Source organism: Coregonus clupeaformis, chromosome 21 (assembly GCF_020615455.1).
Source record: "Coregonus clupeaformis isolate EN_2021a chromosome 21, ASM2061545v1, whole genome shotgun sequence".
Classification (NCBI taxonomy): Eukaryota; Metazoa; Chordata; class Actinopteri; order Salmoniformes; family Salmonidae; genus Coregonus; species Coregonus clupeaformis.
The window spans coordinates 36510289-36654467 of NC_059212.1; the positions used below are offsets into that span (position 1 = coordinate 36510289).

General features: G+C 43.1%; 3 protein-coding genes across 9 annotated transcripts; 2 read left to right on the plus strand and 1 right to left on the minus strand.

Annotated features, from left to right (window-relative positions):
• Nucleotides 1-9603: 9603 nt before the first annotated feature.
• LOC121535340 (dystrobrevin alpha) lies at nt 9604-62787 on the minus strand. 6 transcript variants are annotated; one of them, XM_041842313.2, is made up of 22 exons: nt 62576-62787; nt 44352-44419; nt 43932-44012; nt 43589-43802; nt 41491-41576; nt 40753-40907; nt 40432-40537; nt 39763-39929; nt 39295-39419; nt 35805-35813; nt 35111-35194; nt 29536-29623; nt 28577-28671; nt 28091-28204; nt 27916-28012; nt 23624-23644; nt 12717-12876; nt 12519-12608; nt 12324-12423; nt 12079-12208; nt 11733-11771; nt 9604-11546 (listed from the first exon to the last, which is right to left on the minus strand). In XM_041842313.2, the coding sequence occupies exons 2-21, from the start codon at nt 44416-44418 to the stop codon at nt 11754-11756; spliced, it is 2007 nt and encodes a 668-aa protein (XP_041698247.1). In that variant the 5' UTR covers nt 44419; nt 62576-62787; the 3' UTR covers nt 9604-11546; nt 11733-11753. The 6 variants fall into 6 exon arrangements, with proteins under 6 accessions (XP_041698247.1, XP_041698244.1, XP_041698243.1 ...); XM_041842310.2 differs by lacking the exon at nt 62576-62787 and adding an exon at nt 60705-60936 and having other exon boundaries at nt 9604-10296; XM_041842309.2 differs by lacking the exon at nt 62576-62787 and adding an exon at nt 60705-60936.
• A 5725-nt stretch (nt 62788-68512) lies between these two features.
• On the plus strand, nt 68513-100333 carry LOC121535338 (coiled-coil domain-containing protein 178). Of its 2 annotated transcripts, none has more exons than XM_041842307.1 (20): nt 68513-68705; nt 68879-68962; nt 72578-72714; nt 72837-72895; nt 75999-76084; nt 76387-76590; nt 76791-77011; nt 77119-77261; nt 79209-79362; nt 79581-79676; nt 79792-79928; nt 80018-80201; nt 80918-80980; nt 81143-81304; nt 81405-81518; nt 81777-81922; nt 82211-82370; nt 94467-94616; nt 97169-97303; nt 100096-100333. In XM_041842307.1, exons 2-20 carry the CDS (start codon nt 68905-68907, stop codon nt 100270-100272), a joined length of 2586 nt encoding a protein of 861 aa, XP_041698241.1. In that variant the 5' UTR covers nt 68513-68705; nt 68879-68904; the 3' UTR covers nt 100273-100333. The 2 variants fall into 2 exon arrangements, with proteins under 2 accessions (XP_041698241.1, XP_041698242.1); XM_041842308.2 differs by having other exon boundaries at nt 100151-100320.
• Nucleotides 100334-119895: 19562 nt separating this feature from the next.
• LOC121535337 (kelch-like protein 14) lies at nt 119896-133435 on the plus strand. The gene is made up of 9 exons (XM_041842306.1): nt 119896-120344; nt 121238-122126; nt 124336-124457; nt 129542-129631; nt 129778-129856; nt 130345-130535; nt 130897-131055; nt 131316-131473; nt 131762-133435. The coding sequence occupies exons 2-9, from the start codon at nt 121246-121248 to the stop codon at nt 131900-131902; spliced, it is 1821 nt and encodes a 606-aa protein (XP_041698240.1). The 5' UTR covers nt 119896-120344; nt 121238-121245; the 3' UTR covers nt 131903-133435.
• Nucleotides 133436-144179: the final 10744 nt, after the last annotated feature.

The window sequence follows — 144179 nt, forward strand, 5'->3', positions numbered from 1 at the left end:
CAGAAAATACGGAGCGTAGGGGTTGGTAATGTTCTCTGGTTTCGCCGTGATTGGCTCAGTGTACTGTCACTTATGGGGACACTATGTCACTGCTACATCTACGAGGAGAGCTCGAAAATTCAAGCCACTTGGGTGCTGCCATAGTTACATTAGAGGTGCTCATCCAAGAAGGCTCAAGGTCATTGGCCACTGATAAAATGACGTCAAATCACGTTATATCTACTGTAGCTTTGATTGGACTGATCATGTCAATATCATACTTTCAAAATCTTAGCTAGCAAGCTAGCAGTCATCATCATGAATCAAGTCCACAATCTACTGGCAAATCCTTTTCCATCCTTGTCATATGAAGAGAAATTATTAAGAGAAATTATAGATAAAACGTATCAGTGCTCATCGGCCATTGGACATAAACATTACACAACAAGTTGGAAATCGCAAATTCAACAATGAGTGGTTTGGAAGGAATCAGTGGCTAACTGCAAGCATTGCAAAGCAATCACTAGCCTGCTATTCAGTTGAGTACGTGTGTGGTCCAAGTCTGGGTCTAAGGGTCTCTTTTCCATGTTTAAAAGGATAAACATTCAACATTGGCCATTTTGTCAATCCAGCATGACTTCTGCCGTGTTCAAAACAACTGGAAACTTGGAACTGGGAAATCTCAGACTTCAGTGAGTCCAAGACAACTGAGAACACAGAAAGAAACGTGCTCCGATTGGGAAAATACGTTTTGAACGGTCATCCAACTCGGAATTCCAAGTCGGGAACTCAGACCTCTTTCTAGAGCTCCGACCTGAAGATCACTGACGTCATGATTCAACCTTGTTTTTTTCAGAGTTCCCAGTTGTCTTGAAAGCACCGTAATCCAGAGAATGCCAGACTTTGATGACAAAGTTTGATGACAAAATTTGCCCACGAAGGACCGTCGCGCCACCTTCCTGTTCAAGTGAGCACAACAAGGTGAGTCCAAAAATGTATTGTATGCTGCTGCATAAATGACGTAATATGCCAGGGAGTACATACACTTAGGTTGGAGTCATTAAAACTCGTTTTTCAACCACTCCACACATTTATTTTTAACAAACTATAGTTTTGGCAAGTCGGTTAGGACATCTACTTTGTGCATGACACTAGTAATTTTTCCAATAATTGTTTACAGACAGATTATTTCACTTATAATTCACTGTATCACAATTCCAGTGAGTCAGACGTTTACATATACTAAGTTGACTGTACCTTTAAACAGCTTGGAAAATTCCAGAAAATGATGTCATGGCTTTAGAAGCTTCTGAAAGGCTAATTGACATCATTTGAGTCAATTGGAGGTGTACCTGTGGATGTATTTCAAGGCCTACCTTCAAACTCAGTGCCTCTTTGCTTGACATCCTGGGAAAATCAAAAGAAATCAGCCAAGACCTCAGAAAAAAAAATATGTGTAGACCTCCACGAGTCTTGGGAGCAATTTCCAAACGCCTGAAGGTACCACGTTCATTTTTACAAACAATAGTACGCAAGTGTTAACACCATGGGACCACGCAGCCATCATACCGCTCCGGAAGGAGACGCGTTCTGTCTCCTTCCATAATTTGGTGCGAAAAGTGCAAATCAATCCCAGAACAACAGCAAAGGACCTTGTGAAGATGCTGGAGGAAACAGGTACAAAAGTATCTATATCCACAGTAAAACGAGTCCTATATCGACATAACCTGAAAGGCAGCTCAGCAAGGAAAAAGCCACTGCTCCAAAATCGCCATTAAAAAGCCAGACTACGGTTTGCAACTGCACATGGGGACAAAGATCGTACTTTTTGGAGAACTGTCCTCTGGTCTGATGAAACAAAAATAGAACTGTTTGGCCATAATTACCATCGTTATGTTTGGAGGAAAAAGGGGGACACTTGCAGGCCGAAGAACACCATCCCAACCGTGAAGCACGGTGGTGGCAGCATCATGCTGTGGGGGTGCTTTGCTGCAGGAGGGACTGGTGCACTTCACAAAATAGATGGCATCATGAGGAAGGAAAATTATGTGGATATATTGAAGCAACATCTCAAGACATCAGTCAGGAAGTTAAAGCTTGGTCGCAAATGGCTCTTCCAAATGATCGACGTCCACAAATTCATACATACCATACAAAATGTAACATATCATATTAATTGGAGAGTCCCGGATTTACATTTACTATGTTACCTTTACCCTGAGTCCTGGTAGCAGCAGCGGCCAGAAAGCAACACAGCTGTTAGTGGTCCCGGCTAGAAGGGATACATCTTTTGTCAAATGAATGTCAAAAGTAATTGTTTGGTGCTGTTTAGTCCCGTGTAGCTCAGTTGGTAGAGCATGGCGGTTGCAACGCCAGGGTTGTGGGTTCGATTCCCATGGGGGACTAGAAGGGAAAAAAATTAAATAATGTATTCACACACTACTGTAAGTCGCTCTGGATAAGAGCGTCCGCTAAATGACTAAAATGTAAATGTTTAGCTAACGCTAGCCCTTTTTCTAACCTTAACCTAATTATCCTAACCTGCTACGAAAAGTCAAATCTGACAAAAGCTGTAGCCCATCTAGTTAAAACCTTGTAGGTCTCTCGTGGCAGACATTATTTGGTTCTGGGGGCGTGTTTAAGTTTTTTTTTTGTCCCTCATTGGGTGCTGTCATTAACCTCACGTAACAGAGAGGCGTGGTTGACAAGATGGCAGGTACGTCCCGAATGGTTGTCAGACTTGGAGATGGAGGCAGGGGAACCCATAGAGGTCGGTAAGAAGGCGGGCAAGAAAAAAAGAAAGAAAGTGGAACATATTAAGAATAAATATGGAGTGCTGCAGAAGGAAATTGAAAATGACGAGAGTGAGGATGAATTAACTATGGTGGCCGGTGCGGTGAAGACTGCCAAGTTTGAGCCTCGTCCCGATGGTGATCAATATGTTTTTTGCCCAGTTGTGAGATTTTTGGAGAATATGGATCCTTGCCATCTGGCTGATCCATATGTGGTGTCAGGTTGGGCGGAAAATAGGTTTGGCAAGGTTGGGTCAGTGAAAGTGACTCAAAGTGGAATCTTGTAGATTTTTTGCATTTCTGCCTGTCCAGAGGGAGCGTGCACTCCACACCAGGCGACTGGTATTTGCAAAAGCAACAGCTACTCTTCCTGGTGTCCACAAGAAACATGACATAATACAGAACTTTAATAGACACACGTAGCCTACATATCAATACTTAGACACAAAATATCTATGTCAAATAGGGGAGAGGCGATGTTCCGTGAGGTGTTGCTTCATCTGTTTTTTGAAACCAGGTTTGCTGTTTATTTTGCGCAGAATGAGATGGAACGGAGTTCCATGCAATAATGGCTCTATATAATACTGTACGCTTTCTTGAATTTGTTCTGGATTTGGGGACTGTGAAAAGACCCCTGGTGGCATGTTTGGTGGGGTAAGTGTGTGTGTGTAAATTGACTATACAAACAATTTGGGATTTTCAACACATTAATGTTTCTTATAAAAACAAGAAATGATGCAGTCAGTATCTCCTCAACTCTTAGCCAAGAGAGAATGGCATGCATAGTACAGTGCCTTGCAAAAGTATTCATCCCCCTTAGCGTTTTTCCTATTTTGTTGCATTACAACCTGTAATTTAAATGGATTTTTATTTGGTCTTCATGTAATGGACATACACAAAATAGTCCAAATTGGTGAAGGGGAATGAAAAAAATTACTTGTTTCAAAAAATTCCTAAAAAAAGTGGTGCGTGCATATGTATTCACCTCCTTTGCTATGAAGCCCCTAAATAAGATCTGGTGCAACCAATTACCTTCAGAAGTCACATAATTAGTTAAATAAAGTCCACCTGTGTGCAATTGAAGTGTCACATGATCTGTCACATGATCTCAGTATATATACACCTGTTCTGAAAGGCCCCAGAGTCTGCAATGCCACTAAGCAAGGGGCAACACTAAGCAAGCGGCACCATGAAGACCAATGAGCTCTCCAAACAGGTCAGGGACAAAGTTGTGGAGAAGTACACATCAGGGTATACGAAACTTTGAACATCCCACAGAGCACCATTAAATCCATTATTAAAAAATGGAAAGAATATGGCACCACAACAAACCTGCCAAGTGAGGGCCGCCCACCAAAACTCCCGGACCAAGCAAGGAGGTCAATAATCAGAGCGGAAACAAAGAGACCAAACATAACCCTGAAGGAGCTGCAAAGCTCCACAGCGGAGATTGGAGTATCTATCCATAGGAACACTTTAAGCCGTACACTCCACAGAGCTGGGCTTTACAGAAGAGTTTGGTGTTCGCCAAAAGCCATGTGGGAGACTCCCCAAACATATGGAAGAAGGTACTCTGGTCAGATGAGACTAAAATTGAGCTTTTTGGCCATCAAGGAAAACGCAATGTCTGGCGCAAACCCAACACCTCTCATCACCCCGAGAACACCATCCCCACAGTGAAGCATGGTGGTGGCAACATCATGCTGTGGGGATGTTTTTCATCAGCAGGGTCTGGGAAACTGGTCAGAATTGAAGGAATGATGGATGGCGCTAAATACAGGGAAATTCTTGAGAGAAACCTGTTTTTCTTCCAGAGATTTGAGACTGGGATGGAGGTTCACCATCCAGCAGGACAATCACCCTAAGCATACTGCTAAAGCAACACTCAAGTGGTTTAAGGGGAAACATTTAAATGTCTTGGAATGGCCTAGTCAAAGCCCAGATCTCAATCCAATTGAGAATCTGTGGTATGACTTAAAGATTGCTGTACACCAGCGGAACCCATCCAACTTGAAGGAGCTGGAGCAGTTTTTCCTTGAAGAATGGGCAAAAATCCCAGTGGCTAGATGTGCCAAGTTTATAGACACATACCCCAAGAGACTTGCAGCTGTAATTGCTGCAAAAGGTGGCTCTACAAAGTATTGACTTTGGGGGGGTGAATAGGTATCCACACCCAGGTTGTAAGGCAACAAAATAGGAAAAATGCCAAGGGGGTGAATACTTTCGCAAGCCACTGTATTTATATCTGCCCTCTGATTACAATGAAGAGCAAGACGTGCCGCTCTGTTCTGGGCCAGCTGCAGCTTAACTAGGTCTTTCCTTGCAGCACTCGACCACACGACTGGACAATAATCAAGATGAGACTAAACTAGAGCCTGCAGAACTTGCTTTTTGGAGTGTGGTAGCCATATTTGGTAAAAGACCAAGTCCATATTATGGTAAGAACAGCTCAAATATGCAAAGAGAAACGACAGTCTATCATTACTTTAAGACATGAAGGTCAGTCAATATGGAAGATTTCAAGAACTTTGAAAGTTTCTTCAAGTGCAGTCACAAAAACCATCAAGCGCTATGATGAAACTGGCTCTCATGAGGACCGCCACAGGAATGGAAGACCCAGAGTTACCTCTGCTGCAGAGGATACATTCATTAGAGTTACCAGCCTCAGAAATTGCAGCCCAAATAAATGCTTCACAGAGTTCAAGTCACAGACACATGTCAACATCAACTGTTCAGAGGAGACCGTGTGAATCAGGCTTTCATGGTCGCATTGCTGCAAAGAAACCACTACTAAAGGACACCAATAATAAGAAGAGACCTGCTTGGGCCAAGAAACACGAGCAATGGACATTAGACCGGTGGAATTTTGTCCTTTGGTCTGGAGTCCAAATTGAAGATTTTTGGTTCCAACTGCCATGTCTTTGTGAGACGCGATGTGGGTGAACGGATGATCTCATGTGAGGTTCCCACCGTAAAGCATGGAGGAGGAGGTGTTATGGTGTGGGGGTGCTTTGCTGGTGACACTGTCTGTGCTTTATTTAGAATTCAAGGCAAACTTAACCAGCATGGCTACCACAGCATTCTGCAGCGATACGCCATCCAATCTGGTTTGGGCTTAGTGGGACTATCATTTGTTTTTCAACAGACAATGACCCAACACACCTCCAGGCTGTGTACGGGTTATTTTACCAAGAAGGAGAGTGATGGAGTGCTGCATCAGATGACCTGACAACCCCAATCCCCCGACCTCAACCCAATTGAGATGGTTTGGGATGAGTCGGACAGCAGAGTGAAGGAAAAGCAGCCAACAAGTGCTCAGCATATGTGGGAACTCCTTCAAGACTGTTGGAAAAGCATTCCAGGTGAAGCTGGTTGAGGAAAATGCCAAGATTGTGCAAAGCTGTCATCAAGGCAAAGGGTGGCTATTTGAAGAATCTCAAATATAAAATATATTTTGATTTGTTTAACGCTTTGTTGGTTACTACATGATTCCATATGTGTTATTTCATAGTGTTGATGTCTTCACTATTATTCTACAACGTAGAAAATTGTAAAAATAAAGAAAAACCCTTGAATGAGCAGGTGTGTCCAAACTTTTGACTGGTACTGTATATGTTTTGACCATGACAGTTTACAATCTAAGGTAACGCCAAGTAATTACGTCTCCTCAACTCCTCAACAGCCACACCATTCATTGCCAGATTCAGCTGAGGTCTAGAACTTAGGGAATGATTTGTACCAAATACAATGCTCTTAGTTTTAGAGATGTTCAGGACCAGTTTATTACTGGCCACCCATTTCAAAACAGACTGCAACTCTTTCTTAAGGGTTTCAGCGACTTCATTAGCTGTGGTTGCTGATGCGAATATGGTTGAATAATCAGCATACATGGACACACATGCTTTGTTTAATGCCAGTGGCAGGTCATTGTTAAAAATATAAAAGAGTAGAGGGCATAGAGAGCTTCCCTGCGGTACACCACACTTTACATGTTTGACATTAGAGAAGCTTACATTAAAGAAAACCCTTTGAGTTCTATTAGATAGATAGCTCTGAATCCACGATATGGCAGAGGTTGAAAACCATAACACATACGTTTTTTCAGCAACAGGTTATGGTCAATAATATCAAAGGCTGCACTGAAATCTAACAGTACAGCTCCCACAATCTTCTTATTATCAATTTCTTTCAACCAATCATCAGTCATTTTTGTCAGTGCAGTACATGTTGAGTGCCCTTCTCTATAAGCATGCTGAAAGTCTGTTGTTAATTTGTTTATAGAGAAATAGCATTGTATTTGGTCAAACACAATTCTTTCCAACAGTTTGCTAAGAGCTGGCAGCAAGCTTATAGGTCTGCTGTTAGAACCAGTAAAGGCCGCTTTACCACTCTTGGGTAGCGGAATTACTTTGGCTTCCCTCCAGGCCTGAGGACAAAGACTTTCCTCTAGGCTCAGATTAAATAAATGACAGATAGGAGTGGTTATAGAGTCAGCTAACATCCTCAGTAGCTTTCCATCGAAGTTGTCAATGCCAGGAGGTTTGTCATTATTGATCGATAACAATTATTTTTCCACCTCTCCCACACTAACTTTACAAAATTCAAACTTGCAATGCTTTTCTTGTTGGCATTTCCTGCCTAAGTTTGCCCACTTTGCCAATAAAGTAATCATTAAAATAATTGGCAACATCAAATGGTTTTGTGATGAATAAGCCATCTGATTCGATGAAAGATAGAGTTGAATTTGTTTTTCTGCCCATAATTTCATTTAAAGTACTCCAAAGTTTTTTTCAATCATTCTTTATATCATTGATCTTGGCTCCATAATAAAGTTTCTTCTTCTTTTTGTTGAGTTTAGTCACATAATTTCTCAATTTGCATTAAGTCAGCCAGTCAGATGTGTAGCCAGACTTATTAGCCACTCCTTTTGCCCCATGTCTTTCAACCATACAGTTTTTCAATTCCTCATTAATCCATGGAGCCTCAACAGCTCTAACAGTCAGTTTCTTAACAGGTGCATGTTTATCAATAATTGGAAGAAGCAATTTCATAAATTCATCAAGTGCAGCGTCTGGATGCTCCTTTTAATCACATCATATTTTTAACATCATCCACATAAGAGTCACAGCAAAATCGACTGGGTACAAGAACTCTGTTGAAAGGAGCGATAACTGGACTAGCGTTAAGTGTTGAGGAGGGTTTGGTCAAGTTGAAGATGAAGTTGAAGATTCCCGGTGTCTGTGACGACCGCCGTTTGGTGCGACGCAGACCTGGTGGAGAGCGTGGTGAAACAGAGAAGACACTGTCTGTCCTTCTGAATTTTGATGCAGAGTTTTTAAAGATAAAGTAAAGTTAGGATGTGCAAGTTATCCCATGAGAGCTTTTGTCTCTAACCCATTACGGTGTTTTAGGTGTCAAGCTTATGGTCGTGTCAGCAGTCTGTAGGAGGAAGATTGCTAGATGTGAGAAGTGTGCAGGAGGACATGAGGCAAAGGAATGTGTAGTATCGGTGGAAAGAGTTGTGTGTGTAAACTGTAGGGGTACGCATGGTGCTGGAGATCAGAGGTGTCCGGTGAGAGAAAGACATGTTGAGGTTGCCAGGATCAGAGTAGTACAGAAGGTGTAATATGCTGAGGCAATGAAGAGAGTAGTAGAGGAAGATGGGTCCAGGGTGCCTGTGAGTAGGCCGAGGTCAATAGAGAGTGATAGGAATAACGTGCTTCAGTAAGGTTGGTTTTTTTGGCGTTCATGGCCATGTTTGTCAGCTGTATCACAGGAATGGAACATAAATCACAGAGGATAGATGTTGTGGTGGCAGCTGCAGAGAAGTACTTGGGTGTACGAGATTTTACTGCAGAAGAGTTACAAGGTGTTTTTAACGATAGTGTCCTGTCCTCCCAGGCTGTTGGCCTGATGTAGGATCAGATAGCGCAAAAGTAGTGGAATAGTGATGAGGTTTTAATGGGGTGTAGGGTTAGTTGGTAGGGCAATTTTTTCACAAAGTGTAATGAATTCATACTACAGAATAGTAGGCTGATATACAGCCAATAAAGTAGGTGGAGTCATGCACCTATAACGTTTGTTTGCGGACCACCATAATACCAAAGAAGAAGATACTTGTTGAACAGCAGGGGGCACTCAAGTCCTACCTAGAGGGAGGAAGACAGAATAATGGAGTGGCATGTCAAGCAAGAGCAGGGGAGCAGAAACAGAGGACAGAGCAGGCAAAGCAATGAGACGATGGTGTCAGTTTCATAAATATGTCAGGAGCCAGAAAGCATGAAATGTCATTACCATTTAAGATTACCTTGGCTGAAATGCTTCGGCAAAGGTATTTTCTTTTGCCCAAGGGGTTATTTGACAGACTTTCTGACGTTCAGTACCAGCTGCTGCGTGTGATTATTCTACTGATTTTAAATTCTTAGGGAATCATGTCAACTTGAAGGCTACTTCTGAATTCGACAGGGACCCTATCTCAATACATGATTCCCTAAGAATTTAAATCAGTAGGAAAATCACAGTAGCCAAGGGATACACCTACATTATGTGTGAGTTTATACACACGTAGTGATCTTATCTAGCAATGGTTGTCTGCTCTTTTGTTCCAACTGGGAGGGTAGGTGATGAATTAAATGCAGTGAGCTGGGAGCAGTGAACTAGTGACAGATAATACATGTGGAGCAGTAAAGAAAGCCTATGGGATATCATATTGCTATCCTGGAATCCAAACTGATATGCTCCGTTTCATCATTGTTTCAAACAGATATCAGTTTGGATTCCAGGCTATGCAGGTGCATTTTATAAGTGATGGGAAAAAGAAGAGAGAAAGAGCTCCTAGGCAACAACATTCTCATGTTGTGTAAATTCTTTATTATGCATCATCACCACCATGCAAAATCACTTACATGAACTAGCCCGAAAATCATACTAGATATATTTCACACATTTATGATTTAAAATTGGCTTGCGCCACTTCTTTTCAAGTGACTGGGTAACATTTACACACACTGAGCTTGGGTGTGACTGTGAGTATCTTTGAGTGTATGTTTGAGGGAGATTTGTGTGTGAGTGAGTAGAAGAACACTAATAATTTGGTCAGAACATTTAAATGACAATGCAACTTCAAAATCTATGGTAAAATAGAAGATATTGATTCTGAAACATGGTAAACAAACAATGTTCTCTGTTCTTGCAAGTGTAAACCTTAGAATCTGGAGTGTTATGAACATTGTTGTCCATTATATGTTCTGTGCTGTCCATTCTATCTACTATGTGCTGTCTATGTACTGTACTCCCTACTCCAATTTCATTTATATCGTCACATCTTCAAATCTCAAGCAGCTATTCATAAAATGAACTCAACTATAACTCTTAATCAATGTATAGCTATTAGTTAACAAAATCCTTCAGTAGACAACACTTTCCAGCATCAGATGTATCATAGGTTCAGCTTCTTCGTCCTATACTGTCTCATTCTCTTAGTATCACCTACCGGCTTAATACTCCAGGTGGAATTCAATCAAATCTGCAATGAGACAAACACAAAATGCAGAAGAATGCAAATAACATTGTTCCTCTGCTGCGAAGTTGTCTTATGTAATACAGTACTATTAACTACTAGACAATATTTCTGGGTGATTTTGACAGTGAATGTAAATTTGCATTTTAACAGTGGCTGGAACAATGTTAGCTACAGTACATGCTTCATTGAAGGTCTCTGACTGTACCCCATCCAAAAGTGAGCTAGGCTAACCAGCTAAGGCAGGGCACACAATATGAGATATGTATCAAATAAAATAAACTATCTGACAAGCCACTCTTTCAATAGGTCAAACTAAAAGCTAAAAGGTCAAACAACAAATACAAAAGCCATACAACACCAGTAGTTAGAAATCATTGGACTGGTGGGCCAACCTGGTCATAGCGGTCAGACATACTGTAGCTACCTTCTGGGTTATAGACAGTTGTGCCTCAGTTTACACATACACCACGTTTACTATTTGGATTAAAAAGCAATCTCACGGAAAGACAACGGCCAGGTTTGTCCAGCAATACACCTACAGTAGGGGTGTCAAACATACGGGTCGGAGGGGGTCCAATCCGGCCCGTGGGTGGTTTGAGTAAAAATATACTTTAAAATGACTAAAATCAAATCGAAACTGTGTAGAAATGATAATGGACCTATACTCATATAGTTTCTTGACGGTCCAGCTTGCTATTAAACACTAGACAGTCATAGAGCATAGAAAATTCCCAAAATGATTGATAGAGGACAATTTTTCTGCAAATTTTGACAGCAAGGAAATATTTAAAACATTCAGTGCGGCCCTCCGGACCTCGTTGAAGACCGAATGCGGCCCCAGGAAAAAATGAACTACAGCATATACTTGAACAATTCTTCAACAACTCGTACCCAAAAATAATATGATTAGAAATCAACAAATAATTCTCAATAAAGTTATTAGATTTTATGGCACCGGTGGTATAATAGACAGCTGTGTTGTTTTATAATCCCTCCATATCGGTTCACAGTATTCACTTAAAAACGCTGTTGGTTTAAAAAATAGATCTTTACATAATATAACTATGTATTCTATTGTTGGATTTAGCAGTGTCATAACTTTGATCCTTCCTCCTTGTCACTTCTTTTTTAGCTTGGCTTGGAGCCCCTGCATGCATGTGGACCATCATCTCTTCACAGCGTTCTCTATATGCCTTCTCATCTCATCCATCTTCCAGTGTTTTTCTACTTTTGTTGCTTTTCATATTGCTTACCTGTTGAGAGGAGCGGGAGTTAAATACTCTGCCCATTTGTGCTGGAATATATCGTAGTAAGAAAAAATATATTCCAGGCAGTGAATCAAATAGACACAGAAGATTAATAGTTATTATTTTTGCGCAGTGAACATCAAATGGTAAGAACATTTAAAAGACCACAGAGAAATGAATTAGGCTTCTTACCAGGAGACTTCTTAAATATGGTCATTGCTGCAAAGTCACCTGTACGGCACCAGGAACACAGCCAAAACGAAGAGAGAAGAATTCAAATCAAATCAAATGTTATTTGTCACATGCGCTGAATACAACATGTGTAGACCTTACAGTGAAATGCTTACTTACAAGCCCTTAACCAACAATGCCGTTTTTAGAAAAACAAGTGTTAAGTAAAAAAATAGATAAGTAAAAAATAATAATTAAAGAGCAGCAGTAAAATAACAGTAGCGAGGCTATATACAGGGGGTATGTGTAAGGAATATGTTTTGAAATTCACTTATTTTCCATAATAATAACTCAAACAATAGCTCACCATACAGGTTTTCTCTTGCTCCTGTCTGTGTTTCAGTAGTTCCCCCATCTTCAGCTCATCCTCCAACACCTGAACCAAGTCGTTCTCATAGCACTCCTCCTCAACTCCACCAGGGTTCATGCCACCAACACTATGGAGGTAAATCTAACATTACCATACTACAATCTACTGTATATGATTTTTAGCTTTTTATAGAGATTCATACAGCATATCTACACACTGTGCATATTTCATACTGTAGTTACCGTGGTTTAGTGGTCATCTGTGCTAGAAGATCGGAAGTGGGAGAGGAGACCAGTTCATCTGTCTGAGAGTCCATGTTGCTATCTGACTGAATTCCAGCCTCTGAAGAAGACAAAACACACACAGCTTTAAAATGCTCTGAGGATGTGAAAGGTATATTTTCAAAAGTCAGAGACACAGTGAGACCATAGTATTACCTGAATTGAGCTCTTTAACCAATGAAGACATGGTGTTGGTGATGGAGTCAGCAGCAACAAGGAGGTCATTTCTCAAGTTCCTCCTGGGGCCTGGGGATAGAACAGAGGCTGGTACATAAGCCTACACACACTGTGGCTTTCCAGAACCTGAGGAAGCTACTGCACTCCTAACTGTAAAGGTGTGTGTGTGTGTATTACCCTGAGCGAAGGCCTCCTGCACATCCCCTCCCACACCCATGAGTGAGTCCTGAGGGGTGTGAGTGGGTGTGGTGCCGGCAGACTCTGACTGGGTTGGCATGGGGATGGGCCGGCTGACTGTGTGGCTGGGAGACGAGCGGGGGGAGCCAGGCCCCTGAGTCTGAAACAGGAAACAGGAAGTATGGGTTTAGTGTGACTCTAGGTGTCACTTCTTGTCACTGTGTCAGTAGTAGCAGTAACACACCAGTGCAGTAACAACCAGTGATGATCCACATTGATCCATCTAATGTTTGTGGAGCTATTTCTATACTGAATTATTCAGTTATTTAGTTTGGTTTAGTTTATTAGGATCCCCATTAGCTACAGCAGCTACTCTTCCTGGGGTCCACATAAAACTTACAAATACATTTTATCTGTTTTTTTAAAAGATAAACATCTGGTGGCAGAGCATTACACGATGGCATGGCTCTATACAATGGCTCTATACATAACTACATCTGTTTTTGGTTTGGGTACTGTGAAGAAACCCATAGTGGCGTGTCTGGTGGGGTATGTATGTCTGTTCAAAGTGTATGCAAATAGATTATTTAAGTGGTTAGCCATTTTTAACACACAAATGTTTCTTATAAAGAAGAGAAGTCGTCAATTTCTCCTCAACCCTCAAAGCCTGAACAACTAGTACAGTTGATCTTTGTGTTAATAACAGACATACCTCTCCCATCTTCACAATAACTTTGTCAATATGACTTGACCATGATAACTGACCATCCAATGTTACTCCTAGGAGTTCAGCTGCTTTGAACCAAATACAATGCTTTTGGTTTTTGATGTATGTAAGACCAGTTTATTGTTAATTACCCATTCTGACACTGACTGTAACTCCTGAGAGTCTCAGTGAGCTCCCTGGCTGTAGGTGCTGATGTGTAGAGTGTGCAATCATCAGCATACAGTGCCTTGCAAAAGTAGTCATCCCCCTTCGCATGTTTCCTAATTTGTTGCATTACAACCTGTAATTTAAGTGGATTTTTATTTGGATTTCATGTAATGGACATACACAAAATAGTCCAAATTGGTGAAGTGAAATGAAAAAAAGAATTTGTTTCAAAAAATTATACAAAATAACTAACGGAAAAGTGGTGCGTGCATATGTATTCACCCCCTTTGCTATGAAGCCCCTAAATAAGATCTGGTGCAACCAATTACCTTCAGAAGTCAAATAATTAGTTAAATAAAGTCCACCTGTGTGCAATCTAAGTGTCACATGATCTCAGTATATACAGTATACACATGTTCTGAAAGGCCCAAGAGTCTGCAACACCACTAAGCAAGGGGCAGCACCAAGCAAGCGGCACCATGAAGACCAAGGAGCTCTCCAAACAGGTCAGGGACAAAGTTGTGGAGAAGTACAGGTCAGGGTTGGGTTATAAACAAATATACAAAATTTTGAACATCCCACGGAGCACCATTAAATCCATTATTTAAAAAATGGAAAGAATATGGCACCACAACAAACCTGCCAAGAGAGGGCCGCCCACCAAAACTCACGGACCAGGCAAGGAGGGCATTAATCAGAGAGGCAACAAAGAGACCAAAGATAACCCTGAACGACTGCAAAGCTCCACAGCGGAGATTGGAGTATCTGTCCATAGGACCACATTAAGCCGTACACTCCACAGAGCTGGGCTTTACGGAAGAGTGGCCAGAAAAAAGCCATTGCTTAAAGAAAGAAATAAGCAAACACGTTTGGTGTTCACCAAAAGGCATGTGGGAGACTCTCCAAACATATGGAAGAATGTACTCTCGTCAGATGAGACTAAAATTGAGCTTTTTGGCCATCAAGGAAAACGCTATGTCTGGCGCAAACCCAACACCTCTCATCACCCCGAGAACACCATCCCCACAGTGAAGCATGGTGGTGGGGATGTTTTTCATCGGCAGGGACTGGGAAACTGGTCAGAATTGAAGGAATGATGGCGCTAAATACAGGGAAATTCTTGAGGGAAACCTGTTTCAGTCTTCCATAGATTTGAGACTGGGACGGAGGTTCACCTTCCAGCAGGACAATGACCCTAAGCATACTGCTAAAGCAACACTCGAGTGGTTTAAGGGGAAACATTTAAATGTCTTGGAATGGCCTAGTCAAAGCCCAGACCTCAATCCAATTGAGAATCTGTGGTATGACTTAAAGATTGCTGTACATCAGCGGAACCCATCCAACTTGAAGGAGCTGGAGCAGTTTTGCCTTGAAGAATGGGCAGAAATCCCAGTGGCTAGATGTGCCAAGCTTATAGAGACATACCCCAAGAGACTTGCAGCTGTAATTGCTGCAAAAGGTGGCTCTACAAAGTATTGATTTTGGGGGGGGTTATGCACGCTCAAGTTTTCTGTTTTCTTTCTCTTATTTCTTGTTTGTTTCACAATAAAAAATATTTTGCATCTTCAAAGTGGTAGGCATGTTGTGTAAATGAAATGATACAAACCCCAAAAAAATCCATTTTAATTCCAGGTTGTAAGGCAACAAAATAGGAAAAATGCCAAGTGGGGTGAATACTTTTGCAAGCCACTGTACATAGTCCTTTTAGCTTCTTGCAAAGAAAAAGCTATATCTCAGACTGGCCAATAAAAATAAAAGATTAAGATGGGCAGTCTGAGATATGGCTTTTTCTTTGCAACTCTGCCTACAAGGTCAGCATCCCGGAGTCGCCTCTTCACTGTTGACGTTGAGACTGGTGTTTTGTGGGTACTATTTAATGAAGCTGCCAGTTGAGGACCTGTGAGGCGCCTGTTTCTCAAACTAGACACTCTAATGTATTTGTCCTCTTGCTCAGTTGTGCACCGGGGCCTCCCACTCCTCTTTCTATTCTGGTTAGAGCCAGTTTGCGCTGTTCTGTGAAGGGAGTAGTACACAGCGTTGTACGAGATCTTCAGTTTATTGGCAATTTCTCGCATGGAATAGCCTTCATTTCTCTGAAAAATAATAGACTGACGAGCTTCAGAAGAAAGTAATTTTTTTCTGGACATTTTGAGCCTGTAATCGAACCCACAGGCTGATGCTCCAGATACTCAACTAGTCTCAAGAAGGCCAGTTTTATTGCTTCTTTAATCAGCACAACAGTTTTCAGCTGTGCAAACATAATTGCAAAAGGTTTTTCTAATGATCAATTAGCCTTTTAAAATGATAAACTTAGATTAGCAAACACAACGTGCCATTGGAACACAGGACTGATGTTTGCTGATAATGGGCCTCTGTACGCCTATGTAGATATTCCATTAAAAATCAGTCGTTTCCAGCTACAATAGCCATTTACAACATTAACAATGTCTACACTGTATTTCTGATCAATTTGATGTTATTTTAATGGCCAAAAAAATTGCTTTTCTTTCAAAAACAAGGACATTTCTAAGTGATCCCAAACTTTTGAACGGTAGTGTATATGATGTTAGAGTAGCTTCCATTGAAGAATACTCTCTGAGTTCTATTGGATAACTAACTCTCCAACCATGTGATGGCAGGTGATGTAAAGCCATAACAAGTTAGTTTTTTCAATAACAAATTATGATCAGTAACATCAAAGGCTGCACTGAAATCTAACAATACAGCTCCAACTATCATCTTATTATCAGAGTCAGTGCAGTACAAGTTGAGTGCACTTCCCTATATGCATGCAGAAAGTCAGTAATTAACTTATTTTTTATATATATATATCATTGTATTTGTTCAAACACAATTCTCTCCATCAGTTTACTAAGAACAGGCAGCAAACTGAGTGTGGACACACTCCTTTAGGCTTTGGTTAAAGACATGGCAAATAGGGGTGGCTATACAGTCTGCTGCCATTCTCAATAGTTTCCCATCTAGATTATCTATACCTGGTGGCTTATCATTATTGATGGATAACAACCATTTTTCCACCTCTTCCACACAAACTTGACCAAATTCAAAACAGCATTCCTTCTCTTTCATTATTAGATGTTCAATACACAAATATGATGGTTCACTGTTCAATGTTGTCATTTCACTTCTCAGTTTGTCCACTTCACCGGTGAAATAGTCATTGAAATGATTGGCTATATCAAAAGGTTCAGTTATAAATGACCCATCAACTTCAATGAACGATTGAGATGAATTGGGTTTTCTGCCCATAATATCATTTACGGTGCTCCAAAGTATTTTCCTATAGTTTTTTTATGTAATTTATCTTGTTTTGGTAATATATATATATATATATATATATAGTCACAAAATGTTTCAGTTCATCATCGATCCAGGGGGCTCTAACAGTTCTCACAGTTAGTTTCTTAACAGTTGCATGTTTGTCAACAATTGGTAAGAATACAATTACAAATTCTCTGGGTGCTGCATCTGGATTCTCCTCCTTATACACATCAGACCAACATACATTTTTTACATCTTCAACAAATGAGTCCTGAGAAAACATTTTGTATGATCTCTTATAAATATCTTTAGGCCCTTCCTTTGGTACTTTGTCTTTCCTTGTTATTGCCACAATGTTATGGTCACTAGAGCCAATGGGAACTGATATTGCTTTGGAGCAAAGCTCTGCAGCATTGGTGAAGATATGGTCAATACAAGTGGATGTCACAGATCCAACACTATTGGTATACACTCTAGTTGGTTGAGTGATAACCTGGGTCATGTTACATGCATTAGTCACAGTAAGAAGCTTCCTCTTGAGAGGACAACTAGATGATAACCAGTCAATGTTCAGGTCACCAAGAAAATACATTTATCTGATACATTCAGGGACCTTATCTAACATCACAAACATATTCTCCAGATACTGACAGTTTGCACTTGGTGACCTATAGTAGCACCCTAAAAGAAGAGGCTTCAGATGAGGCAGGTGAACATGCAACCACAGCACTTCTACTTCACTTGTCATGAGATCCTCTCTGAGCTCCCCCATAGACATTCCTGTCTTTTCTATAGATGTTATATCCTTGTATTCCTACTGCTGTATCATCAAATGCGCGTTCTAAGTGAGTCTCAGAAATTGCTAATATATTCATACTATCTAAGATTAGCAAATTACTAATGTCATGAACTTTGTTTCTGAGGTTACATATATTTATATGAGCTAACGTTAACCCTTTCCTGGGTATCTTATGTAAAACTGAACTCATAATGATAATAGGTTGTATTTCTAATCATTCTATTTCTGATAAGAAGAAGGAATTAATGGATTTTTTAGCAGATTATGTTCAGCAGATGCCTTATCTGGTTTAGCTCGGCTGCAGCAGGGTGATCTATTCTTCGTGCCCCTTCTGCATATGTCACGACTTCTGCTGAGGCTGCCTCCCCTCCTTGTTCGGGCAGGTTTCGGCGTTCGTCGTCACCGGCTTACTAGCTACTGCCGATCCCATTCTCATCACTCCACTTGTCATGTCTTGTCTTGTCAATCACACACACCTGGTGCTCATTCCCCTAATTAGTATGTGTATAAGTGTTCCCTCTGTTCCCCTTGTCTTTGTGAGTGATTGTTTCATTGTGAGAGCGAGTAGCTCGGTTGTGCTACTCTTCCATTTTGTTATTGCCAAGGTGGAATATTTCCCTTGTGATAGTTTCGTTTTGACGCTGGGTGCGTTTTAATATGTAAACTGAATAAACGCTGGACTTCGGTGTTTTACCTCCTGTGCCTGACTCCTTCATTCACACCTCGTCACAGAATCACTCACCTGAATGGAGTCAGCAGGAGAAGACCGCATGCCTGGAGTTGTGGCAAGGGTCCAGGAGCATTCCTCGATGCTGGCCAGCTTGGGGTAAGCGATGGATCGGGTGATTCAGGTAGTACAACGCCTGGAGAGGAGAGGACCCGATCTATCGAGACCAGCTGGTCAACTGGATCCAGCCACCTACACCCCAGCCTCTGGAGGGATCCAGATATCCCGGCCACCGGTGTTTGATGGGACGGCAGCGCGATGTAAGGGATTTCTGCTCCAACTAGAGCTGTATTTCTCCAGCATCAGGCCGGCGCCAATGGAGCGGGAGAAGGTATCCGTCCTCGTTTCCTGCCTTTGTGGGAGAGCCCTGGAGTGGGCCAACGCGGTGTGGAACGAGGGAGGTGCCGCGTTGGAGGACTACGGGGAGTTTGCTCGCCTCTTTCGGGCCGGTTTCGATCACCCGCCTGAGGGTCGAGAGGCGGGCGAACGACTGGTCCATCTGAGGCAGGGGATGAGGAACGCACAGGACTACGCGCTGGAGTTACGGATGCTGGCAGCGGGGTCCGGGTGGAACGAGCGGGCCCTGATCGACCATTTCCGGTGCCACCTAAGGGAGGACTTCCGACGGGAGCTAGCCTGCCGTGATGCCATGCTATCGTTCTCCCAACTGGTGGACATGGCCGTCCGGCTGGACAATCTGCTAGCAGCCAGAGGACATCCTGGTAGGGGTCTGCCCGTTCCCACTCCGGAAGACTCTGACCCCGAGCAGATGGAGCTGGGGGGAGCCGCCGGTCGAGAGAGCGCAGGAGGACAGCGACAGTGCCACTCTGGTGGCACTAAGGTACAATCTACCTCATGTCGCAGTCAACGTTCCATTGGGTCTGGAGGCGGTAGGCAGGGTACTCACACATCACCCCAGGTAACAAACACCCAAACTTGTTCAGAGCCCTTTGCGGCACACTGTACCTTATCTATCTCCTTTCCCGATCACCTGGTAGTTTCCCAGTCTAAGGCGCTAGTCGATTCAGGCGCAGCTGGGAACTTTATGGACAGAGCATTTTCACGCCGTCAAGGCATTTAATTGGTTCCCCTATCCATTCCACTCCCCATCAGAGCACTTGATAGTCGACCATTAGGGTCCGGGTTGGTTAAGGAGGTTACTGTTGAGCAGATCACTTTTTTGATTATTGAGTCTCCTGCTTACCCTGTAGTCTTAGGTATTCCATGGTTAGCCCTTCACAACCCCAATTTTTCATGGCCGCAGAGGGTTCTTACAGGGTGGTCGCGTGAGGGTCCGGGTAGGTGTCTGTTTCCGTTGGTGCGACCACGGTGGAAAGTCCAGACGGTTCCCCCAACGTGCGCATTCCCCCTGAATACCATGATCTGGGTGCTCGCGTTTTCCAAGACACAAGCGACTAAATTACCACCTCATCGGGAGGGGGATTGCGCGATAAACCTTCGGGTAGACGCTGTACATCCCAGGAGTCATGTGTATCCCCTGTCGCAGGCTGAAACGGAGGCTATGGAAACATACGTCACCGAGTCCCTGCGCCAGGGGTATATACGTCCCTCCACTTCACCTGCTTCCTCGAGTTTCTTCTTTGTGAAGAAGAAAGATGGCGGTTTACGCCCGTGCACTGATTATCCACCACTGAATAAGGTGACGGTACGATTTAGTTATCCTCTTCCCCTCATTCCTTCAGCGATTGAGTCAATGCATGGGGCTCGTTTTTTCACCAAATTAGACCTCAGGAGTGCCTACAACCTGGTGCGTATTCGGGAAGGGGATGAGTGGAAAACAGCATTCAGCACAACCTCGGGGCATTATGAATACCTGGTGATGCCGTACGGTTTGATGAATGCTCCATCCGTTTTCCAGTCCTTTGTGAACAAGGTGTTGCGGGACATGCTTGGTCGCGGTGTGGTGGTCTACATCGATGACATCCTGGTGTATTCCGCTACGCGCCGAGCATGTGTCCCTGGTTCGCAAGGTACTGGTCCGACTGCTGGAGAATTATCTTCATGCCAAGGCAGAGAAGTGTGAGTTTTTCCAGCAGTCAATCTCCTTCCTCGGATATCGCATTACTACCACAGGTGTGAAGATGGAGGGAGATCGCATTTCAGCCGTGCGTAATTGGCCGACTCCAACCACGGTGAAGGAGGTGCATCGCTTCCTTGGCTTTGCCAACTACTATCTGAGGTTTATTCGGGGCTTTGGCAAGGTCGCAGCTCCCATTACCTCCTTGTTGAAGGGTGGGCCGTCCCGGCTCCGCTGGTCTGCTGAGGCTGATTTGGCCTTCAGTAGATTGCGGGATCTGTTCACCTCAGCCCCAGGTACTGGCTCACCCCGATCCATCACTACCGTTCGTAGTGGAGGTGGATGCGTCCGAGGTAGGGATAGGCGCTGTCTTATCCCAACGCTCAGGCACGCCACTCAAGCTCCGCCCCTGTGCCTTCTTTTTGAAGAAGCTCAGCTCGGCGGAGCAGAACTACGGCGTTGGTGATCGGGAGCTGCTGGCTGTTGTCCGAGCTTTGACGGTGTGGAGGCATTGGCTCGAAGGGGCGAAACACCCTTTCCTCGTCTGGACAGACCACCGTAACCTGGAGTACATTCGGGCAGCGAGGAGGCTGAATCCTCGCCAGGCCAGGTGGGCCCTCTTCTTCACCCGGTTTGATTTCACACTCTCATACATTCCGGGTACGAAGAACGTGAAGGCAGACGCACTGTCTCGGCTGTATGACACAGAGGAGAGGCCCAGAGACAACACCCCCATACTCCCGGCCTCATGCATTGTGGCGCCGGTAGTATGGGCGATGGACGCGGATATAGCGCAGGCATTACGCACAGATCCATCTCCACCGCAGTGTCCAGCTGGGCTGCAGTACGTGCCTGCGCTTATCCGTGATCGTCTGATCTACTGGGCACACACGACACCCTCCTCTGGTCATCCAGGTATCGGTCGTACAATGCGCTGCCTGACCGAGAAGTACTGGTGGCCTACCTTGGCTAAGGACGTGAGGGTGTATGTTTCCTCCTGCTCAGTATGCGCCCAGAGTAAGGCACCTAGGCACCACCCAGCGGGTAAGCTACAACCTTTACCAGTTCCACAACGACCATGGTCTCACCTTAGTATTGCTTTCTTACTGATCTTCCCCTCTCCCAAGGTAACACCACTATCCTGGTCATTGTGGATCGCTTTTCGAAGTCTTGCTGCCTCCTTCCTCTGCCCGGTCTCCCCACGGCCCTACAAACTGCGGAGGCTCTGTTTACTCACGTCTTCCGGCACTATGGGGTACCAGAGGATATAGTGTCCGACTGAGGTCCCCAGTTCACGTCTAGTGTCTGGAAGGCGTTCATGGAACGTCTGGGGGTCTCGGTCAGCCTGACCTCTGGATTTCACCCCGAGAGTAATGGGCAGGTGGAAAGGGTGAATCAAGATGTGGGTAGGTTCCTGCGGACCTACTGTCAGGACCAGCCGGGGGAGTGGTCGGTGTTCCTGCCATGGGCAGAATAAGCTCATAACTCTCTCCGCCACTCCTCCACTAACCTAACACCCTTCCAATGTGTTTTGGGTTACCAACCGGTCCTGGCACCGTGGCACCATAGCCAGACCGAGGCTCCTGCGGTGGATGACTGGTTTCGGCGCGCGGAGGAGACTTGGGATGCTGCCCACGTTCGCCTCCGGCGCGCCGTACGTCGTCAGAAGGCGAACGCTGACCGCCACCGCAGGGAGGCCCCGGTTTTCATACCGGGGGATCGGGTCTGGCTCTCGACCCGGAATCTACCCCTCCGCCTGCCCTGCCGGAAGCTGAGCCCGCGGTTTGTGGGGCCGTTTAAAGTCATGAGGAGGATAAACGAGGTTACATACAGGTTGTTACTCCCCCCGATTACCGTATTAACCCCTTGTTTCATGTGTCTCTCCTCAGGCCGGTGGTAGCTGGTCTGCTCCAGGAGTCTGAGGTGCGGGAGGTTCCTCCACCTCCTCTGGACATCGAGGGGGCCCCGGCGTACTCGGTCCGTTCCATACTGGATTCGAGGTGTCGGGTGGGGGGCCTTCAGTATCTCATGGAGTGGGAGGGGTACGGTCCGGAGGAACGGTGCTGGGTTCCAAGGAGGGACATCCTCGATCCCTCCCTGTTGAGGGATTTCCACCGTCGCCATCCGACTCGCCGTGCTCCGCGTCCTCCTGGCCATCCCCGAGGCCAGGGTCAGCGCACTGCTGGAGCCGCGCGTCAAGGGGGTGGTACTGTCACGACTTCCGCCAAGGCTGCCTCCCCTCCTTGTTCGGGCAGGTTTCGGCGTTCGTCGTCACCGGCTTACTTGCTACTGCCGATCCCATTTTCATCACTCCACTTGTCATGTCTTGTCTTGTCAATCACACACACCTGGTGCTCATTCCCCTAATTAGTATGTGTATAAGTGTTCCCTCTGTTCCCCTTGTCTTTGTGAGTGATTGTTTCATTGTGAGAGCGAGTAGCTCGGTTGAACTACTCTTCCATTTTGCTATTGCCAAGTGGAATATTTCCCTTGTGATAGTTTCGTTTTGACGCTGGGCGCGTTTTATTTATGTAAACGGAATAAATTCTGGACTTCGGTGTTTTACCTCCTGCGCCTGACTCCTTCATTCACACCTCGTCACAGCATAGCTGTCTTGCTGGACTGTTGGTCTCTTCTGATTGGGATGTTGTCCTGTTAGCATGGGGGGTAGTGGGGTGGGTGGAATTTCTGAAGTTCTGAATCTCCATAGGTCTGTGTATGGGGAACGTCAAGTGGGGATTGTAGTTTTGGTCAGGAAAAGCTCATGGCCCTACTCCTCATCACTGCTTGAAACCTCTAAGAGTTGTATCAGTAATAGCATCATTCCCATATTGTTAATTACAATGTTATAAGACCCAGTAATGGAGCAAAAATTGCTAAAGTTCAGGCCAGTAAAGTTTTCTGCTGAAAAAGCTGTTATGTTAAGCATGTTTATCCAAAAACACATCCATGGCTGGTAAGCAACAAACATTGAGCACGTGCCATAATGAATTTTAGGTCCATTTAGCACCACTTTCCATTAAGTCAATATTAGTTAAATATTTAACATGCTGTTAGTTCAATTGACTGCTGCATTTTCAGTTCCCATGAGACCTGATCAAATATTGTCAGCAAAACCACAAACATCACATTCAGAAGTCTCTTTGTAAGAAGCATTAGTTATTTTAGGTTTCACAGACAAACTTACAGCTTGCTTCCTTTCCTCCTCCTGTTGAGAAAAACGTTATTCATGTACTGTCATAAAAACACACAATAGTATAATCAATCAATGAAGACAATTTCTTTCACATGTAAAAACCTATTGGGATTTTCTCCCATATAGTAGGCCTATAGCAAGTCTGATGCTAGCATGCTCATGCTAGGTAGGGCTAACTGGATTAGCATTGATCCCTTCAGTTGAGTAATTAGATTGATAGCCTTACCACTTAAGTCAGTAGAGTAAGCAGTTTATGTAAGACTTCTTAAACTCCTATCCCCATTGACTGTTGTTATGACTGACTCTCTGACTGAATGTTATCCTACAGTTGAAGTCGGAAGTTTACATACACTTAGGTTGGAGTCATTAAAACTCGTTTTTCAACCACTCCACAAATTTCTTTTTAACAAACTATAGTTTTGGCAAGTCGGTTAGGACATCTACTTTGTGCAGGACACAAGTAATGTTTCCAACAATTGTTTACAGACAGATTATTTCACTTATAATTAACTGTATCACAATTCCAGTGGGTCAGAAGTTTACATACACTAAGTTGACTGTGCCTTTAAACAGCTTGGAAAATTCCAGAAAATGATGTCATGGCTTTAGAAGCTTCTAATAGGCTAATTGACATCATTTGAGTCAATTGGAGGTGTACCTGTGGATGTATTTCAAGGCCTACCTTCAAACTCAGTGCCTCTTTGCTTGACATCATGGGAAAATCAAAACAAATCAGCCAAGACCTCAGAAAAAAATATTGTAGACCTCCACAAGTCTGGTTCATCCTTGGGAGCAATTTCCAAACGCCTGAAGGTACCACGTTCATCTGTACAAACAATAGTACGCAAGTATAAACACCATGGGACCATGCAGCCGTCATACCACTCAGGAAGGAGACGCGTTCTGTCTCTTAGAGATTAATGTACTTTGGTGCGAAAAGTGCAAATCAATCCCAGAACAACAGCAAAGGACCTTGTGAAGATGCTGGAGGAAACAGGTACAAAAGTATCTATATCCACAGTAAAACAAGTCCTATATCGACATAACCTGAAAGGCTGCTCAGCAAGGAAGAAGCCACTGTTCCAAAACCGCCATAAAAAAGCCAGACTACGGTTTGCAACTGCACATGGGGTCAAAGATCATACTTTTTGGAGAAATGTCCTCTGGTCTGATGAAACAAGAATATAACTGTTTGGCCATAATGACCATCGTTATGTTTGGAGGAAAAAGGGGAAGGCTTGCAAGCCGAAGAACACCATCCCAAACGTGAAGCACGGGGGTGGCAGCATCATGCTGTGGGCGTGCTTTGCTGCAGGAGGGACTGGTGCACTTCACAAAATAGATGGCATCATGAGGAAGGAAAATTATGTGGATATATTGAAACAACATCTCAAGACATCAGTCAGGAAGTTAAAGCTTGATCGCAAATGGGTCTTCCAAATGGACAATGACCCCAAGCATACTTCCAAAGTTGTGGCAAAATGGCTTAAGGACAACAAAGTCAAGGTATTGGAGTGGCCATCACAAAGCCCTGACCTCAATCCTATAGAACATTTGTGGGCAGAACTGAAAAAGAGTGTGCGAGCAAGGAGGCCTACAAACCTGACTCAGTTACACCAGCTCTGTCAGGAGGAATGGGCCAAAATTAACCCAACTTACTGTGGGAAGCTTGTGGAAGGCTACCCAAAACGTTTGACCCAAGTTAAACAATTTAAAGGCAATGCTACCAAATACTAATTGAGTGTATGTAAACTTCTGACCCACTGGGAATGAGATGAAAGAAATAAAAGCTGAAACAAATCATTCTCTCTACTATTATTCTGACATTTCACATTCTTAAAATAAAGTGGTGATCCTAACTGACCTAAGACAGGGAATTTCTACTAGGATTAAATGTCAGGAATTGTGAAAACTGAGTTTAAATGTATTTGGCTAAGGTGTATGTAAACTTCCGACTTCAACTGTATATACAGTTTTATTATGTGATAGTTATGTTGGTTGTATGTTGTCAGTGGTCATAATCATATGATCAAAACACTGTCCTTAGTAGAATGACTGGAAAATGTTAAATCCCAAATATTTTAACATGAAGAAACTGGGGAACAGTCATTTTTGATACATTTACATTTGAGTCATTTAGCAGACGCTCTTATCCAGAGCGACTTACAGTTAGTGAGTGCATACATATTACTTTTTTTTCATACTGGTCCCCCGTGGGAAACGAACCCACAACCCTGGCATTGCAAACGCCATGCTCTACCAATTGAGCTACACAGGACTATAAAGAAAGTTATGGATTATGGTAAGAAGATGAGAAAGGAAGACTTGTCAAGACCAGAGCAACTCCTCAGGATTTACTGAAGCTGGGGAAGCTTCCTCATGTAGTCCCGTGTAGCTCAGTTGGTAGAGCATGGCGTTTGCAACGCCAGGGTTGTGGGTTCGATTCCCACTGGGGGCCAGTATGATAATGTACAGTGGGGGAAAAAATTATTTAGTCAGCCACCAATTGTGCAAGTTATCCCACTTAAAAATATGAGAGAGGCCTGTAATTTTCATCATAGGTACACGTCAACTATGACAGACAAATTGAGAAAAAAGAATCCAGAAAATCACATTGTAGGATTTTTAATGAATTTATTTGCAAATTATGGTGGAAAATAAGTATTTGGTCACCTACAAACAAGCAAGATTTCTGGCTCTCACAGACCTGTAACTTCTTCTTTAAGAGGCTCCTCTGTCCTCCACTCGTTACCTATATTAATGGCACCTGTTTGAACTTGTTATCAGTATAAAAGACACCTGTCCACAACCTCAAACAGTCACACTCCAAACTCCACCATGGCCAAGACCAAAGAGCTGTCAAAGGACACCGGAAACAAAATTGTAGACCTGCACCAGGCTGGGAAGACTGAATCTGCAGCTTGGTTTGAAGAAATCAACTGTGGGAGCAATTATTAGGAAATGGAAGACATACAAGACCACTGATAATCTCCCTCGATCTGGGGCTCCACGCAAGATCTCACCCCGTGGGGTCAAAATGATCACAAGAACGGTGAGCAAAAATCCCAGAACCACACGGGGGACCTAGTGAATGACCTGCAGAGAGCTGGGACCAAAGTAACAAAGCCTACCATCAGTAACACACTACGCCGCCAGGGGACTCAAATCCTGCAGTGCCAGACGTGTCCCCCTGCTTAAGCCAGTACATGTCCAGGCCCGTCTGAAGTTTGCTAGAGTGCATTTGGATGATCCAGAAGAGGATTGGGAGAATGTCATATGGTCAGACGAAACCAAAATATAACTTTTTTGGTAAAAACTCAACTCGTCGTGTTTGGAGGACAAAGAATGCCGAGTTGCATCCAAAGAACACCATACCTACTGTGAAGCATGGGGGTGGAAATATCATGCTTTGGGGCTGTTTTTTCTGCAAAGGGACCAGGACGACTGATCCGTGTAAAGGAAAGAATGAATGGGGCCATGTATCGTGAGATTTTGAGTGAAAACCTCCTTCCATCAGCAAGGGCATTGAAGATTAAACGTGGCTGGGTCTTTCAGCATGACAATGATCCCAAACACACCGCCCGGGCAACGAAGGAGTGGCTTCGTAGAAGCATTTCAAGGTCCTGGAGTGGCCTAGCCAGTCTCCAGATCTCAACCCCATAGAAAATCTTTGGAGGGAGTTGAAAGTCCGTGTTGCCCAGCGACAGCCCCAAAACATCACTGCTCTAGAGGAGATCTGCATGGAGGAATGGGCCAAAATACCAGCAACAGTGTGTGAAAACCTTGTGAAGACTTGCAGAAAACGTTTGACCTGTGTCATTGCCAACAAAGGGTATATAACAAAGTGTTGAGAAACTTTTGTTATTGACCAAATACTTATTTTCCACCATAATTTGCAAATAAATTCATAAAAAATCCTACAATGTGATTTTCTGGATTTCTTTTACTCATTTTGTCTGTCATAGTTGACGTGTACCTATGATGAAAATTACAGGCCTCTCTCATCTTTTTAAGTGGGAGAACTTGCACAATTGGTGGCTGACTAAATACTTTTTTTCCCCACTGTATGCACTCACTAACTGTAACTCTGGATAAGAGCGTCTGCTAAATGACTCAAATGTAAAATGTAATGATGAAGCCCCAGTGAGATTTGAAGAAGTGCTCGATTTGAAGAAGTGCTCTCGCTAGTGGTTGGATAATGAAAAGTGTGTTGGATTTTCTACCCTTCTCCTTAGCAGGCCTACATTACAGTAGAAATGAAACTGTATGGCTTTCTCACGCACCTTCAGCAGCAGCATCAGCTGCTCCAGCTGTACCATGAGTTCCCTGCGACTCTCCTGCAGAGCAGACATCCTCTGCTCCAGCTCATCTTTGCGTTGCCTGGTAGAGGAAAAACAGCCATAATATATACACATTTATTCACAGATTTCTTTGTAGAAGAATTTGAGATGGGTCTACCTGAGAAGCCGTAGCTCGGCCAGCAGAGTGGGGTTCTGTTGGGACGTGCTCGTTGGAGGCTGGGAGGCCTGCTCGTGCTGCACTCTCAGACGCTGGATCTCCTGCAAGATCTCTCTGTGACACAAACACAGGCCAGTTGAAGCTAATATATCACATATGTAAGCTTTCTGAGGTAGTTTTGTTTATGTGATTTAGATGGTGTGATGGCTTACAGGGGGGTCTACCAGCTAGCTTGACCACATTAAGTCACCAGACTTGAGTTGCTTTTATATTTTTCTGGTACTACCATGCAAACAGGGCTACAGCTCATTTGAATTACTACCAACCACAGTTTGTGTGGGAAGCACATTGTAATTGGGAAGCACATTGAGCACCACATTAAATAACCTAGCACATTCCGTTCATGTAATTTGGCACGATGGCAGGGTTGGAAAGAATAGGTGAACAGAGAGAGAAAAGCAAATTCAGATGGAAACCATCCCTGACCTGTTTTTGCTCTCTAGCTCAGCAATAAGCTGCCTCTGCTGCTTGTTGGCATCCAGAGAGAAAGAGATGTCGCTGTGGACCCTCTGCTGCTGTTGCTGTAATACACAGAGACACATGACATTAACATTACACACAGGGACACATGACATTATCATTACACACAGGGACACATACCATTATCATTACACATGGGGACATATGACATTATCATTACACACAGAGACACATGACATTATGATTACACACAGGGACACATACCATTATCATTATACACAGGGACATATGACATTATCATTACACACAGAGACACATTACATTATCATTACACACAGAGACTATCATTACACACAGAGACACATTACATTTTCATTACACACAGGGAACCATGATATTATCATTACACACAGGGACACATACCATTATCATTACACATAGGGACATATGACATTATCATTACACACAGAGACACATGACACTATCATTACACACAGAGACACATGACATTTTCATTACACACAGGGAACCATGATATTATCATAACACACAGGGAACCATGACATTATCGACTGTACTGAGGTCATCTGGCTTATGTTATTTCCTTATACACTACTACATTACATTTACATTTTAGTCATTTAGCAGACGCTCTTATCCAGAGCGACTTACAGTTAGTGAGTGCATACATTTTTCATACTGGCCCCCCGTGGGAAACGAACCCACAACCCTGGCGTTGCAAGCGCCATGCTCTACCAACTGAGCTACAGTGGACTATAGCAGTGATAAGCACCCACAGGGAACACTGATGGGTCATGATTACAGGCACGAGTTCTTCCTGAATGGGTGACCTGACTCAGGAAAACAGGCATTTGGAACAAATGTGTATTAGCGCTGAGCACATGTCAGGATGCTATTCATGGTATTTTCTCCCACTATGACCTCAGATAGCATGTGTGTCTCACCGCGGCGGCTGCGTCAGAGGCCAGTCTAGCAGCGTAGCGGGCGATGAGACTGTGCTCTTCCTCCTGGTGGTAACTGCTCTCCAGCAAACTGATCAACAGGTGGAGAGAGGAGGGGAGACAGTCATCTGTCATCTACATATCTACATATTTACTGCAGTGAGGTATGCAACTAGACACACATACACAAAATACTGCAGCCAAATATAAAGAGTAGTTCTGCATTTACTTAAATTACTGTACATCAATTTCAAATGATAATTGGAACAGTATCTGTATGATTGGTTAGTTAATTATAATGTATTTACATGCAAACACTGGAGAGTAGTTTGTACTGACTCCCATGTCAATTGTTGATGCTATTTACAGATGCTAATAATGGCCCCTTTTTTCGCGTTGTTTGTAACTTATTTTTTAACTTATTGTGTACATAATGTTGCTGCTACCGTCTCTTATGACTGAAAATAACTTCTGGACGCGAAGGATATACTGCTTTCTCGGGAACGGGCCCAAATCCCTGTCATTTGCGTGGAGAAAAGACGGAGAAAAAGGGGGCGGAGGTCGGGCTGCCTTCTGAGAATTCGTAGGCGAGTGAGTAAACCTCCACTACCATCTGTTCTATTGGCCAACGTGCAATCATTGGAAAACAAAATGGATGATCTACGATCAAGAATATCCTACCAACGGGACATTAAAAACTGTAATATCTTCTGTTTCACTGAGTCGTGGCTGAACGACGAGACAGATAATATAGAGCTGGAAGGATTTTCCATGCATCGGCAGGACAGAGAAGCTACGTCTGGTAAGACGAGGGGCGGGGTTGTGTGTCTATTTGTCAATAACAGCTGGTGGCGATGTCTAATATTAAAGAAGTCTTGAGGTATTGCTCGCCTGAGGTAGAGTACCTTATGATAAGCTGTAGACCACACTATCTACCAAGAGAGTTTTCATCTATATTATTCGTAGCCATCTATTTACCACCACAAACCGATGCTGGCACTAAGACCACACTCTACGAGCTGTATAAGGCCATAAGCAAACAAGAAAATGCTCAGCCAGAAGCGGCGCTCCTAGTGGCCGGGGACTTTAATGCAGGCAAACTTAAATCAGTTTTACCTAATTTCTACCAGCATGTCACATGTGCAACCATAGGGAAAAATAACTCTAGACCACCTTTACTCCACACACAGAGACGCAAACAAAGCTCTCCCTCGCCATCCATTTGGCAAATCTGACCATAATTCTATCCTCCTGATTCCTGCTTACAAGCAAAAACTAAAGCAGGAAGTACCAGTGACTCGCTCAATACGGAAGTGGTCAGATGATGCAGATGCTACACTAGAGGACTGTTTTGCTAGCACAGACTGGAATATGTTCCGAAATTCATCCAATGGCATTGAGGAGTATACCACCTCAGTCATCGGCTTCATCAATAAGTGCATCGACGACGTCGTCCCCACAGTGACTGTACGTACATATCCCAACCAGAAGCCATGGATTACAGTCAAAGCTCGATCTTTAACCAGAGATCACATTTTTTGTACTGTAAAACTATTTGGTGGAATGTGCTTTGTGGCTGCCCGGACAGGCAAGTAAAACTTGGTCCCGAAAAAAATATTTAATTTGCTTTGAAACCATAACATTTGAGCATTTGTGGGGCACAACAAAAAGGAAACCAAGCCAAGCATCACACAGTTCTTCTCCTTAAATTCCCTTTCCCCTCCATGTCTCATTCACTCAATTGCGTTCCGACCGCTCTCTACACACACACCTGCTGAGTGTGCACACAAGCTCCCGTTAGGCCTACAGAAATAAATGCCTATAAAAACGTATCTAACTGATGGGATACACAAACTACATTCCTTGCCAAATGACGACAGTTTTATTAAAAATTCAAAATGGACTGGTTGATTGAAGTAGGAAAATATGTGTTCCAACAACGAGCTACAGTTTTGGAATAATTGTGTCCCATCTATTTTCCACTTAGGCTACTTTGCGAACTGCTAGTGCCATTTGTGACTCGTTTCAGGAAACTAGGCGTATGTCGCGCGTCACTACTTCACAGGAGAGGCATTAGAATGTAAACTTTTTTTAAATCAAAATGCGTTTTTTTTGCAGAAATGCCTTCTGGAACATGTAAACTTTCATTTGCCTTAATAACAAACTTGCATGCCATCTGTAAATACGAATACAATTGTTAAATTACGAGCCTAGTTGGTTTAGCCACGGAAAAAGACAGGAACCTTCCCACTAGCCATGATTGGCTGAGATAATGGATGGGCTGGACATGCAGAGAGATGAGTTCGGATTGCTTCTGTCTATAACATGAGCTGGTCAGTATGTGTAGGTAATCCTTTCTAACATGGCTTTTTTGAAAGATATCACGTAGTAGAACTGCAAAAATGTGGCTCTCCACTGGAATTAGAGTATGATAGCTAAGGAGATGGAGAAAATGTTGCAGTTTGATTGCAAATATGCAGAGGGAGTCGAAAAGAGAACACACAGAAGGCTGTTGTATAAAACACCTGTCTCCGGACATCTTCAAACTAAGGGCAACCATGGCATCCGTGACAAAGAGGGAGAAGCGTCCATTCATGTACAGTTGAAGTCGGAAGTTTACATACACCTTAGTCAAATATATTTAAACTCAGTTTTTCACAAATCCTGACATTTAATCTTAGTAAAGATTCCCTGTCTTAGGTCAGTTAGGATCACCACTTTATTTTAAGAATGTGAAATGTCAGAATAATAGTAGAGAGAATTATTTATTTCAGCTTTTATTTCTTTCATCACATTCCAAGTGGGTCAGAAGTTTACATACACCCAATTAGTATTTGGTAGCATTGCCTTTAAATTGTTTAACTTGGGTCAAACGTTTCGGGTATCCTTCCACAAGCTTCCCACAATAAGTTGGGTGAATTTTGGGGCTGGTGTAACTGAGTCAGGTTTGTAGGCCTCCTTGCTCGCACATGCTTTTTCAGTTCTGCCCACAAATGTTCTATAGGATTGAGGTCAGGGCTTTGTGATGGCCACTCCAATACCTTGACTTTGTTGTCCTTAAGCCATTTTGCCACAATTTTGGAAGTATGCTTGGGGTCATTGTCCATTTGGAAGACCCATTTGCGACCAAGCTTTAACTTCCTGACTGATGTCTTGAGATATTGCTTCAATATATCCACATAATTTTCCATCCTCATGATGTCATCTACAGTGGGGAAAAAAAGTATTTAGTCAGCCACCAATTGTGCAAGTTCTCCCACTTCAAAAGATGAGAGAGGCCTGTAATTTTCATCATAGGTACACGTCAACTATGACAGACAAATTGAGAAAAAAAATCCAGAAAATCACATTGTAGGATTTTTAATGAATTTATTTGCAAATTATGGTGGAAAATAAGTATTTGGTCAATAACAAACGTTTCTCAATACTTTGTTATATACCCTTTGTTGGCAAAGACACAGGTCAAACGTTTTCTGTAAGTCTTCACAAGGTTTTCACACACTGTTGCTGGTATTTTGGCCCATTCCTCCATGCAGATCTCCTCTAGAGCAGTGATGTTTTGGGGCTGTCGCTGGGCAACACGGACTTTCAACTCCCTCCAAAGATTTTCTATGGGGTTGAGATCTGGAGACTGGCTAGGCCACTCCAGGACCTTGAAATGCTTCTTACGAATGACCCAAAACACACGGCCAAGGCAACAAAGGAGTGGCTCAAGAAGAAGCACATTAAGGTCCTGGAGTGGCCTAGCCAGTCTCCAGACCTTATTCCCATAGAAAATATGTGGAGGGAGCTGAAGGTTCGAGTTGCCAAACGTCAGCTTAGAAACCTTAATGACTTGGAGAAGATCTGCAAAGAGGAGTGGAACAAAATCCCTCCTGAGATGTGTGCGAACCTGGTGGCCAACTACAAGAAAAGTCTGACCTCTGTGATTGCCAACAAGGGTTTTGCCACCAAGTACTAAGTAATGTTTTGCAGATGGGTCAAATATTTATTTCCCTAATGAAAATGCAAATCAATTTATAACATTTTTGACATGCGTTTTTCTGGATTTTGTTGTTGTTATTCTGTCTCTCACTGTTCAAATATACCTACCATTAAAATGATAGACTGATCATTTCTTTGTCAGTGGGCAAACGTACAAAATCAGCAGAGGATCAAATACTTTTTTCCCTCACTGTATGGGGCAATTTAGCAATTAGGATTTGATATCTGTAATGGTCATGATAAATTTGGCATTGTCGCGCACTATTGGCATAGGCCTATCTATAGATAAATGCGGACATACTTCTTTCCAGTGCAGGCCTTGTGTTCTAAAAATCTTTTTTTATTTCATTCAAATACTCGAACAGTCAAACAATGTCAAATGCCCATCCCTAGAAGGTACATATCTTTACAAACCTGGCTCTATGAATGGGGTCAGTGTTTAAACCAATGGAGCCTTTGTCTCATCAAGCGCAGGTGCAGTTCCTATAAGTAGAGATGGAGGACTCACTAAAGCCAGAAAACTATGTGTGTAACTTCTCCTGTAACTTTCCCTGGTTCTACCTGGCTTGCTCAGTGTGTGTGTGTGTGTGTGTGTGTATGTGTGTGTGTGTATGTGTGTGTGTGTGTGTGTGTGTGTGTGTGTGTGTGTGTGTGTGTGTGTGTGTGTGCGTATCTACCGTGTACTTATATTATTCCTGAGTCCAAAGCTGACATTACGAGCCAGCGAAACAGAAAATAAAAGGCCATACAAGTATGTAAAAAGGAGATTGACAGAGAACACTGAAAATAGAAAAAAAATTAACTTGAGAGAGAGAGACTCAAAGCTAATATTAGTGACTTGCAGCAGTTAGTTTCACTCTCCCAGGTAATGTGGGACGCCTATGAAAATGATTGTAATAGATACTCTACCCTGATGAATGGTTATTGGTCTTCACTATGCATGCACCATCTAGCATATTTCAGATAGCTCCTTGAGTATCACTGTGTAAACCCATCTATAGGAAATCAGAAGAGTGAATGGTTCCAATGCAGTGTATGCTCTATAATGACTATGTCTGCATCTGAAGTGGCACCATATTCCCTATAATAGAGCACTACTTTTGACCAGGCCTGGCCATGGTCAAAAGTAGTGCACTATATACTGTAGGGAATAGCGTGCCATTTCGGACACAGCCTATATCTATTTGAATTAGTTCACGGATGCATTTGAGCCACCAAATCATTCTCCAAGGCGGTACGCCCGCTTGGGTCACTTACCCCCTTCCTTTCAATAGATATGAAGCAGCCCTAGCCAACAGTTTTCTCTGCTCAGCTTAATTATTCTTGGTACTATAAGGCAAGCTATTTACACCAGACAAAAGAGTGAGACAACACAAACCTCCACAAATTAGTCGCATGCATTCAAATAGGTTTAGAAAAATAAAGATTGGTTAGTAGGATTCATACTGATGTGTGGATTTTAAGGGGGCTTAGAGGTGTTAATTTTCATGACAAATATGTACAGTCAGGTAACCTAACTTGATTCTGTCTTTGAAAATTCTGCATATCCGGCTTTGTTGCAGTCTTTCTGACTGATATCATATCAGATACTCACTTCTTAGTTGAGTAAGGGTTCCCTGACGTGGGCATGGAGTGGGAGAGCATGAAGTCATTGGTGCTATTCATTGGTCTGGGAGGCCTGTGGTGCAGGAGACAAACATGATGATGTTCAAACAGCCAACATGACAATAGCGGCTTCCATCATCATATGGAAGAGAAGCAACTGATGCTTACACCGTGTGTGTTTGTGTGTGTGTGCGTGTGTGCGTGTGCGTGTGTGCGTCAAGGTCTCAGATGGCCGAAAGAGCATTGAATGGGTCTGGGGAGTCAGGACATAATAGCTGCAGTTTCTGATTGTGACACGTCACATAAAAAATGTGTGGGTGTGGATTTCCTCCTCACTCATCCGAAGGTCATTAACTCCTCATAATCATATTGTTTACATGACCTAAAAAGGTATTCACATGTGGCACAAAGGAGGGCTGGGATTATTGAAGCAGAAACCTGTAGTAAACTGCACACAAGTTGGTTGTGCTAAAACTGAGGTGCCACTTTGAGGAACTACAGGGCATAGTATATAAGGATTGACCCTGGAGGATCAACAAGATCGGATTAAACAATAGACAAAAAAATATGGCACTAGCTACTAGTAATATAATACACTACCTTCTATAGTACTTGAGTTGATCTAATTAAATGTACTAGCAGCATATTATACATATTCTAGCAAGTATTCAAAGCAAACTTACCAGGTGTCTCTATTTTGCAGCAAGAAAAGAACAAAGAGATTTGTTACAATCACCCATGCATGCACTACAACGGCCACAGTGAGTGGTACAACTGAATTCACGTTCACATGACAATAATCTAGATGTCAAAATCAATATTTGTCTCAGATTCTCAGCCCTTAGAATGCATTGCCACTCTTTTCCACGAAACAGATTGGTCATCTGACTAGGGTTGCTAAATTCCGGGAACTTTCAATAAATTCCCTGGTTTTCCCCCAAAACAATCCTGGCTTACGTTTCCTTCTTATTCCCTCCTGATTCCGGGTAGCTTCCCACCAGTTCCCGGAATTTAGCAACCCTACATATGACTCGGCTTAGCTGTTAAGGGTTGGAATAGTAATGTATCAAAGATACAGTGGAAGTCGGAAGTTTACATACATTTAGGTTGGAGTCATTAAAACTTGTTTTTCAACCACTCCACAAATGTATTGTTAACAAACTATAGTTTCGGCAAGTCGGTTAGGACATCTACTTTGTGCAGGACACAAGTAATTTTTCCAACAATTGTTTACAGACAGATTATTTCACTTATAATTCACTGTATCACAATTCCAGTGGGTCAGAAGTTTACATACACTAAGTTGACTGTGCCTTTAAACAGCTTGGAAAATTCCAGAAAATGATGTCATGGCTTTAGAAGTTTCTGATAGACCTCAGAAAAAAATGGTAGACCTCCACAAGTCTGGTTCATCCTTGGGAGCAATTTCTAAACGCCTGAAGGTACCATGTTCAACTGTACAAACAATAGTATGCAAGTATAAACACCATGGGACCACGCAGTCGTCATACCGCTCAGGAAGGAGACGCGTTCTGCCTCCTAGAGATAAACGTACTTTGGTGCGAAATGTGCAAATCAATCTCAGAACAACAGCAAAGGACCTTGTGAAGATGCTGGAGGAAACAGGTACAAAAGTATCTACAGTGAGGCAAAAAAGTATTTGATCCCCTGCTGATTTTGTACGTTTGCCCACTTACAAAGACACGATCAGTCTATAATTTTAATGGTAGGTTTATTTGAACAGTGAGAGACAGAATAACAACAAAAAAATCCAGAAAAACGCATGTCAAAAATGTTATAAATTGATTTGCATTTTAATGAGGGAAATAAGTATTTGACCCCTCGGCAAAACATGACTTAGTACTTGGTGGCAAAACCTTGTTGGCAATCACAGAGGTCAGACGTTTCTTGTAGTTGGCCACCAGGTTTGCACACATCTCAGGAGGGATTTGTTCCACTCCTCTTTGCAGATCTTCTCCAAGTCATTAAGGTTTCGAGGCTGACGTTTGGCAACTCGAACCTTCAGCTCCCTCCACAGATTTTCTATGGGATTAAGGTCTGGAGACTGGCTAGGCCACTCCAGGACCTTAATGTGCTTATTCTTGAGCCACTCCTTTGTTGACTTGGCCGTGTGTTTTGGGTCATTGTCATGCTGGAATACCCATCCACGACCCATTTTCAATGCCCTGGCTGAGGGAAGGAGGTTCTCACCCAAGATTTGACGGTACATGGCCCTGTCCATCGTCCCTTTGATGCGGTGAAGTTGTCCTGTCCCCTTAGCAGAAAAACACCCCCAAAGCATAATGTTTCCACCTCCATGTTTGACGGTGGGGATGGTGTTCTTGGGGCCATAGGCAGCATTCCTCCTCCTCCAAACACGGCGAGTTGAGTTGATGCCAAAGAGCTCGATTTTGGTCTCATCTGACCACAACACTTTCACCCAGTTCTCCTCTGAATCATTCAGATGTTCATTGGCAAACTTCAGACGGCCCTGTATATGTGCTTTCTTGAGCAGGGGGACCTTGCAGGCGCTGCAGGATTTCAGTCCTTCACGGCGTAGTGTGTTACCAATTGTTTTCTTGGTGACTATGGTCCCAGCTGCCTTGAGATCATTGACAAGATCCTCCTGTGTAGTTCTGGGCTGATTCCTCACCGTTCTCATGATCATTGCAACTCCACGAGGTGAGATCTTGCATGGAGCCCCAGGCCGAGGGAGATTGACAGATATTTTGTGTTTCTTCCATTTGCGAATAATCGCACCAACTGTTGTCACCTTCTCACCAAGCTGCTTGGCGATGGTCTTGTAGCCCATTCCAGCCTTGTGTAGGTCTACAATCTTGTCCCTGACATCCTTGGAGAGCTCTTTGGTCTTGGCCATGGTGGAGCGTTTGGAATCTGATTGATTGATTGCTTCTGTGGACAGGTGTCTTTTATACAGGTAACAAGCTGAGATTAGGAGCACTCCCTTTAAGAGTGTGCTCCTAATCTCAGCTCATTACCTGTATAAAAGACACCTGGGAGCCAGAAATCTTTCTGATTGAGAGGGGGTCAAATACTTATTTCCCTCATTAAAATGCAAATCAATTTATAACATTTTTGACATGCGTTTTCTGGATTTTGTTGTTGTTATTCTGTCTCTCACTGTTCAAATAAACCTACCATTACAATTATAGACGGATCATTTCTTTGTCAGTGGGCAACGTACAAAATCAGAAGGGGATCAAATACTTTTTTCCCTCACTGTATATCCATAGTAAAATGAGTCCTATATCGACATAACTTGAAAGGCCGCTCAGCAAGGAAGAAGCCACTGCTCTAAAACCGCTATAAAAAAGCCAGACTACGGTTTGCAACTGCACATGGGGACAAAGATTGTACTTTTTGGAGAAATGTCCTCTGGTCTGATTAAACAAAAATATAACTGTTTGGCCATAATGACCATCGTTATGTTTGAAGGAAAAAGGGGGCACTTGCAAGCCGAAGAACACCATAACAACCGTGAAGCACGGGGGTGGCAGCATCATGCTGTGGGGGTGCTTTCCTGCAGGAGGGACTGGTGCACTTCACAAAATAGATGGCATCATGAGGAAGGAAAATGATGTGGATATATTGAAGCAACATCTCAAGGCATTAGTCAGGAAGTTAAAGCTTGGTCGCAAATGGGTCTTCCAAATGGACAATGACCCCAAGCATACTTCCAAAGTAGGATTAAATGTCAAGAATTGTAAAAAACTGAGTTGAAATTGATTTGGCTAAGGTGTATGTAAACTTCCGACTTCAACTGTACACTGCAGCACTACAAGACCTTGGCTTCATATTGTCATTGTTGATTTCCAGAACACACACAAAGAAAAACGGAGCAAAGATGAAACATCTGTTTTACCAATTGTGGTTATTCCTACAGCTAACATTAATTGATCATGTGCATCCAACGATTGATTGATTGTTATTACTTGAGACTTAGAAGCATGTAGTGTAATGTATATAAAGCAATTACAAAACAGATATAGATACATTCATCAAGTTTCAACATTTACTTTGGGGATACGGGGCTGTAGTATGGGATTTTGGGATGGATATGAAATTGACTGGAATTTAAAAGGATGACTGTGGTCTTGAATACAAGTGTTACTGTGTTACTGTATGAATAGAATAGAATAGCCCCATACTTACACAATGTGGGCTAGGTTCAGAGGTTTTTCTGGCATGTCAGGAAACATGGGGTGTAAAGGTTCTCTGCTGGACGCACAGCTCAGTGACTTGCTGAGAGCATTAGATAACTTCTTAGCAGGCGATTTCTGGGAGAAACACAAACATATGCTATTGTGATTTTAGAGGGCAAGAAGAGTAATGACTTTCAAAATATCATATAGGAGTAGATGTCATTGACCAAAACGTCACAGCACATCCAGTATAATCCATATCTAAAATGCATTTCCCCACTTCCCATCCATATCATTTAAATGTATCTGGTATTTCAAGGGAAATACACTGCATTTAATATTCCTTGCCACAGGTGAGGGAATCAAGTCACAGTCTCATCATCATCTGCATAGCACTGTATTGTGTTGGGTGAAGCTGAGCAGAAATGGCTGGCTGGCTGGCGTCCCCCTCCTCTCCCCACCCCGTCACCCCCCTTACCCATGATGTGTACTCCTTCATTTGGTGCTGGTTGCTATGGGAACCGCTGGCATGCCCCCTCCAGAAGCAGTCCTGACAGAGCTGGTAATTATGACATTGCTGGCAGCGGTAGCGGAAGCCCATTATACTCTCACTGTGGCAGTAGGAGCACTCGACCGGGTGGAACACTGCAGGGGCGGAGGGGGCGGGGTGGGGGGGGGGCACACACACCAACATGTGCATGCATGTCCACACACACACACACACACACACACACATACAGACACACACACACACACACAGGTATACATATACACACACACCCCAAATGTTGTTAATACAAACACAAATTGGTTTGCAACCGATATCTTTATATAGGATAACCACACTGGGATGTTTTTCAGGTCTCTCAGACAGCGTTCTTCAAATAAAGGAGGGTGTTCTGTGAACATCAGTGTGTGTGAGACTAATGACACAGTTTGTACCTTATTAACGAGGGATTGGGCAGGGTGATGTGATGGTGGAAGGGTGTGTATGCGTGTGTGTTTGTGTGCTCGTTCATGGGTGTGTGTGTGCTTGAGCAAGTGTGTCTACTGTGTGGTGACTCAATGTGATGGTGAGAGACAAAATTCATACCCAGTGCTATCCCATGAATGTGTTAAATATGCTGTGGTGGCGGTGGTGGCTCACCATTCTCCACATTAGCCAAGCGATGCATGAGTGGTAACCACACCAGACACTGAGGAGGAGGGTCTGACATCAGCGTGTCCAGGAATGTGTTGAGGGAGACCTTTTTCTGTCGACATTAAGTAGAGAGGACAGGGTTACACATCACATACAGGTTATGCATATGGGGTAGCTAGTACTATAAAGAAAATACTGTTTTATAAAGGATGTTTTATACACAATTACAACATCCATCCAGTCTCTATACCTATAGTGTGTTATTCATTCATTCATTGATTTACTTGAAATTGTATGTTAATTTTCAGTGTAGATAGGGACTCTTACCTGCTGTGCAAAGCAGGTTCTTGTGGCTTGCTCAGTATAGCCAAAGGAAGGCCCCTCAAAAACAGTCATTGGCAATTTGAGAACCTCCCTCAGAAACTGGTCGAATTGGGAGTACACCATTATGCCACCAGGGTCTGATATCTGTGAAAAAATATCTGGGCAGAAAGAGGGAGGGGAGGCGTTACTCCAAAATATATAAATAACGTATCAAATTAATTGTCAGCTGTCACCATTGTTAGCTAATTGCAGCATTAGACAGTGCAATCATGCTGTGTATTGCATTTACAAAGAACAAAAACAAATGAAAGCTGTGTAGCAATACATAGTAATTACCACAAAACATCAGCTAAAATACCCTACCCTTCCATTTACTTTCCCCATGAGTTGCTGCGGCTGCTCTGCTGCACTAGATTTTGAGGATTATGTCATAAACCCTATCCTTCAGATGATAAATAATGACTTCTCCCAGCCGTGGAGAGTTAATGGCCACTGTTCTCGTTTTCTTCTAGGAAACATAGTGCAGGCAGACAGACTTAAATGAAAAACCCACTTGGACCACATTTAGTTGTATCACAAAATTCCTCGATAGAGAGAGACTTCACTGACTAAACACATTTTAAATTGTGCAGGATAACTATTAAGAAGTTAACAAAAAGCTAACTGACAATTAATTCTCTGCAAATGGTTAATTCTCTCTCTAATGTATTATTCTTAACAAAGATAAACGGGTGAGCTTACATCTTAATTTATCCAAAATCTTTCCTCCGCAGATGGTTGCCAGGGCCATCTTCACAACAAAGACAGGCATTTTTCCGAGGCCTTCCCTAAAAGAGGAAATGTGTTTAGTATTTGTGTACTTGTATAATTTGTGTATTTGTGAACAGGTGAAGAATATACAGTATGAGAATAATACTTGCAATGATTTAAACACTTTAACATTAAAGGGATAGTTCAGGATTTTGGCAATGAAGCCCTTTATCTTCTTCCCCAGAGTCAGATGAACTCGTCAATACCATTTTTATGTCTCTGCGTGTAGTTTGGAGGAAGTTTGCTAACTAGCGTTAGCATAATTGCTAAGTACTTCGGAAAGTATTCAGACCCCTTGACTTTTTCCACATTTTGTTACGTTACAGCCTTATTCTAAAATGGATTAAATAAATACAAATCCTCATCAATTTACACACAATACCCCATAATGACAAAGCGAAAACAGGTTTTTAGAAACGAGTCTGTTCATCAAATTTCTGCCCTGCTAGAGCTGCCCCGGTCAACTGTAAGTGCAGTTTTTGTGAAGTGGAAGCGCCTAGGAGCAACAATGTCTCAGCCGCGAAGTGGTAGGCCACACAAGCACACAGAACGGGACCGTTGAGTGCTGACGGACGTAGCGCGTAAAAATCGTCTGTCCTCGGTTGCAACACTCACTACCGAGTTCCAAACTGCCTCTGGAAGCAATGTCAGCACAATAACTGTTTGTCGGGAGCTTCATGAAATGGGTTTCCATGGCCGAGCAGCCCACACAAGCCTAAGATCACCATGCGCAATGCCAAGCGAAGGGCTGGAGTGGTATAAAGCTCGCCGCCATTGGACTCTGGAGTAGTGGAAACGCGTTCTATGGAGTGATGAATCACGCTTCACCATCTGGCAGTCCGACAACGAATCTGGGTTTGGCTGATGCCAGGAGAACGCTACCTGCCCCAATGCATAGTGCCAACTGTAAAGTTTGGCATAGGAGGAATAATGGTCTGGGGCTGTTTTTCATGGTTCGGGCTTGGCCCCTTAGTTCCAGTGAAGGGAAATCTTAACGCTACAGCATACAATGACATTCTAGACGATTCTGTGCTTCCAACTTTTTGGCAACAGTTTGGGGAAGGCCCTTTACTGTTTCAGCATGACAATGCCCCATGCACAAAGCGAGGTCCATACAGAAATGGTGTGTCGAGATCGGTGTGGAAGAACTTGACTGGCCTGCACAGAGCCCTGGCCTCAACCCCATCGAACACCTTTGGGATGAATTGGAACACCGACTGCGAGCCAGGCCTAATCGCCCAACATCAGTGCCCGACCTCAGTAATGCTCTTGTGGCTGAATGGAAGCAAGTCCCTGCAGCAATGTTCCAACATTGAGTGGATAGCCTTCCCAGAAGAGTGGAGGCTGTTTTAGCAGCAAAGAGGGGACCAACTCCATATTAATGCCCATGATTTTGGAATGAGATGTTTGACGAGCAGGTGTCCACATACTTTTGGTCATGTAGTGTAGCATTAGAGCATTGACTGGAAGTATATGGTAACTGCTAGCATGCTAGTAGATACCATATACTTCCAGTCATTGCACTAACGGTAGTTAGCATTGGCTCGCAAAATTACCTCTAACTTCCTTCATACTGTATTCAGAGACATAAAAATGGTATCCATGAGTTCATCTGACTCTGTGGAAGTAAATATAGGGCTTCATTGCCAAAATCCGAAGTATCCCTTTTTAAGTTGCTCTTATACCTGTGTAACCCTGTAAATACAACAGTAAAACAAGCAAAAAGGGCTCAATTGTATTTATCATCACTATGTCATTTTCACTGTTTACTTTCTCTTGTCTTTCATCAGAAGTAAAGATTAATCAATGGCACAAGACCATTGTGAGACCATTGCATCGTTATAACAACAGTCAGTCTGGACATCCATTCTCTCATGAAAGACTGTGTGTACTGTGGACAGACTTATCACATATCAACACTTCACTTCAATGAAGTAACACATGCACACACTCACGCACACACACAAACAGAGAAGAAAATGATGCTCAGTGACCATCCCACAGTGATGAGGTGATAGTGGATACTCACGGGTCATAGGCAGCCAGGAGAAAGTTGAGTAGCAGACTGATGGACTGTTCCACATTGATCTGGTGTGTGGTGGGCATGCGCTTGTTGAGCTGGTAGAAGATGGTGGACAGTATTGCTTCCAGGCGAGCCACAGTGAACTCTGTGTTGAGGTCCATGTTGTTCAGGCCGTTCTCTCTGAACGCCTCGATCACGTTCCAGATGTCCACCAAATGGACTGTAAAATAATAGAATGGAATAGAATCCAATAAAAATGCATGGACACTGATTCCTTTTAGCGGTGTGTTTTTACAAATACAACTTTAAGACTATTACTATGAAACAGAAGATATCACACCATACTCACGATTGCATTTTTTCTGAACGAATCTGAGTTTGCAAGCAGTTCTATACGTGGACAATCTTATAGAATCCAACTCTTGCGCCCCTGTAGGAAAAATACATTAATTGTGAAAGGCAATATGACAGACAGTAACACAGGAATGCTCGTTGAGGATAGACTGTGTGGAGCTATTGGGGTAAGAGTGTTGCTCATAGGGTATTCATGTGGACATTAACACTAGATGTCTGTCTAGTTTTCCCAATGAATGCTGTTCTTCTGTGTAGGCCTATACTGGATGCTAATTATATTAATATTTTGTAGATGTAACCTAGTAAATTACTTGGTAAATGTAATTAATAACCTGGTGAATGACATTATTATGTATTCTATAGTTATAATACTTTGAATGTGTATCTCTCTTCAGAGATGGCCCTGGACACTTACTCATCTCTGCAAACAGTTGTCGTCTCTCCGCCATGATGTCGCCAATCCTCCCACGATCTTCAATCATTCTGATCAGAAGGAGAGAAAATCAGAGTGACTATTCATGAGTACTACTGGGCTACTGGGCCATGACAGTTTGAATTAACAGAAGAACATTCTTAAAATTCTTATAAAAAAATATAAAAAAATAATAGGGGATAGATCAGCTTTAATATTGCTGATGGATTGTAACTTCCATCAATGTAATTGTCTGCATCACTTCCAATACCCCATATGTTTTTTTTTCTTCTCGCAAATATATATATTATATATATCAATGTCCTCCAAATCAAGGTTTCACAATTAATGGCACCCTTAAATATTATAATGTAAATTTATTTTATTTTATTTTATTTTACCTTTATTTAACTAGGCAAGTCAGTTAAGAACCAATTCTTATTTTCAATGACGGCCTACACCAGCCAAACCCGGACGACGCTAGGCCAATTGGGTGCCGTCCTATGGGACTCCCAATCACAGCCGGTTGTGATACAGCCTGGAATCGAACCAGGGGGTCTGTTGTGATGCCTCAAGCACTGAGAGCCCCGAGTGGTAAATAACATCTACCAAAATTAAACCAGGAATTAAATTCCACTTATTTAAGTTTATCTAAGTCTTAAGGAACTATATTGAGCCATTACATCACTTTCTGTTTACTATGGTATAAAAATGAGGTAACACGCATGCAATATACCTTTGTCATCCAACACCATGAAGAAAACAAAAGAACTGGCAGTTCAAAAGAGACAGATGGTCGTAGACCTTCAGAAATCTGGTAATGGCTACAAGAAGATCCCCAAACGATTGAATATACCACTGAGCACTGTCAGGGCAATTATTAAAAAATTAAAAAGATATGGTACAGTTTAAAACCTCACGGGTAGAGGACGCAAATGCATATTGCCCCCCAGGATAGGGAGGAGGATGGTGAGAGAAGCAACAAAATCCCCAAGAATCACTGTGAAAGAATTGCAGGCCTTGGTGGCATCTTGGGGTCAAAAGTCAAGGAGCATCAAAAGTCGTGCTATAAATTCTCAGACAACACAAAAATTCATTGATGCCCTTCCAGACTCCTTCTGCCTACCCAAGGACGTCAGAGGACAAAAATCAGTTAACCACTTAACTGAGGAACTCAATTTAACCTTGCGCAATACGCTAGATGCAGTTGCACCCCTAAAAACGAAAAAAATTTGTCATAAGAAACTAGCTCCCTGGTATACAGAAAATACCCGAGCTTTGAAGCAAGCTTCCAGGAAATTGGAACGGAAATGGCGCCACACCAAACTGGAAGTCTTCCGACTAGCTTGGAAAGACAGTACCGTGCAGTACCGAAGAGCCCTCACTGCTGCTCGATCATCCTACTTTTCCAAATTAATCGAGGAAAATAAGAACAATCCAAAATTTCTTTTTGATACTGTTGCAAAGCTAACTAAAAAGCAGCATTTCCCAAGAGAGGATGGTTTTCACTTCAGCAGTGATAAATTCATGAACTTCTTTGAGGAAAAGATCATGACCATTAGAAAGCAAATTACGGACTCCTCTTTGAATCTGCGTATTCCTCCAGGGCTTAGCTGTCCTGGATCTGCAAAGCTCTGCGAGGGCCTGGGATCGGGAGAGACACTTAAGTGTTTTAGTACTATATCTCTTGACACAATGATGAAAATAATCATGGCCTCTAAACCTTCAAGCTGCATACTGGATCCTATTCCTACTAAACTGCTGAAGGAGCTGCTTCCTGTGCTTGGCCCTCCTATGTTGAACATAATAAACAGCTCTCTATCCACCGGATGTGTACCAAACTCACTAAAAGTGGCAGTGATAAAGCCTCTCTTGAAAAAGCCAAACCTTGACCCGGAAAATATAAAAAACTATCGGCCTATATCGAATCTTCCATTCCTCTCAAAAAATTTTAGAAAAAGCTGTTGCGCAGCAACTTCACTGCCTTTCTGAAGACAAACAATGTATACGAAATGCTTCAGTCTGGTTTTAGACCCCATCATAGCACTGAGACTGCACTTGTGAAGGTGGTAAATGACCTTTTAATGGCGTCAGACCGAGGCTCTGCATCTGTCCTCGTGCTACTAGACCTTAGTGCTGCCTTTGACACCATCGATCACCACATTCTTTTGGAGAGACTGGAAACCCAAATTGGTCTACACGGACAAGTTCTGGCCTGGTTTAGATCCTACCTGTCGGAAAGATATCAGTTTGTCTCTGTGAATGGTCTGTCCTCCGACAAATCAACTGTACATTTCGGTGTTCCTCAAGGTTCCGTTTTAGGACCACTATTGTTTTCACTATATATTTTACCTCTTGGGGATGTTATTCGAAAACATAATGTTAACTTTCACTGCTATGCGGATGACACACAGCTGTACATTTCAATGAAGCATGGTGAAGCCCCCAAAATTGCCTTCGCTAGAAGCCTGTGTTTCAGACATAAGGAAGTGGATGGCTGAAAACTTTTTACTTTTAAACTCGGACAAAACAGAGATGCTTGTTCTAGGTCCCAAGAAACAAAGAGATCTTCTGTTAAATCTGACAATTCATCTTGATGGTTGTAAAGTCGTCTCAAATAAAACTGTGAAGGACCTAGGCGTTACTCTTGACCCTGATCTCTCTTTTGACGAACATATCAAGACTGTTTCAAGGACAGCTTTTTTCCATCTACGTAACATTGCAAAAATCAGAAATTTTCTGTCCAAAAATGATGCAGAAAAATTAATCCATGCATTTGTTACTTCTAGATTAGACTACTGCAATGCTCTATTTTCCGGCTACCGGATAAAGCACTAAATAAACTTCAGTTAGTGCTAAATACGGCTGCTAGAATCCTGACTAGAACCAAGAAATTTGATCATATTACTCCAGTGCTAGCTTCCCTACACTGGCTTCCTGTTAAGGCAAGGGCTGATTTCAAGGTTTTACTGTTAACCTATAAAGCGTTACATGGGCTTGCTCCTACCTATCTTTCCGAGTTGGTCCTGCCGTACATACCAATACGTACGCTACGGTCACAAGACGCAGGCCTCCTAATTGTCCCTAGAATTTCTAAGCAAACAGCGGGAGGCAGGGCTTTCTCCTATAGATCTCCATTTTTATGGAACAGTCTGCCTACCCATGTGAGAGACGCAGACTCGGTCTCAACCTTTAAGTCTTTACTGAAGACTTATCTCTTCAGTAGGTCATATGATTGAGTGTAGTCTGGCCCAGGAGTGTGAAGGTGAACGGAAAGGCTGGAGCAACGAACAGCCCTTGCTGTCTCTGCCGGGCCGGTTCCCCTCTCCACTGGGGTTCTCTGCCTCTAACCCTGTTGCAGGGGCTGAGTCACTGGCTTGCTGGTGCTCTTTCATGCCGTCCCTGGGAGGGGTGCGTCACTTGAGTGGGTTGAGTTACTGACGTGATCTTCCTGTCTGGGTTGGCGCCCCCCTTGGTTTGTGCTGTGGTGGAGACCTCTGTGGGCTATACTCGGCCTTGTCTCAGGATTGTAAGTTGGTGGTTGGGGATATCCCTCTAGTGGTGCGGGGGCTGTGCTTTGGCGGAGTGGGTGGGGTTATATCCTTCCTGTTTGGCCCTGTCCGGGGTTTCTTCGGATGGGGCCACAGTGTCTCCGGACCGCTCCTGTCTCAGCCTCCAGTATTTATGCTGCAGTAGTTTATGTGTCGGGGGGCTGGGGTTAGTTGGTTATACCTGGAGTACTTCTCCTGTCTTATCCAGTGTCCTGTGTGAATTTAAGTATGCTCTCTCTAATTCTCTCGTTCTCTCTTTCTCTCTGAGAACCTGAGCCCTAGGACCATACGTCAGGACTACCGGGCATGATGACACCTTGCTGTCCCCAGTCCGCCTGGCCTTGCTGCTATTCCAGTTTCAACTGTTCTGCCTGCGGCTACGAAACCCCCTACCTGTCCCAGACCTGCTGTTTTCAACTCTAAATGATCGGCTATGAAAAGCCAACTGAGAGACCTGAGCCCTAGGACCATACGTCGGGACTACCGGCCGTGGTGACTCCTTGCTGTCCCCAGTCCGCCTGGCCTTGCTGCTATTCCAGTTTAAACTGTTCTGCCTGCGGTTATGGAACCCCTACCTGTCCCAGACCTGCTGTTTTAAACTCTAATGATCGGCTATGAAAAGCCAACTGAGATTTATTCCTGATTATTATTTGACCATGCTTGTCACTTATGAACATTTTTGAACATCTTGGCATGGTTCTGTTATAATCTCCACCCGGCACAGCCAGAAGAGGACTGGCCACCCCTCATAGCCTGGTTCCTCTCTAGGTTTCTTCCTAGGTTTTGCCTTTCTAGGGAGTTTTTCCTAGCCACCGTGCTTCTACACCTGCATTATTAGCTGTTTGGGGTTTTAGGCTGGGTTTCTGTACAGCACTTCGAGATATTAGCTGATGTAAGAAGGGCTATATAAAATAAAATTGATTGATTGATTGATTGGGGTCATCAGGTTTCAAAAAGCACCATCAGACGCCACCTCCACAACCACAGGCTCTTTTGAAGGGTTGCCAGAAGAAAGCCCTTTCTGACCCCAAGACACAGATGCAAGAGCTTGGAGTTTGCCAAACGTCATTTACATTTATTACTGGAAGAAGGTGCTCTGGTCAGATGTGATCAAAATGGAACGTTTTGGTCAGATACAGCATCGGCATGTTTGGTGTCGAAACAGAGATGCATACAAGGAGAGGCACCTCACACCCACGGTGAAATATGGTGGTGGGTCAGTGATGTTTTGGGGCTTTTTTAATTCCAGAGGTCCAGGGGCACTGGTTAAGATTGATGGCATAATGAATTCCACCAAGTATCAGGCAATTCTGGCTGACAATCTGGTTGCTTCTGCCAGAAGGCTGGGACTTGGCCGTAGGTGGACTTTCCAAGAAGACAATGACTCAAAACATACCTCAAGATCCACACAGAAATGGTTCTGTGACAACAAAATCAATGTTCTGCCATGGCCAGCTCAGTCGCCGGACCTCAATCCAATCAAAAATCTATGGGTGTCACGCCCTGACTCATGGAACTCTTGTATGTTGAGTCAGGGTGTGGATATTCTATGTTGTATTTTCTATGTTGGCATTCTATGTTGTGCGTTTCTATGTTTGGCCGGGTGTGGTTCCCAATCAGAGGCAGCTGTCGCTCGTTGTTTCTGATTGGGGATCATACTTAGGCAGCCTATTGGCAATCGTTAGTTGTGGGATCTTGTTCCGTGTTTAGAGGCTTGTATTGTGTGTAGCCTTAGGACTTCACGTTTCGTTAGTTTGTTGTTTTGTTTTTTTCTTCTTTTATTTACTTTTTTATATTTTAGTTTTCTATATATTTTTTATTTTTTATTTTTCTCTTTCATATTTGGATTTTTATTTATTGTGTGTTTATTTATAAAAAAAAAAAAATGGATCAGCTTAATATTGCAGATAGATTGTATCTTCTATCAATGTAATTGTCTGCATCACTTCCAATCCCCCATGTTTTTTTTATATATATATAATAATAATAATAATATGCCATTTAGCAGACGCTTTTATCCAAAGCGACTTACAGTCATGCGTGCATACATTTTTGTGTATGGGTGGTCCCGGGGATCGAACCCACTATCTTGGCATTACAAGCGCCGTGCTCTACCAGCTGAGCTACAGAGGACCACCTTATTACTTTTCAACCCCACCATCCTTTCCCTACTTGGAGTAAATTAGTGAACAACAATGCCCAGGCCTATACTTCCGGTCTATACTTACTATCTACACCTTATGGACAGAGTTAATTTTACAATAATTCTATTATATACAGTGGGGAGAACAAGTATTTGATACACTGCCGATTTTGCAGGTTTCCCTACTTACAAAGCATGTAGAAGTCTGTAATTTTTATCATAGGTACACTTCAACTGTGAGAGACGGAATCTAAAACAAAAATCCAGAAAATCACATTGTATGATTTTTAAGTAATTAATTAGCATTTTATTGCATGACATAAGTATTTTATACCTGTATAAAAGACACCTGTCCACACACTCAATCAAACAGACTCCAACCTCTCCACAATGGCCAAGACCAGAGAGCTGTGTAAGGACATCAGGGATAAAATTGTAGACCTGCACAAGGCTGGGATGGGCTACAGGACAATAGGCAAGCAGCTTGGTGAGAAGGCAACAACTGTTGGCGCAATTATTAGAAAATGGAAGAAGTTCAAGATGACGGTCAATCACCCTCGGTCTGGGGCTCCATGCAAGATCTCACCTCGTGGGGCATCAATGATCATGAGGAAGGTGAGGGATCAGCCCAGAACTACACGGCAGGACCTGGTCAATGACCTGAAGAGAGCTGGGACCACAGTCTCAAAGAAAACCATTAGTAACACACTACGCCGTCATGGATTAAAATCCTGCAGCGCACGCAAGGTCCCCCTGCTCAAGCCAGCGCATGTCCAGGCCCGTCTGAAGTTTGCCAATGACCATCTGGATGATCCAGAGGAGGAATGGGAGAAGGTCATGTGGTCTGATGAGACAAAAATATAGCTTTTTGGTCTAAACTCCACTCACCGTGTTTGGAGGAGAAGAAGGATGAGTACAACCCCAAGAACACCATCCCAACCGTGAAGCATGGAGGTGGAAACATCATTCTTTGGGGATGCTTTTCTGCAAAGAGGACAGGACGACTGCACCGTATTGAGGGGAGGATGGATGGGGCCATATATCGCGAGATCTTGGCCAACAACCTCCTTCCCTCAGTAAGAGCATTGAAGATGGGTCGTGGCTGGGTCTTCCAGCATGACAACGACCCGAAACACAAAGCCAGGGCAACTAAGGAGTGGCTCCGTAAGAAGCATCTCAAGGTCCTGGAGTGGCCTAGCCAATCTCCAGACCTGAACCCAATAGAACATCTTTGGAGGGAGCTGAAAGTCCGTATTGCCCAGCGACAGCCCCGAAACCTGAAGGATCTGGAGAAGGTCTGTATGGAGGAGTGGGCCAAAATCCCTGCTGCAGTGTGTGCAAACCTGGTCAAGACCTACAGGAAACGTATGATCTCTGTAATTGCAAACAAAGGTTTCTGTACCAAATATTAAGTTCTGCTTTTCTGATGTATCAAATACTTATGTCATGCAATAAAATGCATATTAATTACTTAAAAATCATACAATGTGATTTTCTGGATTTTTGTTTTAGATTCCGTCTCTCATAGTTGAAGTGTACCTATGATAAAAATGACAGACCTCTACATGCTTTGTAAGTAGGAAAACCTGCAAAATCGGCAGTGTATCAAATACTTGTTCTCCCCAGTGTATATATATATATATTTTTTTTTTTGCTCCTGAACTTCTTCTACTCTCAACCTCTCCGATCATTTTCATGATGTCCATCCGGTTTGCTTCTATATGGCATATCTTTCTAACTGTGCTCTTTCCCAAAAGCTCCCAACATACAACCTATATACTTATTATGGACACAGTATGCTTACATTATTAGCTATCTTTGTTATTATTTGTTGTTATTTGTTATTTGTTGTTTTGTTAGTGTGTTTATTCAGTGTAATAAATATGTACGCATTTCACGCTGCGCCTTGGTCTGACCCGTCCATAAACGAACGTGACAGAAGATCCCACCAAATATGGACCAAGCAGCGTGCCCAGGAGCAGCCATCCTGGACATGGGAGGAGATCCTGGACGGAAAGGGTTCCTGGACATGGGAGGAGATTCAGGCTGGGATGGATCGCCGTCCTTGGGAGGAGACAGTGGAGGCCCGGTTTAGAGAGGAGCAACGGCAACGCAGAAGGCGCCGGCCAAGGAGGAAGCCTGAGAGACAGCCCCAATATTTTTTTTGGGGGGGGGCTAAAAGGGTGGTTGGGGATCGATGGAGAAGAGCCCCGACCACTGCACTTGTGGGGGCTCTGGGAGGAGTCCTCACGGGAGGAGGACTGGGCGCGGAGAGTGAAAGACTGGTACAGTCGGAGATCTCTAACGTCAGTTTCCAGTCCGGTACATCTCGTGCCTGCGTCTCGCACCAAGCTAGTGGTGCGTGTGCCCAGTCCGGCCCGGCCCGTTCCTGTTCCTCGCACCAAGCCAGTGGTGCGTGTTCCCAGTCCGGCCCGGCCCGTTCCTGCTCCTTGCACCAGGCCAGTGGTGCGTGTTCCCAGTCTGGCCCGGCCCGTGCCTGCTCCCCGCACCAAGCCAGTGGTGCGTGTTCCCAGTCCGGCCCGGCCTGTTCCTATTCCTCGCACCAGGCCAGTGGTGCGTGTCGCCAGTCCGTCCCGGCCTGTTCCTGTTCCTCGCACCAGGCCAGTGGTGCGTGTCGCCAGTCCGGCCCGGCCTGTTCTGCTCCACGCACCAAGCCAGTGGTGCGTGTTCCCAGTCCGGCCCGGCCCGTACCTGCTCCCCGCACCAAGCCAGTGGTGCATGTTCCCAGTCCGGCCCGGCCTGTTCCTGTTCCTCGCACCAGGCCAGTGGTGCGTGTCGCCAGTCCGGCCCGGCCTGTTCCTGCTCCACGCACCAAGCCAGTGGTGCGTGTCGCCAGTCCGGCCTGGCCCATTCCTGCTCCCCGCACCAAGCCAGTGGTGCGTGTTCCCAGTCCGGTCCGGCCAGTTCCTGCTCCTCGCACCGGACCAGTGGTGCGTGTTCCCAGTCCGGCTCGGCCCGTTGCTGCTCCTCGCACCAAGCCAGTGGTGCGTGTTCCCAGTCTGGTACGGCCCATGCCTGCTTGCCGCACCAAGCCAGTGGTGCGTGTTCCCAGTCTGGTACGGCCTGTGCCTGCTCCCCGCACCAAGCCAGTGGTGCGTGTTCCCAGTCCGGCCCGGCCCGTTCCTGCTCCCCGCACCAAGCCAGTGGTACGTGTTTCCAGTCCGGCCCGGCCCGTTCCTGCTCCCCGCACCAAGCCAGTGGTGCGTGTTCCCAGTCCGGCCCGGCCCGTTCCTGTTCCTCGCACCAAGCCAGTGCTGCGTGTCGCCAGTCCAGCCCGGCCCGTTCCTGTTCCTCGCACCAAGCCAGTGGTGCGTGTCGCCAGTCCGGCCCGGCCCGTGCCCGTTCCAGAGCAGTCCGCTCCACCGGGGTCCAGTCCAGCTCCTGTCAGCGGCTCCACTCCGGAGCCAGAGCAGTCCGCTCCACCGGTGCCTAGTCCAGCTCCGGTCAGCGGATCCACTCCGGAATCAGAGTAGTCCGCTCCACCGGGGTCCAGTCCAGCTCCGGTCAGCAGCTCCAGTCCGGAGCCAGATTAGTCCGCTCCACCGGTGCCCAGTCCAGCTGCGGTCAGCGGCTCCAGTCCGGAGCCAGAATAGTCCGCTCCACCGGTGCCCAGTCCAGCTCTGGTCAGCGGCTCCAGTCCAGACCCAGACGTCAGCCCCTCTCCAGGTTCGGGGTCTCCCACACCAGGGTCCAGACAGGGCTTGGTACTTCGTGGGAGGAAGGAGAGGGGAAGCAGCGCGCCGAGGTCCAGACCAGACCAGGGGCGCAACAGGGAGGCTGAGAGAATGTGGTCGTCACGCCCGGAGCCGGGGTACTGTCACGCCCTGATTCATGGGACTCTTGTATGTTGAGTCAGGGTGTGGATATTCTATGTTGTATTTTCTATGTTGGCATTCTATGTTGTGTGTTTCTATGTTTGGCCGGGTGTGATTCCCAATCAGAGGCAGCTGTCGCTCGTTGTCTCTGATTGGGGATCATACTTAGGCAGCCTATTGGCACTCATTAGTTGTGGGATCTTGTTCCGGTTAGAGGCTTGTTTTGTGTGTAGCCTTAGGACTTCACGTTTCGTTGGTTTGTTGTTTTGTCGTGTGTTTATTCGGTGTAATAAATATGTACGCATTTCACGCTGCGCCTTGGTCTGACCCGTCCTTAAACGAACGTGACAATGGGGCTGAGTTGAAGAGGGCAGTTGATAAGCGTAAACCCAATAATGTGAAGGATCTTGAAAGTGTCTGCATAGAGGAATGGTCCAAAATCCCTCCAAATGTGTTCCTTAACCTTGCCAAACATTACAGGCAAAGACTCCATGCTGTTATCCTTGCCAGAGTTGGTTGCACTAAGTACTAAATGAGGGGTGCCAATAATGATGAAACCTTGATTTTGGTTACATTTATTTTGTATTAAATAATTGTATGATTTTGGTTGGTTCCATTGAAACATGAATAAAGAACAGTATTTCTCACATGTTGGTATTTTGAGTTTATCTCTATAATTATATTGTTTATATTTTTTAAAGTATTGTTTGTGCATTGCCAGTCAGGGGTGCCAGTAATTTTGGAGCCCACTGTACATACATATATACACATACATATACATTTCCTTTTTTTAAATATATTTCCCTTTATTACTTTCCAACCCCACCACCCCTTCCCTAATTCGAGTAAACTAGTGAACAACAATGCTTAGGCCTCTACTTCCAGCTTATACATACTATACAGTGGGGGAAAAAAGTATTTAGTCAGCCAACAATTGTGCAAGTTCTCCCACTTAAAAAGATGAGAGAGGCCTGTAATTTTCATCATAGGTACACGTCAACTATGACAGACAAATTGAGAAAAATAAATCCAGAAAATCACATTGTAGGATTTTTTATGAATTTATTTGCAAATTATGGTGGAAAATAAGTATTTGGTCACATACAAACAAGCAAGATTTCTGGCTCTCACAGACCTGTAACTTCTTCTTTAAGAGGCTCCTCTGTCCTCCACTCGTTACCTGTATTAATGGCACCTGTTTGAACTTGTTATCAGTATAAAAGACACCTGTCCACAACCTCAAACAGTCACACTCCAAACTCCACTATGGCCAAGACCAAAGAGCTGTCAAAGGACACCAGAAACAAAATTGTAGACCTGCACCAGGCTGGGAAGACTGAATCTGCAATAGGTAAGCAGCTTGGTTTGAAGAAATCAACTGTGGGAGCAATTATTAGGAAATGGAAGACATACAAGACCACTGATAATCTCCCTCGATCTGGGACTCCACGCAAGATCTCACCCCGTGGGGTCAAAATGATCACAAGAACGGTGAGCAAAAATCCCAGAACCACACGGGGGGACCTAGTGAATGACCTGCAGAGAGCTGGGACCAAAGTAACAAAGCCTACCATCAGTAACACACTACGCCGCCAGGGACTCAAATCCTGCAGTGCAAGACGTGTCCCCCTGCTTAAGCCAGTACATGTCCAGGCCCGTCTGAAGTTTGCTAGAGTGCATTTGGATGATCCAGAAGAGCATTGGGAGAATGTCATATGGTCAGATGAAACCAAAATATCACTTTTTGGTAAAAACTCAACTCGTCGTGTTTGGAGGACAAAGAATGCTGAGTTGCATCCAAAGAACACCATACCTACTGTGAAGCATGGGGGTGGAAACATCATGCTGTGGGGCTGTTTTTCTGCAAAGGGACCAGGACGACTGATCCGTGTAAAGGAAAGAATGAATGGGGCCATGTATCGTGAGATTTTGAGTGAAAACCTCCTTCCATCAGCAAGGGCATTGAAGATGAAACGTGGCTGGGTCTTTCAGCATGACAATGATCCCAAACACACCGCCCGGGCAACGAAGGAGTGGCTTCGTAAGAAGCATTTCAAGGTCCTGGAGTGGCCTAGCCAGTCTCCAGATCTCAACCCCATAGAAAATCTTTGGAGGGAGTTGAAAGTCTGTGTTGCCCAGCGACAGCCCCAAAACATCACTGCTCTAGAGGAGATCTGCATGGAGGAATGGGCCAAAATACCAGCAACAGTGTGTGAAAACCTTGTGAAGACTTACAGAAAACGTTTGACCTGTGTCATTGCCAACAAAGGGTATATAACAAAGTATTGAGAAACTTTTGTTATTGACCAAATACTTATTTTCCACCATAATTTGCAAATAAATTCATAAAAAATCCTCCAATGTGATTTTCTGGATTTTTTTTCCTCATTTTGTCTGTCATAGTTGACGTGTACCTATGATGAAAATTACAGGCCTCTCTCATCTTTTTAAGTGGGAGAACTTGCACAATTGGTGGCTGACTAAATACTTTTTTTCCCCACTGTACCACGTGTTCTTGTCAAACTGTCAACAGAGTAACTAGCAAGCAGCAAGATATGCCAAATATCTAATTTTCCCACCTTTCCTCAACTACCTCCCAAGACGTTTCTAGAAGAGATTTTGTCTGATTTCTAGATTATATGACATTATGTTTTCCACTGAACCCTCTTCAATAAACAAAATCAAGACAGACTGGGGTAGTGAACTTGAACTTGACCTTACAGATGACTGGTGGGAGGAGGCCCTTATTAGGGTTAACTCCACATCCTCATGTGATCAGTTAAGTTTAATTCAGTTCAAGGTCTCGCACAGAATTCACTACACCAAAGAAAAACTTAGTAAATTCCTCCCAGACACAAATGACACGTGATAGATGTTCAATCACTCCGGCAGACCACACTCATATGTTTTATTCTTGTTCTAAGCTGTCTGAGTATTGGTCATCCTTTTTTAATACTCTCTCTAAAATTCTAGATATTGACCTGCAGCCTTGTCATTTGATAGCTATATTTGGAGTTCCATCTTTGTTGCCTAGTCTCACTAAAAGTAAAGCAGACGTTGTAGTGTTTGCTTCCAGCCGGCAGAGCTTGCTTAATTGGAAATCCTCAAAACCTCCCACTGTATCAGCCTGGTTGAAAGATCTAATGTAATTTCTACACTTTGAAATTAAATACACTTTGAGAGGTTGTACTGATAACTTTTTCTTGAGATGGCAGCCTTTAATTTCCTTTTTTGAATAGTTGCCTTCTATTGATCAGGAGTAAGAATTTTGGCCAACGGGATATGAGAGGGTGTGGGAGGGAAGGGATAGTATGTTGTTATATTTATTTTTTATTTTTGTGTATGTACAGTACCAGTCAAAAGTTTGGACACACCTACTCATTCAAGGGTTTGTCTTTATTTTTACTATTTTCTACATTGTAGAATAATAGTGAAGACATCAAAACTATGAAATAACACATATGGAATCATGTAGTAACCAAAACAATGTTAAACAAATCAAAATATATTTTTTATTTGAGATTCTTCAAAGTAGCCACCCTTTGCCTTGATGACAGCTTTGTACACTCTTGGCATTCTCTCAACCAGCTTCATGAGGAATGCTTTTCCAACAGTCTTGAAGGAGTTCCCACATATGCTGAGCACTTGTTGGCTGCTTTTCCTTCACTCTGGGGTCCAACTCATCCCAAACCATCTCAATTGGGTTGAGGTCGGGTGAAGGTGGAGGCCAGGTCATCTGATGCAGCACTCCATCACTCTCCTTGGTCAAATGGCCCTTACACAGCCTTTAGGTGTGTTTTTGGTCATTGTCCTGTTGAAAAACAAATAATAGTCCCACTAAGCGCAAACCAGATGGGATGGCGTATCGCTGCAGAATGCTGTGGGAGCCATGCTGGTTAAGTGTGCCTTGAATTCTAAATAAATCACTGACAGTGTCACCAGCAAAGCACCCCCACACCATCACACCTCCTCCTCCATGCTTCGCGGTGGGAACCACACATGCAGAGATCATCCGTTCACCTACTCTGCATCTCACAAAGACACGGCAGTTGTAACCAAAAATCTCAAATTTGGACTCATCAGACCAAAGGACAGATTTCCACCGCTCTAATGTCCATTGGTCGTGTTTCCTGGCCCAAGCAAGTCTCTTCTTCTTATTGGTGTCCTTTAGTAGTGTTTTTTTGCAGCAATTCGACCATGAAGGCCTGATTCACGCGGTCTCTTCTGAACAGTTGATGTTGAGATTTGTCTGTTACTTGAACTCTGTGAAGCATTTATTTGTTCTACAATCTGAGGTGCAGTTAATTGCCGATTTCTGAGGCTGGTAACTTGAATGAACTTAACCTCTGCAGCAGAGGTAACTCTGGGTCTTCCTTTCCTGTGGCAGTCCTCATGAGAGCCAGTTTCATCATAGCGCTTGATGGTTTTCGCGACTGCACTTGAAGAAACTTTCAAAGTTCTTGAAATGTTCCATATTGACTGACCTAATGTAATGATGGACTGTTGTTTCTCTTTGCTTATTTGAGCTGTTCTTGCCATAATATGAACTTGTTCTTTTACCAAATAGGGCTATCTTCTGTATACCCCCCCCTACCTTGTCACAACACAACTGATTGGCTCAAACGCATTAAGAAGGAAAGAAATTGCACAAATTAACTTTTAACCAGGCACACCTGTTAATTCCAGGTGACTACCTCATGAAGCTGGTTGAGCGAATGCCAAGAGTGTGCAAAGCTGTCATCAAGGCAAAGGGTGGCTACTTTGAAGACTCTCAAATATAAAATATATTTTGATTTGTTTAACACCTTTTTGGTTACTACATGATTCCATATGTGTTATTTCATAGATTTGATGTCTTCACTATTATTCTACTATGTAGAAAATAGTAAAAAATTAAGAAAAACCCTGGAATTAGTAGGTGTGTCCAAACTTTTGACTGGTACTGTATATGTATATTTATATATTATTATTTCCAATTGTATGTTTTAATTTATTTTATTTTTGTATGTATGGTGCTTTTGTTGTTAAGGGGAGGGAGGTGTTTCAACAAGTATAGAGGGGATAAAAGGATGTATCTGTTCAATTTGTAATTTGTATTCCTTTATATGTCCAATAAACAAAATCTATAAAAAATTAAAATTAAAATAAAGATATGCCAAATAACAGTCTAAAAACCACTTGAGGGCAAATAAATCAGATTTTACTGTTCAAACACAAGTTGCATGGCCAGGAATCAGATTTGTATCTTCAAACTGCCAATGTGAACAAGGCTTAAGAGGAAGTAGCAAGCATTTCTTAAATGGTCTGTTTGAGATACAAGTTTCAGGTGGGGTTTTTGAAGTGTTTATTTTTCTTCTCCAATTTATGCTTTGGGCACAAATGGGAGTATAGATTGAGTCAAAAACATTATTTGGGTATAAGTTAACAGAATATTAAAAGTGAGATTTTCACTGGACAGTTACTTCAAAAGTACAAATGTATAGAATTGCAGGAAATTAGCTTTAAAACTGCACATTTTCTCTCAGCACCATGAAAACATTTGTAGAATTGCAGGAAACTAGATTTAAAACTGTAAAATATTATCTCTGCCCCATGGGATTTATTTTTAGAATTGCAGTAAATTAGCAAAACACAGTCTCTGTGGCCAAGCGGAGGGCCTCTAAAATCCTAGGGGAAACACTGATGACAGATCATTTCTTACCAGTTGACCTTCAGGACACACTAAATAATGTAAGTATGTAAACAAAAGTCAGTCGCCAGCAGACTACAGGGCATTGAAAAACTTGAATGAGACAAGGCTGAGTGTTTCACAGGGGCAGAGTGGCAGAGCTAGCGAACGCTCACACCATGCCTCGCTGCACACTGTCCAAAGCAATCTAATACACCTAGTCATGTGCTTAGTTGCCATAGCAAAGAAGTAGCAAAGAACCCAGTCACTCCATTGTCCATTTCTAAAAGACAGGGTGCAATGTCGTTGTCGTCACCCCCCCCCTTTAGAGGGGTCCAAAGTTTGTGGAGCAATGTTTTTCACCAACCTTTCGTCATACATCTTCTCTTGAAGATCTAACAGACACCATTCATGTTTGAATCAGGATTTGAATACATTGCAATTACAAATAGAATAAATCTACAATAGAACTTGTCCATTATACAATGACAACAGAAATGATAAACGACTTTGACTCATTACACTCGTTCTACTAAGACTGGTCACTTTTCAACAAATAGGGCTGTAGAATGTATATAATTGAAAGGGATAAATATGCAAATATTATGCAGTGGTCTCAGGTTACAGGCAGGAACTTCCAAATGTTTCATTCCAAATTCAAGGTATTGTACACATAAACAAAATGGACAACTATTTTTCTGCACACAGACCCTTTTCTGCAGTTACGCCCTCTATGGTAACACCGGGTGAAATTGATAAAAAGTACTGCATTCACTAGACACTGTTTTCACACAATAAAGATGACTGTAAACAAAAAGTATCTGTCTGTAATGTCAAGTTTTAGTTGAAGTAAGTTACAACAATGTTAAACACTTTTCAGTGAATAATTCATTAATCATCCTAGCACAATCTACTGGAGATGTCTCATCTACAGTAGTGCAGAAATGCATAACTAACTAATAATAACATGGTAAAACTCCCTTTTCATATCACAAAAGAAACAGACAAGTTCTTGTGCCAAGTATTTGACCTTACGAAGGCTATTTTTAATCTGTGAAATAAATAGCTAAGATTGACACAAACTACTATTCCCCTGGTGAAGATTGACAACAAACAACACAAATCAGGAGATTACAAACTTGTCAATGTTGAACGTACCCTTCAGAATGTACCATGTTCCTCTGTTTCCTTCTCCTTTTCTGTCTGTGTGCTACTCCAAAGGCATGTCCTTCTTAACAACAACTGTACAGAGTATAAAGCCCTCTCTACCAGGCAAACATGACATCAAAAGCAGCCAGCACCAGTTGGATGGTGGTTAGCTTAGCTACAGTCAGATATCTGAAATTAGAAACTGTCAGGACACAGCTTGTGTTGCTGCCTCTATCTTTAACTTCAAATGAACAGGCTCCACATTCTTGTACAGCTTTACTGGCTCTCCAGTTGCAGCCCCTTCCAACCTCTCGCTTGGCGCCTGCCCAGCGAGCATTACTCTTGCTCTGTGCTAGTGTCAGATACACTCGCTGTATTCGAAAATAACTGCCCTAAAACGAGCAAATCATCGTACACCATAAACATTGCAGATGACTTGTAACTCTCCACCGCTGCCAGAATCAAACTAAGGCTATAAAGTCAGTTTCTCTCAGCGATATTAAAATGATCACATTTATTGATGCAGTGGATAAATAGACTCTCTTGCCCAGTTATTAACAGAGCTCCAGGCTGCTGAACCATTCCCTTATAAGTCCCTTATTTATATTATGGCTCTATTTTTACCACAGGTGAAGAAAGAAAAGCACAGGAGACTGTGGTGGTTTTCATTTATATTCTTAAACTACTTGGATCAGGTTGTCATACAGTATTTCCGGGACACGAGCAGTTGCTTGAGTTGTGACCCTGCATTTCCCCATAGCAGACTGAGTCATAAGCTATATATTGCAGCTGTTCATGTATTTACTCCTTCCACTGATTGCCCAGTGTTATTTTTACATCATGAGAATATAATTGATGTTGGCATCTGATTTCCAACCACAGTGTAGAGCTGGGTGTAGAGCTGTCTACTTCGTTCAGTTATGAAGTTAACTGTACAGAAATCACCAACAAAAACACCCATCACATATTAAAATTGTGTATTTATAGCAGCATATATGGTCAGTTAATAAGAAGTCTAAACTGTCTTATGTTGTCTGTCAGGGAGTGTATTACATTGGACACTGCAGTGTCTCTGAGTTGTACCAGTCAGTTCTCTGCTTGTGTGGCCTCTGGCCTGGGCAGACAGCACTGACTGGTACAACTCAGAGACATTGCAAAGAGGCCATGGGTCATTGCTCCACAAGACAAAAACGTTGTTTTTGACATGTTTATGGTTGTTGTTCCTGAATATAACTTTGTTGTTCCTGAATTGACACTTTGTTCCAATGTGAACTCCTTTGTGGGGGAAAACAACTCTGAAACTGTCAGCTTTACAGTGGTGATTAGTGAAACTGCTTCAGGTAATCTCTGCAACAACAGAAACAACTGGATGGGTGGGAAATGAATGCCGCTATATACCAAACTGTTGGTTGATGATGCCATTACTGTTTTACAACCAGCCATGATTGCCATGTCAATGACTACATTACTTTATCTAGAATGGATCGTGCTCAGCTCTGGTGTATTTCAGAAAGAATTGAGAAACAGTATGATTGACAGTGTGAAATACTGAGAGCATCATATTTAAATGTTTTTTGTCAAACACACGTGAGTGAAGAAAGGCAACAGGCAGCAGATGACAGATTTATATGCACATCCATTGCAAAATAAACTGTATCCATGTAACGAGAGGCATCTCTACAAATGAGCGATATAACGGTGTCATTTTTACAACCCCCAAATTGTCAATAGTTTAACCCTATTAAATGGCATGCATTTTGCCTCGTCATAAAAAAAGATCGATCTCACTAGTTCCTATTACACAGTAACTTGGATTTTAAACGAGTGATAATGTCGTTTCACTACCGATGTTGCAGTTCATTTGTGCTGTCTATACTTACCAGGATTTCGAGGCATGGTCATAAAACTGCATTGTTTACATCCAGGAATTGAAGTGTCAGCCGTATCCATAGATATGATTACGAATCATTTAGATCAATTGTCCATTACCCCTAGAACGGTGATAATCCTGTTATTACTAACGCTTTTTGCAGTGGTGCTGTGTTCGAAATTTTCGAGTAACGTTACCGCAACCCAGCATTTGCCTCGAGTATGTGGCCTCTGCCGATGACGTAATGTGGAATCTCTTCACTTGCTTCAGTGAATTCTTACCAAATGTTGAAGTTGACAAAAGAAACATACAAACACATAATTATTCAACTCACCATGACTACAATGCACAGGAAGGATACGTGCAGTGTGTGGAAACAATCCCCATCTGATTTTTATTATTATTATTTATATATGTTGTTGTTGTTGTTGTTGTTGTTGAAATGGTGAGTACTGATGAGAGAAATCTGCATTTCACATCAAAGTCAGATAAGCACAGTAATAGCAGCTTGGTTTGTGATTATCAGTGGCCACTTTCAGAGTAAGCTATGCCTCTTTTAAAAGACAGAACATCCTCCTCACACAGATAGAGAGGATGCAAAGTACAACAAAAATGCACCCCCACCTGGGGTGTATACACTAGAACCCTAACCCTAACCCTAATCATCTTAACCCCTACACTTACCTTGACCATAACCCTTACCTAACCTAACCCTACCCTTAAACCTTACCTTAACTGTTTTACTTTTTAACTTCAATAGGGTTACGTCAGAGTTGGACCACGTACATACTTTTCTGTTTTCACTAGGAACCAAATGAACCAAATGGAAGCCAACAGAAGCAAACAGAATAAAACAAGGAGGGACCTACATTAATTTGTCCAATAGAAACTCTCGTTTACGTTGCAAAACGTTTTGCAACTGTTTTGCTTCCTTGCAACTGTTTGCTATGGTCTTCTTCTAAATGAAGTTTGCCACCTGAGATGGTGGCAAACTTCAGTCACATTTGATAATCCTTTTCCAGTCTCTGCTTGTAAAGTAGTAATTGTAAGTATTCTCAGTACAACTTGTAGGACAGAACACAGTGTGTATTTACTGATGGTGTTAAATCAGGTTTTCTGGACATACAGTGGGGAGAACAAGTATTTGATACACTGCCGATTTTGCAGGTTTTCCTACTTACAAAGCATGTAGAGGTCTGTAATTTTTTATCATAGGTACACTTCAACTGTGAGAGGCGGAATCTAAAACAAAAATCCAGAAAATCACATTGTATGATTTTTAAGTAATTAATTTGCATTTTATTGCATGACATAAGTATTTGATCACCTATCAACCAGTAAGAATTTCGGCTCTCACAGACCTGTTAGTTTTTCTTTAAGAAGCCCTCCTGTTCTCCACTCATTACCTGTATTAACTGCACCTGTTTGAACTCGTTACCTGTATAAAAGACACCTGTCTCAAACAGACTCCAACCTCTCCACAATGGCCAAGACCAGAGAGCTGTGTAAGGACATCAGGGATAAAATTGTAGACCTGCACAAGGCTGGGATGGGCTACAGGACAATAGGCAAGCAGCTTGGTGAGAAGGCAACAACTGTTGGCGCAATTATTAGAAAATGAAAGAAGTTCAAGATGACGGTCAATCACCCTCGGTCTGGGGCTCCATGCAAGATCTCACCTCGTGGGGCATCAATGATCATGAGGAAGGTGAGGGATCAGCCCAGAACTACACGGCAGGACCTGGTCAATGACCTGAAGAGAGCTGGGACCACAGTCTCAAAGATAACCATTAGTAACACACTACGCCGTCATGGATTAAAATCCTGCAGTGCACGCAAGGTCCCCCTGCTCAAGCCAGCGCATGTCCAGGCCCGTCTAAAGTTTGCCAATGACCATCTGGATGATCCAGAGGAGGAATGGGAGAAGGTAATGTGGTCTGATGAGACAAAAATAGAGCTTTTTGGTCTAAACTCCACTCACCGTGTTTGGAGGAAGAAGAAGGATGAGTACAACCCCAAGAACACCATCCCAACCGTGAAGCATGGAGGTGGAAATATCATTCTTTGGGGATGCTTTTCTGCAAAGGGGACAGGACGACTGCACCGTATTGAGGGAAGGATGGATGGGGCCATGTATCGCGAGATCTTGGCCAATAACCTCCTTCCCTCAGTAAGAGCATTGAAGATGGGTCGTGGCTGGGTCTTCCAGCATGACAACGACCCGAAACACACAGCCAGGGCAACTAAGGAGTGTCTCCGTAAGAAGCATCTCAAGGTCCTGGAGTGGCCTAGCCAGTCTCCAGACCTGAACCCAATAGAAAATCTTTGGAGGGAGCTGAAAGTCCGTATTGCCCAGCGACAGCCCCGAAACCTGAAGGATCTGGAGAAGGTCTGTATGGAGGAGTGGGCCAAAATCCCTGCTGCAGTATGTGCAAACCTGGTCAAGACCTACAGGAAACGTATGATCTCTGTAATTGCAAACAAAGGTTTCTGTACCAAATATTAAGTTCTGCTTTTCTGATGTATCAAATACTTATGTCATGCAATAAAATGCAAATTAATTACTTAAAAATCATACAATGTGATTTTCTGGATTTTTGTTTTAGATTCCGTCTCTTACAGTTGAAGTGTACCTATGATAAAAATTACAGACCTCTACATGCTTTGTAAGTAGGAAAACCTGCAAAATCGGCAGTGTATCAAATACTTGTTCTCCCCGCTGTAACAAAGGGTGTCCCACAGGGATCGATTCTTGGTCCGGTTCTTTTCACTATTTACATTAACAATATTGGTTTATCTGTAAAAAAATTTTTTAATAAATGTACCTGTATGCAGATGACACTGTGATGTATGCTACTGCCCTGCAGCTGACCAGGCTCTGTCAGAGCTTCAATCTGCCTTTATTGCCCTGCAGAGAGCCTTTGTTGAACTGAAATTGGTACTTAGTGCAGGTAAAACCAAGTATATGTTATTTTCCAAATCAAGTAAAAATGTATCTGATGATTTATGCATAGGTGCTTTGGATAGTGCCCTTATTGATCGTCCCCTCTTATAAATATCTGGGTACCTGGATTGATGAAAAGCTATCTTTTAAAAGCATGTTGATGAGTTAGTTAAGAAGTTAAGAATTAAAATAAGCTTATTCTATAGGAACAGGTCCTGTCTTTTGTTAAACAGTAGAAAACAAATAATTTTGTCAACATTCATTCCGGTTATTATTATATGGCGATATCTTCTATATGATTGCTATATTGAAGCCGTTGGAAGCATTTTATTATAGCGCATTGCGCTTTATTGCGGGCGATAGGTTCAGTACACATAATTGCATTTTGTATCAGAAAGTAGGCTGGTCCTCCTTGAAGTCTCGTAGATCGATGCATTGCAGTGCTTTTGTCTATAAAGCCCTCTTGCATGAACTTTCGCCATACCTTACCTCATTGTTAACCTTCAGATGTATAAGTTACCAGACTCAGGGATGGCTAACCCTGGAGATCCCTTCAATCTCCACTGAGTTAGGTATATCTGCTTTTAGTTTTTTTGCGCCTCTCATATGGAATGAACTCCAAAAGTCCTTAAAGTTGGTGGAGTTGGTGCCTGTAGGGCATTTCCAGCCTGGTCTCATAGACCAGACGTAACATAGTAAATGTACATCTGGGACACTCAAAATAGGATGATATGTTAGGTTTGGTATGGTTACATAAGACAGATGGTTACTTAAGTCAAAAACTAAAGTAGGGTGGTTGGGTGGGCGTATAACACAAATGTCTACCAAAGGTAGGTGCGTTTTGCAAATTCGTAACATATAATTTGAATTGTAATTCGTAACATATCATACGAAATGGGTGATGGACATCCACAAATTAATACATACCATACAAAAAGTAACATATCATACTAAATGAGTATCTCAGATTTACATACAGAATAACACAAAATGCTCTGAGACCAGGTTGGCAATTCAGGCAGATGTTAGAAGGCCTCTGCTTTGATGTTAGAGGGCCTCTGCTTCAGTCTGACACCAACAGGCTCCTGAACAGCTTCTATCCCCAAGCCATAAGACTGCTAAGTAGCTAACAAAATGGCTACACAAACTGAGTTGACCCTTGTATTTTATATTTTAGTCTCTATGCATACTCACAGGACTCGACACACTCATGCACACTGACACTCCAACACACACAACACACTTCATTTGCTCACGTGCATGTTACACACACACTTCACTTGCTCACACACACATGACATGCACACACATTTATAATGACTCTACACACACGCACACACACTCACATAAATCATCATAAACGCTGCTGCTACTCTGTTTATCATATATCTTGATGTCTATTACTCCAGTATCCATGCACACTGTAAATATGATATTAGAACTGACACTGTATATAGCTTACTTACTTATTGTGTTCTTCTTATTTCTTTGTATGTGTTTTTGTTCTACCTTATGTTATTTTTAGTACTACATTGATATTGATTACTGCATTGTTGGATTTAGAAAGGCATTTCACTGTACTTAAAACTTGAAACTTTACTGAGGAATGTGTTTGTTTCTTATGGTAGTTTTGCTTTTTGTGTTTTGTGTTTGCTTTTCATGTATTGTCTCACTGGGCACACACTGGTTGAATCAACGTTGTTTCCACGTCATTTCAATAAAATTACGCTGAACCAACAAGGAATAGACATTGAATTGACATCTGTGCCAGTGGGGTGCAATTGATGTTTATAGATATGTATAGTGCAATTGTTGTTTATTGATGTGTTTATGCAGGGCTCATCTGCGAAAGAGTCTGTGGTCTCAGCATGACTCCCTGCTTAAATGGAGGTTAAAAAACTATCAAAAAAATAAATGGTGGCTGTGTCGAGTGGAGTGGACTTGAGACAGCTGAGGCAGCAGAGGTATGTATTGTGTTTAATAGCTTACTGTTTTATTTTTTTGTAGATTGAGAGAGGGTGCCGTTTTATGCATGTACACTTTAGTCTGTTAGACCTTTGTTATAGAATCCCTGTTGAATATTGTGTTTGCTGTGCTGCACTGAAAATCAGTTTGCTGTGCTTCCACTTAACATTTGCTGTGTTTTCGTTCAGGCCTTTGTAAAACTGTAAACTACCTTTGGTGACATCCAAGTTACGCCTGCCCAGTAAATCGGCGTACTGTGCCGTATTTGTAATAAAATCTATATATTTTGTGATAGTCCTGTCTTGCATGCTTCCATACCAGTATCCAGTTGAGGTCTTATTGACCCTGCCCTATCCTAGAACGTGTCTCACAGATCTAACAATGGTAGGCCTATAATGTCTGTTCCTTATTTTGTTTAACTTGTAGAGCATTCAATTGCGCTTTAAGTGGAAATGGCATTGATTGCCAGTAGGATATAAGTAACAGTTATTGTGTTGGTATCTCATCAATTTATGATCAATAAACAGATCATTTTTATTTTATACTTGTAATGAATGCATGTGCAATTGCTGCTTAGGCACAAATGTGATGCCCCATTGAAAATCAGGATGAGTCTCACTGTCCTTTCATTCATAGGCTAACTTGCTTCATGACTCATTTCTACAACAAGCCGTACCCTAATATAATTACATTTAATATTCCTCTGACTCCTAGTCAGCCAAACAGTTTCACTGGGAAACTTCATGCAACTTATCATTCTAAAATGTTGATAGAGTATCTCAAAATGTCTAGACTTTAGCCTAATCTTGGTGAAAAGGTTCCTCTGAATTAATACAATGCATAATATGTCCCTCTAACTTAGATGGCAGATGAGCAATGCCTGTGTCATGCAAAGAGCCTCGAGAAGCCGAGAAAAACTACAAAATTGAATAATATTTGTCATTTTATAAAGTACAGTGAAAAAACCTATGCTACTGTTCTGAATGCAGCCCTTTGCTTGTTGCTTAGCAACCATGTGATACGGGTAGTTTACGTAGCTATACAAGACGGAATAGAATCGCGTGGGGCATTATAACTCCTTTCTCCTAGCTTTCTGGTCAGAAAATAAAGTTTGTTGAAAATTTCACCGGATATATTGTTTCCGGATAAAGTATCTGTAGTAGTTACATTGGCGCCTGAATCAGGATGTTATCATTTTAAAAGAACGAGGGCCTATCCATTCTGCGAACAAGTAAGTTGATAGCCAACTCGCTCATGCTTCGACTTTATTCCATGATGAGACATGACACACACCTAGCCTGCTTTTTGCCATTAGGTTACACAGTGGCAAGATGTAAAGTTAGCAAATAAGTGACTTAATTTCACCAACATTGATCTAACTAACAATAATTTGTTTTTGCACAGGATTGTGGAGATTGCATATTGCTACAATGCCTGAAGTTGAACCACTCAGATTTCCATCCAGGGAAGGGGGGCCAAGTTTACAAGGTTTGAATGATATTTTGCACAAATAACAACCCCCCCCCCCCCACCCCACACACCTAAACACTTGAAAGGCTATTGAAACAGAACAGAGATACAGGTGGTAGCATTATTCTACAATGGGTATACTGTCTGTCATGACACATTGTCTTGCTTCTAAAGAGACACTTGAGACAGATTGGCACAACAGCAGGTAATGTACTCTATCACATTACAGTCCATCACAAAAGGTGAAAGTCGCTCACTTGCTTAATCATATTTCCTATGAGCGCTCCACCTGCAGCATCATCTTACATAGAGTAGGCTATGTTTTGCCTTGAAAGCACTGGCCTAAAGTGTATGTAAGCCTGGGTAGGATATCTGTTTCAACATTGTGCATTTAGGCCAGGAGCCATACTGCAGCCAGATGGCGCCCTTCCACCACTAAGCCTATGTTGGCCTTGAGTCTCCCACTGGAGGCTCAAATTAGGCTTCCCTGGCCCTTTGCCTATTCACTGATGCTTACAAAACAGTGATTGGTAATATGAACAGTTATGGGTGATAGTGTAAATGACATAAGATAATTGTCGTATTGTCATAACACTGTGTAAGTCTCTTTCACACAAAGTGGATTACGTGTCCGATATACTATATCTTTGTATCTGATTTTAAAGGATACAAATGTCATATTCATTATACCTTATGTTATACTGTCATACTGTTGTTTGTATGTATCTGTCACACCCTGACTCTGGGGACTCCTATTTGTTGAGTCAGGGTGTGTATATTCTATGTTGTGATTGTCTATGTTGTAAGTCTAGTATGTCTAGATCTATGTTGGCCGGTGTGGTTCCCAATCAGAGGCAGCTGTCGCTCGTTGTCTCTGATTGGGGACCATACTTAGGCAGCCTATTGGCACTAGTGGGTTGTGGGATCTTGTTCCGTGTGAGGTTTGTTGTGTGTACCTTAGGAAGTCACGTTTCGTTGGTTTATTGTTTTGTCGTTGTTTATTAAGTTTAAAATAAACATGTATGCATATCACGCTGCGCCTTGGTCTGACCCGTTCATCAACGAACGTGACAGAAGATCCCACCAAACGAGGACCAAGCAGCGTGCCCAGGCGGAGCGAAGGGCCATGTCACAGGTGGGCAAGTTGTGGTCATGGGAAGAGATATTTGCGGGGAAAGGACCATGGGCTAAGATAGATGCCCAGGCAGGAGAGGAGCAACGACAACACGGAGGAGGCCGGTCAAGGAGGAAGCCCGAGAGGCATCCCACGGGGTGGTTGGCAGAGCCAACTCCCCGTACTCACGCGAGAAGGCGTATGACTGGGCAAGCTCCGTGTTATGCGGAGCTACGTACTGTGTCGCCAGTGCGCCGGCACAGTCCTGTACGTCTTGTGCTTGCACCACGCACGTGCCGTGCGAAGATGGGTATCCAGCCAGGACGGGGTGTGCCGGCTCAACGCTCCTGGTCTCCAGTACGCCTCCTCAGTCCCGCATATCCTGCGCCAGTTCTACGAGCTGTATCACCAGTACGCGTGCACAGCCCAGTGCGTCCTGTGCCAGCGCCCCGCACGTGTAGTGTGAAAGTGGGTAGCCAGCCAGGACGGGTTGTGCCAGCTCTCCGCTCCAGACCTCCAGTCCGCCTTCGCAGTCCGGTCCGGCCCGTTCCTGCTCCTCGCACCAAGCCAGTGGTGCGCGTCGCCAGCCCGGCCCGGCCCGTTCCTGCTCCTCGCACCAAGCTAGTGGTGCGCGTCACCAGCCCGGCCCGGCCTGTTCCTGCCCCTCGCACCAAGCCAGTGGTGCGCGTCGCCAGCCCGGTCCGCCCTGTTCCTGTCCCTCGCACCAAGGCAGTGGTGCGCGTCGCCAGCCCGGCCCAGCCTGTTCCTGCTCCTCACACCAAGCTAGTGGTGCGCGTCGCCAGCCCGGTCCGGGATCCCTCGCACCAAGCCAGTGGTGCGCGTCGCCAGCCCGGCCGGCCTGTTCCTGCCCCTCGCACCAAGCCAGGGGTGCGCGTCACCAGCCCGGCCCGGCCTGGCCTGTTCCTGCCCCTCGCACCAAGCCAGTGGTGCGCGTCGCCAGCCCGGTCCGGCCTGTTCCTGACCCTCGCACCAAGCCAGTGGTGCGCGTCGCCAGCCCGGCCTGGCCTGTTCCTGCTTCTCGCACCAGACCAGTGGTGAGTGTGTCCAGTCCGGCACGGCCCGTGCCCGTTCTACCGGTGCCTGGTCCGGCACCAGTCAGCAGCTCCAGTCCGGAGCCAGAGCAGTCCGCTCCACCGGTGCCTGATCCAGCTCCGGTAAGCTGCTCCACTCCGGAGCCAGAGCAGTCCACTCCACCGGGGTCTAGTCCAGCTCCGGTCAGTGGCTCCAGTCCGGAGCCTGAGCAGTCCGCTCCACCGGTGCCCGGTCCAGCTCCGGTCAGCGGCTCCAGTCCAGACCCAGACGTCAGCCCCTCTCCAGGTTCAGGGTCTCCCACACCAGGGTCCAGACAGGGCTTGGAGTATAGTGGGAGGAAGGAGAGGGGAAGCAGTGTGCCGAGGTCCAGACCAGACCAGGGGCGCAACAGGGAGGTGGAAAATAGGTGGTTGTCACGCCCGGAGCCGGATCCGCCTCTGAGGCGGAATGCCCACCCGGCCCCTACCCTGTTAAGTAAAGGTTGTGCGGTCGGAGCTGGCGCCCTGTGCCACTGGCGCCCTGTGCTCTTCACAGATGAAAGCAGGTTCACACTGAGCACGTGACAGACGTGACAGAGTCTGGAGACGCCGTGGAGAACGTTCTGCTGCCTGCAACATCCTCCAGAATGACCGGTTTGGCGGTGGGTCAGTCATGGTGTGGGGTGGCATTTCTTTGGGGGGCCGCACAGCCCTCCATGTACTCGCCAGAGGTAGCCTGACTGCCATTAGGTACCGAGATGAGATCCTCAGACCCCTTGTGAGACCATATGCTGGTGTGGTTGGCCCTGGGTTCCTCCTAATGCAAGACAATGCTAGACCTCATGTGGCTGGAGTGTGTCAGCAGTTCCTGCAAGAGGAAGGCATTGATGCTATGGACTGGCCCGCCCGTTCCCCAGACCTGAATCCAATTGAGCACATCTGGGACATCATGTCTCGCTCCATCCACCAACGCCACGTTGCACCACAGACTGTCCAGGAGTTGGCGGATGCTTTAGTCCAGGTCTGGGAGTAGATCCCTCAGGAGACCATCCACCACCTCATCAGGAGCATGCCCAGGCGTTGTAGGGAGGTCATACAGGCACGTGGAGGCCACACACACTACTGAGCCTCATTTTGACTTGTTTTAAGGACATTACATCAAAGTTGGATCAGCCTGTAGTGTGGTTTTCCACTTTAATTTTGAGGGTGACTCCAAATCCAGACCTCCATGGGTTGATAAATTTGATTTCCATTGATAATTTTTGTGTGATTTTGTTGTCAGCACATTCAACTATGTAAAGAAAAAAGTATTTAATAAGATTATTTCATTCATTCAGATCTAGGATGTGTTATTTTAGTGTTCCCTTAATTTTTTTGAGCAGTGTATATGGAAAGCAGTTATGTGTTTTTGGCATTTCATCAAGAATTGGGGCATAGGCCTAACTCTTCAATTTGATTTACAGCTGGTCATTTCTGATATCTTTTAAGATCAGGTAGATCTTCAAGCAGTGTGCCCCAGCAGACGTCGCAGTTGTGCCCTGGTTAACACCCCCTCACCATGTGTCAACAAAGCTGTTTGCCATATTCAGGAGCTGAAGAGGAAAGTGGAGAACTGGTGTCAACAGGTAAGATTCTGATGTCTTAGTGTGATCATGCAAAAAAGCTTTTTGAGATAATTATTATGGGCCAAAAATCACTGAAAAAAAAAATACATTTCTGTCATTTGTCCTCCTGTCCCCTCTACCAGTCAGGAAATGTTCAGCGTCAGATGTCTCATGAAAAACAGAAAAACAGCAAAACTTTTAGGTAAGATGTATCTTTTTTGTCCTATGTTATGTCCTATGTGACTTTCCACACCTCCAACCCTTACACACAAGCACACACACACACACACACACAACCACCCATAAGCAAACACATACAAGCACACACACACACACACACACACACACACACACACACACACACACACACACACACAGTCTTGTTTAACTAACCTTGTGGGGACACACAATTGATTCTCATTCAAAGTCCTATTTTCCCTAACGCTTACCCTAACCTTAATCCCAAAATCTAACCTTAATCCTAACTCCTAATTCTAACCCTAGCACTAATCCTAACCTAAACCCCCTAGAAATAGCCTTTTCCCTTGTTGGGACCAACAAAATGTCTCCTGTTGGTCAAATGTTTGTTTACTATTCTTGTGGGTTATAGTTTAACACGTCCACAACCACCCATAAACAAACCCACACAAGCACACACATGCACACAGACTCACACAAATACACACACACACACATACACAGTCAACTCTGGTGTTCTATTATATACTATTTTCAACTGCATGACCAAGACACTATATTTGTAAATACAGTCATACTGGACATAGCACATTCATGATGTATACTGTATATCCTATTGTGTATATATCAGGCTAATACTATGCATACTAACGCTTCTATTACTTGTTATTTTTGACTTGACTCTTATTATTACTGCAATGTTGAGGGAGTTAGCACACAAGCATTTCGCTGCACCTTTCAAACATTCTGTAAACTGTGTACCTGACGAATACAATTGGATTCTATCTTTCTTCATTTAAAGCAGGGGTGTCAAACGTCCGGCCCGCGGGCCGGATCAGGCCCGCAAACGGGTTTAATCCGGCCCGCGAGATGATTTTGAAAAGAAAATATATATAAAAAAACAAACAAAAAAAAAACAATTTTTGTAAAGTATAAAAATGCGCTGCAATTTTTCAATAAAATAAACTGCTGTTCCAATTGCGTCCGCTGGATGGCGCAATAGCAATTGTGTTAAGCAAGCAAACTGTTTATACTGGGGCAGAGCAAGTAGGTCAAGCACGTGCAGCCAATGAGCTACTTTGTTTTGCCCGCGATATTTATTACGGCTTCTACTTTTAACATTATGTGCTTTGGCACCCTCATTGCCCCAATATGTCTCTGTCAAAAAAGAGAAAAGTGGACGCAGAGTGCAGAGTGTTCCAAGAAAAATGGTCATCCTATTTATTCACGGAATTGAATGGGAAAGCTGTATGTTTGGTGTGTTCAGAGCATGTTGCAGTGCTGAAAGAATATAACCTTCGTCGCCACTATGTGAGTCTTCATGCCGACAAATATGACAACTTTCAAGGACAGCGGAGATGAGAGAAGGTGAATGAACTGTTGGCCGGTCTGAAGAAACAGCAGTCTGTGTTTACTCACAGCCGAGACATCAGTGACGCTGCAGTGAAAGCTAGCTACCTCATTGCTAATGAAATCGCAGTGGCTTCAAAACCATTTAGTGAGGGTGAATTTGTAAAAACATGCATGATGAAGGCAGCGGAGATTGTGTGCCCTGAAAAGCGGCAGGCTTTTTGCAAATATCAGCCTGACAAGAAACACAGTTGCAGACAGGATTTCCGATCTTTCAGTGGATTTGGACAGCCAGTTGAAGCAAAAAGTAAAGTCATTTATTGCGTTTTCGGTTGCAATTGATGAAAGCACGGACATTACAGATGTTGCACAACTGGCCATTTTCATCCGCGGAGTTGATGACACATTGACCGTCACCGAGGAGTTCGTGGAGTTGGTGCCGATGACAGATACAACGACAGCAGCTGATATTTTTACCGCACTCGTCGGGCGCGCTGGACAGGGTCGGAGTGGACTGGTCCCGCGCTGTCAGCCTGGCTACAGATGGTGCGCCCTCAATGATCGGGAAAAAAGCAGGCGTTGTGACAAAGTTCAGAGAGAAAGTGCAATCTGCAAATGGAGGACGTGATTTTTTGACTTTTCACTGTATTTTGCACCAGGAGGCTTTGTGTTGCAAGTCATTAAAGATGGATAACGTCATGAAGGTGGTCATCCAAACTGTTAATTTCATCCGATCCAGAAGCCTGAATCACCGTCAGTTTGACAGCCTTCTCAGAGAGAAAGACCACATCTATGGCCTGCCATACCACACTGAGGTAAGATGGTTAAGCCGAGGTGCTGTGCTGAGGCGTTTCTTTGATTTACGAGAAGAAATTGAACAGTTCATGGAAGAAAAGGGCAAACCAGTGTTAGAATTTCATTCCGCAGAATGGATGCAGGACCTTGCATTTATGGTGGATGTTACAGAGCACCTGAATAACTTGAACAAACAGCTGCAAGGGCGCAACAAAGTTGTCACGCAGTATTATGACAGCATACGTTCTTTCAAGTTGAAGCTGTCATTGTGGGAGACGCAACTTGCCGGTGGTGATGCAGCTCACTTCCCCTGTCTGAAAAATGTGTGCGCGACCCAACATGTGGCAGACATGAAGCGGTTCAAAGATAACATAACGGGACTGTTACGGGAGTTTGAGCAACGCTTTCAGATGTATGTTTATATGTTTTTATGTTGATGTACTATTGTTTTTAATTGATTTTATTTTATTTGTATATTTAACCTATTCTTGACTCTGTGGTTCTTGCACTTGTTTGGGGAACAGGATTTCATTATTTTTATCTACATTTCTGCCTGAGAAATGACACCCTGATATAGTTCTGTGATCTCTGAAACAGTTCTGTTAATCACTGAGGCATTGTGTGTTTGTGTGTTCTTTTTCTTTAGAATTTTCAAATAAACTTGACGTGTTTTATGATTAATAGTGATGTTGTGCTTGTACTATTTTGGACACACTGTCCTCAGGCTCCAGCTTTATGTTGTATGTTGATCGTATTAAAACAAAGAAAACAATCTGAAGTTGTTGTTTTTAAGATATATATACCATGATTTTTCCGGTCCGGCCCACTTGGGAATAGATTTTCCTCCATGTGGCCCCTGAGCTAAAATGAGTTTGACACCCCTGATTTAAAGCTTTACATTTACAGCAATTAATGTTCCTATTTCTTCAGGTATGTGAAGAAATGTGTTCCATCTTTTCCAGATTGAATTCCAGTGAATATGTGTCTTCAATGATGCCTACAGAGTTATACATTGAAGGCATTGGACTAAGTGCAAGAGGTGAAAGAGGTGAATATTTTTAATTTGTTTATTTATTTTCTCAAATGAGAGAGATAGAGTACACAGACTTGTGTCACGTGATGAAGTCCATGAACACAACAAAATGTACAGTGTAATGGCATCTATAACGTGCACATTATTCTGAATCAACCATATACAGTACAGCCCCTATTGTTTGCAGATGCTTTCTGTACAATGAGTCCACTTTTATTTTATTTTAGCTTAGGTAATCTGACAATTATCAATATTTTTCAATAGATAAGGCTACTGGTATACATACACTATACGAACATCTTTCTTCCTTCATACAGAGGGTGACCTGTTGTCTCCGCTGCGTAAGGAAACCACGGACGTCCTGGTAGAAGTGGTGTATCTGATTGAACGTCTGGAAGCTGATCGCCAGGATGCAGAGGAGGCTCTACAGTCGGAGAAGAAGAGAAGGAGAACTTTAGGGAGGAAAATGTATAGTATTTCACTGTGGAAGCAGCAGGAGTTCCCTGTTGCTGTCCAGAAAGGTCAGTCAGTGGCATAAAGACAAAGATCCCTTAAAGAAAGGTCATTCATATTATTATCACTCTTTTATTATGAGGATTATTCTGTAACACTAGTTGTTGAAGACAAAATAAACTGTCATCTAGTAGGTTTTGTAAGTTCTTTATATATTGCTTACAATGCTGCTTTACCTGAAACCTGGATATGTACTGTTTCTCTCCAGAGCATGAGGCCTGTACCAGAGACATCAGTGAATTGAAATGGCATCTGAAATTGAGAAGAGATAAACTTCACCAAGTGAAAGATAGAATGATCAAGACAGAGGTTTTGAACCAGCGGTTAAATGAGGACATTGATTTCATCAAGAAGAATGGGCCTCTTGTGAAGGAAAAACTGCAGCTGGAGAGCGATTTCATGATCCAAATTAATACGTCTCAACACGAGGTACTCTTCACAATGAATTTTGTTTATTAGTTTTTTTCTACAGTTATTGTCACATATATATATTGCATATAATATATTGCATATTTATATTTTTGTTGTTGTTTTAGGCCCTTGAGACATTTTCAAAGACCTTCAGTGAACTCAAGAGTTGTCAAGAAGAGATGAGAAAGGAAGAACTGAAAGCGGATGAGGATAGAGGGTTGATGTTCAATGAACTTAAGGGCATCAGGAATCTGCTAAATGACAGACTGTGAGTACCATGCACAGCATATTAAATAGTATTACAGTATCTGATAGTTACTCCAAATTTTTTTTTAGATAAAGGTTGAGTGTCTCAAATGTATTGTTTTCAACTTAAACATGTCACATGTACTGCAACTACATAGAAGGAACTAAATGAATAATTGTAGGAGTAATCTGTCCTGTTAGGTCTCGAATATCTCTGTAATCACGTGGTAACTTAATCTAACAGTGTTGTTATAAAGTACTTACAACTGTAGCGCCATGCTTGCAGTTTACGCAATTAGACATACAGTGAGGGAAAAATGTATTTGATCCCCTGCTGATTTTGTACGTTTGCCCACTGACAAAGACATTATCAGTCTATAATTTTAATGGTAGGTTTATTTGAACAGTGAGAGACAGAATAACAACAAAAAAATCCAGAAAAACACATGTCAAAAATGTTATAAATTGATTTGCATTTTAATTAGGGAAATAAGTATTTGACCCCTCTGCAAAACATGACTTAGTACTTGGTGGCAAAACCCTTGTTGGCAATCACAGAGGTCAGACGTTTCTTGTAGTTGTCCACCAGGTTTGCACACATCTCAGGAGGGATTTTGTCCCACTCCTCTTTGCAGATCTTCTACAAGTCATTAAGGTTTCGAGGCAGACGTTTGGCAACTCAAACCTTCAGCTCCCTCCACAGATTTTCTATGGGATTAAGGTCTGGAGACTGGCTAGGCCACTCCAGGACCTTAATGTGCTTCTTCTTGAGCCACTCCTTTGTTGCATTGGCCGTGTGTTTTGGGTCATTGTCATGCTGGAATACCCATCCACGACCCATTTTCAATGCCCTGGCTGAGGGAAGGAGGTTCTCACCCAAGATTTGACGGTACATGGCCCCGTCCATCGTCCCTTTGATGCGGTGAAGTTGTCCTGTCCCCTTAGCAGAAAAACACCTCCAAAGCATAATGTTTCCACCTCCATGTTTGACGGTGGGGATGATGTTCTTGGGGTCATAGGCAGCATTCCTCCTCCTCCAAACACGGCGAGTTGAGTTGATGCCAAAGAGCTCGATTTTGGTCTCATCTGACCACAACACTTTCACCCAGTTCTCCTCTGAATCATTCAGATGTTCATTGGCAAACTTTAGACGGCCCTGTATATGTGCTTTCTTGAGCAGGGGGACCTTGCGGGCGCTGCAGGATTTCAGTCCTTCACGGCGTAGTGTGTTACCAATTGTTTTCTTGGTGACTATGGTCCCAGCTGCCTTGAGATCATTAACAAGATCCTCCCGTGTAGTTCTGTGCTGATTTCTCACCGTTCTCATGATCATTGCAACTCCACGAGGTGAGATCTTGCATGGAGCCCCAGGCCGAGGGAGATTGACAGGTCTTTTGTGTTTCTTCCATTTGCGAATAATCGCACCAACTGTTGTCACCTTCTCACCAAGCTGCTTGGCGATGGTCTTGTAGCCCATTCCAGCCTTGTGTAGGTCTACAATCTTGTCCCTGACATCCTTGGAGAGCTCTTTGGTCTTGGCCATGGTGGAGAGTTTGGAATCTGATTGATTGCTTCTGTGGACAGGTGTCTTTTATACAGGTAACAAACTGAGATTAGGAGCACTCCCTTTAAGAGTGTGCTCCTAATCTCAGCTCGTTACCTGTATAAAAGACACCTGGGAGCCAGAAATCTTTCTGATTGAGAGGGGGTCAAATACTTATTTACCTCATTAAAATGCAAATCAATTTATAACATTTTTTTTCATGCGTTTTTCAGGATTTTTTTGTTGTTATTCTGTCTCTCACTGTTCAAATAAACCTACCATTAAAATTATAGACTGATCATTTCTTTGTCAGTGGGCAAACGTACAAAATCAGCAGGGGATCAAATACTTTTTTCCCTCACTGTATATGCAAAGTTGATGAATAATTTGACTTCAAAAGATGATAAATTGTATTATTTTGTCCAGAACTGAGTTCCAGCAGCTGATAGATTATTGGGACGGCTACTGCATTACAGTGAGGGAGACAGAGGAGAGGGTGGCTCTGAAAGAGGAGGAGTGGGGAGTCATGTCACAACGTATCCCTGTGCTAGAGGTGCAGGAGACTGCAGTCAATGATCTGGTGAGGACTGTACTGTGCTAACTGTGTACTGTATGATACGTCAGCACATGTGGGCCAGTCTGTAACTTAAATGATTTTCACCACTGTGAACAACTGCATCTATCATAATTAATGAATCAATGAATTAATGAGGAATTTGACTTAAGAAATATGCTAAAACATTCACAAAAGTTCCTTACACTTTGAGAATACAATGTATAGTTATTTTTTGGTCACAGGTTGTGGAGTTGAACATATTAATTGAGGTTGAAGGTAGAAAAATTGCACAATTAAAGGAGGAGATTTCAGAGCTGCAGAAAGAAGTCCATGCAACTGTAAGTGATGATAGTTATTGTTGACATTTTAATATTTTTCACAATACTTTATTTATTGCATACGATTTATTGCATATTTATTGCTTCCTAACGTTGCATCCGGGGCATATTCCAGAGACTTGCAGGTGAAGCGGCGGTCTCTCACTCCGAGGAGGTGTTCTGTAAGAAACATCAGGAGATCTTGTCTCTCCACGAGGAAAACAAAGAGTATGAACTGGAGACTGAGGACTACAGTAAGATGATCTATAAGAGGTACTGTATATCATTTGTGTGTGTGTGTGTGTATACTTATGTACGTGTGTGTGTGCATACTTACGTACGTGTGTGTGTGTGTCCATCAGTAAGCAGGCTGTGAAGCAGCTTCAGAAGGAGAGGAAGGGCATGCTGCAGAAGATCAGTGTGAACGAGGAACAGAGAGAAGAGGCCAAGGAGGAGCTGTCCCAGGTGGCAGCAATGCACGCTAACACCAAGGTCAACCTGGATGACCTGGAGCAGCAGACCTTCATGGAGGAGCAGAGGATGAGGGTCCGTGTGGAAAGAGACATGCACTTAACTCGACATTCATGCACTCTTACCTGTAGTATGAGCAAGGCTACAGATGTAGGATCTTAATTTGCAATGCAGGACATTTTACATTTGTAGTGTATTTGAGGTTTAAAAAGGCTTGTGAAGTTTGTAATTTCCACTGAGATTTCAGACATGATTTTCCCTTACGAAACATGTATCAACCCCTACAAAAATGTCCATGAATTATAATCCACATAATAATTTTAATTTCTTGTTGCGGCAGGATTATTTTCCTGCTATAGCAAACTGGCTCAAATTAAGATCTTACATCTGTAGAGATCCATGCACTCTTACCTGTAGTACCATGCACATAACTAGAGATCCATGCACTGTTTTTATCAGAATTTATGAGGGTAAGTTAGAGACACTAATTTATAAATGGAATCCTACATAGAGAGAAGGTTGCATATCCCCATTGACACAAGTGTCTGATGTTTAGATTCAGCCCTCTGACCATTAGATATTGTCAATCACATAATCTGCACTAGTTGTCGGTGAGAGAAGCACATGCTTTTAGAGATTCATCCATGCTTGGAGTCTCTCTACCAAGGTGTGTTTGTGAAAAGAGCACTTGCAGATAGACATTCAGATATGCACTAGTAGATTAATGTACGATGATGGAGTGGGCTTCTTTACTAGTGTTACTGATGCAACACATATACATATCTCCTCAGAAAGTGACTGAGAATCTGAAGAAAGACATGATGAGCGAGATGAAAGCCATGGCCATTCTGAAGGTAAATCTCTTCTGTACAGTTTCGACTTTCACGGTTGGTTCTGTCAAGTATATTTTTACTATCAGGTGTGTTATAAAACCAGTAATCTCATAAGACTGATCTTGGAAAGTGATATGATTCCTTGTGTACAACAGTTTTGTTCAGTTTTAAACTGTATTTCAGGATAAATTAACAACAATTAAAGCAGAATTACACCAGGAGCAAACCAACACAGAAAACGCCAGATGGAAACTTCATAAGAATTTTGAAGAGGCATCATCAGCTACAAAACAACTGGAAATTGAAATGGAAAAACTGAGAAAGATTTACAATTATAAATCTGAGGTAATCTAACATTTTATGTTCAGTTTACTGTATTTCCAACATTTTTGTGAGATATGTTGATTGTTTCAAATTCAATTGATTATTAATTTATCCGTTTCAGAAAATTGAAAGTTTAAGGGAGAAACTCTGTGATGTTCGAACAGAACACAAAAACACTTCAAATTGTCTGAAAAAGGAAAGGAACCTGAAACTTGACCATCTAAATACTGTCAAGGTAAGATAAATCAAGGATTTACACACAGTCACTTACCACATTTTAAAAAGAGTGAGAAATGTAATAGATATTAGCACAACACATTTCATAATATCATGTATTCAATCTAATACACACGCATGATTTACAAGTGATAAAGTATTTGAAATCAGAAGGTAGGTGGTGGGACTTATTGAAAGTTATTGATGTTGAAATCAAGCTGCCAAGTTTCATTGTGGCGCATGGTTCATTAATTTCAATCTCGTTTATCGTTGATAGGAATTACACCAAGATGTTACCAAGAGGTTTGACCATGCCTTGAGCAGAATCGCAGTCCTCACTGCTAAATCCAAAGAGTACAGAACAGGGTCTGACAGGATGGAGGAAACAGCAGCCACTATGCCAGATGTCATTGAAGAACTACAGTAAGAATCTCTCCTCTCCTCACAACCACCCTCTGCTCTGCCAATATAATATAATACGCCTTCTACCCCATCCAGATTATTTGGAATGTATTATCATTGTAAGCCTGCTGCACCAGAGACCCTGGAAAGCTTGAATGTATTAGTTTGATTCATGCTGTGCTCAGAGCATGAAGCGTCACCATTAACTTTGAAGTCTTGGCTTTTCCATCATTGATATTACCACAGGAATCAGCTTGGTATTATTCCAAATCAATTGATTGTCGTTCACCTGTATTTGACATTTATCAGGTCCATCTTTGATGCCGTAGAGTTCAAAAACCAAACAGCTACGTTGATCATGAACACCTTGGAACGTGATATCACCAACTGTCAACAACGGATTGAGCAAGCAGTGCAAACTCACACTACTCTATTCACAACCAGACAGCAAAAAATGGAGGAAACCAAGGTAAAACACTGGGTCATTTGGTTGAATACAAGGTGGTTTGGTTTATGTTGTACTCACTGTATTCGATGTTAGTATTACTGGTATTCCTCATACAGTAAATTTTACTGGAATTGAGACCATATACAGTAAAATTTAGGTAGGCTAAAAACAGGTAGGCTAAAAATATTTGTTAGTTTTCAAACATGCCCATTGGCAATTGTCTTCAAAGTGGTATATTGTTAACAAACACAAGAGTATGACTGAAAGGGTCCTCAGCTTATTGTGTAGTTATTTGTGGATTAGTGTCACTAGAATTACTCGCTACAATCCGTTGTGAGAAGACCACAACAGCGTCCTAAGCAATTAGAATTACCAGCCAAGGTCAATCGTGTTGTGTTTTTTAAAGGAGTGACAACTAACTGTTGGAGTATAAAATTATTTATGTCTGTGGTGTACATTATTTTATAATTATGCTTTGTCTTAAAGTGGCAATCAGCAGTTGAAAGAATAACCAAGGGAGGTCCTCACCCCTGTTTCGGTACAGTTGAATTAAGCTCATGAGACATTTATAAGTTATATTCTTCAAGAATCTTATGGGGATATATCATTAATTTATAAGTCCAAAAATTGATGTAGGAACTGCAGATTGCCCCTTTAATGGGAGAGCCCTATTTATTGTAAGGTTTTCATCTGCAGCATGCAGGATTATCAGCCCAGCCAGAGCCTCGTGGCTGATGGGAGTCTCACATGGCTTATCTAATGTGAAATCGCCATGTGGTATAGAGTTTCATTAAACGGTGATCAAGAATGCATTAGTTCAAAACAAGAAAAGGCAATGGAGCTAGGCCGCCATGCATCCGTGAGCGCAGCAACTTTAAAGAAGTTGTTGGCGTGAGACAATTTAAGAATTAGGAAGTCTTCCTCATAGACACAAGTCCCATTAGCCTGGTAAAAGGCAATCATGCAAAAATAGCTTTAGCCTTTTTCACTTGAAAAAATTTAATGGAAACAACAATAGGCCTATAGCCCCTCTCACCAAATGAAAAGATCAAGAGTTAGAGAGAGTGTTAAGTTATAAGGAAATTGGTTACTTTGATCATTAGGTTCATTAGGTCCGATATAACTACTGCTGTACACAGTTTCTATTCATATACTGTCCATACTTTCTATACACGTTCTGACATTTCTTAATTTCTTTCTTCTTACTTTTTGGATTATGTGCATATTGTTTTGTATTGATAGGTATTATTACTGCACTGTTGGAGCTAGAAACACAAGCATTTCGCTGCACCTGCGATAACATTTGCAAATCTGTGTACGCGACCAATAAACTTGGATTTGATTTGATTTGAATATAAAGCACACACATAATATCCACATTAGCATAACGTAATAAGCCCACTAAGCATTTGGGAACCGCTGTGCGTGACTCAGAGAACGAGTAAACACAGTAATGACTGGACACATTGAGATATAAAATTACACAGGAGAAAGATGCTGACCTCATATTATCATTGGAAGGCCCTGGAGGTCACTATGGATGTTGACTGTTGGGATGTTAACTGTCAGGTAGAGCCCATTAGTATTGCTAACAGCTCAGAGGAGGCTTGTGTTTGTGTGTGGGGAGAGACTAAGAGGACCTTTCTGACCTGCATCCCATTGACAGCCCGATTAGCCAAAATCCATAACTGACCCTTACCTTAACACTAACCTTAACAAAACCCTTAACCCTAACCGTAACCTAATTTTCACCAATTCGAAAATGTAATATCGGTTTGCACGTCAGACACGTCCCCTTAGTTTTTCCTGTTTGTGTACGTGTGTGTGTGTGTGTGTGCGCGCGCTGGATGGCATGCTCATCTGCTTTTTTCTCTTGGTGACATTGTTACCACATTTACTGGCCACCACAACACTGTTGTGTATCCACAAACAGTTCCATTCAACTCAAGAAGTCGCCCCATACACTAAGTCAATTGAAATTAAATTAAACAAAATCAGCTGAAGTCCAGTTATTCAGCAGGTACAGTGCCTTCAGAAAGTATTCACACCCCTTAACTTTTTCCACATTTTGTTGTGTGAATTTAAAATAGATTAAATTGAGATTTTGTGTCACTGGCCTACACACAATACCGCATAATGTCAATGTGGAATTATGTTTTTCAAAATCGTTACAAATTAATTAAAAATGAAAAGCTGAAATGTCTTGAGTCAATAAGTATTCAACCCCTTTCTTATGGCAAGCCTAAATAAGTTCAGGAGTAAAAATGTGCTTAACAAGTCACATAATAAGTTGCATGGACTCACTCTGTTTGTAATAATAATGTTTAACATTATTTTTGAATGACTACCTCATCTCTGTACCCCACAGATACAATTATCTGTAAGGTCGAGCAGTGAATTTCGAACACAGATTCAACCATAATGACCAGGGAGGTTTTCCAATGCCTCGCAAAGAAAGGCACCTATTGGTAGATGTGTAAAAATATAAAAAGCACACATTGAATATCGCTTTGAGCATGATGAAGTTATTAATTACACTTTGGATTGTGTATTAATACACCCAGTCACTACAAAGATACAGGCATCCTTCCTAACTCAGTTGCCGGAGAGGAAGGAAACCTCTCAGGGATTTCACCATGAGGCCAATGGTGACATTAAAACAGTTACAGAGTTTAATGGCTGTGATAGGAGAAAACTGAGGATGGATCAACAACATTGTAGTTACTCCACAATACTAACCTAATTATCAATCAATCAATCAATTTTATTTTATATAGCCCTTCTTACATCAGCTAATATCTCGAAGTGCTGTACAGAAACCCAGCCTAAAACCCCAAACAGCTAGTAATGCAGGTGTAGAAGCACGGTGGCTAGGAAAAACTCCCTAGAAAGGCGAAAGCCTAGGAAGAAACCTAGAGAGGAACCAGGCTATGAGGGGTGGCCAGTCCTCTTCTGGCTGTGCCGGGTGGAGATTATAACAGAACCATGCCAAGATGTTCAAAAATGTTCATAAGTGACAAGCATGGTCAAATAATAATCAGGAATAAATCTCAGTTGGCTTTTCATAGCCGATCATTAAGAGTTGAAAACAGCAGGTCTGGGACAGGTAGGGGTTCCATAACCGCAGGCAGAACAGTTGAAACTGGAATAGCAGCAAGGCCAGGCGGACTGGGGACAGCAAGGTGTCATCATGCCCGGTAGTCCTGACGTAGGGTCCTAGGGCTCAGGTTCTCAGAGAGAAAGAGAGAACGAGAGAATTAGAGAGAGCATACTTAAATTCACACAGGACACTGGATAAGACAGGAGAAGTACTCCAGGTATAACCAACTAACCCCAGCCCCCCGACACATAAACTACTGCAGCATAAATACTGGAGGCTGAGACAGGAGCGGTCCGGAGACACTGTGGCCCCATCCGAAGAAACCCCGGACAGGGCCAAACAGGAAGGATATAACCCCACCCACTCCGCCAAAGCACAGCCCCCGCACCACTAGAGGGATATCCCCAACCACCAACTTACAATCCTGAGACAAGGCCGAGTATAGCCCACAGAGGTCTCCACCACAGCACAAACCAAGGGGGGCGCCAACCCAGACAGGAAGATCACGTCAGTAACTCAACCCACTCAAGTGACGCACCCCTCCCAGGGACGGCATGAAAGAGCACCAGCAAGCCAGTGACTCAGCCCCTGCAACAGGGTTAGAGGCAGAGAACCCCAGTGGAGAGGGGAACCGGCCCGGCAGAGACAGCAAGGGCTGTTCGTTGCTCCAGCCTTTCCGTTCACCTTCACACTCCTGGGCCAGACTACACTCAATCATATGACCTACTGAAGAGATAAGTCTTCAGTAAAGACTTAAAGGTTGAGACCGAGTCTGCGTCTCTCACATGGGTAGGCAGACTGTTCCATAAAAATGGAGATCTATAGGAGAAAGCCCTGCCTCCCACTGTTTGCTTAGAAATTCTAGGGACAATTAGGAGGCCTGCGTCTTGTGACCGTAGCGTACGTATTGGTATGTACGGCAGGACCAACTCGGAAAGATAGGTAGGAGCAAGCCCATGTAACGCTTTATAGGTTAACAGTAAAACCTTGAAATCAGCCCTTGCCTTAACAGGAAGCCAGTGTAGGGAAGCTAGCACTGGAGTAATATGATCAAATTTCTTGGTTCTAGTCAGGATTCTAGCAGCCGTATTTAGCACTAACTGAAGTTTATTTAGTGCTTTATCCGGGTAGCCGGAAAATAGAGCATTGCAGTAGTCTAACCTAGAAGTAACAAATGCATGGATTAATTTTTCTGCATCATTTTTGGACAGAAAATTTCTGATTTTTGCAATGTTACGTAGATGGAAAAAAGCTGTCCTTGAAACAGTCTTGATATGTTCGTCAAAAGAGAGATCAGGGTCAAGAGTAACACCGAGGTCCTTCACAGTTTTATTTGAGACGACTTTACAACCATCTAGATGAATTGTCAGATTTAACAGAAGATCTCTTTGTTTCTTGGGACCTAGAACAAGCATCTCTGTTTTGTCCGAGTTTAAAAGTAAAAGTTTTCAGCCATCCACTTCCTTATGTCTGAAACACAGGCTTCTAGCGAGGGCAATTTTGGGGCTTCACCATGTTTCATTGAAATGTACAGCTGTGTGTCATCCGCATAGCAGTGAAAGTTAACATTATGTTTTCGAATAACATCCCCAAGAGGTAAAATATATAGTGAAAACAATAGTGGTCCTAAAACGGAACCTTGAGGAACACCGAAATGTACAGTTGATTTGTCGGAGGACAGACCATTCACAGAGACAAACTGATATCTTTCCGACAGGTAGGATCTAAACCAGGCCAGAACTTGTCCGTGTAGACCAATTTGGGTTTCCAGTCTCTCCAAAAGAATGTGGTGATCGATGGTGTCAAAGGCAGCACTAAGGTCTAGTAGCACGAGGACAGATGCAGAGCCTCGGTCTGACGCCATTAAAAGGTCATTTACCACCTTCACAAGTGCAGTCTCAGTGCTATGATGGGGTCTAAAACCAGACTGAAGCATTTCGTATACATTGTTTGTCTTCAGAAAGGCAGTGAGTTGCTGCGCAACAGCTTTTTCTAAAATTTTTGAGAGGAATGGAAGATTCGATATAGGCCGATAGTTTTTTATATTTTCCAGGTCAAGGTTTGGCTTTTTCAAGAGAGGCTTTATCACTGCCACTTTTAGTGAGTTTGGTACACATCCGGTGGATAGAGAGCTGTTTATTATGTTCAACATAGGAGGGCCAAGCACAGGAAGCAGCTCCTTCAGCAGTTTAGTAGGAATAGGATCCAGTATGCAGCTTGAAGGTTTAGAGGCCATGATTATTTTCATCATTGTGTCAAGAGATATAGTACTAAAACACTTAAGTGTCTCTCCCGATCCCAGGCCCTCGCAGAGTCTGTGCAGATCCAGGACAGCTAAGCCCTGGAGGAATACGCAGATTCAAAGAGGAGTCCGTAATTTGCTTTCTAATGGTCATGATCTTTTCCTCAAAGAAGTTCATGAATTTATCACTGCTGAAGTGAAAGCCATCCTCTCTTGGGGAATGCTGCTTTTTAGTTAGCTTTGCAACAGTATCAAAAAGAAATTTTGGATTGTTCTTATTTTCCTCAATTAAGTTGGAAAAGTAGGATGATCGAGCAGCAGTGAGGGCTCTTCGGTACTGCACGGTACTGTCTTTCCAAGCTAGTCGGAAGACTTCCAGTTTGGTGTGGCGCCATTTCCGTTCCAATTTCCTGGAAGCTTGCTTCAAAGCTCGGGTATTTTCTGTATACCAGGGAGCTAGTTTCTTATGACAAATGTTTTTCGTTTTTAGGGGTGCAACTGCATCTAGGGTATTGCGCAAGGTTAAATTGAGTTCCTCAGTTAAGTGGTTAACTGATTTTTGTCCTCTGACGTCCTTGGGTAGGCAGAAGGAGTCTGGAAGGGCATCAATGAATTTTTGTGTTGTTTGAGAATTTATAGCACGACTTTTGATGCTCCTTGGTTGGGGTCTGAGCAGATTATTTGTTGCGATTGCAAATGTAATAAAATGGTGGTCCGATAGTCCAGGATTTTGTGGAAAAACATTAAGATCTACAACATTTATTCCATGGGACAAAACTAGGTCCAGAGTATGACTGTGGCAGTGAGTAGGTCCAGAGACATGTTGGACAAAACCCACTGAGTCGATAATGGCTCCGAAAGACTTTTGGAGTGGGTCTGTGGACTTCTCCATGTGAATATTAAAATCACCAAAAATTAGAATATGATCTGCTATGACTACAAGGTCTGATAGGAATTCAGGAAACTCAGAGAGGAACGCTGTATATGGCCCAGGAGGCCTGTAAACAGTAACTATAAAAAGTGATTGAGTAGGCTGCATAGATTTCATGACTAGAAGCTCAAAAGATGAAAACGCCATTTTTTTTTTTGTAAATTGAAATTTGCTATCGTAAATGTTAGCAACACCTCCGCCTTTGCGGGATGCACGGGGAATATGGTCACTATTATCAGAGTGAAAAGAAGGAAGCCTGTGCAGAATAAAAATATTCCAGAACATGCATTCTGTTTGCAACAAGGCACTAAAGTAATACTGCAAAAATTTGGCAAAGCAATTTACTTTTTGTCCTGAATAAAAAGTGTCATGTTTGGGGCAAATTCAATACAACACATTACTGAGTACCACTCCCCATATTTTCAAGCATAGTGGTGGCTGCATCATGTCATGGGTATGCTTGTAATCATTAAGGACTGGGGAGTTTTTCAGGATAAAAAAGATACTGAATGGAGCTAAGCACAGGCAAAACCCTAGAGGAAAACCTGGTTCAGTCTGCTTTCCACCAGTCACAGCAGGACAATAACCTACAACACAGGGCCAAATCTACACTGGAGTTGCTTACCAAGAAGACAGTGAAGATCTTTATTTTTATAAATAAATATATACAGTACCAGTCAAAGGTTTGGACACACCTACTCATTAAAGGGTTTTTCTTTATTTTTACTATTTTCTACATTGTAGAATAATAGTGAAGACATCAAAACTATGAAATAACAAATATGGAATCATGTAGTAACCAAAAAAGTGTTAAACAAATCAAAATATATTTTATATTTGAGATTCTTCAAAGTAGCCACCCTTTGCCTTGATGACAGCTTTGCACACGCTTGGCATTCTCTGAACCAGCTTTGTGAGGTAGTCACCTGGAATGCATTTCAATTAACAGGTGTGCCTTGTTAAAAGTTAATTTGTGGAATTTATTTCCTTCTTCATGCGTTTGAGCCGATCAGTTGTGTTGTGACAAGGTAGGGGTGGTATACAGAAGATAGCCATATTTGGTAAAAGACCAAGTCCATATTATGGCAAGAACAGCTCAAATAAGCAAAGAGAAATGACAGTCCAAGAACTTTGAAAGTTTCTTCAAGTGCAGTCGCAAAAACCATCAAGCGCTATGATGAAACTGGCTGTCATGAGGACCGCCACAGGAAAGGAAGACCCAGAGTTACCTCTGCTGCAGAGGATAAGTTCATTAGAGTTAACTGCACCTCAGATTGCAGCCCAAATAAATGCTTCACAGAGTTCAAGTAACAGACACATCTCAACATCAACTGTTCAGAGGAGACTGCGTGAATCAGGCCTTCATGGTCGAATTGCTGCAAAGAAACCACTACTAAAGGACACCAATAAGAAGAGACTTCCTTGGGCCAAGAAACAGGAGCAATGGACATTAGACTGGTGGAAATCTGTCCTTTGGTCTGTTGAGTCCAAATGTGAGATTTTTGGTTCCAACCGCCGTGTCTTTGTGAGACGCGGAGTAGGTGAATGGATGATCTCTGCATGTGTGGTGTGATGGTGTGGGGGTGCTTTGCTGGTTACACTGTCAGTGATTTATTTAGAATTCAAGGCACACTTAACCAGCATGGCTACCACAGCATTCTGCAGCGATACGCCATCCCATCTGGTTTGCGCTTAGTGGGACTATCATTTGTTTTTCAACAGGACAATGACCCAAAAGACACCAGGCTGTGTAAGGGCTATTTTACTAAGGAGAGTGATGGAGTGCTGCATCAGATCACCTGGCCTCCACAATCACCGGACCTCAACCCAATTGAGATGGTTTGGGATGAGTTGGACCGCAGAGTGAAGGAAAAGCAGCCAACAAGTGCTCAGCATATGTGGGAACTCCTTCAAGACTGTTGGAAAAATATTCCTCATGAAGCTGGTTGAGAGAATGCCAAGAGTGTGCAAATATGTCATCAAGGCAAAGGGTGGCTATTTGAAGAATCTCAAATATAAAATATATTTTGATTTGTTTAACACTTTTTTGGTTACTACATGATTCCAAATGTGTTATTTCATAGTTTTGATGTCTTCACTATTATTCTACAATGTAGAAAATAGTAAAAATAAAGAAAAACCCTTGAATGAGTAGGTGTGTCCAAACATTTGACTGGTACTACAGTTGAAGTCGGAAGTTTACATACACCTTAGCCAAATACATTTAAACTCAGTTTTTCACAATTCCTGACATTTAATCCTAGTAAAAATGCCCTGTTTTAGGTCAGTTAGGATCACCACTTTATTTTAAGAATGTGAAATGTCAGAATAATAGTAGAGAGAATGATTTATTTCAGCTTTTATTTCTTTCATCACATTCCCAGTGGGTCAGAAGTTTACATACACTCAATTAGTATTTGGTAGCATTGCCTTTAAATTGTTTAACTTGGGTCAAACGTTTTGGGTAGCCTTCCACAAGCTTCCCACAGTAAGTTGGGTGAATTTTGTCCCATTCCTCCTGACAGAGCTGGTGTAACTGAGTCCAGGTGTCACGATCGTTGACGAACGGGAAGGACCAAGGCGCAGCGTGATATGCATTCATGTTTATTAACGACTAAACACACGACAAAACAACAAACGAAACGTGAAGTCCAAGGTAGCATACAAACAACATACCTTACACGGAACAAGATCCCACAACTAACAGGTGCCAAAAGGCTGCCTAAGTATGGTCCCCAATCAGAGACAACGAGCTACAGCTGCCTCTGATTGGGAACCACCCTGGCCAACATAGATCTAAACGATCTAGAAACTAACATAGACAAACCCAACACAGAAAATACACACCCTGACTCAACAAATACAAGTCCCTAGAGTCAGGGTGTGACACCAGGTTTGTAGGCCTCGTTTTTTCAGTTCTGCCCACAAATGTTCTATAGGATTGAGGTCAGGGCTTTGTATTGGCCAATCAAATACCTTGACTTTATTGTCCTTAAACCATTTTGCCACAACTTTTGAAATATGCTTGGGGTCATTGGGGTCATCAACTTCCTGACTAATGTCTTGAGATGTTGCTTCAATATATCCACATAATTTTCCTTCCTCATGATGCCATCTATTTTGTGAAGTGCACCAGTCCCTCCTGCAGCAAAGCACCCCCACAGCATGATGTTGCCACCCCTGTGCTTCACGGTTGGTATGGTGTTCTTCAGCTTGCAAGCTGCCCCCTTTTTCCTCCAAACACAACAATGGTCATTATGGCCAAACAGTTCTATTTTTGTTTCATCAGACCAGAGGACATTTCTCCAAAAAGTACGATCTTTTGTCCCTATGTGCAGTTGCAAACTGTAGTCTGGCTTTTTTATGGCGGTTTTGGAGCAGTGGCTTCTTCCTTGCTGAGCGGCCTTTCAGGTTATGTCGATATAGGACTCGTTTTACTGTGGATATAGATACTTTTGTACATGTTTCCTCCAGCATCTTCACATGGTCCTTTGCTGTTGTTCTGGGATTGATTTGCACTTTTCGCACCAAAGTACGTTCATCTGTAGGAGACAGAACGCGTCTCCTTCTTGAGCGGTACGACGGCTGCGTGGTCCCATGGTGTTTATACTTGCGTACTATTGTTTGTACAGATGAACGTGGTACCTTCAGGCGTTTGGAAATTGCTCCCAAGGATGAACCAGACTTACGGAGGTCTACAATTTATTTTCTGGGGTCTTGGCTGATTTCTTTTGATTTTCCCATGATGTCAAGCAAAGAGGCACTGAGTTTGAAGATAGGCCTTGAAATACATCCACAGGTACACCTCCAATTGACTCAAATGATGTCAATTAGCCTATCAGAAGCTTCTAAAGCCATGACATCATTTTCTGGAGTTTTCCAAGCTGTTTAAAGGCACAGTCAACTAAGTGTATGTAAACTTCTGACCCACTGGAATTGTGATACAGTGAATTATAAGTGAAATAATTTGTCTGTAAACAATTGTTGGAAAAATTACTTGTGTCATGCACAAAGTAGATGTCCTAACCGACTTGCCAAAACTATAGTTTGTTAACAAGAAATTTGTGGAGTGGATGAAAAACAAGTTTTAATGACTCCAACCTAAGTGTATGTAAACTTCCGACTTCAACTGTATATGTATATGGGGGACTGGAAATGATGCAGCAGTTACATTAATAGAACCAGCAATTTTAAAGGCAATTACCCCCCATATTAGTGAATGTTCCTAAGTTACAGTTTTGACCAAAATCTGCTTTGAAATCTATGCCAAGACTCTAGCAATGACCAACAACCAATTTGACAGAGCTTGAAGAATTTTGAGAAGAATAATGTGCTAATATTGTACAATCCAGGTATGCAAAGCTCTTAGAGACTTGTCCAGAAAGACTCACAGCTGTTATCAGTACCAAAGGTGATTCTAACATGTATTGACTCGGGTGTGAATACTTATGTAAATTAGATCTTTCTGTATTTCATTTTCAATACATTTGCTAACATTTCTAAAAACATGTTTTCACTTTGTCATTATGGGGTCTTGTGTGCAGATGGAAGAGGAAAAAAATCTAGTTAATCCATTTTGAATTCAGGCTGTAGCACGACAAAATGTAGAATAAGTCAAGGGGTATAAATACTTTCTGAAGGCACTGTAAATGTCTATCATGATCTCCAATCGCCAAACCCAAACGTTTCCAAAGCGTTTCCACCATCAACATGGTGTCTTCCTTCATTAATGTAATCAAGCAGTTAGCTGGTGTTCGGCGTAGTAGTCACCGTGGAGAAAGTAAACGCGAACAAACTACAGACTCCATAAGTTTCTTATGGGCAATGATGTGTAATTCGTTCCAATTACACTTCAGATAACAGCAGCCATCAGATGGGCTTAGTCAGTAGTGCTGCATGCCTTGCCTGCTGTAATTAAATCTGGAATCAATAGAAAGAATTTGTCATGTTTACAGCCCCCCCCCCTCTCTCTCTCGCTCTCTTTCTGCTGGGTTAAACTCATCACCTTAGTGCTGCTGCTGTTGTGTTTTACTGCAGAGACACACTTCATTATGTTCCTTCGTTCTGCAGGTACAGCACAGTACAGTCAAGATCACCAGGATACAGCAGCACAATGGATACAGCAGCACAATGATCAAATACTCTGGGAATGAATGGGGTTTAGAGATGAGAAGAGGGCAGGCAGAGCGAGAGACAGTTACTCAGTCATTGTTATTTATTTGATTTCCAGAAGTGTCCAGTCAGTCTTTAATTGTCTGTATTTGGCCCTGTATGCCCTAGATTGTAAGACTCACACATCCAGTAGTACACACTCACAAGCACACACAGATAGTCTCACACACGTGTACTTGTTCTACCTACTAAATAACCTATGACAAAATATGTTATTGGAAATTAATTTTAAGCCTGTCATAATGCTGAGTATACAGTATGCCCTAAATACATACTGTACATCTATGGCTTCACTCCCAGGCCTATTGGTTCATGAGAATGTTTATCTCTCCTTTCTATAGCATAGCCTGGGACAGTGATCCATATCTTTGATCGCTCAGACAGTAGCTGACATCCAACATGTAGGCAGTGCAGTATAACTGCTGCTTCAGCATGTATTGTTCCTTGGTAGGACTGCAGCAGCTCTCCTCCACTAGGGGTTTATGGAACCAACCATCATGGTGGAACTCCTCAGTCATACTGTGCTGCAACCTGCCATGTCTCCTCAATATTCTCTGTGACTGTGGACCACACTCATAAATCCTGTCAAGTGCTTAAAATTGTCAAGACACGTTGTTATCAATATATGTGAAACCGTGTAACTGAACGTGTGTGTGTGTGTGTGTGTTGTAGGGTGACCTAAAGGTAGCCCTAAGAGAAAACGTTGAGTTGGCCCATGAGTACAGAGACCTTCAGAAAGTCCTGATGATCGCCAAGCAGGGGGCTGTTGGGGTGTTTGACGAGAGGAACCGAACAGAGGCATCTTTTTATGATCACAAACAGGTAGGCTCTCTACTGAACGGTCTACTTCCTAATGTTATTAAATTATAGAGCTTTACATTTTGAATCACAATAATTGAATCATACATTTAAATCATGATATTATATTATATGATATTATGTTAAATTATATTATATCCAGTTTGCCGTTTTGATTGGAATGTTTCTTAGCATGGTCAGTAATTTTCGGATTGTTTTAGTTGGGTAACCAATGAGGAGATGACTGCAGTAATCTGATCTTGATGAGATAACCTTAGTGGAGGAGGATGATGGATGTGATATAGTAGTATTTCTGCCCAGGGGGAGATTAGAGAGGGGATAGGTGGATGCAATTCATGCAAACTTATAAAGACTAAGTTCACTATGCAGTCTTGAATGGCACTCTGAACTTGTGGGCCCTGGTCAAAAGTAGTGCCCTAGATAGTACAAAGGATGCCATTTGGGATGCATAATAAGTGTTTTTCAAGGTGTTCCAAGGTGACCTGTTTCATTATGTTTGTGTTACACATTAGCTTCTGTTCACTAGGTGGCCAATGGGCTAGGTGGCCAATGGGCTAGGTGGCCAATGGGCTAGGTGGCCAATGGGAGGGAGACCCATAGCAGGCACAGGTCAATAATAAAAAAAGAGAATGCACTTTCAATGCTAATACTCCCAAAGGTCTTAAATGAAAACTACAGAACATCGTATACTCCTAAAGGTGTTGAATAGTTGTGAGAGAGGCTACAGAAAACAACATTTGAACCGTTTTGGTCTTTATGGACCGGGAATTGCAGATGAAGACCATATTCTATAGCCTACACAGGAAATAAAACATGCACTGCTTCAAGCAATAAGCAATAGACATGATTTGTTTCCCCAAAATGACTAACACCTTTACTTGAGCAATTACTCATCTGACTGAATGAATGTTATCAAGTGAAAAATGCAGAAATGAAATCCTGTGGACAGGATTCTCCACGCTCATGATCAAAGCCTGATTTTCTTTTACTCTGGATTCAGCCTTCCTTAACCATTTCTGTTTGTTTCAGCTCTACACATAGACATTTAGTACAGAACCACCTTCCAACATCTCTAATTTTCTCATTCAAAATAGAAACAGATTGAATGTAATGATATATATATATATATATTGCTGATTTTCATATCCCTCTGACAATCTCATTTCTATCAGTTGTTATTCTCAATACCCAATGTTACAAGGTTTTATTCATAGTGGCTAGCTAACCTACTTCTGTCCCAGAGAAGAAAGACTAGCTTCAAAGGACCCAGCACACTAGTGGGATCATATCATAGCACACATTGTTTGACAGCCCATAGCAATACTGTGTACTGGAATGACATGGCTCACTCCAAACATGTAAGAAACTCTCAGTTGTTTGAAGAGCCTGTAAAATGTTTGATATTCAGCAGAGGGAGCCAATGGAAGCTCCTGCTAAGGCGCTCTACTGGTCTGACTCATCAAGCCAAGGTTTACAGGCTTTGGCCTGTTATAATACAAACGTAGTTAGCACCATAGTAGTAAGACATTGTACACAAAGATACATTCTGAATGTATAGCATTTGTAATTAGTTGACATTATACAGTAAGTTCATGTTACAATTGGTTTATTTTTTAATCACCTGCACATAGCTGAATGTTTCAATGCTCCAACCCAACACTTTCCTCAAATGTTAGGCAATATCAAAATATTTTTTTTGTATATGGTTACCTACCATACCTACCCCCTTCAACTAGCATAGCACTAACCTAAAAGTGGTTTTCAATGGCGATGTGTTATCTCCTCCAATAGCATCAGTTACTTTATGGTTCATGTAAGTGGCCTCTTATCATTGCATGTAAGCATTGTTTTGTTTATGTGGATGGAGCTCTCAGCACAGGTTTTTAACAGGGCACACCATGAAGAGAATTCCTGTTATTGTCTTTCCTTCAGCAGTAGATGGCTGAGCTAATTCGCTTTAGTTTCTCTATGCACTGGGGAACACATTGCCAAGCAATGATAAGCTTTGCAGGAGGAAAACAGAGATGGAGGGAGAAAAAGCAATGGCATCTATCAGAATTGAAAGAAACCCCTTTGCTTGAAACTGTGTTCAAATAATAAAGCGAGCGAGAATCATATCTTTCCAATAGACTAGGAATAATTTCTAGTTTCGGTGGGGGGTTCATGACTCTGTGTGTATGTGTAAAATATGTCTTGAGGGGATTGGTATAAAGTTAAACTGGGTGAAGTAGAAATATTTTACTCATCAGCTTTGCAGTCACAGAGTTTGCCTCGGCTAGAACAAAACTGCTGAAGCATTTGGAGAAAATTAACCCCCCATCCTGGCAGCCAGATGTGACTGGATTCTGATGACTGCACACGAATGGGCAGAGAAACCAAGAGACTGTGAAATTCCTGTCAGGCCTGTGTACTGCAGAATGGGCTATTGACTGCTTTCTCTATTCCTCTCCATCATTCTTCTTGAACACTGCCATTTATTTCCTCTCCTGCCTTTCCAATTCCTTTTTCTCTGTTCTCCTTTCCTTCCTTCTTTCTCCCTGTCTCCCCCCTCCTAGATGTATTTGTTGCAGAAGAGGATGCACAAAGCTGTGGTGAAATACTTCAGACAACGCAACCTCTATAGCCAGGCTGAACTGGCCCGCTTCCAGACCCTCTCTAATGAGAACAACCAGAAAATAAAAACTGTCCAGGTATGTATGTTTCATAGGACTGTCCCTTGTGAATCCACACACAGACAACATTACAACCATTCCAGTTTAATGGGTTTTTCTTGAATTCTTAAATCCGCCTGCCTACTCCTGCAGTATATCACAATATATTTTTTTAAGTGTTGGGAGGATTCATGGGTTGAGTAGATTTGATTAATTTAATGGGAGTATAATAATTTATAACAGTACAATAACTTCATGTATTCATGTAATGCTGAGCATGTGTGGCATCCCAAAGTTAAAACATGTTGAGCTGAGCGTCATGCCTCCATTGGCAGGGAACTAACCAGTCCACTAACCCACAGTAAAACATTCACCAGTCTCCACGGCCGTCTGTAGCATCATCACACTAGAGTTAAAGACGCCACCATCAACGCCGGCACAGTGAAGTGATTGATGACGTTTCGATGCGAGTGCCTATGGCATGCGGTGACCCGGCATCTGAGGATAGCCCTTTCTCCTCTACAGATAACTATATATACATTCACTCTGTTAGGTCGCATATTTATTCACTACATTACGTTTGGCTGTGTGGCTGCCTTATGTTTATTGTGTTGGGTGTTACTACTGGATAGCTGTCTATGGTACAACTTGGTTGAATTACCCCTCGCTACCTTTCTTATGTTTTGCTGAAAAAGTATTAGACACGTATTCTGAATCTGCAGGGGTGCATGGAGAAGTGGAGATCTTCAATTACTGGATAATGGTCGGCTAATATGTGGTGAGATGTGAGAGGAGGTCAAAGCGGACAGAAGGAGAGTGATGAATCTTTATCAAATGTGCTGTCCTGTAGCCCCCTCACCGACCATCATACTGAAGCAGGCAGGTGCCATTCTCACCGACCATCATACTGAAGCAGGCAGGTGCCATTCAACCATGGAACCATTCACATTCTCTCATAGCCATTATATTTTTATCCAGAGGTGTTTCCATTCAGCATTGTTTCCTTCCCCCTGCTCTCTCTCCAGGTGTGACAGCCAGCCATGTCTATCAGCTGTTCCCAATCTAGCACTACTATTACCTATGTCACAGTCCCACAGACTTAGACAATACATGTTTTGGCTAGGTCTTCATTGCGATTGAAATTATAATTCCACTGATTCTTTTCGATCAGACTTCTTTCCAGATAGAATTGATTTGACTTAATTTCAGACCCTCTGTGTCTAGTCTTCTCTACACAGTGAGCAATAACACATCTAGTCATTATTTCCCTATCCATCCATTCCTTCCCCCTTTTTATTGCCAACATGCTTTTTGATGGGTGTTATCCAGCCAGACATTACAGCCAGTCAGTAAGGGAGGGAGGGAGCAGTCATGTCTCCCAGGCCTAACCCCGAAGAGAGGAGGGGAGGCTCTAGGCAGCTGAACACAGAGCAGAGGGGAGAGCAGAGCAGGGAGGAGTGGAGCATGGAGGAGGAGGAAAAGGAGGAGGAGGGAGGAGCTATCAGGGAGCTGCAGAGTGTGAAGGACAAAAGAGCTGGTGTATTGAAGCGCAGCACACCGTCACCCGTCACAGCCCAGCGTCCCTCAGAGCAGAGCACAGCAGCTACTCACATTAAACCCCCAACCCGGCTCCTCCAGACTAGAGCAGGCTTTACTACGCACTACGCACAGCTTCCTTACTAAGCTTCCTTACTAAGCTTCCTTACTAAGCTTCCTTACTAAGCTTCCTTACTCAGGGTCCTTACTAAGAGTAGTGCACACCCCTTAGAAAGACCCCTTAGAGTAGTGCACACTTTAAGCACAAAGACCCTCAGAGTAACGTTCACTTTAAAACCAAAGCCCCTCAGCGATGCACTGCATACTTTATACACTGATGGTGATGGCCTCAGAGCAGTTCCCACTTCGCACCAACAGAACAAACCATAATGAAACAAATATACCAAAATGGAGTCCACATGGATTGAATCCTGCTGGGTACTATACTAATCCATAATGTCCACTTAACCTCTTTCGCAGAACATCAGAGAGGTCAGGTCTGCATTTCCACCACCAAGGCACACTAACATTATGAAGCCAAATGTTACTTATTTTCTTGCTTTGCAGCAGCTTCAGAGGAGAAGGCAGTGGGCGGTGGGGGAACTTGGGGGGTGTGGGATGGTGGGTGTGTGTGGTGGTGGGGGCGCTGTCATCATGTAACACCGCTGCCAGAACTGGCAGTTGAGTTTTTGTGTTCTGCCAGTTTACACCAGGGATGGCGTAATTGACAATGGCTAACAGCGGCGAGGCTCACAGTGCAGAGTGCTTGTTGAATAGCCAGTAATGATAGTAGCAGACGCCCACTAGCCCCGGTCTCCAGGGACAGTAATCCAAGATCCTGTTTCTGATATAATTGTTAGTCAGAGAATTTCTGCATGGCTAGGCCAGTTCAGATTCCCAAGTTGGTTGACAGTGCCAGGCAGTTTAATAGAAAAACTGGATGCTGAGGTTTTTAAAACACAGGCGCACTGAACCTGCACCATGGTTCAACCAGGAGCCTCTCTCTATTGCACTCGTTCTCGCTCTCTCCTTCCACAAAATAAAGATCAAGACGCTGGGCGTAACTTACTCTCACTATCTCTAGACAGCACGTGGAGCAAGCAGCAAGTAGTGAAACAGACGGAGAGAGCATCACATCAACAGTAGAGTTGTGTTTGTCTACTGTATGTCTGTCGTCAAAGCTGCTGCTCTCCCTCTCTAATCTCCTCCACTCAACGTCGTCTGACGACTGTCGTCACTCTGTTTTCTTAATTAGATGGTATTCATTGATTCTATTTGCTCCCTTATTCAAACAGGAGGAGTTGTCAGAAGCAATCCAGTGCATTTCTGCCTTTCTGCACTCTCTGGCAGATGACTCAACTACCATTGATGATGCTGCGACGATGGCGACAGCAGCAGGGAACAAACAAGCAGGTCCGGATGCCATTGGGTTGAACAAGAAGAAGATGCATACAGTTCAGATAACAGTGTAATTGGACATTCACCTGGTGCCAGACAACTTACTTACCCCAGCACGCTTCACTGACTCACTACCCCCCCTCTCTTTTACCAGAAGCAGATCCATAACAATGAAACAGGTGACTTTCATGCTGCTGCCAGGACTGATCTAATTTTAGCTGGGTGAATGATTGCAATTGGCTTTGCCTCATCAGATAATTAATCTATGTCACCATTAATTGGAAAAGAGAATAATTACAGGCAGTGTTGACAGAAATTCTATGCTTCTCCAGATTTGGAGCTCTAATCAGGACTACTAAAACCCTCCCTGACCTTAACTAGCACTTAGTACACCACCTCGACCACCCGGACCAATGCCCGAGCAAAACACTTCCTCTCAGTAGACAAGCACACTTGTTTTAGTTGTTTCATTTTTTTCTCCCTCTGCTCTTCTAGAAAGCTGTCTCCCTCAATCACTTTTCAATATTCAATCTTCATTTTGTGGAAGTTTAGCATTTTCAATGAGCTGGAGATGAATGATTAATGAATAAATTTAAATGCTTCATTTTGTCCATGGATCATTAGTTAAGTCCTTTGTGGGAAGGACCTGAGAAAGGAGTGAACATTATTGAGACATTAGCCTGGAGCAATCCAGGGGTAAATAGTGTGCACATTACGAAAGGATGTTGTGTAGCGTGGTGCAGTAGCCTATTGGCTTTCTAACTGAAGAACCCCCAGGTAACGCTGCTTTCAATTTGGCACATCTCACCTCAATCACATGTAGTATTTATTTGGAAGAGAAAATAAATGTTTATTATTTCATCAAGCATGTTCCCATTGCTTCATAGGCCTAATAATGATGTGGCACATTAATATTTATTGAACACACTTCAAAAGTTTTTATTTTCCTCTTTGATAAACATTTGTGATACAAGTATTATTACCACACCATTGTTTATATTTTGATTATTGTGATGGGACAATTTCAGACCACTGAAATGGGCTATTAGGCTATGGAGATGGCTATTGGTTTAAGATCTTTTCTCTCCTAGATGTTCTTGAACTCACCTCAAGTAGTGACAGTGTGATTTCCTATCAGGTCACTCAGCCAGGTGATAGATATTGTTGGTCCAGGTCTGCAGTCTTCTGGTTCTCAGTGTTGTTGATAGAGACGTTTGTTTGTTGATGACACCGAGGCCTCTCTCCCCTCCCTCCCCCCTGTCAGCCAGCCAGGGCAGAGGGGGGCAGTATGAAACAACAAGCTGAGAGAGGGAGACTGTAGCTCGGTTTCCATTCAATTGGCGAAAGATTATCATGCGAATATAAACAAATCTGCATAGAGAAAATATGTTCATTTTCCCACCAAACAGATTTGTTGCAGATAAAAATCAGTGCTTTATGACCTAGTGCACACAACATTTACTTTTTCATGTACCAAATAAAAATCAAAAATTCATTCGGTTTCCATCACATTTTCAACTCTACCGATAGTTTTGTCACAAGAACTGTTGCGTTAAATAGCAAATGTGCCTACTCTGGTCTTGTAACGTGCGCTCTAGTCAATATAGCGCTCTTGTCACGTGCGCTCTTGGCTCCTAAGGAACTGCATTTCAGTTCTAGAGGCGTTAATACAGACCCTGGTTCGATTAGACTGTATCACGATCCGGCGGTGATTGGGAGTCCTATAGGGCGGTAAACTGCAAGGTTTCCCGAGTCGTAGTGTTTGGACCACACAACATATCATCGCGTGACTCAAAGTTTACTTCGATATGATGGTTATTATATCAATATTTGTGCATAAAGGCATTTCCACGTCCATTTCTCGCATAATTTTTTTGTTCTACGGTATGACTTTACTCGCATAAAAACTATGGATGGAAACGTGGTTATTGACATCACCATTGACTTTAGCAACACATGCTCCATTTCCACTGCCAAGCTATAGAATAGCATCTTATTGAATCACCTGGTAGTCAAGTTGGCCTTATGAAAGTGTGTGTTTACTATGATCATTTTGACTTTTTGATTGTAAAGACCAGTAGTTTAAAGATATTCCAGTTTGGTGAATAAGGCACTCTAGGTGCAATACTAGTGAGTTGTGTTATTTTCATCACATGTCAAGGGTAACAATTTGTTGTATTGTGTGATTCCTCAACAGGCATGTTGTCTAAGACAGACATGCAGGTTAATGGATCTAACACGGTCTTTCAGATCAGCGCCTTACTAAGCTGGGATCCATCTCTTTCCCCAAAAAGTATTTTGATAAATGTACTGACTCTGATACAGATGTATGATCTTAATTTGAGCCTGTTTGCTACAGCAGGAAAATAATCCTACAGAAACAGGAAATGTGAATTTTATGTGGATTATAATTATTGGACATTTTTGTAGGGGTTGATACATTTTTCAAAGTGGAAATTATGAACTTCAGAAGCCTTTTTAAACCTCAAATACACTACACGTTTTAAAGTTCTCTTGCAACAGGGTGATCAAATTAAGATCCTACATCTGTATCTCTTAAACATTATAGCAATATCTCAAATGAAGGCACCTTCCCAACACATTAATCTCCTTTCCTTGCATCTAATCAATCCCCCAAATAAATGGCACTGAACCAGAGCTCGCTGTCATCACATTTGTCTGGAGGCAAGACTGTAGTGGGTGTACTGATGTGTACGTGTGTGTGTGTGTGTGTGCTTGTGTGTGTGTACTACTGTAGTGTGTGGAGATATTGATGGAAAAAATGCTAGGCCTACTGTACAGTATTTTATGTTTATTACATGTTATACACACTTGTGTTATTATGTAAAGTCTATGATGAGTAAACAAAATTCAGAACATGTGTCACAAACACAACACAGTGGGCATACACTACAGTATCTGTGGTATTTCCTTGTAATCATTTGTGACATGCCAGTCAGTGAAGGGGCTTTCACTTTGGGGGACCGAGTGGCGCAGCGGTCTAAGGCGTCACTACAGGCCCGGGTTCGATCCCGGGCTGTATCACAACTGGCCTTGATCGGGAGTCCCATAGGGCGGCGCACAATTGGCCCAGCGTCGTCCAGGTTAGGGGAGGGTTTGGCCGGGGTAGGCTGTCATTGTAAATAATAATTTGTTCTTAACTGACTTGCCTAGTTAAATAAAGGTTAAATAAATATATATAGCACACAGACAGGTTGTACAGATATTGTGGTAGGACCTGATTGACAGGTTATCTAATACTGGGTGTTTGTTTGGAATCATGGATAATGGGGGGTCAGTTTGCTACTGGTCCCTTCAAGCCATCATCTCTAGTTGTTCATGAGAGAGCAGAAGGTGAAGATGAAAAAATATTTGACAGTATACTTCTTTTTTTTTTCTTTTTTTTTTAGTTGACTGAGAACACGTTCTCATTTTCAGCAACGACCTGGGGAATAGTTACAGGGGAGTGGAGATAAATTAGCCAATTGGAAGCTGGGAATGATTATGTGGCCATGATGGTATGATGGCCAGATTGCGAATTTAGCCAGGACACTGGGTTAACACCCCTACTCTTACGATAAATGCCATGGGATCTTTAGTGACCACAGAGAGTCAGGACACCCGTTTAACGTCCCATCCGAAATGCCCTGGGGCATTGGGGTATTATAATTTTTTAGGCCAGAGGAAATAGTGCCTCCTACTGGCCCTCCAACACCACTTCCATACAATGTCCAGTAAATATATACAATGTACATTTGAATTTTGCTTTAAAAAGTATGTATTTATTGTTAAAGCTAACATGTTTTGGTGCAAGCCTTCAGCAGGGTATTTACAGAAAGAATACAATGTGGATTTATGTACTTTTCAAAATGGCCAGAGTTGGGAGCAGTATACGCTTAGAAAAAAAAGGTACTATCTAGAACCTAAAAGGGTTCTTTGGCTGTCCCCATAGGCCCTTTGAAGAACCCTTTTGGTTCCAGGTAGAACCCCTTTGGTTCCAGGTAGAACCCTTTTGGGTTCCATATAGGACCCTTTCCACAGAGGGTTCTACATGGAACCCAAAAGGGTTCTATGTGGAACCAAAATGGGTTCTCCCTGGAACCAAAAAGGGTTATCCTATTGGGACAGCCGAAGAACCCTTTTGGAACCCTTTTTTCTAAGAGTGTAGAGAGTTGAGCCATGGAGGCAAAGGAATAATAGAGTGCAGAGAGGTGCTACTGTGTCTAACATATCAACGAGGGAGATACTGCCTTGTTTTAGTGGACACAACCGGGATAGGGACTTGACAAAGAGATGACCAAATAGTACTGTGGAGGTTCCTAGATTAACTTTTTCAGACCCTAACCCTTTTAGTTGTGCAGACAGTGGATCTAAGCAGAGTTGTCAGTTTCTGTCTTCCCATCGTCTCAGTGGGAAACCATTCACAAATTGACATTTGTCATTTCTTTGACCAGTGTTTCCCAAGTCAGGTCCTCGAGTACCCCCAATAGCACATATTTTTGTTGTCTCCCCAGACAAAAACACCTGAATCAACTTGTCAAGGGCTTGATGATTAGTTGACAAGTAGAATCAGGTGTGTTTGTCTGGGGCCACAAAAAAAAAGTACTGTTGGGGGACGGGGGTACTCGAGGACCGGAATTGGGAAACACTGTACGACTTAGACAACTGAAGTTTGGATAGTACACAACTTTCCATTCATTGATACCAATACCAATCTTGTATGACTAACAATATATGAATATATTACATTTTGAGAATACATTTGAAATCTGCATATAAGCTTTGTAGGCTTCTGTTTTCAATGTGTGACAAACCACATGGAAAACACGCCAAACAAAAATGATCACGGAAATAATACTACATGTTCCCTGTGTTTACACACTCCTTTGATTACAATACATTTATCTTAACAGGATAGTAATTTTTGAATGTCTGTGACATTGTGGCTAGCTAGCATGATAATACATCCATGGCTCTGAACATTTTGTAGTTAATTAGAGTCAATCAATCCAAACTTTGCTCACTTACCGATGTGAACCCAGAGTATAATGAGCAGAAATCAGCATGGTGATTGGAAAACACAAATTACAGCTGTTAAAGAGAAACGCATCCACTTTTTCTGTCTCTTCCAAGTCCTGCTGTGAGGATTTACACATGATGCGACGTTCTTTTAATGGCTGTTGGAAGGGAAAAAAGTGATCCACAATAATTGTTTAAATAAACCTTTCAACATCTCCCATGGTAAAACTGCATGTTGGTATTGGTTGGTTGATCAACACATTACAAGTAATCCTTTGATTTTATATAGGAAATGCTTTATCTGCATGAAGTGTAATGGCAACTCTTACCACAACCCCTCAAACTTTATGTCTTGTGTGTTGATATTGTGATTGTGTGCTTGTACTTTAAGCGCATGTTATGTTTATGTCCTGTGTGTCTGTGTTGTGTCTGTCTATGCCGTTCTCTTATCTGTGATTGTGCTACCTATGCGCCTGTATGTACAGCACCATGCCTATGCGGTGGTCAATGGTGACCCTGCTTGAGTTGCTGGAAGTTGTATGTACTGTACTGTATATTTATAGTCAGGCTGTATTCATGTTTCTTGGCATCCACCAGAGCCACAGCATTATATATGTAATGGTGTGAGTAATAACCTGGTAATAACCTGATGTTATTAATGAGATCTTCTAATGGGATCTATATCCATTCTATGAACTGGAAACCAGACTGCACAGGCCTGTCTATCCGTGGTGTGGACTGTGGTGATTACATCATCAGCTATGATGACCTCGCAGACTGTGGTGACTACATCATCAGCTATGATGACCTCACGGACTGTGTGGGGACTACATCATCAGCTATGATGACCTCACGGACTGTGTGGTGACTACATCATCAGCTATGATGACCTCACGGACTGTGTGGTGACTACATCATCAGCTATGATGACCTTACGAACTGTGTGGTGACTACATCATTAGCTATGTTGACCTCACTGACTGTGTGGTTACTACATCATTAGCTATGTTGACCTCACGGACTGTGTGGTGACTACATCATTAGCTATAACCTCACGTGTAGCTGAAAGTAGTCGTTTCCTTCCTTTCGACAATTGTTCGAAATGGGAGAATTTACGTTGTTGAACTTATGTTGCCGGGGTCGGTAACAGTGGCTTGCCATTGTATTAATTATTGTCGCAGGAATCCAAGGGGGGTAGATAATACAGAATGGACTGGTTGGCCCCAGTTTGTTTCACTTGTCAGTGGAGTGAATAATTGGAAGTGCTGACAATATTAGACACAGAGAATTTTCTAGAAGATACGACTGCGAGAGTCGGAAACAAAAGTAGGGCAAAAATTCAAAGGCTTAATGTCTGAGAATTTTTCAAATCAATATGGAATAATGTGATAGGTCCTTGTTGCCAAGGGAATTTACTGTGGGAGTTATATTTTATATGAATACACCAGTTCTATGCTGTATCTCAGCCAAACTCAGTCGGTTTTAGGATAGCAAATTATGCGATACCTCCCCTTTCATACTACTATGGTTTTCATTGACATTCATACTGTAAATTAAATTATTGATTATATAATATGGCTAAAAAAAGTATATATTATTTTTTAAAAACTGGAATACACCATTTGCTTTGTTGATACCACAATTTCTTTGCACCCCTAAAAAAAACACTTTCAAGGCTCAACAGCATTAATACAATTTGGGTTGTGGTAGTGGGGGGAGATGCTAATACAATGGGGCTCATCTCACAATTCTCCCAAGGAATAACTATCAGTCATGCAACAGCAGTTCCAGCGTCCCTAGGTGACTGCGCCACTGAGCCTGTGCTCGCTCCACCGCACCCCACTCCACGCCTGCTGCCACCCTGAAGGTAGATGCATCACGCTGGGGAGACTGCACATTGGCACCCCCTTACTCCCCCCAGCCCCCACACAGTTCTCCACTCTAGACTACTCCCACCATGGCTTGGCTTGGCCCCGTGCCCCGTCCTCCACACCTTGGTGTCCTCTCCAGTCTCCCCCACACCTCTTCCTGTCCCAGTAGTCCAGCTAGCCACTCCCAAGGTGAGTCTTCCCTCCCTCCGTACAACTTTCCCTGTCCCCTCCCTCTCTCCCTCCTCTATCGCTCATCCGTTCTCCTTTGTCATTTGAGAATAGAATGCCTCACACACACACACACACACACACACACACACGTACGCTCCTGTGCTCAGTCTGGAGGGGACACCGCCTGTTCATCTCTCTGCTCACCTCCCGGCTGCTGGCTGACTATGTGAGCCTTGTCTGTGTCTGTGGTGCCTACACTACATCATATGTCTGTGGTGCCTACACTAGGTCATGTGTCTGTGGTGCCTACACTATGCCATGTGTCTGTGGTGCCTACACTACACCATGTGTCTGTGGTGCTTACACTACATCATATGTCTGTGGTGCCTACACTACGCCATGTGTCTGTAGTGCCTACACTACGTCATGTGTCTGTGGTGCCTACACTAAGCCATGTGTCTGTGGTGCCTACACTACGCCATATGTCTGTGGTGCCTACACTACGCCATGTGTCTGTGGTGCCTACACTATGCCATGTGTCTGTGGTGTCTACACTACGCCATGTGTCTGTGGTGCCTACACTACGCCATTTGTCTGTGGTGCATACACTACGCCATGTGTCTGTGGTGCCTACACTACGCCATGTGTCTGTGGTGCCTACACTACGTCATGTGTCTGGGGTGCCTACACTACGCCATGTGTCTGTGGTGCCTACACTATGCCATGTGTCTGTGGTGCCTACACTACGCCATTTGTCTGTGGTGCCTACACTACGCCATGTGTCTGTGGTGCCTACACTACGCCATGTGTCTGTGGTGCCTACACTACGCCATTTGTCTGTGGTGCATACACTACGCCATGTGTCTGTGGTGCCTACACTACGCCATGTGTCTGTGGTGCCTACACTACGTCATGTGTCTGGGGTGCCTACACTATGCCATGTGTCTGTGGTGCCTACACTACGCCATTTGTCTGTGGTGCCTACACTACGCCATGTGTCTGTGGTGCCTACACTACGCCATGTGTCTGTGGTGCCTACACTACGTCATGTGTCTGGGGTGCCTACACTACGCCATGTGTCTGTGGTGCCTACACTACGTCATGTGTCTGTGGTGCCTACACTACACCATGTGTCCGTGTCTGTGGTGCCTACACTACACCATGTGTCTGTGGTGCCTACACTACGCCATGTGTCTGTGGTGCCTACACTACGTAATGTGTCTGTGGTGCCTACGCTACGCCATGTGTCTGTGGTGCCCTTACTACGTCATGTGTCTGTGGTGCCTACACTACGCCATGTGTCTGTGGTGCCTACACTACGTCATGTGTCTGTGGTGCCTACACTACACCATGTGTCCGTGTCTGTGGTGCCTACACTACGCCATGTGTCTGTGCTGCCTACACTACACCATGTGTCTGTGGTGCCTACACTACGCCATGTGTCTGTGGTGCCTACACTACGTCATGTGTCTGGGGTGCCTACACTACGCCATGTGTCTGTGGTGCCTACACTATGCCATGTGTCTGTGGTGCCTACACTACGCCATTTGTCTGTGGTGCCTACACTACGCCATGTGTCTGTGGTGCCTACACTACACCATGTGTCTGTGGTGCCTACACTACGTCATGTGTCTGGGGTGCCTACACTACGCCATATGTCTGTGGTGCCTACACTACATCATGTGTCTGTGGTGCCTACACTACACCATGTGTCCGTGTCTGTGGTGCCTACACTACACCATGTGTCTGTGGTGCCTACACTACGCCATGTGTCTGTGGTGCCTACACTACGTAATGTGTCTGTGGTGCCTACACTACGCCATGTGTCTGTGGTGCCCTTACTACTTCATGTGTCTGTGGTGCCTACACTACGCCATGTGTCTGTGGTGCCTACACTACGTCATGTGTCTGTGGTGCCTACACTACACCATGTGTCCGTGTCTGTGGTGCCTACACTACGCCATGTGTCTGTGCTGCCTACACTACGCCATGTGTCTGTGGTGCCTACACTACGTAATGTGTCTGTGGTGCCTACACTAGGCCATGTGTCTGTGGTGCCCTTACTACGTCATGTGTCTGTGGTGCCTACACTACGCCATGTGTCTGTGGTGCCTACACTACGCCATGCGTGAAGATCTGGGGGTTTCAAACAGCAGCCAATAAGAGCACAATAATTAATACACAGTAGACTTTGGATGAGTACTAACACTAACTTTGAACTGATAGGAAACCTGTACTGTAGATATGTATACCAATGTACAGAAGGATAACATTGTATCATTCACAAGGGTTATGGTCTACGTGGTATAGGAGTTTATCACCGCTTTAGTTCTCCTTACGGTGAAGAATTAGCAACTGGTGCTATACAGACAACAGCACATTTCACTCTATAAATGATTAATCTCCTTCCTATGGTTATGGATCATTTTCAATACAGAGTAGGCCAATAACGGACCTTATCGATACACAGAATTGTATAAATGGAATGATTTTGTCTCCAGCAAACTCCACCTGCTCTTTTTGTGACTAGACTGTGCAGAGGACAGATTATTCAACTGGTAAAACTAGCATCGGAGACAGTTAACAATGCATAGGGTTCTGGAGCAGAGAACTGTATTTGTACCCCACTACATCTTCAATTTCCTTTATTCACACTAACAATATCACTCCGGTTGTGTAACGGTTGTGTAGCTCTTATCAGATTCAATGAAAGCATACAGTGAGTGATTAAATGAAGAGGAAAAGAGCTTGAGTTTACAGTAGACATCAGGTGCAGGGGTAATTTGAGGTTACACTTGGGAAAGAATGCTGATGCTATCGTAAAGCTAGTAACTGATCATAAAACATGATATAAACATGTTACAAACAGCAGATATTTTGTATGGAATTACTATTTGATGTGTATAATTTGTGCACCTTAAAAGGGATCCCATTGGTGATCAAACACAAAAAATGTATGTACATCAATTTTACCACATAATTCGCATGGCAATATCTTCATATTTTATTCTTTTTTTAAAGATTTTCGGAGAAAATACTATCTTTAACCTAGCACATTTCCATCCTCCTAGATATACATTTTCCCTCTGAAGGTTGCCATTGCCATACCACTCCACTTAGTTAACAAAATATTTGTACAAACAAGATGATATCACCCTTTCCATGATATTAATATGATATGTTCTGTGATCTGTAAACAGCTGGTTATCTTGTTTTTCCACGATAAGAGAAAGTGCTGAGGATTTCCGGTTTGTGAGCACATTTGGGCTGAATCTTTCACACATCACAAATTGCAGATGGGAAGCAGTGATCTTGAACAGCCGATCACATTTCCGTGACCATCTGACACCTTCCATTTAGGAAAATAATACTTTCTATCTTAGCATACCCTCTGCTGCTGCTGCAGCCAGCAAGATGAATTATGCCTGGTAGACTTTGCTATGCTATAACTTCCAGATAGATTCTCCATGTTTTGTTTCATTGATTAGATTAAATGCTCTAATCTTTTATCTGTTTATTCTAGGCTGTAATCATCTGAGCAGTGTGTATTATTGAGTTATTTCCCTGTATTGTTGTTGATATGCCTATCACTACAATGTTATTTCAATTATTGACATTGTAAGAGCATCAATATACAGTATGTAGTGATGATTGTGTGTTTTAACAAAAATAAATAGATTCTTTCACATTTTGTAGAAATGCACAAAGCGTATGGTATTCACATTTCTTAACTATTCCTACATTCCGACTGTCATGAATGTCTGTGGAATGCGGTAGGCCAGAGTCAAGCGCAGGACACAGAATGAAATAAAAAATCTACAAGCAAAACCTCCAACACAGGGAGGAGCAAACCCGCTCACAAACGACACTCGAAACAAGTAACAAACACGCACAACACACAGTGGGAGCGAACAGGTTAAATATGGAAGGACATAATACCATAATGGGAAACAGGTGTGCAACACTAGATAACAACCAGATGAACATAGAAACCTAAAACATAGATCGGCAGCAGCTAGTACTCCGGTGACGATGAACGCCGAAGCCTGCCCGAACCAGAAGGAAGGGCAGTCTCGGCAGAATCCGGCTCCAGCCGTGCGTCAACACTGGCCTCGGGGACGGCCAGGAGGACGCGGCGCGGGCGAGTCGGATGATTTCGATGAAATTCTCTCAACAAGGAGGGATCAAGGATATCCCTCCTAGGAACCCAGCACCGCTCCTCCGGACCGTACCCCTCCCACTCCACGAGATACTGCAGGCACCCCATCCGACGCCTCAAATCCAGGATGGAACGGACCGAGTACGCCGGAGCCCCCTCAATGTCTAGTGGGGGCGGAGGAACCTCCCATATCTCAGATTCCTGGAGTGGACCAGCTACCACCAGCCTGAGGAGAGACACATGGAACGAGGGTTTAATGCGATAATTAGTAGGAAGCTGTAACCTATAACATACCTCGTTCAATCTCCTCAGGACTTTAAATGGACCCACAAACCGCCTACCCAACTTCCGGCAGGGCAGGCGAAGGGGCAGGTTTCGGGTCGAGAGCCAGACCCGGTCCCCCGGTGCATACACCGGAGCTTCACTGCGGTAGCGGTAGCGGTAGCGGTCGGCGCTCGCCTTCTGCCGCCTGATGGCCCGCTGCAGGCGTTCATGGACAGCGTCCCAGGTCTCCTGCGAGCGCCAAACCCACTCGTCCACTGCAGGTACCTCGATCTGGCTCTGATGCCAAGGGGCCAGGGCCGGCTGATAACCTAACACACACTGGAAAGGAGTGAGGTCAGTTAAGGAGTGGCAGTTGGAGTTTATTGCCATCTCTGCCCAGGGTAGGAAAACCGACCACTCCCCTCGCCGGTCCTGGCAATACGACCTCAGAAACCTACCCACCTCCTGGTTGATTCTCTCCACCTGCCCGTTACTCTCGGGGTGAAAACCTGAGGTAAGGCTAACCGAGATCCCCAACCGTTCCATGAACGCCCTCCAAACCCTTGAGGTGAATTGGGGACCCCGATCAGACACTATATCCTCAGGCACCCCGTAGTGCCGGAAGACGTGGGTAAATAGGGCCTCGGAAGTTTGTAGGGCCGTAGGGAGTCCGGGCAGAGGAAGGAGGCGACAGGACTTAGAGAACCGATCCACAACGACCAGGATGGTTGTGTTCCCTTTTGAGGGAGGAAGATCAGTCATAAAATCCACCGATAGGTGGGACCACGGTCGTTGTGGAACGGGTAGGGGGTGTAATTTCCCTCTGGGATGGTGTCTAGGAGCCTTACACTGGGCGCACACCGAGCAGGAGGAAACATAAACCCTCACGTCCTTAGCTAAGGTGACCCACCAGTACTTCCCACTAAGACAGTTCACTGTCCGACCGATGCCAGGATGACTAGAGGAGGGTGACGTGTGAGCCCAATAGATCAAACGATCGCGGACCTCCAGCGGTACGTACATACGACCCTCTGGACACTGGGGAGGAGTGGGTTCATTACGCAACGCCCGCTTGATGTCCGCGTCAACCACCCATACCACCGGTGCCACCAGACACGACGCCGGAAGTATGGGAATGGGCTCCACGGAACTCTCCTCCGTGTCATACAGTCGGGACAGAGCATCTGCCTTAGCGTTCTGGGAGCCTGGCCTGTAAGACAGGGTGAAAACAAAACGGGTGAGAAACATGGACCACCTAACCTCTTCGCCGCTCGGATGTACTCCAGATTGCGGTGGTCAGTCAAAATGAGAAAAGGGTGTTTAGCCCCCTCAAGCCAATGTCTCCACGCTTTCAGGGCTTTGACCACAGCCAACAGCTCCCGGTCCCCCACATCATAGTTGCGCTCCGCCGGGCTGAGCTTCTTCGAAAAGAAAGCACAGGGGCGGAGCTTGGGTGGCGTGCCCGAGCGCTGAGAAAGTACAGCGCCTATCCCAGCCTCGGACGCGTCCACCTCAACCGTGTAGGCCAAGGAGGGATCCGGATGAGCCAGCACTGGAGCTGAGGTAAACAGGTCCTTCAGGTGACTAAAAGCCCTGTCCGCCTCAGCTGACCACCGCAGACGGACCGGTCCCCCCTTCAGCAACGAGGTAATGGGAGCCGCTACCTGACCAAAGTCCCGGATAAACCTCTGGCAGTAGTTGGCAAACCCCAAGAATCGCTGCACCTCCTTCACCGTGGTTGGAGTCTGCCAATTACGCACGGCCGAAATGTGGTCACTCTCCATCCTCACCCCAGACGCGGACATGTGGTACCCTAGGAAGGAGATGGACTCCTGAAAGAACAGGCATTTCTCTGCCTTAGCATACAGGTCATGCTCCAAAAGTCTTCCAAGCACTTTACGCACCAGGGACACATGCTCGGCCCTTGTAGTGGAGTATATAAGGATGTCATCAATATACACCACTACCCCTTGTCCGTGCAGGTCCCTGAAAATCTCATCCACAAATGATTGGAAAACTGATGGAGCATTCATTAACCCGTATGGCATGACAAGATACTCATAATGTCCAGAGGTGGTACTAAATGCCGTCTTCCACTCATCTCCCTCCCGGATACGCACTAGGTTGTACGCGCTCCTGAGATCCAATTTTGTGAAGAAGCGTGCCCCGTGCAATGATTCCGTCATACTAGCTATCAGGGGTAATGGATAGCTGTACTTGATGGTAATCTGATTTAAGCCACGGTAATCAATGCACCACGGGCGTAACCCACCATCTTTCTTCTTCACAAAAAAGAAACTCGAGGAGACAGGTGATGTGGATGGCCGAATGTATCCCTGTCTCAGAGATTCGGTGACATATGTCTCCATAGCCGCCCTCTCCTCCTGAGAGAAAGGATACACGTGACTCCGGGGAAGTGCAGCTCCTACCAGGAGATTTCCCGCGCAATCCCCCGGACGATGGGGTGGTAATTTAGTCTCCCTCTTTTTACTGAAGGCGATAGCCAAATCGGCATACTCGGCAGGAATGTGCATAGTGGAAACCTGGTTTGGACTTTCCACCGTAGTTGCCCCCAAGGAAACTCCTACACACCTCCCTGAACACTGACCGGACCATCCCTTGAGAGCCCTCTGTTGCCATGAAATCGTGGGGTCATGAATGGTTAACCAGGGAAGTCCCAACACCACAGGATACGCAGGAGAATCAATCAGATAGAGGCTAATCCTCTCCTCATGACCCCCCTGTGTCCTCATCAGAAGTGGAGCGGTGACCTCCCTGATTATGCCTGACCCTAACGGGCGACTATCTAATGCATGCACAGGGAAAGGTTTATCAACAGACACAGTAGGGATCCCTAAACTACGAGCATACTGGCGATCAATAACATTCCCAGCCGCGCCTGAATCTACTAGCGCCTTATGCTGGGAATGGGGAGAAAACTCAGGAAAGACAATATCAATACACAGATGGAACAGCAACAGGGGGCTCTGGGTGAGTCGGGTGCCTACTCACCTGAAACGGTCGACCAGTGCTCTGCCTGCTGCCTCGACCTCCTGAGGACCCTCCCCAGCACCGACCAGCAGTGTGTCGTCCTCTATGGCCACAGTTGGTGCAGGGGACGGTCCCTCTCCCCGTCTGCCTAACCGCAGCACCTCCGAGCTCCATGGGGGTAGGCTCGGAGGTGCTGGGGGATGGAATGGACGGACCCCGATCAGAACGTCCGCGGGCTGCCAACAGGTTATCCAACCTGATGGACATGTCCACCAGTTGGTCCAGGTTGAGATCGGTGTCCCTGCAGGCCAGTTCCCGACAGACGTCCCCCCTTAAGCTGCAACGATAATGGTCAATCAGGGCCCTCTCATTCCATCCGGCGCTGGCTGCTAATGTTCTAAACTCCAGCGCAAACTCCTGCGCGCTCCTCATCTCATGTCGTAGGTGGAACAGACGTTCACCCGCCACTCTCCCCTCTGGTGGATGATCGAATACCGCCCAGAAGCGGCGGGTGAAATCCTCGTAGCGGACAGTTCTCGAGTCTATTCCTCCCCACTCGGCATTGGCCCATTCAAGAGCCTTCCCCGATAGACAGGAGATGAGGGCGGACACGCTCTCGTATCCCGAGGGCGCCGGGTGAATGGTGGCCAGGTAGAGCTCTACCTGGAGGAGGAATCCCTGACACCCGGCAGGTGTACCATCATATGCCCTCGGGAGCGAGAGCCGAATCCCACTGGACCCAGGTGGCGGAGTGGTGACCAGTGTTGTAGGTGGTTGAGTGGTTGGAGATGGTGACGGGATACCACCTCTCTCCCATCGTTCCATCGTCTGGAACACTCGTTCCATGGTGACCCAGAGAGTCTGAATCATCATCTCTTGTCGTTAGACTCGTTCCTCCATCGTCTCGGTTAATCCGGCTGCTCCTGCTGACTCCATAGTGGTGCGTGTTTCTGTCATGAATGTCTGTGGAATGCGGTAGGCCAGAGTCAAGCGCAGGACACAGAATGAAATAAAAAATCTACTTTACTGTATAGTAAAGAAACAAGCAAAACCTCCAACACAGGGAGGAGCAAACCCGCTCACAAACGACACTCGAAACAAGTAACAAACACGCACAACACACAGTGGGAGCGAACAGGTTAAATAGGGAAGGACATAATACCATAATGGGAAACAGGTGTGCAACACTAGACAACAACCAGATGAACATAGAAACATAAAACATAGATCGGCAGCAGCTAGTACTCCGGTGACGACGAACGCTGAAGCCTGCCCGAACCAGAAGGAAGGGCAGTCTCGGCAGAATCCGTGACACCGACACTATTTCTCACTAAACGCATTTTCTTTCTCTGCATATCCTCTTTGTAGTAGGGCAGTGGGCACCAACCCTGGTCTTTGATAGCTACAGGGTGTGTCAGCTTTTCTTTCAGCCTAGAACTAACAGAATTGATTCCGCAAATCAAGGTCCTGATAATTAGTTGATTATTTAAATCAGGTGAGCCTGCACACCCTGTGGTTCTCAATGACCAGGACTGGAAACTACTACTATGGTTAGTCCTAACCTTAACCCTAGTCTTAGATCGAACACTAAACTCAAAACACATTCATAGTCCATACATAGCACATTCATAAGCAGTACATACTGTAAGCAAGTCAACTCAGGTCAAAATAAGTCCTCCTGGTTTTTGTTTGATAACAGAGTAGATATACTGTTCAATCATATTTTTCAGAACATTCAATTGCGTTCCATCAAATTTTTACATTCTAAGAAAATCCTTATTTACTTCCTCTTCAAGGAATACAGAATGGTGCATGTAATGTGAATGTGACAGACACATATGAGTTGGGTTAACTGGTATGTAGAGAGTTGTAAATCACTGTACTGTGATTCTCTGTCTCAAGGGGTTTAATTAGTCCAGAAACTCTTCTCCTATCTGATGACCGACCCCCCCCCCCCTTCCCCCTCTCCTCCCTGCAGCAACCTACCACCACATAAATGCCCTGAAATCTGAAGACCAGTGGCCTCAGGAGACTGAGTTGCTACAAAGAGCTGAAAGAGTTGGAAATTGTCATTTCATAGCACTAGAATGGCTCTCTGGAGACTTGGGTAATGTCGTCCTAATTGACTGTTGTATTATCTTTGGCAAACATTACAGTCCCAGACAGACTAGGTTATAGCTAGGTACTAGAATGTGATACTGTATAATTTACTGTATAATCAAAATTATTATGTTTTAACTTGATAAACACATTCATTGAACAATATCTAGTGATGGACATTGCTTAAAACATGTATAGAGTACCACAGTATGAGTCATTAATACCCATAAAACCTAGCGGTCAATCGTTTTTCCACCGTTCGTTTTTCCCATAGGGTATTTTAGAAACATTTCAAATAAGGTCTGTGTTTCGTGTAGGCTTACCCTGGTGAGGCGTTTTGATAACCCAGTAAATCTCTCCAGGACAAGGTGACTTTTATCAATATATTCACCTGTATTTACCCCCCCCAAAAAAAAATGAAATGCTAATTAGCTGCTAATGTGGCTATCATTAAGAACTACAAATGCCATGATGATCTTGACGAGACTGTCGATTCGAAGCAAAGGTAAGATTCTCTGGATTAACTATCTAATGTTAGCTATATTTGGTAATGAATCAATTGGCTACATTTATTTAAATTGACAATTATGCGAACTGTCTTGTGAAAGTTTTAAATTGACACCATAATTGTTAGCAAAGAGATGACATGCAGGAGCTTGCAGTGATTTGAAGTCTTGCATGATGTCTACTTTGATGCTAATTAGCATTTTCGAATCTGAGAGTAAATAGTGCAGAATATATTAATAAAAGTCACCTTGTCCGAGAGAGATTTACATGGCTATCAAAACGTCATGCCAGGGTAAGCCTACACGAAACACCACCCTTATTTTAAGTGTTTCTAAAATACCCTATGGGAAAAATTGAATGGTGGAAAAATTATTGGAACCATTTCCTTGTTTGACCGCTAGGTTTTATGGGTATTATGACACCTCCACTGTGGGGTAATAGCCAAACCACTAGATGAGTACACAGGATGCTCAAATGGTCTTTGGTGTTCAGGGAGGTGTGTAGGAGTTTCCTTGGGGGCAACTACGGTGGAAAGTCCAAACCAGGTTTCCACTATGCACATTCCTGCCGAGTATGCCGATTTGGCTATCGCCTTCAAAATGGTCATTTTACAAGACTGGTAGTAACTGTGTGATCTATAAACCACACTGGGTTGAGAGGTGGTGCTGTCCTGTTGTCAAACATTCAACCATCAAAAGGCATCAAGAAAGATTCTATCTTTTATCAATGTTATAACCCACTGTTTGTGTGGCCTGCTATTATCTGATGGTGTTGCTCTATTTCATAGTACATGAACAAGCTCATTTATCCTTATCTGTCATTTTATAACTTGTGAGGAGGTATCTGTCAGTTCTGGTCCCAGGGGACCCTTGGATGTGCACGTTTTTGCTCCAATTGTGCTCTTTATTTAATTGACAGTTCAGTCCAACCTAATAAGTGCTTTAACAGATTTAAAATTGATTTGCTTGAATGTTTTGTTTTCACGGTTTGCTTTGTGGGAAATACATGTTTCATTGACTTGCTTTGTTATTTAGCCCCTCAATATGACAATTGTGATGATCCATAAACCTAAATGCAGCATATAGTCAATTAAGAATGACAGTTGAATTGTATGTAATGAAATAGTATAGGTAATTGTATGTGATAAGATATGGTACCACGTGTATTGAGTGACACTAAAACCACATAGCTGTAGCACCAAACAGTTGGACCAAACAGTTCTGGACATAAGATGTTACCTCCCAAGATACTGTGTAAAGTGTTATAACAATACATTCATAACAGCATTATGTATGGCTTTCTAACATATTTATATGTAACATGTTGATAACATTGGTAGACATGGTCTGACTCATGGAACCACTTGAATATGAGTTACAAGAGACCAAATACCAGATATGTAGTGTCTTTATTAGAGTTGACAGTGCATCTGTAAGCCTACTATAAGGTGAAATTATTTAGAAATGCTGTCAAAATGGGTTGTGAGGCCTATTTTGTATGGGCTCATTTGTAAGGACAGGCCACCAGAGGTCTCTTCACAGTCCCCAAGTCCAGAACAGACTATGGGAGGCACACAGTACTACATAGAGCCATGACTACATGGAACTCAAGTAACTCATGCAAACAGTCAAATCTGATTTTAAAATAGATAAAAATACACCTTATGGGACAGCAGGGACTGTGAAGAGACACACACAGGCACAGACACACACATATACACACACACAATAACATACGCACTATACACACACGTACACATCGATTTTGTGTTGCAGATATGTGGTAGTAGAGTAGTGACCTGAGGGCACACACTTAATGTGTTGTGAAATCTGTTGTGAAATGTAATGCAATGTTTTTAATTATATATAACTGCCTTAATTTTGCTGGACCCCAGGAAGAGTAGCTGCTGCCAATGGGGATCCATAATAAATACAAATACACTCATTCCTTTCTATTGTGTAGCCCTACAGTAGGCCTATGTCCATGCCACAATAACGATTATATCAAGTTACAAGTATCTAATGGATAGTTCACTTCTGCTTTTAGATGATAAAATAGCTATATAATAGATGTTTATATGTATAGCATCTTAACTTGATACAATGTGGCTGGTTATTGGGATGAGGATGAGGATGACCTTATGTTTCCAGAACATCATTTTGTCAAACATATACAAATATGTTTATAATTAAAATGTTAAAACTAGTATATGTAATATCATACTCTATGTCCAAATGTGATGCATATAAGCCACTAAAGTTGGTGTAGAGTACCTTCATTTAAAGGACAAGCAGGAGCAGAATGAGATGAGGGGTAATTTTGGCGATGGAGATTAAGGCAGGGGCTTTTTGTCATTTGTGCGAGACAAGCCATTCATTCATCCATCCAGTTCACAGCCAAAAAAAAGGCTGGTCCCAGAAATTAGCAGTTTCAGCTCAGCAGCAAAGTCGTCGGGCTGTGAAGGCAGAGAGAAATTGACTAATTAGCAATGCGCACTAAAACTTGACGGTTCCCTCTATAACAGCGAGGGGAAGACTCGGCTTTTCTCCCCCTTTCTCTTTTCTTTCTTCCATAGATGTTTGAAATCGCAGTCATTTACGCTCGACAGTTTTTACAATAGCCTTGAGCCATAATTTTGCGAGTCTCTCCAGCATCCATACCCCTGCATGGTCTCTCTCCACTGGCCATGCACGACCGTTTCTCTCCCCAACCGTGGATTTCCTATTACTCTCGTTACGACTCACTGAGCCCCAGGCCCAAGGATAATGATGTGTTGTTTCTTGGTAGCATAATTTGTCACACGTATATTTCTTCTTCTTCTTCTCTTGCAGAAAGCACAGCTCCCTCTCACACACTCACACACTTCTTGTTAATTCAGAAGAACAAATGATCAACGCCAACAAATAACCTGAAATAGTGACTTTATGAGTGGGAATCAATAATTATTTTGTTGCACCGACCATATACTTTTAAAGGAAAGGAATATATCTAAAGAAAAAGGAGAACAAAGAAAAGTCAAGTGAGATTATTGGGAACCTGAAGCTTTTTACAAGCTCGTAATCAGGTAAGTTTGGCTTGATCTGAGGCAAACTGCTCACATCATTTAGTTGTGACAGGCGCTTTAGAGAATGTGGCGACTACGAAACAAGGTAGTACAGGACGCTTATATCAAGTTTACAAACATATTGAATGTATTAAATGCATTTTTAGCGTTGTTTAACTACATACACTCCTGCATGTTTCATTTATATTGTTGGATAGCTGCATTGAATGAATAATTTCCGATACTCACGTCTGAATAGTCGTAACTCAGGTAAAAGGGAAAAAAGCTCCCGCACAGAGCACAGTGATGATGTCGGCTGTGTGAGGGCAAACTAATTGCTTTTGTATCACTCCGTGCGTGCATTTGTGGATGTGTAAATTTGATCATTGTGAGAGTGCAGCAAGATAAGAGGAGAACGATAAGTGTTAGCTGAATGCTGCATATTATCTATGCATAGGGGTTGCATTTTCCCCTTATCCAACAACTTAAATTGCGTTATCGAAGAGAAGGCGCTGCAGCATCTCCTCTCATAGTTTGTTTTGACAATGCGCTTCAAACCGCAGCGTCAACTGAAATGATCTAGTCGTGAAATAATGAAAATAGCAATTGAATGGCACATTCTTGGGACAATACGTTTTTGTTTTCTCTTGTCTTCCGACCCGAGCCAAAGTTGAAATGATAGCCAACCGGACCGAACTATATTGTTCACTGCAGAATAGTATCCGCGGGAGCAGCATGATGGTTTACCGGTTCAAACGGATACATATTCATTTAACTAACCATTATGATCGGTATAACGTGAAGGTATTAGAGACAATTCCCTCCTGACTATAATGATGATATCATGTTATGTTATTCACAGATAATGGGCTAGATGTAGGCTAAATGGCTTGCATGGTGTATTTGTTGCCTAGGTAAAGTCATGTCCAGATCGGGTGATAGAACATCCACCTTTGACCCCACACACAGTGACACCCTGCTGCACGGGCTCAACCTGCTATGGAGGAAACAGCTTTTCTGTGATGTGACTCTCACTGCCCAAGGACAGCAGTTCTACTGCCACAAAGCGGTGCTGGCGTCCTGCTCTCAGTATTTCAGGTGTCTCTTTTCCAGCAGTCATATGCTCAACAACGAGGGGACCAACAACAACAAGGACCAGGGGAGCAGTGGTACACCATCTTCCTCCCCCGATGACAAGCTGATGGCCAGCACCCGGTCCATCAACAACCTGGTCCTCCAGGGCTGCTCCTCCATCGGACTACGGCTAGTGCTTGAGTACTTGTACACTGCCAACGTCACTCTCTCCCTGGACACTGTGGAAGAGGTGCTGTCGGTCAGCAAGATCCTTAATGTCCCCCAGATCACCAAGCTCAGCGTGCAGTTCCTCAACGACCAGATCTCCGTGCAGAACTACAAGCAGATCTGCAAGATCGCGGCGCTGCATGGCTTGGACGAGACCAAGAAGCTGGCCAACAAGTACCTGGTGGAGGATGTGCTGCTGCTGAACTTTGAGGAGATGTGCGCCATGCTGGACGCTCTGCCGCCCCCGGTGGAGTCGGAGCTGGCCCTCTTCCAGATGTCGGTGCTGTGGCTAGAGCATGACCGGGAGACTCGCATGCACTACGCCCCGGACCTGATGAAGAGGCTGCGCTTCGCCCTCATCCCGGCCCCGGAGCTGGTGGAGAGGGTGCAGTCGGTTGACTTCATGAGGAGTGACCCAGTGTGCCAGAAGCTGCTGATGGATGCCATGAACTACCACCTGATGCCCTTCAGACAGCACTGCAGGCAGACCACAGCCAGCAAGTGAGGATGTACACACACACATGCATGCACGAACATATGCATTCACACACACACACACACACACACACACACACACACACACACACACACACACACACACACACACACACACACACACACACACACACACACACACACAGAGGTTAGTAAAGGTACTACTTTGTACACTTGGATAAGGTTAGGGTTAGTGAGGATGCTTTAGAATGGTCTACTCTAACTTATTTTCTATACCATCTCACACTAGAACTTTGTTAACTCTCTGTAAAGTTTTTTAAGTGCTGAAAAGATGGAGAAACATAACTTAAATCAATAGGAAGATAATTGAACAGTACATTCAGGCATTTCTTCTGAAATACGAGTTATCACATTATTCCCAAAAATATTTAGGTCAATTATAATTAAACATAGGCACACTTGTAAAACATATTACATAAGAGCACATGAAAACTTCTATTGACATAATCTGGGTAGATATGACCTATAACCTATATAAACATAACCTATATATTTTTGAATAGCTTGACAAGAGCAAGAAAATAACTCATGGATTACAGAGTTATAGGTCTGGGTGATCCATACCGAGAATGGCTGCTTTGTCTGCCTTACCTACAGTACACAACCATGGCTTGTCATGGTGTGTTCGTCATGATCAGCATTTTCAGAGACAGTTAATGGACAGGAGTTGACAGGAAGATGATTGATTGGTTGTGCTTGAAGCTGCTGATGTTTACAGAAAACACCTTCGTTAAAAACCTCCTTAAACATTTTTCAGTTTGTATCATGAGTCTCTGAAATATTATGGAGCAATTTTGACTTTTACATTTGTTGAACATTATCTTCTTCATTCAGAAACAGTAGGCTTTATGATTGGAAAACTAATCTCACAGTATTGTAGAAAATATAAATAAACAATTATCTTGCTCTTGTGGTGTATAATGTATTTACCAGGGTAATTTATGGCATGGTTAATTTCACTATTTATTTCTCACAATATCTTTATGGAGCACACTACTGTTTCCCTATCTAGTGGAAATCCAACAAAAAGTTATGAGCAATGGAGAGGACCTGCATGTACTGTAGCATGTTGCCATGCCTAGTAGAGTCTCCTTAGTGAGATGTCCATAAATGGGTCCAAATGCAGCACGGATCTAGGATCTAAACTTCTCATATTAATATCACATGCCACTGTTTCTCTCCCCTCAATTAATCAGCATTATCTATGTCCAGTGGTCATTTGCATATGAGAATAAGCCCCAAAACACGAGTGAGCCAGTATCCAAATGTATGCACTGAGACGGTGGTCATTTAGTCATAAAAAATAACAATACAAATGTCTGGAATTAATGGCCAATGTTGTTAAAACGACTGTTACTTTGTGGGTGGTTGTTTAATTGCATTGAACTTCATTCGAAACAAGATGACTGGACTCAATATACAGTAAAGTATGTGGCTCGGCTATTTCACAAACAAACCCCCAGAACTCAAGAATATGTTGCACAATTGGTTCAGAACTGCCACATGGAGAGTCTTGACCAGTGGAATAGCAATATTGATCTACTCTACTGTACATTGCCCAGTCATATTTGCGTCACTGTATGTCACCCTGTAGAAAAGTTCTGATGACTTCACACCTAATTTAACAGATATATTTAGGGTGTAAACCCCCTTTGGACAGAAAGCATATGAAAAACAAGTGGGTAAATTTTTTCACATCAATTCAGAGAACAAACAGTTATGAAATTACAAAGCCCAGTTACTCTGTTATTACCATGTTATTAAATATATATAATGTTCAAGTTAATACACAATGTTGTTAAGCTGTTACTAATATGATCTACATAGCTCATATAGTGTTGGCCAATAAGGACGTTTCTACATGATGGGGAAGATAATTTTCTTATCTTTCATATAGGATATGCTACAATTCAATGACTTCCAACACAATGAAGTTGTAGTGATTAGTTGCAGTTGGCTTAATACTATAATGAAAAAGCTTCTATTTTTGTTTGATGTTGGTGGATGTTTTATTTAATCTATATCAGTTATGTAATCTTTGTGTTTCCTACCTCTTGTCCCCACACCTCAACCCCCCTCCACCCCAACCCCATCCAAACCTCAACCCCCCTCCACCCCAACCCCATCCAAACCTCAACCCCCCTCCCCCCAACCCCATCCAAACCTCAACCCCTCCACACCCACTTTCCTCCAGGATTCGTTCCAATAAGAGGATGCTGTTGCTGGTGGGTGGCTTGCCCCCTGGACCCGATCGACTCCCCAGTAATCTGGTCCAGTACTATGACAACGAGAAGAAGACATGGAAGATCCTCACCAGTGAGTAGTAGCCCTGCCTTTTACCTGAAGCTTCTTCTGTTATAAGCATAAAAATAATCAACGTTTTATCAACATCATATTTTATATTTTTTCAACATGCTGACGTTGAACATCAATCGATTTTTTGGTTGAATTCACAAAAAGTCATACACAGTTTAGGTCTAATTTTAACCCGTTTTCAACCACGAATCAACAACAGGATTTCAAGGTTTGTTTCAAGTTTAATGTTACGAGGCTTTGCCTTTAGTACAGGTTAATTTTCAGATAAAATGAGGGAAGAGGGAAGAAGTTCCTCAAATTCCTAGAGGTAATGGTGTATCACTAGCACTTTTAGTGTACGTTTTTAATCAGAGCGTGACATTACAGGCTCACCACCATGGTGTGGATCTTCCCTTATTTTTGCTGAAATCTCCTGGCAAAGATGAATGGCCAGATTTATAGGGGTTGACACACGTTAGGGCAAGTCAAGTCTGACATTAGAAACTTTAGAAGTCTTTATAAACCTTGAATACACTACAAGTTTGCATGTCCTGCTGTGCAACAAAAGAGTGAACAAAGTAGCCATTTACACTCATACCCATGTACAGATTGTAAATTGCAGATTTGGGCACTGATAAACGCCTAAATTGGAACGCAGTGGCTGTACAGTAACATGCTATACATGATGTTAGAGCTCTGGTTCTGTGCTTCACAGAGCTGTATGGGTTTTGACTGACAGCCATTCTAAACTTGAGTACCTTGCGCGACAAGAAGTTGCCCCCATTTCTCCCAGTAATTGGGCAACTTTTGCACATTTTCTGTTGTCTGAGTGAGGGAAATGCTGTAAATTAAGAGCACTCTATATATTTTGAAAGATGAGACGTTGAGGATTATAATAAATACCGCTTTGATGTCTGTAGCTCAGCTGGTAGAGCACGGCGCTTGTAACGCCAAGGTAGTGGGTTCGATCCCCGGGACCACCCATACACAAAAAAGTAAAAAAATGTATGCACGCATGACTGTAAGTCGCTTTGGATAAAAGCGTCTGCTAAATGGCATATTATTATTATTATTATTTATTATACAAGCAAGCCAAACACCCATGAGTCCAAATGTGCACTTCACATTTCCAAATCATAAAACTCATGTCATATACAGTGTCAGTGTTTATGATCACTATGTTTGATGTACAGTTACAAGATGACATGATGTCACTCCCTGGGATGTTTTGAACAGAATGAGCCTATTTTAGTTTATTGTGAAGAAAATAAGCTGCTGCACAAGCAACTGAATGCACTCATGACTCCTTTCTATGCACACCAAAATTACGATCTGTTTCTCTGAATTGCCTTGTGAAAGCCTAACACTGTAATATTGAATTTTATAACTTAGCTAGTCATATTGGCAATAGAACAGGCTTTCAAATGATGCCCACCTGACCCAGTTGCGATTTATAATGGACCGTTTTTGGATTGTGTAAACAACAACAGTAATTGTGGGATGGTGGGGATGCAGGGTTGTGTTCCAAACAAAACAACTACAAGTGTGCTTGCTCTAGTTCCTCAACTGCACAGCTAGGACAGCAAAAAAAAAGTACCATATAGTTGAAGATTCTTCTTTGAGTCATAAAAGTGCATGACTTACTAACTGTGCACACTTTGGAGAGATGTGTGGCCACTTGGATACACCAGTTAGTCCTCTCACTCAAACCCTTGTCAATTTTGTGTCTTATGTTGCACCTACCCCACATTTTCCAGGAATAGTCTTATCATGTTACTGAATGTATCCAGAGTATTTTCACAGTTCGTTATGATCAAATGCGGCGAAAAGTACAGTAAATGTAAAATGCACAGAAAATCAACAGTGTAAGGTTTGGATTCAGTCTTGTGCCAGGTTGTGTCCAAACCTTTGGTGTAATAATTTCCCCATAAACTGTTCCCTTTCAATTGCTACCATGATTATGAATGTTCATATTTCTTCTGTAAGAAACATTTCAATTTAGCCTTATCCATATAGGCCAATCCCACGAGTGTAAAGGGTTAAGATCCTACATCTGTAATACTTCTGAAAATACAAAGAACAAGCTTTCTATTACACTACTTGCCTCAACATATAGTGTTCTATGCTCTCTCTCCCACCTGTCTATGTTGACCTTTTGAGAGACACCACTATATTCTTGCCACATTCCATAGGTCAAACAAGTGCTAATGGAAAACCTTATCTGTCCTTTGCATCATCATCATCATCTGTGTTCATATTGAGTTGTTGTCCTCTGGCCTGGCAGTGTGCATCTCTCACTAATGTTGCTCCATTCATACATATTAACCACTGGTGTACCTACCTACTGTCATCTCCTAGACCTTGTACACTCTATTCTCGCAATACAATACAACTTTATTGTCCATTTGTCACAACTGCTCTCAATCAGTCCCCATTCAACACACTAACAACACTTGTCTCACACATGCCCATAGTTATTTCTGGTCCTGGTCTGATGTTGCCAGTGTTATTTACCATGATACCATTTCAACACATACCATCTGTAGCTAGACAGAATTGTAGCAGTGGTCCCAAATATTACGCACCTGTCTACTGTCTGTCAACACGCAATAAGCTACATTTCTGCTCTGTTATCATTAGTGTTACATTAATGGTATTTTAACATTTCCTCTTGATTTTGTCAGCCATGTTACCAAAACAGGCATGCATACACAACGACTTTCAGCCTCATTGATATTTCAGTATTGACATTTTTCTCATTAAAGCTCATTGGTATAAAGTGTAACAACCAAAAGGTCAATGGGGATTTCCATTATTCAAAACTAAAAGTTAACACTCAAATGGTCCGTGTCCGTGTGGAAGAACAAAACTGCAAAATCATCCCCTTAACGTAACACATCGATGGCCACCTGATGGAGCTGCTACACAATGGATGTGGAATAGAGAATGATTAACATTCAATCATAACTTTTCAATGAGGCGAAGCCTGAGAGGGATAGCGTTTGATTAAGACATTTATCAACACAATTTAGGGAGAGTCTGATCCCTCTTGTCGCGTCAGATCACTGCAGCTCGTCTGTTCTAGAAACTAGAGGAACTCTTGCTTGCCATCTAGTGTACCTATAGCACCGTGAAGAAGCAGGGAAGGGAAAGGAATGGAATGGAAGACAAAGACAGTGGCTCGGATAAAGTAGTGACTCTGTCCACTGCTGCCTGATTCTACAGTACCTGAGCCAACCTGGCATTAACACCTCATGGCTTCAAAAATGAATCTTGATCTAAGCACAGTACAGAACAAAAGAATGCAATGTGGTGGGATGCATCACTAATGATGTTAGATGGCTGTAGTAACGCAACGTTGATTAGTGCAGTTGCCGTGGAGTCATTCAGTCAACCCCAACCAATGCTGAGGTGTCTGACTCCCTCTAGTGAGCCTGAGAGCTTACTGTAAAGTCAAGGCAAGGCCAATTCGAAGGGATTGGGTTTCTGCCACATAGTGGTCTTACAGTTTAGGCTCCAGTGGTAAATATGGAACAATTGAAACGGATTTTGATATCAACATCTATGAACATCATGATCCCTGATTCAGAGATGGATCTTATTTATTTTCAGGCTGTAATGTGCAAGACTATCAGAATAGGAATAAAACAAATGAATTAGCCAACTTGAACATAAGTTATGGACAGTAAAACCACTGTTCTGAGTCTATTTACCCTCAGTACCGTCTAATTTACCCTCAGTGGAGTGCAATGTTTTTTTTACAGTTTCAGATGTTGTTTACTATGAGCAGAAATCACAACACAACAAAAATAACCACTCATTAACATTTCTTAGCATCTACTGAATGATAACATTAAGGCATGTAAGGAAGTCTGCCACCTACACCCTCTTGCCATTGTGGTGCACTGAAGTCAGGGAGTATAATCCCATTCCCTCAAGATAAAGCTGTTAGTCCTCCTATCTATCTGAGGCTCTCCACCTTCAATGGAAGACCTCTGCAAGTCACACACCCTTATTGAAGATAAAGCTCTGTTAGTCAGTCACTATCTGTCTGAGCTAGACTCCCCTCTATGAGTGGAAGACCTCCACATGTCAGCCAGCCACAGCTATTGAGATTGCAGAGCTGAGGAGAGGAGAGGCCAATCGTAAAGAAATGAGATTCAAGGCTGTCTAATTTTACAGCAACTGCAATCCATCAGACTAGCGGGGAGGTGACAGTGGAAATGACGGATGGAGACAGACAGGTGGGCTTTACCATGCCACTGATTTACGCTCAAAAGCCCACGCATAGTACGGGCCTCTAGATTTATCGAGTGAACATGATTATGTTCATTATGACTGTCACCTAAGACCATTTCTCTCCATCTCAATGGGGGTCACTTTAGCAGGGGAAGAGGGAGGGGAGAGAGGGATAGACTGGACCACCTAGACATACAGACAGTAAACAGGCAGGGAGACCACCACCAGGTGCTGTAGTCAGTGTGGTGTATTATATTGTAGTGTTGATTGGGAGCGTTTGGCCCTGTGAGCTTCATGCAGTGTGTTGTCGAATGTGAAATAACACCAAAAATGTCTGAATACTGGATTAAAAGGAATTGTTTTGAATCTTTTGGTTGATTTTGTGCTAGAATTGTACCTTTGTTTAGAGTGCAAGTTACTGCTCTTTTCACACACAGTATAGAGTTTTCACTGGATGTCATGTTGGCTTTAGCCAGTTGCTAACTCAAGTTCCACCTGTGACATGGTGAGGTAGAACCCAGGAGCAGAGACGAGAACCAGAGGAGGAACCAGTGGTTTAGGAAAAAATGTAAATACTTTACAGGAAAACGTTCAACAGAAGGTACAAAGTAAAACTGGGAAAACAACCATCACTAAGACTCGAACTCACTCAAGAGACAACGCACATGGCAAACAAATCAAGCTACTGCAAAGGGTGACAGAAAACACACCTCTCTAAAAGGAAATCATAATTTGTAACAAGAACACCGTCATTATAGTCTCTAGGGCGGTCTCTGCCTCCCTCTGGTGACAGGTGGAACCATGACACCACCATTCTGTGTCCTGCCAGTTTCTGACATCCTCCACTGTTGTCTTGTGTCTCCCAGTAATGCCTTACAACAGTGCCCATCACTGTGTGGTGGAGGTGGAGAACTTCATTCTACTGCTGGGTGGAGAGGACCAGTGGAACCCCAATGGTAACATCACTACAGATACTACTACTAATACCAATACTATCCATGTATAGTATCTATATATTTTATTGCCACTCGACATTGTTTGAAAGGATAAGAGTGGCCATATTAACTGTTTATGGATCTTGATTCTGGCATGTATTTTGCAGGAAAGCACAGCACTAATCATGTCAGCCGTTATGATCCACGATTCAACAGTTGGATACAACTTCCGCCTATGCAGGAAAGGTAAGTCAATGCAAACAAGATTGACAAAATAATGCAATACAAATAGATGTGGGAATTATTGTACTGATTATTAACACTGAATTATTGCAGTGTCTGAATGTTATAACCATTCCATACAAATAGCTTAGCGGTTAGAGCGGTTAGGGCCAGTAACTGAAAGGTTGCTGGTTCTAATACCCAAGCCGACAAGGTGAAAAATCTCCAGGGGCGCCTTACTACTATGGTTGACACAGTAAAACATCACATTTCACAGCAGCTATACAGTGTATGGGACAATAAAATATATATTTTTTACATACAGAGGTTATAACTGAGTTATAACTTTGTCCACCAAGGCTTCCACCATGCACACACACACACACACACATGCACACACTCACACACATACACACACACATGCACACACACACACATGCACACACACCCCCCTACACACACACTGTCCTGGATGTTTTAATTATGTTGTCTGGTTGATGCCTCCTCCTCAGGAGAGCCAGTTTCTTCGCCTGCTGCCTGGATAAACACCTGTATGTGATTGGTGGGAGGAACGAGTCGGGCTACCTCTCCAGCGTGGAGTCCTACAACCTGGAGACTAACGAGTGGAACTACGTATCCTCCCTGCCCCAGCCCCTAGCTGCACACGCTGGAGCAGTGCACAATGGGAAAATATATATCTCAGGTCAGACCTCACTCATTTTATTTAACCTTCATTTTACTATGTTGTCCCATTGAGGTCAAAATACCTATTTTACAAGGGAGACCTCACAGATCATCTCAATGGAAAATGAGTTCATGTTGAAAATGTAAAGCAAAAAAATTACTAACTCAGACACAGTAAAAATCTATTGATCTGGAGTATCGTGATTAGTGCAGGACTGCTAAATATCACCTATCAATGCATACACAGACTCGTTGATTTCCCTGCACACTCAGTCAGGCTGTTTCTCTTCAAAAGCAGAGTGATGGGTCTATTGATCCTGACCCTTCCATTCACAGCTAATAATAACGTCTTTATGTGTGTATCTGCTATACCACTATAGGTGGAGTCCATAATGGAGAATACGTATCCTGGCTGTATTGCTACGACCCCATCATGGATGTGTGGGCCAGGAAACAGGATATGAACACAAAGAGAGCCATTCATGCCTTGGCTGGGATGAATGACCGCCTCTACACTATCGGGGGCAACCATCTGAAAGGTAAGGACTGGCATGTCTCAGCTACTCTATTTTTTGCACATAGACAATTAATGAATGTGGAGTAGAAGATGGATCATCTGAATACTAGTATTTCCTCTTCAGGATGCTGTCCACCAATGCAAAATTGTATTCAATAGCTTGACCCATATAGCCATATGACCCCAATAGCTTGTCCTCAGCTGAGCATTATTCTAGGAATATTGCAGTGTGGAAAATCACAATGAGGGTTTCTCATCATGTTTCCTTTCTGCTGTGCTCAGGTTTCTCTCACCTGGACGTGATGCTGGTGGAGTGTTATGACCCCAAAGCGGACCAGTGGAACATCCTCCAGACACCAATCCTGGAGGGACGCAGTGGCCCCGGCTGTTGCATCCTGGACGACAGCATCTTCCTAGTGGGAGGATACAGCTGGAGCATGGTAAAGGCTAATTTCACTATCTTTATCCTACATTAACGCTATACCGTATGTATGATTGTGTGTGAGTATGAAGTTGCTTGTTTTAAAATCACAATAGCTTAGGGTATGTAGGCCTACAGTATGGGTTTAGGAATACCAACAACCTGTTGGCTAGATTAGTTTCAGTCCTGATAGAGACAACCGTAGGTGGGACACTGTGAAATACCTTTAAATGACCTTGAAAGAATTGCCCTCATAGACACATGTATGAATGAATATAATAACGATGTCTCAACTGCTGTATTGCAGGGAGCCTACAAGTCTTCCACCATCTGCTTCAGCCCAGAGAAGGGGACCTGGACAGAGCTGGAGGGAGAGGTGGCCGAGCCCTTAGCAGGCCCATCCTGCTCCACTGTCACATTGCCTGCCTGTCTGCCCTTCAATAAATAACACATCACTAGGTACGACAGAGTAGCAGGAGAAGGAGGTGAGGAAGAGAATGGGGGGATGAAGTGATGGTGGAAAGGACCATCGATAAACAAACAGTTGTTAACAAATTTTGTGATGAAGTACTCCAATCAGCCGATGGGATGTGTATAAATTATTTTTTTACAGGTTTGACAAAAGAGCACTTTCGTTATTATTGCCTACTGAAGGTTTGAAAAAGTAAGTTATCATGTATTTCCTGTGTTTAAAACCCCATCTGTGTTGAACTTCTTCCAGACAATGGACACATTTCATATCAGATTTTTTCTTTAATCGATAGTAAGTGTTTTTGGCTTATCTTGATATAGCTAGCACGCATAGTGTTGAACTGAATTGTTATAGCTTTCAAAAATCAATTTGTATCTTGTTATTAGTAGGAGACATCAATCAAAAACAGAATGCAGTGCTGTTAAAAATAATTGTCACTGGAAACTGTCTGTCGACCAAATCACACTGAAACTGAACTCTGGATAATACCCACTGGGCGCAGAGGTCAGTTCAACGTCTAGTTTTGATTGACATTTGGTTGAGTTGTCAACTAACGTGAATTCAATGTGAAATCAACAAAGAAATTCACCATGTCATTGGATTTAGGTTAAAAGTTGGGTGAAAAAAATAGGAAATGTTCTTACGTTGATAACTTTTTGCAAATCCAATTAGTTTTCTGCGTTGATTCAACGTCATCACATTGATTTTGGGGGTTGAAATGATGTGGAAACATCTTTGATTCAACCAGTTTGCCCAGTGGGTATGCTCATCTTTTTACAACCAAAATCATGATTCTGTGTACAGTATATTGTAAAGCAGAGACTTACTAACAGTTGATCTGCTTGTTAGATATCGTTGCCATACTGTACATTAGCAAATTAATCATTCTTCAAGCTGCAAGCGAGAACAATTTTTACATTCAAAATCGATTCTGATCTTTGTAAAAACGGCACTAAAAACTGATATGATTATTTAAGGATGGTACAATCAAATGATTATAATTCATTGCTAGCCATTGGTATACATTGGTAGCAATGTTAACTGGGTGATAAGTTGGGTTTTCTGTGGTTTTGTGTTCAATGTTACCTGTTAATGTTTAACAGAGCCTATTTCCAGAGATCACAATTCCCTCAAAAAGAGTAGATAAGGATAAAGAAGACAGTGGTCCTTAATGCACTAATAGTGAACTTTAAAAACAGCTGGGTATAAGAATGGTTCACAAAACTAAACGTTTGTTGAATTGTTGTTACCTTTAGTATACTAAGTTCAGAAACATGATGAAAAGTGAATTCAACTGTTATGTATGCATTCTACTCTTTTGTCTAAGTAAGTGTGCAAGGTTCACACTGAATATTGGTACCTGTTGAAATACATATAGATAGGGTATGTTGATTTTCGTTCTTGTAAATAATCGCTTGCAGTGGAAACATTTTTGTGCACTCAACCTGGGATTTATTCTCAAATCCTGTTATGTCCTTTGCATTTTAGAATATGAAAATAAAAAGGAAACTTGACGATTACAACAGTCTCTGAAGCTTGTTGCAGGTACTGCAAATACATCCAGTCAACAAACCATCACTTTACATAGAACTTCCAGTACACAAGGACATTTACAGATCGATTCAAATCAATAGAGAAGAAAGCCATTGAGACATTTCAATTCTCATTTCACTTCTCTCTTAGATATATACATCTACAGGGGTGAAATATGCTATGAAAGTGACATGGCATTTTTCAGGAAGTAGAATTGTAGTTTTTTTAGAATGGTCTTGAATGGGCAAAAACATAGCACAATGGTCTTCAGTGCAAAAACGTAATAAAAGGCATTTGGCCGAAGTAAATTCATCCACAAACACACATTTAATAATATACAGTGAGGGAAAAAAGTATTTGATCCCCTGCCTGATTTTGTATGTTTGCCCACTGACAAAGACATGATCAGTCTATAATGTTAATGGTAGGTTTATTTGAACAGTGAGAGACAGAATAACAACAAAAAAATCCAGAAAAATGCATGCCAAAAATGTAATAAATTGATTTGCATTTTAATGAGGGAAATAAGTATTTGACCCCTCGGCAAAACATGACTTAGTACTTGGTGGCAAAACCCTTGTTGGCAATCACAGAGGTCAGACGTTTCTTGTAGTTGGCCACCAGGTTTGCACACATCTCAGGAGGGATTTTGTCCCACTCCTCTTTGCAGATCTTCTCCAAGTCATTAAGGTTTCGAGGCTGATGTTTGGCAACTCGAACCTTCAGCTCCCTCCACAGATTTTCTATGGGATTATGGTCTGGAGACTGGCTAGGCCACTCCAGGACCTTAATGTGCTTCTTCTTGAGCCACTCCTTTGTTGCCTTGGCCGTGTGTTTTGGGTCATTGTCATGCTGGAATACCCATTGACGGTGGGGATGGTGTTCTTGGGGTCATAGGCAGCATTCCTCCTCCTCGATTTTGGTCTCATCTGACCACAACACTTTCACCCAGTTCTCCTCTGAATCATTCAGATGTTCATTGGCAAACTTCAGACGGGCCTGTATATGTGCTTTCTTGAGCAGGGGGACCTTGCGGGCGCTGCAGGATTTCAGTCCTTCACGGCATAGTGTGTTACCAATTGTTTTCTTGGTGACTATGGTCCCAGCTGCCTTGAGATCATTGACAAGATCCTCCCGTGTAGTTCTGGGCTGATTCCTCACCGTTCTCATGATCATTGCAACTCCACGAGGTGAGATCTTGCATGGAGCCCCAGGCCGAGGGAGATTGATAGTTATTTTGAGTTTCTTCCATTTGCGAATAATCGCACCAACTGTTGTCACCTTCTCACCAAGCTGCTTGGCGATGGTCTTGTAGCCCATTCCAGCCTTGTGTAGGTCTACAATCTTGTCCCTGACATCCTTGGAGAGCTCTCTGTTCTTGGCCATGGTGGAGAGTTTGGAATCTGATTGATTGATTGCTTCTGTGGACAGGTGTCTTTTATACAGGTAACAAACTGAGATTAGGAGCACTCCCTTTAAGAGTGTGCTGCTAATCTCAGCTCATTACCTGTATAAAAGACACCTGGGAGCCAGAAATCTTTCTGATTGAGAGGGGGTCAAATACTTATTTCCCTCATTAAATTGCAAATCAATTTATATCTGGATTTTATTTTTGTTATTCTGTCTCTCACTGTTCAAATAAACCTACCATTAAAATTATAGACTGATCATTTCTTTGTCAGTGGGCAAACGTACAAAATCAGCAGGGGATCAAATACTTTTTTCCCTCACTGTATCAAAAGTTCTTGACAACAGTAAGCAGCGACCACATAATTTTCAACTTATGTTTCAGGAATATTAATGAAACTTTCAACAACTAATCAGGAAAAAGTGCTGAATGAGTCCAAGAACGTGCTGTGGTTGATTTATTTAAGAGGTTGTTGGGTTATTGTTTGATACTGTTGGGTCCTGGTTGGCTTTCTTCTTGTGGATTTGGATGAGGACACCAATCAAGCAAGTACTCAAATATGTGGTCGGCCATCCTCATCTTGATGGCCAACTCCTCCTGCTGCCAATTCTGCATCTGGAGCTGTTTGCCAGGCAGCTCCTGATGCTGAAAGACACCGACAGGATACATTAGTTCCAGCGGTGTTCCATGAGCCAGACCCCCAGATTTGGGCCGTCAGGCTCACTTGCGGTGACGATGTCTAATAGTGATTTGTTTGAAGGTCTATGTCCCTAGAGTTGTAAAATGTGTGATAGCAGTGCAGCAATAGCAGCATTCTGTGTGTTATCAGGCTTTCATTCATCCCTCCATTCCATTCATTTTCCCCATATGGATGTTACCCTATGACAAACAATGCAATTATACAACAAGTTATTGCTCACGTACACCCTTTAATCATATATCACTGGAAAGCTTGGATTCACAGATATCCTTCAGACAATCTTTGGAATGTTTAGGTCAACAGAACTTTGACCTTTGACTACTAGGGTACATATCAGTAGCCTAGTAGTCCCCTGTAGCTCAGTTGGTAGAGCATGGCGCTTGCAACGCCAGGGTTGTGGGTTCGTTTCCCACGGGGGGCCAGTATGAAAAATGTATGCACATGTATGCACTCACTAACTGTAAGTCGCTCTGGATAAGAGCGTATGCTAAATGACTAAAATGTAAATATCAGAATGACCTGTATAAATTGCTTTAAAGAGTAATAGTCTAATACATTCTACACTTTGTTTGACAAGTGCTTCTGAAACACGTGTGTGTGCATGCATGTCAATTATGGACAATGACAAGTATGAATGTTGGCCATTCATGTCACCTGTGTTGCCTCACTACAGTATTTCATCACGATACGCTAGTACATACATACTGTGTTCAGTTTGTCATATTGAAGGACCTTTCTCACAAAGTATATATATATATATATATTTTTTAATGTTCACACCACTTGAGAACTATCATCAATGCCACAATCCATCAATTATTTATTCCTCTTTGTTCATGTAAATAATCATATAATATGATTCTGAACACTTCTACATGAATGTGGATGCTGCCATGATTACGGATAATCATGAATGAATCGTGAATAATGATGAGTGAGAAAGTTACAGAGGCATAAATATCATACCCCCCAAAAAATGCTAACCTCCCATGTTATTGGTAATGGTGAGAGGTTAGCATGTCTTGGGGGTATGATCTTTGTGCCTCTGTAACTTTCTCACACATAATTATTCACAGTTCATTCATGATTATCCATAATCATTGTAGCACCCACATTCATGTAGAAGTGTTCAGAAATATATTATATTCTTATTTACAATAACAGTAACTCCAAAATGACACAATACATTATTTACCATTCATTTATTTTGGAACAACATAATCTGAAACACAACCAAAACAAACTGCAAATGCATCCAACAAGTTTGTAGAGCCACAAGCTTGATTTAGTCATTGCATTCTAGGAATATGGAACCAAATACTAAATGTTTGACTACTTTAATACACATATACAGTGGGGGAAAAAAGTATTTAGTCAGCCACCAATTGTGCAAGTTCTCCCACTTAAAAAGATGAGAGAGGCCTGTAATTTTCATGATAGGTACACGTCAACTATGACAGACAAATTGAGGAAAAAAAATCCAGAAAATCACATTGTAGGATTTTTTACGAATTTATTTGCAAATTATGGTGGAAAATAAGTATTTGGTCACCTACAAACAAGCAAGATTTCTGGCTCTCACAGACCTGTAACTTCTTCTTTAAGAGGCTCCTCTGTCCTCCACTCGTTACCTGTATTAATGGCACCTGTTTGAACTTGTTATCAGTATAAAAGACACCTGTCCACAACCTCAAACAGTCACACTCCAAACTCCACTATGGGCAAGACCAAAGAGCTGTCAAAGGACACCAGAAACAAAATTGTAGACCTGCACCAGGCTGGGAAGACTGCATCTGCAATAGGTAAGCAGCTTGGTTTGAAGAAATCAACTGTGGGAGCAATTATTAGGAAATGGAAGACATACAAGACCACTGATAATCTCCCTCGATCTGGGGCTCCACGCAAGATCTCACCCCGTGGGGTCAAAATGATCACAAGAACGGTGAGCAAAAATCCCAGAACCACACGGGGGGACCTAGTGAATGACCTGCAGAGAGCTGGGACCAAAGTAACAAAGCCTACCATCAGTAACACACTACGCCGCCAGGGACTCAAATCCTGCAGTGCCAGACGTGTCCCCCTGCTTAAGCCAGTACATGTCCAGGCCCGTCTGAAGTTTGCTAGAGTGCATTTGGATGATCCAGAAGAGGATTGGGAGAATGTCATATGGTCAGATGAAACCAAAATAGAACTTTTTGGTAAAAACTCAACTCGTCATGTTTGGAGGACAAAGAATGCTGAGTTGCATCCAAAGAACACCATACCTACTGTGAAGCATGGGGGTGGAAACATCATGCTTTGGGGCTGTTTTTCTGCAAAGGGACCAGGACGACTGATCCGTGTAAAGGAAACAATTAATGGGGCCATGTATCGTGAGATTGAGTGAAAACCTCCTTCCATCAGCAAGGGCATTGAGGATGAAACGTGGCTGGGTCTTTCAGCATGACAATGATCCCTAACACATCACCCGGGCAACGAAGGAGTGGCTTCGTAAGAAGCATTTCAAGGTCCTGGAGTGGCCTAGCCAGTCTCCAGATCTCAACCCCATAGAAAATCTTTGGAGGGAGTTGAAAGTCCGTGTTGCCCAGCGACAGCCCCAAAACATCACTGCTCTAGAGGAGATCTGCATGGAGGAATGGGCCAAAATACCAGCAACAGTGTGTGAAAACCTTGTGAAGACTTACAGAAAACGTTTGACCTGTGTCAATGCCAACAAAGGGTATATAACAAAGTATTGAGAAACTTTTGTTATTGACCAAATACTTATTTTCCACCATAATTTGCAAATAAATTCATTAAAAATCCTACAATGTGATTTTCTTTTCTCATTTTGTCTGTCATAGTTGACGTGTACCTATGATGAAAATTACAGGCCTCTCTCATCTTTTTAAGTGGGAGAACTTGCACAATTGGTGGCTGACTAAATACTTTTTTCCCCACTGTATTTTCACTTGTGAATAATGCCCAGCATAAGAAACAATGCCTTTTTTTTTGCTACTTTTCCAATCATAGTCGCACACCTCATGTAGCCTAGCCCATAGGCCTATATGTTTTGATAAGGTTTGTATCACAACTAAAGTGGCCAAATAACTTCTTAAAATTAAGCACATTAATCCGCTTTACAAGGGGTGTACAGTGGGGAAAAAAAGTATTTAGTCAGCCACCAATTGTGCAAGTTCTCCCACTTAAAAAGATGAGAGAGGCCTGTAATTTTCATCATAGGTACACGTCAACTATGACAGACAAATTGAGGAAAAAAAATCCAGAAAATCACATTGTAGGAGTTTTAATGAATTGATTTGCAAATTATGGTGGAAAATAAGTATTTGGTCAACAACAAAAGTTTCTCAATACTTTGTTATATACCCTTTGTTGTCAATGACACAGGTCAAACGTTTTCTGTAAGTCTTCACAAGGTTTTCACACACTGTTGCTGGTATTTTGGCCCATTCCTCCATGCAGATCTCCTCTAGAGCAGTGATGTTTTGGGGCTGTCGCTGGGCAACACGGACTTTCAACTCCCTCCAAAGATTTTCTATGGGGTTGAGATCTGGAGACTGGCTAGGCCACTCCAGGACCTTGAAATGCTTCTTACGAAGCCACTCCTTCGTTGCCCGGGCGGTGTGTTTGGGATCATTGTCATGCTGAAAGACCCAGCCACGTTTCATCTTCAATGCCCTTGCTGATGGAAGGAGGTTTTCACTCAAAATCTCACAATACATGGCCCCATTCATTCTTTCCTTTACAAGGATCAGTCGTCCTGGTCCCTTTGCAGAAAAACAGCCCCAAAGCATGATGTTTCCACCCCCATGCTTCACAGTAGGTATGGTGTTCTTTGGATGCAACTCAGCATTCTTTGTCCTCCAAACACGACGAGTTGAGTTTTTACCAAAAAGTTCTATTTTGGTTTCATCTGACCATATGACATTCTCCCAATCCTCTTCTGGATCATCCAAATGCACTCTAGCAAACTTCAGACGGGCCTGGACATGTATTGCTTAAGCAGGGGGACACGTCTGGCACTGCAGGATTTGAGTCCCTGGCGGCGTAGTGTGTTACTGATGGTAGGCTTTGTTACTTTGGTCCCAGCTCTCTGCAGGTCATTCACTAGGTCCCCCCGTGTGGTTCTGGGATTTTTGCTCACCGTTCTTGTGATCATTTTGACCCCACGGGGTGAGATCTTGCGTGGAGCCCCAGATCGAGGGAGATTATCAGTGGTCTTGTATGTCTTCCATTTCCTAATAATTGCTCCCACAGTTGATTTCTTCAAACCAAGCTGCTTACCTATTGCAGATTCAGTCTTCCCAGCCTGGTGCAGGTCTACAATTTTGTTTCTGGTGTCCTTTGACAGCTCTTTGGTCTTGGCCATAGTAGAGTTTGGAGTGTGACTGTTTGAGGTTGTGGACAGGTGTCTTTTATACTGATAACAAGTTCAAACAGGTGCCATTAATACAGGTAACGAGTGGAGGACAGAGGAGCCTCTTAAAGAAGAAGTTACAGGTCTGTGAGAGCCAGAAATCTTGCTTGTTTGTAGGTGACCAAATACTTATTTTCCACCATAATTTGCAAATAAATTCATTAAAAATCCTACAATGTGATTTTCTGGAGAAAAAAAATCTCAATTTGTCTGTCATAGTTGACGTGTACCTATGATGAAAATTACAGGCCCCTCTCATCTTTTTAAGTGGGAGAACTTGCACAATTAGTGGCTGACTAAATACTTTTTTTCCCCACTGTAGATGTAACAGATGTATATCGTACTCTCCTTGCGTTGTGTTTTCTCTTAATAAATCACATCAGCCAGTGGTCCCAGTTGAGCTTCATTTATTTATGTTGTTAAATTGGAAACAGCACGTTAGTTGTGCAGAGCTTAACGATATTGATGGCTGTCGATGGCAAAATCCCTTGCATCACATTTTCATACTGGCCGAACAAAATACAAACATACAATACAAAATATAACATGTGTAAATACCTGTTGTTAAATGGGAAACAGCACGTTAGTTGTGCAGAGCTTAACGATATTGATGGCTGTCGATGGCAAAATCTGTAACATGAAGGCAACTGTGTTAGCAGTGGGCTCATGTGACCATTACGTCGGTGTATGCTAGCTAACACACTTATCTACAGCAATCATATGCCAAAGCACATCCCAGAAAGCCCCTCAATCCCTAACAGGTACCATATACCCACACATGTATGAATCATTAACGTACAGCAACCTTGTACACATTGTAAAATATAAAACAGTATTCAGAACATGACCTACCCCTTGCATCACATTTTCATACTGGGAAGACCTGACGTTCACGATCTCCCCCTAGCTGCAAGCGGGGCCAATCACAACACGCCTTATTGTCATCAGAGTTGAACCAACCAATAAGAATGCTTGAACATTAAATACACATTTCTTTAGAGGCAAGTGGAAACATAACCAACCCTGTTACATAGAGCCTAACTGGCATACATAAGCAGCGTGTGAGTTTGAAGTTTGGGGAAGATAACTTTCACCTTTATATTAAAAGCATCAGATGCATAATTGCATTTGCGGTCACTTTTGGTAATGGTGTTTTCCGCTAATGGAACATTCACGCTTATAGCCTACTACCATGTGATCATTGCTACGCTTATAATGGGAAGAAATAGCCTAATAGTTTATCAACATTTTAAGCTAAACATTCTGATCTGTTGCGTCAGCCATATTGCGTAAAAAAGTTTTTTTGATGCTAGTGGTTGTATTAATTTGGGATCTATCGCATCCCACAACTGTCCCAGACTATGATTGGAATATTTATTTCTTGCACAGAATAGAATAGGTTGATTTTTGTACTATGGGGGATAGTAGATTGACATAGGTTAGTGCTTTTGCTGTTCGTTAGGCCTACTCATCTTGTTGGCTGATGAAAAGTAAATGTGGACAGTTCTTCCAATATCTTCAATATCCACCTCGGAATTGTATAAGGACGCGCAAAGTTGCATCCCCGATGTGTCTGTCTTCACTTGTAGCCTGTGAGAAAGACCAGATCAGGTGATGGAGAGCCATATGAGTGAAAGGTGATTCAGAGCGCGCAGTACTCAGGGAGAAGGGCACAACTGCCACTGGCAGCAAAATGCATTTTCTTTTGCATTACGGTCACACAAAGGGGATGCCGCTGTAAAATTCTAGGCATTATCAAGTGCTTGTCAAATTGTGAATGAGTGACTAATGTAGTGTGTACAGCCTGCGCAAAAAACAAAGCAGAGCTCATGCCTTTCAAGCAACTTTTTTCAAATCATCATTATAGTCCCATCATGCAGCCTTACAAATACAGAAAAAATCATAACATATAGCCCAACATTTGTAGATCAACTAAAGTTACATTAATAACTCTAAATTAAGCATATAGGAATACCTATTTCTTTGTTAACCACTCAACACAGAATAGCCGCATGTGCGCACTCCCTCAAATCGTTTAGAGAAAATATCCTTTCTATTTTATTCAGCTATGTTCAATTGTATTCTTCATACTATAAAATAATGCCACGGAATTCTAAGAAAATCTTGTCTGGTAAATGAACTAGTGTAGCCCACAGCTATTTGGCATAGCCAGATCAGGACCTAACATGCTATTCTGTTCTTCTGAAATAGACTACATTTTCTTCATATCATGCTTCTTTAGACCTGTCTAAAATAAATAATGGATTTATTGTGAAGGTGTAGGCTATATTACATGGATATATTAGACTTTTTAAAATGCAGATGTGCCAAGGGTCTGCATCAGTGGCTTGTAGGCTATGTGTGGAAGCCAGGAGATGCTAAATGTGTTTATGTTAATTAACGGCCAATTACCGTGAGACCAACAGTTATTTGCTTGACAATCACTGGCTGATGACATTTCGTGACCGCCACAGCCCTAGGCACCACCAACTGAACAACGATAATCTGTTTGTGCTGGCCAACCAAGAGGTATTTTGTATTTTATTAGGATTTCCATTGGCTGTTGTGAAAACAGTAGCTACTCTTCCTGGGGTCCACACAAAACATGAAACATGACATAATACAGAACATTAATAGACAAGAACAGTTCAAGGACAGAACTACATACATTTAAAACGTCACACATAGCCTACATATCAATACATACACACAAAATATCTAGGTCAAATAGGGGAGAGGCATTGTGCCATGAGGTGTTGCTTTATCTGTTTTTTTAAACCAGGTTTGCTGTTCACTTGAGCAATCTGTGATGGAATAGAGTTCTATGCAATCATGGCTCTATATAATACTTACGTTTTCTTGAATTTGTTCTGTATTTGGGGACTGTGAAAGACTGGTGGCAGTCTGGTGACTGGTGGCATATCTGGTTGTCACGTTCGTTGAATGACGGGTCAGACCAAGGCGCAGCGTGATATGCGTACATGTTTATTCAACTTAATAAACACACGACAAAACAATAAACGAAACGAAACGTGAAGTCCTAAGGTAGACACACAACAAACCTTAACTGGAACAAGATCCCACAACTAGACAGTGCCAATAGGCTGCCTAAGTATGATCCCCAATCAGAGACAACGAGCGACAGCTGCCTCTGATTGGGAACCACACCGGCCAACATAGAACTATACATACTAGACAAGCCACATAGAAAAAGCACAACAAGGAATATACACACCCTGACTCAACATATAAGCGTCCCCTGAGTCAGGGCGTGACAGTACCCCCCCCCAAAGGTGCGGACTCCGACCGCACAACATAAACATAACAGGGTAGGGGCCGTGTGGGCATTCCGCCTCGGAGGCGGATCCGGCTCGGGGCGTGACGACCTCTCACTCTCCGCCTCCCTGTTGCGCCCCTGGTCTGGTCTGGACCTCGGCGCGCTGCTTCCCCTCTCCTTCCTCCCACGATACGTCAGGCCCTGTCTGGACCCTGGTGTGGGAGACCCCGAACCTGGAGAGGGGCTGACGTCATGGTCTGGACTGGAGCCGCTGACCGGAGCTGGTCTGGGCACCGGTGGAGCGGACTGCTCTTGCTCCGGAGTGGAGCCGCTGACCGGAGCTGGATCAGGCACCGGTGGAGCGGACTGCTCTGGCTCCGGAGTGGAGCCGCTGACCGGAGCTGGACTGGACCCCGGTGGAGCGGACTGCTCTGGCTCCGGAGTGGAGCAGCTGACCGGTGCCGGACCAGGCACCAGTGGAACGGGCACGGGCCTGACTAGGAACACGCACCACTGGCTTGGTGCGAGGGTCAGGAACGGGCCGGGTCGGACTGGCGACGCGCACCACTGGCTTTGTGCGAGGAGCAGGAACAGGCCGGGCCGGGCTGGCGACGCGCACCACTGGCTTGGTGCGAGGAGCAGGAACAGGCCGGGCCGGGCTGGCGACGCGCACCACTGGCTTGGTGCGAGGAGCAGGAACAGGCCCGGCCGGGCTGGCGACGCGCACCACTGGCTTGGTGCGAGGAGCAGGAACAGGCCGGGCCGGGCTGGCGACGTGCACCACTGGCTTGGTGCGAGGAGCAGGAACAGGCCGGGCCGGGCTGGTCGACGCGCACCACAGGCTTGGTGCGAGGAGCAGGAACAGGCCGGGCCGGACTGGCGACGCGCACCACAGGCTTGGTGCGAGGAGCAGGAACA

Excerpts from the sequence above, each read along its gene's own strand:
- LOC121535337 (XM_041842306.1), top strand. The coding sequence starts at position 121,246 with ATGTCCAGATCGGGTGATAGAACATCCACCTTTGACCCCACACACAGT. Across the intron at positions 124,458-129,541 it reads GACATGGAAGATCCTCACCA|TAATGCCTTACAACAGTGCC; the intron begins GTGAGTAGTAGC and ends TGTGTCTCCCAG. Across the intron at positions 129,632-129,777 it reads GGACCAGTGGAACCCCAATG|GAAAGCACAGCACTAATCAT; the intron begins GTAACATCACTA and ends TGTATTTTGCAG.
- LOC121535340 (XM_041842310.2), bottom strand. Across the intron at positions 23,645-27,915 it reads AGCTGATGCTGCTGCTGAAG|GAGGAGGAAAGGAAGCAAGC; the intron begins GTGCGTGAGAAA and ends TTTTCTCAACAG. Across the intron at positions 12,877-23,623 it reads AGGAGGAAAGGAAGCAAGCT|ACTCAGGGGCCTGGCTCCCC; the intron begins GTAAGTTTGTCT and ends TTCCTGTTTCAG.
- LOC121535338 (XM_041842307.1), top strand. The coding sequence starts at position 68,905 with ATGCCTGAAGTTGAACCACTCAGATTTCCATCCAGGGAAGGGGGGCCA. Across the intron at positions 72,715-72,836 it reads TGGAGAACTGGTGTCAACAG|TCAGGAAATGTTCAGCGTCA; the intron begins GTAAGATTCTGA and ends CCCCTCTACCAG. Across the intron at positions 81,305-81,404 it reads TTTACAATTATAAATCTGAG|AAAATTGAAAGTTTAAGGGA; the intron begins GTAATCTAACAT and ends TATCCGTTTCAG.